The 144179-nt window shown below is 38.4% G+C and overlaps 3 protein-coding genes across 7 annotated transcripts; 2 read left to right on the top strand and 1 right to left on the bottom strand.

Annotated features, from left to right (window-relative positions):
* The first annotated feature begins 25158 nt into the window (after nucleotides 1-25158).
* plin1 (perilipin 1) lies at nucleotides 25159-45466 on the top strand. 3 transcript variants are annotated; one of them, XM_072695155.1, is made up of 7 exons: nucleotides 25159-25246; nucleotides 25383-25466; nucleotides 26202-26397; nucleotides 29115-29197; nucleotides 29738-29906; nucleotides 33600-33787; nucleotides 41815-45466. In XM_072695155.1, exons 2-7 carry the CDS (start codon nucleotides 25422-25424, stop codon nucleotides 42064-42066), a joined length of 933 nt encoding a protein of 310 aa, XP_072551256.1. In that variant the 5' UTR covers nucleotides 25159-25246; nucleotides 25383-25421; the 3' UTR covers nucleotides 42067-45466. The 3 variants fall into 3 exon arrangements, with proteins under 3 accessions (XP_072551256.1, XP_072551257.1, XP_072551258.1); XM_072695156.1 differs by lacking the exon at nucleotides 25159-25246 and having other exon boundaries at nucleotides 25274-25466; XM_072695157.1 differs by lacking the exon at nucleotides 25159-25246 and having other exon boundaries at nucleotides 25277-25466; nucleotides 26234-26397.
* On the bottom strand, nucleotides 45288-87042 carry LOC140575032 (ras-related and estrogen-regulated growth inhibitor-like protein). Of its 3 annotated transcripts, XM_072695160.1 has the most exons (5): nucleotides 86993-87042; nucleotides 47175-47374; nucleotides 46989-47042; nucleotides 46784-46863; nucleotides 45288-46613 (listed from the first exon to the last, which is right to left on the bottom strand). In XM_072695160.1, exons 1-5 carry the CDS (start codon nucleotides 87001-87003, stop codon nucleotides 46185-46187), a joined length of 774 nt encoding a protein of 257 aa, XP_072551261.1. In that variant the 5' UTR covers nucleotides 87004-87042; the 3' UTR covers nucleotides 45288-46184. The 3 variants fall into 3 exon arrangements, with proteins under 3 accessions (XP_072551261.1, XP_072551259.1, XP_072551260.1); XM_072695158.1 differs by lacking the exon at nucleotides 86993-87042 and having other exon boundaries at nucleotides 47175-47440; XM_072695159.1 differs by lacking the exon at nucleotides 86993-87042 and having other exon boundaries at nucleotides 45288-46610; nucleotides 47175-47440.
* slco3a1a (solute carrier organic anion transporter family member 3A1a) lies at nucleotides 84698-141099 on the top strand. The gene is made up of 10 exons (XM_072695154.1): nucleotides 84698-85433; nucleotides 96919-97372; nucleotides 128589-128687; nucleotides 129796-130071; nucleotides 132117-132281; nucleotides 133666-133864; nucleotides 134022-134190; nucleotides 137494-137666; nucleotides 138247-138311; nucleotides 138544-141099. The coding sequence occupies exons 1-10, from the start codon at nucleotides 85296-85298 to the stop codon at nucleotides 138918-138920; spliced, it is 2115 nt and encodes a 704-aa protein (XP_072551255.1). The 5' UTR covers nucleotides 84698-85295; the 3' UTR covers nucleotides 138921-141099.
* The last annotated feature ends 3080 nt before the right edge of the window (nucleotides 141100-144179 follow it).

Genomic DNA, 144179 nt, shown 5'->3' with positions numbered 1-144179 from the left:
GCCAGGGAACTACTATATGTGGGAGACTGGAGACTTTGATTCCTGGTCACTATGACATGCTTTCCTTTAAAAGGACGCAACAGCATTTTAGGTTCACAATATTTCATGTACTGAACTCTCACTATTCAAGAGTTTCTTTAATTTTGGTAAACACCAAGCTCATTGTTTGTTTTGCAGGGTTAAGTTGATGACAACCTATACGCTTAGCCATTCAACTTGACTGGTCTGTCTCCATGCGTACAGAGCTGCTGAACTGTGTGAGGTAGGAGTCTGCGTGTTTACATCAACACTGAATGGTTTACAGTCGCTGTTTACTGCTGCTGGAGTTTGCAATTGTCTTAGCCAGACCCTTCAATTAATTAAGGGAGATGACTACAGTGTATATAGCTCCTAGTGCTAATGCTAATGATGTACTGAACAAACTTCATGAGGCTATTAGTGAGCTGCAAAACTAACTTTCCAACTGTTATGTCACTAGTGATTTCAGTGATGCAAATCTCAAGTCAGTGCATTCCAAATTCCTCAAAGATGTGTTTTCTTTTCAAGCAGGGGAGCTAACATGCTGGATGGTTTACAGAAACATTCTCAGCACATACAGGGCTGAGCCCGGCCCCCACTGCAGCTACTCAGACCACATATCTGAGAAGCTCATTCCAGCATACAGGCTGCTCATCGGGTGTGCCAAATTAGACCAGATAGAAGTGAAAACCTGACCTCCAGGGGCTAACTAGCACACTGATAAGAACATGTTTAGGGAAGCGGTGACTTCTGGTGACTCCATCAACCTGGAGGATTACACAGAACCAGTGACTGGCTACATCATCAAGTGCATTGATGATGAGAAGCCATGGATGACTGCAGAGGTGCACATGCTGCTGAGGATCCTTGATGGAGATTTCAAATCAGGGGAGAAGGCAGGCAAAGAAGCCTCCAGTGTCCTGCCCCTACATTGTACTTTCATCATTATGACCTGCTACGGTTTGGACAAAAAAAGACATCTAAGTCTGTACATTGACTTCAGCATTCAATACCATTATCTTTTGGCATCTGGTTGAAAAATGGATCCTGCTGGTCCTGCAACTGGGTCTTTGTAGCAGCATCTCCAGCACTATCAAGCTGAGCACGGGTTACCCCCCTGGGCTGTGTGCTTAGTTCACTGCTGTTCTCTCCACTGACTCATGACTGTACTGCAAAGTACAGCTCAAACCACATCATCAAGTTTGCTGAATATGATGTCCACCCCCTGCTGGACATCAATGAGTCTGTTGGGAAAATTGTCAGGAGCACAAAGTTCCTCTGAGTTCTCATTGCAGAGAACTCACCTGGTCCCTCAACACCAGCTCCATAGCGAAGAGAGCCCAGCAGCGCCTCTACTTTCTGAGGACACTGAGGAAAGCTCATCTTCCCACTCCCATCCTTACTATTTTCTGTAGAGGGACTGTGGAGGGCAAACTGAGCAGCTGCATCACTGTCTGGTTTAGGAATTGCAATGTCTCTGATCGCAAAACCCTGTAAAGAATAGTGAAGACAGCTAAGATCATCATCAGGGTCTCTCTCCCATCCATCACAGACATTTAGACCACACATTTCAGCCACAAAGCCACCAGCATTGTCGACGACCTCACCCACCCCTCACACACTCTTCTCACTGCTCTCATGAGCATTCGAGTCATCACTGCCAGACTAAACAGCTACTACCCCCAAGCTGTCAGACGTCTCAACACACAAGGACTGAGCTGAAAGCTCCGTTCACATCATACACACTCATACCCACATACTTCATACGCACTCTCATGCATTTATTGTATTATTCTGTTCCATGTTGCACCTTTGTCCTGGAGGAACTTGTACTCAGATGGAATGACAATAAAAGCCTCCTGTCTTGACATGACTTGACTTGTTAGAATGATTATTATGAAAAGCTGTCATTAGGTCCATTATCTTATTTTTGAGGGACAGTATGCCATTGTTTACATCTCAAACAAAAACATGCTAAAATGGAATATAGATCAAATATTAATGTAATATTTTAATGTAATAATTACAAAACCAGCAAATTAATGATTTATCCAAATAAGTAGTTAACAATGCAACTACAAATAATACAATAATACAAACAAATGTATAGTGAAACAACAGTCATAACTCAACATATCTAATGGGTAATATGCTCATTAGAGTCTTCAAAGCATGTTCCATGTTTGAAGGTAGAAATAAAAAAAAATGATGGTTGAGATTAACTCTCAATAGAGAGTTCAATAGAGATTGATTTTGGGCAGTGGTAATTGTTGAGACAACCTCTTCAAGTGTAGGGATGAGAAGAGCTTTGCTTCCAGCTGCTGTGGATTTGTCCTTTACTCCTTTGATGAGTACTGTTTCGCTCGCACTAATCCCTTAAGAAGGATTTGATGTTGACACCTGCTATCAAAATAAATAAATACATACTTTGTGTGGTAAAATGTAATTAAATTAGATATATTCAACTCAACTACATATGTTGAATGAAACAATGGGAAAAATATTAATTCAGTTTAATAAAAACCTAGTTCAAATGTTTTTTTTAGGTTGAACCAGTGACTGTTTAAAACACAGACATCGTTGTTCTATTGCCTTCTGTTCTATAGAAATTGTTGAAAGACTGAAATTGTCCCACAATATTTGCTATCAGAGTCTGTGCAGTAGAGAGGTGGAGAGAAACCTGCCCCCTTATCCAGATCGGCATCAGGGAGCTTACAGTCCAGCCTAAACGTATGGGGCAGTTTTCTTAGAACAGTAACATACTGTACAACACACCCAGTTCTGTCACTTGCAAAACAAACTATTATTTTTTAAAATAGTGATCATTAGGATATACACCTTTATAAATATTGGTTCATTCACTGAGTAGAACAGATTAACTATTTTATTTTTTTAAGTGTGTGGATGGAGAAGAAACATGGACTCATTTCACCATGTCCCTCTTTCACATGGTGAAATGAGTCCATGTTTCTTCTCCTTCCACACACTTAAAAAAATAAAATGGTTAATCTGTTCTACTCAGTGAATATAGAAAAACAGACTTTTTTTATGAACCAATATTTATAAAGGTGTATATCCTAATGATCACTATTTTAAAAAATAATAGTTTGTTTTGCAAGTGACAGAGCTGGGTGTGTTGTACAGTATGTTACTGTTCTAAGAAAACTGCCCCATACGTTTAGGCTGGACTGTAAGCTCCCTGATGCCGATCTGGCTAGTCTATATTCCTGAAAAGTACGACAAAGTGTGTTACCACCAGTCCATTAAATCTCTCAAAGTGCTTTTTTATTGTTGATGATTCATATGTAGGAATGTCGCTTATAGTTCTGTGAACACTTTGGCTGTCTTTTCTTTTTTCTATTATTAAGTAACATGCTGGAATTGACAAGACAGTCTCAATTCAATGTCCTGTGAGATGGAAAACTACAGCTTTATCGGATGAGTGGACTTGATGTGGGTTTGAACCTGAAGCCATTCAGACTTCAGGGTATCTGTGACATTCTAATCAGCACTGAGACTTTCAGTGAAGCAGATGGCTTCAAATGTATCCCAGCCATGCAAACAAACTACAAAAATACTGACAGACATCTAGAAAAGTAATTAGGAATGCAATGTATTTTGCAACAATGGTCCTTAGGTGAGGTTTCAAACTGACACTTTTGAACTGAAAGTTCATGAAAGCATGTTAACAAAATAAAGTCACTGTCTTGAGATGGCAGGAGCTACTACTCCTTGGGATTCATTATAAGGTTCACATGAAGAGCACAAGCATGTTTTTCATTTTGAGAGTGTTGGGAATGTAAAAGAATGCTGCTAGGTCTGCTGTAACAAACCTGAAGGATTGTGGGCAAGATAATCTGCACAACAGGCAGAGAACATAATGGCAAATACATCCCACCTCCAGATGTAGCCCATTACAAAGTGTCCAAAAATAATGTGGAGGGAAAATAAGGATGGAAAAATGTGGTTATTTTTATTGAAAGGCACACTGCTATCCAGTTACAAGCAATAATAAAAGCAAACAAACAAACTATTGTAGATTAAAGGGTTCACACAGATTATGAAAATGGTTTTCTAGATGCACCAAACTATTGTTTGGCATCTGACACAAAGACATTAGTTTTAGATCATTTGGCTCATCCTTGAATATACTTTGAGTAAAACAAAAATGTATTTTAGCTTGGATGTCCAATTGATTTTCCCAGTGCAATGCTTTGCAAAATACATTTTACATATTACAATACAATCATGCAACACTTTAGATTACAGCTGTTCAGATACATACATAGTAAAACTGATTATCAGTTATGTTAATTAGGATCATTTGGAGTAAACAAGGTGTCATGCTGGGTCAGTGAAACACAGGCAAACACTTTGAGGGTAAGACAATGCAAGACTTTGCAAGAACAACGGAACACGGGGTAACAAAAACCAAGAACCACCAAATCAGAGGTACAGCAATCTAGTGGGCATAACTGGAAAGTAACAAACAGAACTTGACAACATAACCTGGGTAAAATAATACACCTGGGACTGGGAGATAGTCGAGTGCTATAAAAAGGACAGGGAACACATACAACAAAACTAACGCACTCTAAGAAGTTGGGACTAGGATACAAAAGGAACAAAACAACCAAAAAAATAAATAAATAAAACACTTATGTATTAAACTACGAAGCAGGGCTTACAGGGAAGGGAACACCAGATTAAAACAAAATACCAGGGACTACAAAGCAAGGCTTTGGATAAAACTACAAAGCCAAGTAGTAAGAACTACGAAGCAGGGCTTCGGGCTAAACTAGAGAGATAGAAACGGTGACAAACCAACAGGACTTACTAACAGGGCAAACGGGGAAACAAGGCCGACAGAAGTCAGACCAAATATGCAGTGACAAAATCAATGTACTTCCCTTTTGCGCAGACCGTAAGCCGCTGTGGTAAAGCGGTTGCAACAGAGCTAATTCACGGCAACGGGACAATAAAAAGCTACTTAGGAAGCCCTAGTCCCAGTTGTTCGTCGTTTCGCTTAACAAGGGAAGCCGGTCGCAGAGCCCATGCATGGCCAATTTCCGGAATCCCCGGTTCCTTATTTGGGCTTGGGGGCGGAGTCCGGGGATCGACCCGGGGAGAGCCAGCTAACGCAGGTGGTGAGTACACTTTACAATAAATTGTACAGTTTTAAAAAAAAAAATAGAATAAAAATTCTTCACTTTTTTTTTGAAGTCTTGTGCAAAAAAAAAAGTTTACTGCATCAACCCCATAATGAGGAAATCAAACCATGATTTGAAAAATATATTATAAAGGAGAATAAATTGCATGGACATAAGGATTCAGACCCTTTGCTATGACAGTTGAAATTTAGCTCTGTGGACATTTCTCTTGATCATTTTTGAGATATTTCTACAGCTTGATTGGAGTCCACCTATGGGAAATTCAGTTGATTAAACAGGATTTGAAAGACATATGTCTACATACGGCTTACGGCTGACAATGCATATCAGAGCAAGAACCAGGCCATGAGAAAGAAAGAACTGCCTATAGAGCTCAGGCGTGTTGCGGAAGCATAGATTTGGAGAAGGGTACAAAAAAAAAAGAAACCTGCTAGTGCAAGGACAATAGACATAACACAAGGCAGGGTGCATAAGCAATAAGTACAAAGAATCACTTATAATCTCACAGGTCAATTTTTTTTTTAGGTCAGACTGATCTCAACTCGATCTTACCCAAAGAATTATTCTTGCTTAAATGCTGATCTTTGGTGTCTTAGGAGACTTACTTGTGATTCTCACTTTCGTTTGAGTTAAATATCAACTATGTCTCAGAGGTTTCTTCCAAAATTGCTTAGGATAAATAGAATTAGACAAAATGAGACATACAAGATACAAGACACATCTGAAGTGTAATTTCAGACCATTCAAAATCGAGTGAAATTTTTTTTGTCTCGATTTAATCTCTGTCCAGACTCCATTTTTTTTTTATGAACAGGAACTACTGTTGTGTAATGTAAGGCATGCAAATAAAATGAAAAGGCTGCAAGAAGTTAATTCTGTCTCTCCAGAATATCCTGTCCTCAATTTGTATTTTTAGCTTCAAATCAGAGTATACTTGAGTCTTTGGCCACATTCTTATAGTTGGTCATCACTTCAGTGGCCAACATCAGTGGGACCTTCCTTGCCAGCTGAGTCTATATTGTAATCTTCACGACATGCTGAACATAGCGGTCATTCTTACTGACATCCTGTAAACACATCCATACAAACAATACAGCTTTAAGCATTTTGGACAGCATGACAAATGTGCACTATGCAACCATGTTTTCTAATGATAAGTAAAGAGAAACACAGAATCTTGCTAGATTCTAAATTCAGATTTTGGATTATGTCAGCAGTGGAATTGCTATACACCCCCACCCACACATTTAAATAATTATTTAACTTATTGAAAATAATTGCTCCCTTACTTATTGAATGTGTTTTCTTTCAATTGTGGTGGTTTCTAGTATTCTACCATTAAAACGTAAAATGTTTTAAAAACCTTCAAGCATTACTGTCTTGAAGTGCACCATATGATATGCACAATATGTATTTTATTAGGTGTATATAATATGTTCATAATCAAAATATGTGTCTTACTGATTTAAGTTCCTACAAGTTGGAATTAAATGATTCTATTACAACATAATTAATGATTTATCAGGATCTCCATTTTCCCTGAGGTATGGTAGATGCTGATATCTTGTCTGTGCTCATTATTTCACAAAACCAATTCTGCAATTGTGGCAAAAGATTCAACACTAAGGCAGCTAGGTCAAACTACAGTCAAGCCTGTCACATCCTTACATCTATAATTCCTCAGTTCATCACTCTTCACAGTGCATCACCCTTCCTTGGCATCAATTTCAGATGACAAGACATTCAATTTGTACTAATAGAAAAACATGCTCCTTATCAATGGGTACCTGTGTCAGGGGTTGATTTTTCCTCCCTGCACTGAATACTCTCATTTATTTCCAGAAGCTTTGAAGTATGAATAGGGTTGCAAAATTGAATGTCTTGGGGCAGTGGTGGCTCAGCGGTTAGAGCGCCGGGATATCGATAACAGGGTTGTGGGTTCGATTCCCGGGCTCGGCAAGCTGCCACTGTTGGGCCCTTGAGCAAGGCCCTTTACCCTCTCTGCTCCCCGGGCGCTGGAGTTGGCTGCCCACCGCTCTGGGTGTGTGTGTGTACTCACTGCCCCTAACACATGTGTGTGTGTGTGTGTGTGTGTGTGTGTGTGAGTGTGAGTGTGAGTGTGTGTTCACTACCAGATGGGTTAAATGCGGAGGACACATTTCGCTGTACAGTGCACAGTGACAAATACGTGCACCTTTACCTTTAAAATTCCGGGGAAATTTCTAGGATTCTAGAAATCTATATGAGGAATAAACAGTGAATGCATTGGGTGCAGTCTCAAAAGCCCTGCAGTGTGTACTGTGTCATATGCCTGAAATTAAGGAGCAGCTTCACTATTCAACTGTTTTGGTATCATATCTAATTATTTTAGCCAAGATTATGCTTCAGTATAATTTTTACCAACTATATGTACGTTTTTCACCTTTATCTTAGAACATTCCCATTTTCCATTTTATTTTTTTTTGTACCTGTTTATTCCCATGGTAACATTATGATATATCCAATAGTTCCTACTAATTACAATAAATTCCCATAAATTCACATTTAGGAATACATTTAGGAAAAATCATGGTTTTGGTTATTAACATTTAATTTACATACCATATCGATCACATACACAAACACTGCTTCTGGTATTCAGCAGAGTTTATACATCATACTGTATATGTAGTTTAAAGCGCCATAATATCTAGCTGATAAACAACACAGCCGATAGTTACAAAATCACAGCACTACATTACATAAATAACACAGCTGTAACAAATCAGAAGGTGAACCTGATGGTGAGAATTGTTCTCATTGGTTGAGATAGAACACATGGGAAGTGCATTAAAGTCCAGATGCTCCTGAGAGTTCCCAGAGATTACATTATTCATTAGGGAGCAGATTAGCCTGACATTCTTATGATTCCTTTGTTTATACAACAGAAAACATGGCGTGATACATGAGATGGCTGTCAACATAAAAGTCCGTGGACCAGGAAATCAACTAAATATCAACTTAAAAGTCCTAAGGAGCCTGTGGACCGGGGCGGGCGCGGCGACGCGGACCTGACACATAAATTAATATATTATGTTATTTTGATGTTCAGCTTTAAAGGTAAACCTCAAACGTTTACCTCAATAATAAAACAATATCTCAGAACATTAAATCTGAAAAGGCATTTAGTCCTAAATGTGTGAGTTCTGAGCACAATGTAAGACCTTATTTAGATCTGTACTAAAACAATAATAGTTATAGGCATAACTGAGCTCTCTTCTACACCTCAGAAATATTTCAACAGTCTATCAGAGCGCGAGAAAATCTTATGCTTTTCTTATTTGTGTCCAAAACCCCTCACAAATAAGTGCTGATGTTGATCTTCTCTTTTCTCCTAATGAAGGTTTAGGAGAAAGATCTAGAAACCAATATTAAGATCTGCTTTATTTCTCCTTAGAAAAAGATAAGAAAATATTTTTTCCTTTGGGCCAAAATTTGTCTGATAATTAGACAACACTTCACTTGGAAGAAGCACCCGGAACTAGTTTTCTTTAGGTTTTTTTTTATTTAATTTAAATCATGTTTATTTAATTTAAATGTATTTCTATAGCACTTTTTACAGCTGGTGTTGTCACTAAGCAGCTTTACAGAATCAGTAAAAAAAAAAAAAACAACAAAAAAAAAAAAACAAGAAAATCAACAACATAAAAAGACATGAAACCTAAGTTTAGTTACTACAACAGCTTAATTAGGGAGAGAGCCAGAGGGTAGCAGAGCCACAGGAGCACCCTGAAACACTGGCGTCCATCTGCTCCACCGTCTACAAACCTGAGTGATCACGTGCAAGCAGCAGGACGGCAGCTCCAGCATCTCAGTATACTACAATTCCTTGTGTCCATAAACCCCTGAATCTGCAACCGTTATCTGAGGTAACATTAATTACCAAAAGCTAAACTAAACAAATGAGTTTTTAGCCTAGACTTGAGTCCCAAACATCATCTGGAAGGTTATTCCAGAGTTGGGGGGCATTATATGAAAAGACTCTTCCCCCTGCTGAGATTTTCTGAATTTTGGGAAAAACTAAGAAACCAGCACCCTGTGATATTTGTGATGGTTAATATTATGTAAAAAGATCTCACAGGTATGTAGGACTCTGTATGGTAATAGAAGAATTTTATAGTAAATACGAGATTTAACTGTTAGGGCTGCAGCATAACCACTAAATTCTTTTAAAAATAGGTATGTAAATATGTAAATATTAATTAGTCTGAATGCATTCCTTTTTGTGACTGAATTGTATATATTAATGGAGAGAATCTCTAAAAAAGTGAAGGTGTCACAGTGTTTCTGAATAATATCTAGTGAATTCTGGTAAATTATGCATACTCCACCTCCTCTGCCTGATAATCTAGGGCTATGTTTATAATTATAACCTGCTGGGGTTGCTTCATTTAGTGCTAAATATTCATTGTGTCTCATCCAAGTTTCAGTGAGATAAAAACATGTCATTTCTGATAACTGATAACAATTACTGCTTTCAAGTTTAGTGGTCTGATTTTAAGTAGACCAAGCTTGAGTCTGAGGTGGTGCTGTTACCATTTGAGTGTGACAATTTAACACTAATTAAATTATTAAAGCAAGCTGTTTTAGTTGTTCAGATTTGGCTTTAATTTGGGGCACAAACACAGTCTCAATGCGGTTAAACCAGGGTGACGCCTCAAAGCAGCTCACAGGCGGTCAGTTAAGCTTGTCTGTCTGGGGCCTGGTCTCTGCTCTTGATTGTCAGCAGCGTTTTACACTACTTTGCAGACTAACTAATAGACTATGAGCTATGCTGCAGGAAAGGGACACCATGGGACACCATCCCTACCTAAAAAAACAGGCTTGGCCTCAAACTTTAACCAATTGTCTTTAAAGCCTATATGATTTTCTGAACACCATTTTGACATCCAACGGTGCTGTGAGTCTGCTGTGGACCAGTTTAATCACCTCTTTGATGTTATCTTTAGTTTACTTCCGACTGCTGCAGACAAATACTGTTGTACATAAATAACTATCCTTGAATATCCCCTATTTGCTAGCCGCTCAAGGTTGCCACTAATGTCTGGTGCTCTGGCTCCCGGTATACAGCTAACTGTTAACCCTAAAGGACTAGCTATTTTCACATGCTACTTTCACAACAATAGAGTCTCCTATGACCAGAGTACTTTGAACAATAATTTATTTTTTCTATACATTCTTACGTATTATGTATATGCTACAGTAAGAATCAAGATGGTTAGCAAGTGGTAAAATGAAAATGATAGAGAAAGTTAAATAGGAAAAAAATTGTCAGCATATCTGACTGTCATCCAGTTATATATGTCAGATATTTAGGAACATTAAGAGTCATGCTCTTATCTTTTGCACTTTTTGTCACTGCTGTCCAACCTTGCATTTATTTATTAAAACAATGAAAGTTCACACAGCTGAATTGAGTTGAAATGAATTGAGGCTATAATGAGACCATACAAAAGCACATAGGGAAGGCATCCGTAATGTTTTGCATTCAATTTTGCATGCATTGTGTGCATGCACTGCTTTTGGCATATATGGAAGTCTTTTCCATCAAGCACCTGGAACCTGCAACCTTTCATTCATGGCTGTCGGGTACTTTTATTGTTTAATTGTTTATTGGTAGTAGCATAAATGCCATGTCCTTGAAAAAAGGGGCATTTGCTCCTGGCTCATACATTCTGCTGCTGTGCAGTAGCATAATGTGACCATGTTAATCAGTCAAATATTTTGTATTACTATACACAGAGGTATGCTCCCGCAAATAAACATAGAGTAAAAAGTAACAAAAATGTGCAGTGTACGGGTATTGGGATGTGGGTTAGAAAAAATGCAGTTAGAAGAACACAATACTAGTTGCCGATTTCTCTGTGAACTTCAGACATGGTTTACTTTAATGTAGTGTTGTTTACATAAACTAGGAATTGAGCAGTAACTATATATGGTGTACATCCTTGGGGATCAAAATGACTATGTTAGAGATTTTAATCACACTAGTTTTACAGGGTCTGAAAAGACTTTAAGCTAGACTCAATATTCTTCTCTCTCATTCTCTCAGTTTTATTGTTTTTTTTAAAATATATTTTCTGTTGGTTAACCAATAGTTGAAGTGTTGATAATCCCACCCCAAGCCCCAACTGAGTAATGGGTAACAAACTGTGCCCACATGCCAGCTGCACCAGTTTAAATCCCACATTCTGTGGAAACAATTTTCTATTAAATTATTATCTGTTGTTCTTTAAACTGCATCCTGTCTTTCCTTAAACTGTTTTGTGCGATCGCGACGAAAAGCAGCCCCAATTCTAAATTCTAAAAGGAAGACGAGTGGTTGTAAAATGTAATGTGAATGAAGCATGTCTGTTTTTGATTCATAAATACACACAAATATTAGAACTGGAACTCAGGAGGGACAAGTAACATACAAGAACATTATGGGATGTGGGCCTTTTAAAGGTGTACACTGCACACACAGTTCCTGCATTGAACATTAAAGAATCAGTACAGATGTGAGTGAAATTACCTTTACTAAAACACACTGCCTTAACCAACATTATCCTACAATATGAATAAAGTGGAGGCAAGGTGAAATAGTATTTGTAAAAGTAAGGGGAATGGTACTTAATCTGGAAAAACATAACTAAGGCTGCTAATCTCTAAGGTGATGATTCTCTAATTATAAAAAACATGAAATGTCCTTTCACCCTTTTATCTCACTGTCAAGGAGAGCAGGCTTTCATCGGGCACTCTCCTATATATGTCTTGTCTCTAGGAAACTGATGTTCACTCTCATCTGAACTCTTCCTACTGTGGAAATGTCATGGTTGTCATGGCAAAACCATAAAAATAAAATGAAATAAGAATGTTGCAGCTGCTTATACATGATACAGTACCAAGGAAAATTGTTGACCCCCTGTCTAAGTTCCTGAATTTGTGCACAATTGAATATTGTGAAACACGTTTACCTTGCAAGGGTAAATTTTTAAAATGGCCAAAGTCAAGGAACTGACCTAAAACCTTTGTAAATGTTGTGTCAGGATCTGAAACATTAAGTTCATGCCTACAAATGTCAGTAGGTTCTGCATGGAGTGCCTGAAACTTGAATTTAATAATTGGTTACAATCCCTCTATTTCACATAAGGGAATTTGGTGCTTAATATATGTGCTGTTTTTTTTAAGCATTGACCTATCTTATTTTCTGTAGCAATGCAATGAACACTGGAATATGTTGTTCTCTTCCTCATGAGTTGTAATAACCCTGGGTAAACACACACCTGTTCAGGCTCATTTTTCTCTTTCTGATGTAAGTGTAAAATACGACTGCACATGCAGTTCCTGCATCAGAGAATCAGTGCAGATGAAAATGAAATTACCTTTACTAAAACACACTGCCTGGGCCAACTTTGTCCTTCTATTTTTTTCCCCTTCTTCCATTCACAAAGCAAAACAGTCCGTGAGCATGATACTGAAGCAGAACTGAAACTAAAATTAAAAGAAAAAAAAAAAAACTTTAAGAAAAAACTACGGTTAACTTACCTCTTTTCATTACTATATGAAATGACAGGAAGGGTAAAAATCTTTAATTCAGCACCAAACTCAATGATTCATCTAACCTTTTAAAGGTCAAAGCGAAGACTTCAATATAAAATTGTTCTCATTCATTCTGAGAATTAAGCGGGTCCAAAAATTCAGAGAGCTAGATATGGGTCTGCCTTTCACCCCTTCATTTCAGTGACTCTCAGTATCTTTGAATGTCAGCTGTTTGATGTTATTCAAGGAAATAGAGAAGGTCCAAGGATAGGTGCAGATATAGGGTTGTTTACTTAATGTAAGCTTCAAAAATAGTGATGTTGCTGTCTCCAGAATAAAACATAATCTGTTGTCCATTGTTAAGCCCAGTGTTTTACTCATTAAGAAAATAAATAAAATAAAAATAAAATAAATAAAGCTATCATCAGCTACAATAAAGCACCACAAGTTGTAATCAGCCTTTTTATGGGCTGTATATGTTTATACTGTTCATCAAACCACAGAAATAATGCTAAAAATAAAAAATCATGTTTTCCTCCATCAATCTGCACTCAATACCCATAATGAGAAAGAGAAAAAATAATTAAATTATTTTTTGCTAATTAAATTAAAAGGAAAAGGTACACGTTCACATGAACATAAGTAATCAGACAAGACATATATAGTCTATATAAAGTCTTACAGTTGTCATCCAACCTGGCAGAGCTTCAGAGGATCTGCATAAAAGAATGGCACAAAATCCCCAAATCCAGAAGTTCAAATCTTGTGGATTTTTAAAATACATTATTTTTTAAGTTTTATGTGTTTAGTTATTGTCATGCCTGGTCAGGCGTGGCAGTAAAACCAGAAACACTCAGGGATGAACGATGCAAGATTTTAATAAACAGGGGAAACCAAATCAGGGATACAAAACTATACAGAAAAACATAGGAGAGCAGCAAACTAAGGGACAGAACTGTGAACCACAACAAAAGTAAAGCTGGGCATGACAAATAACAAGCGCATAGAGCTGGGAGGTAACAGAGCTTAAACACTGAAAACAAAAAAGGACGTAGATACCGGGCAGGACAAACTATGCTGCTGAGCAGAGCTCAGGAGAAATGGGGAGAGGAGAAAATACAACACAAAACTGCAAGCAGAGCTTGGGCAAATAACAAGAGAGAGAAAATCCAAAACAAAACGTGAGCTTGGGTGAATAACGAGAGTGGAAGAACAAAACACGAAGCCGAGCTTCGGACAGAATAGAGAAAACTAGGGCAAGGTTAGGCTTAACTAGGAGCAGGAAAAGGATAACAAACAGGGGCTACAGGGAAGTACAGAAAACGAGAACAAGCAAAGGGCATAACCATGGGAATAGGGCAAACAACGAGGAAACACAAGGTTACAAATAATGCAGTTTAAAATACTGGTGTGGTTTACAATTTTACTACTTTACATATAAAAGCACACTCAAAATGTTAAAAAAGTAAAAGTATTTAAATTTAAAAAGTTTCATCTATTCCATTTTAATTTTTAAAAATTTTCCATTTTAAAACCAGTGAGTGTAAATAATGTTTTATGCTAGAACTGCAGTACCATCTGTATCATACAAATTATATTTTAATCTTCTACATCTCAGTCTCTAACAAACTAACAAACTTCCTTAGGACTTAATTTGGACAATTTCATTTTATGTTATTTTTTCTATTTGAATATTTCTTTGTCATTAAACTATCTAAATTCTACAAGCCCTTCCTGCCTGTAAAAAAAGTTAAGCTCAGAGAAGTTGTTTTCAGTTATTTACTGGTTTTAAAAGGAGGGTTAAAAAAACTGTTTATACCAGAAATTGGCGAAATGTCTACTTCTGTGAATGCCGTCCAATCAGATAATCAAATAAGAGGAAAAAAGATGGGATCATTAAAAACAGGTCCAAAATGGAAAAAAGGGGGAAAAAAGACTTCTTATTCACTTTCTTAAAACCTGTATATTTTAAACGATGCAATAATGCATGTATATTGTAAGTTAAATCTTAATATTATGTATCTCTTATTTTGTTTATATTTGTGTTTTTACTACAGTGATTTACACTCACCTCTACACTTTAGAAGTGGGCTGTGACAACAAATGTGATTAGGTTTTAAAATATATACAGCAGGTGAATTAAATATTTAATACCTCACCAATTTTCTAAGTAAATATATTTCTAAAGATGCTATTGGCATGAAATTCTGACCAGATGTTGGCAACAACCCATCTAATCCACACATGCAGAAGAAATCAATCCATAGATATCTATAAATTAAATTATGTGTAATAATGAGATATGACAGAGGGAAAAGTATTAAACATGCTTACTGAAATGTATTTAACAACAAAAGCATTTGTTGAAGATAACAGCTTCAAGAGGCCTCCTGTATTGAGAAACTGGTTGCATAATTTGCTCAGGTGTGATTTTGGCCCCTTCTTCCACAAAAATCCTGAAGAACCTTCAATAGAGACAATAAATGAGACATGGAGTAACTACAGGCTCCTTGATTCTGAGAATCAAAACTCCAACAACTTCTGACTCACAGTTACCAGTTATAATATACCCTTGATTACTGGTGTCTGTCTGACTAGAAAACGAGGCAAGCCAAACCTAAGTAAGCAGCGACTGCCAAGAACAGGGGTCGCCTAGGAGCATGAGCAGGAAGCGAACGCAACCTGCTTGCCTCTCGAATCAGACTGAGATATCTCTTGAATAAGAACGAAACGCTTGCCAACCTGAACACACCACCAATGTGTGGGGAATCACGGAGATTCAGTTCACGGCAAGGAGTGGCCGTAATGGAACTCCTTAAATGCTCCCAGTCCCAGGTGCAACTCATGAACAACGAGTGAACAGGGCACAAATGAACCGAAATCAACACAAAACCAGGAAGTGAGGCAAGTCCTTATTTGGGCCTGTGGGCAGCGGATCGGGATTGCCCTGGGGGGAGGGCGCGATAACAAGGGCCTGACACTAGGTAACAGTTAGTCCATTTAAATGAAAACATACACTATGGTTAGGAGCTAAACTGGATTAACCAGGGAGAAGAGGACGCTTAACATGCCAGCAATTTACCCCATGAATATTTATATATTTAATATTTATAGCAATAATTATTTATATTATTTTTCTGAAGGGATGCAGAAATGTACTGCACATGGAAATTATTGTAAACCTTAAAATCTATGTGTGATAATTGCAGCTATGTGTGTGTTGGTAAGGGGGGTGTAAAGTGTCAAGTCAAATTTATTTGTTGTTGTCACAAAGCAGCTTTACACAATCAGTAATTAGCAAAAAAGACAGAAAAAAAGGAAAACAAATAACATAAAAAGACATGAAAAATCTAAGACCCCCAGTGAGCAAGCCAACAGCGACAGTGGCAAGGAAAAACTCCTGGTTGGACTGGTAGGTGGCAGCTGGTCTGACGCAGGGGACCCCAGCGGGCAGTCTTCCAGCAGGTCCATTTACTCGGGACAGAGTTATTTCTGAAATGATTTATAAAGAGCAGAGAATGTTGAGCATTATCAGAGTGTGTCTGGTGACTCTGGCAGATCTGACTAGAGCAACCTAATTAAAAGAAGAGAACCAGAAGGTAACAGACACGGGAGCACACTGAAATGCTAGCGCCCATCTGCTCCACCAAACCTGGGTGATTGCTTGCAAGCAGCAAGACAACAGCTCCAGCATCTCAGTATACAACAATTCCCTGTGTCCGTGAACCCCTGGACCTACAACCTTTATCTAAGGGGAAGCAAACCATTACAATTAAAAAAAAATTACCAAAAGCTAGACTAAACAGATGAGTTTTCAGCCTAGATTTAAAGATTGAGTCCTGAACATTATCTGCAAGGTTATTCCAGAGTTTGGTGGCTTTATAAGAAAAGGCTCTTCCCCCTGCTGAAGTTTTTAAAATTTACTACTAAGAAGCCAGCACCCTGAGATCTAAGTATTCTTGATGGTTCATAATATGTAATAAGATCTTGCAGGTACTCAGGAGCGAGGCCATGTAAGGCTTTGTATGTTAATAGAAGAATTTTGTAGTCAATACGGAATTTATCTGGGAGCCAATGCAGTGCTGATAGAACTGGACTGATATGATGAAACTTTCTAGATTTAGTAAGGACCCTGGCTGCAGCATTTTGAACTAGTTGAAGTTTATTGAGGTTCCTGCTGGAACAACCTGACAAAAGTGCATTACAGTAATCTAGTCTTGAGGTAATAAAAGCGTGTACTAGCTTTTCTGCATCCTGTAGAGATAAGGAATTTCTTAGTTTGGCAATGTTCCTAAGATGTAGAAAGGCTGTCCTCTTAATATTGGCTATATGTTGCTTAAATGATAGATCCGAATATGACGCCAAGATTTTTAGCTGCTGGACCAGAAACAATAGAAGAATCAGCCAAGTCTAACATTAAGTCTGAACCTTGGTTTTGTTACTGTTAAGAAGAGAGTTATGTGATATCCAGAGTTTTATATCATTTACATAAAATAAATTTTCTTTAATCTAAATTTATCATCAGGTTTGGCTGATATATAGAGCTGTGTGTAATCTGCATAACAATGGAAATTAACATCATGCTACATCATTAACATCTGCTTATAACTGAGCCCAGTGGTAACATGTATAATGTACATAATAGCAATCCTAAAATAGAGCCTTGTGGTATTTTACTAATTTGAAGATCTTTTACCTTTACAAACTGATAGCGTAACTGATACCATGTTTGATTTAATACAGAGGGTTTAATTTGTTGTCTAATGTTTTCTATTTTATTATTAAAATGGTCCATAAAAACATTACTGGGGTTGAGTATCTGCCTGACTAAGTTTAGAGATCTCACTAAAAAGTACTCTGGGACTGTTTTTGTTATTCTCGATCAGCGAGGCCAAATATGCTGAGCAAGCTTTAATGAGTGCCTTTCTATATTGACTAAGGCTGTCCTTCCAGGCAGAGTGGAACACCTTGTTTGGCTGCCATTTACGCTCTAGTTTCCGCACTGTTTGTTTTAAGGTACGAGTTTAATCACTGTACCACAGAGAGATCCTTTTGGCCTTGTCATCTTACATTTAAGCGGTGCCACTTTGTCGAAAGTTAATCGAAGGGTATTTTTTTAGATCTATCTAGCTCTGTTTGGTCTGACAGAGTGTAAGCTAAGGTCGGTAGATCTGGGAGGTTTTCAGTAAACTGTACAGAGGTAATTGGGGTTATTTCACATCTTAGATAGGCAGGGGAACAAATGAACATTTTACTTAAGATGTAGCTCATAAGACATTAGATAATGGTCTCATTTCACTGAGCTTTGAGGTTTAATATTTAGATTATCAATGCTAACATCCAGGGTTAAGACTAAATCTAGGGTATGATTGCAGTAATGTGTGGGTCCAGTTATGTTCTGTATGATGCTAACAGAATCTAAGATCGATGCAAATGCCTTTGTTAATGATCGTCTGCTTTTTCAAAATGAATATTAAAGTCTCCTACTATTATGACTTTGTCGCTGCACACTGCCAAGTCTGCAGCAAAAATCACTAAATTCTTTTAGAAATTCAGAGTAGAGCCCTGGAGGCCTATAAATTTTGATTAGTGTTAATGCATTCTTATTTGTGGCTGGATTTGATATATCAATGTAGAGAATCTCAAAAGAAGTGATGGTGATAGTGTTTTTGAATAAAATGTAGTGTATTCTGGTAAATTATGCATTCTCCACCTCCTCTGCCTGATAATCTAGGGCTAGGTACATATTTATAACCTGAGGGGTGGCTTTATTTAGTGCTAAATATTGATCAGGTCTAATCCAGGTTTCAGTGAGGCAGAAAACATCTAATGTCTGATCACTTATAATTTCATTTACGACTACTTTTAAGGTTAATGATCTAATATTAAGTAGGCAGAGATTAAGGTCTGAGGTGGTGTTGTTATCGTTTGAATGCGAGAATTTAACACTAATTGATTTATTAAAATGAGCTGATTTAGATGTTCTATGTTGGAGTTTAATTCGGGGCACAGGCAGACTCAATACGGTAAAACCTGGGTGACGCCTCAAAGCAGCTCGCAGACGGTTGGTTTAGCCTGTCTGCAGCCTGGTCCTGTCTCTGGATTTGTCAGTAGCCTTTAACACTACTCTGCCGACTAATTAGCAGACTATGTGCTATGATCCGTGAAAGTAGGGCAGCACCCTCCCGCGTGGGGTGGACGCTATCCCTCCCTAAAAAACATCTTCAAACTTGTCTTCAAACTTTAACCAATTATCTATGAAGCCTACACGATTTTCCAAAAACCACTTGGAGATCCAGCGATTGTGAAACTGCTGTGAAACTGCTGTAAGACTCATTGGGATGGGGCCAGAGGAAACTAGGGGGGTGCTAACTCTCCCTAAGCCACCGGGGGCTGCTATTAGTAACTTTGGCTCTCTATCTTTTAGTAAAACCATGATGTACACCTCTAACTGGTCCACTCTGACCACCAAAGAGCTAACTAGCTCTAACTACATTAAGTACAAACACTTTCATTATCACTAGTGGTGGAAAAAGGGTCTAATCATGCCACACTTTGTACACTCAAAAAGCCCAGCAACAGCCATAATAAAGCAGTAAACACTGCTTTAATAAAAGACTGTAAACACAATCTAAAAGCAGCTAGTAAGCATACAACGCAGTAAATAACTAAACACATATAAAAAATAAGTGTGGAAAAACAAGCTAAACACGGAAACAGTGATGCATCGAAGGCCAGCTTCTCAGTACTGAGCAGGAGCACACAGAGAGAGCAGCACCAAGTCTAGGACAGGAGGATCCCCTAGAATCCTGTTTTGTGCGAGTTTGTATGGACTGTTAGGTAAGCTGCTCATGTATTAATATACTGACTGCTAAATAAAGACCAAAGTTGGTCATTTTTATTAAGAGATTTTAAAATTGTGAGAAACCAATAACAGTGAGTTTGATTAGGGGATATTTTTTGATCAGCTGTATCTTGCCTTCACCCCCACCCACACTACCTCAAATACCCCCAGCATTTGCAATCAGCAATGTGTGCCACTGGAAGGTTTGACAGGGCCATCACAGACAGACCCTCTGTTCACTTCATATGTCCCTTCATAGTTGGAATAAACTGTTGCCAATAATAGCCACCTACCTGCGTTGACCACCAACGTTTCCCACTGTGGTTGCTTTAGTTGCTCCTGGTTGAAGGTACATTTACTTCTGTTATTAGACATATTACCCAAAATTAGGCTGACAGAAAAATTAGATAATGCCTTTTAAAAAGTACTCCCATTGTCTATTACTCAATAACATCAAAATAAATTCTTTGTAGGCAACAACCAAACTCAAATTTATTTCAGTATTTCAGTAGCTGTGTATTTTCTGTTGGCCAAAACCAGTATTGTACTGTTAGTCAGTTAGGGTAATTTATCTACTAATAGCTCCCCACATTGTCTAAGGTTAAATATAGCATAATTAAACTGACTTATTGTTATATATAACTTAATGATATTTAAGTTTATTTTGTGGGATTCACAGATGCAGCAAATCACTAATTTGAAGATCCACTGTCATTTATAACATAAATAATAATGATGTCTCTTTTTAACTTTACACAAAGTTAAACCAACCTAGATTTAGCTAATTGGCATATATCTATAACTGAAATACAGCATCAGACAAATAATTTTCCATGCTCATGGATCTGTCTAAACACATTTTTAATTCAAACAAAACAATTAAAATAAAACATAAATGTACATAAATATTGCTATTAAACTTAAATACAATCTTTTTCCAATTACCTGTTTTTTGGAATTGTGAAAACAAAACTAAGAATTAGACACTACATGTACAAAAGTATTAGGACACCTGCTCATTAATTAATTATTCTGAAATCAAGGGTACAAAAAGGGTTTTATCCTGCTTTTGTTGGTGTAACTGTCTCCACTGTCCAGGGAATGTTTTATTCTAGATTTTGGAGCATTGCTGTTAGGATTTGACTGCATATAGTGACAAGAATGTTAGTGAGGACGGGATGTTGGATGATCACCACCCCACCAACATCCCCCAAGATAATTTCCCCTTGATGCATTGCTGTGATTGTTTTGGTTGTTAAATGCCAAAAATATATATTAAAATTACTAAAATTTACACACACAAACAGGCCAAGCTACATACTGCAAAATGCCGTGACCACATAAACACATGAACATGCACAAGACCAGACAAAGGAAGGCTGAAACAAAGGGGTACTTATACACAGAGACAAACGAGGAACACCTGCCCCTACAAGGGGCGTGGCTACAGAGGAGGCACAAGTAGGAACACTAATGAAAAGGAGGGGCTAGAGCAGACAGAAAACAGCCATGTGCTTAAGAGTTGGAACTGAAGAGGCGGTGGGCACCGCTAATACTGGAGCAGAGGCGGTAGGCACCACCAAAACTGGAGCAGCTAGCCCTGCTGACCTTGGGGCAGGTGCAGATGCCACTGCCGAGACAGGAGCTGGTGGCCTGGGCGCAGACACTGGAGCCTGGACCTTGGGCACGGACGCTGGAGCCCGGTCAGTTTTTCAGCATCATGTAAGAAAAGTATTTTTCTTAGTTTAACAAAATTTAAAAGATAAAGTATATAAAACGTTTTGTGCCTTTGATTTTGTCTAATATGTAGTGCATAACCTCACCAAACATATTTTTAGAGTTCACTAGCCTGTGGGTCCAGGACATTAAATGTTTAATTTGATTTTTTAACAGCATGGAGTTAAGAATACAGCACGTTAGACCTCAGCAGTATTCTACAACTCTGATGATGAAAGGTGATTTGTCTATATTCTATACAAGTCTTTTTCTTTCAAATTTCTCCTGAAAGTCTTCTTCAATTCAAAATCCGGTGATGGGCATGTGTAAGTGAGATTTACCTTTTTGTATTTTACTGCCTGAGACTATCACCACTTTTACTACTGCTGCTACTATTAAAACTATTACTACTAATGCTAACTAATGCTATTGTTATTACTAATACTACTGCTACTATTGCTACAATAAACCTAAAATGTTCATATTCTGAGGTAAAACCTTGGTTTAGTCATATTCTGTTACATTGTAAGTTTAATAAACACTGTCTCTAAAAAGACTCAAGCCCAATTATATCCCATGAGCATGACTGCATGTGGCATTACATGAAGTAGTGGATGAACAGGTTGCCTACACTGCACCTCATAACACATTTATTCTCGCTTTGATTCCCTTTCATTTCCTTTACCCTTAGGGAAAGGAAATATTCGTTAGTGGATTCCTTCTGTGCTGCTTTTTATGCTATAATATATAATCTGTGTAAAATGAGAATGGTGTGCCCTTGTAGCTTCAAAAACACTTTACTGTTTCACTTGATCTATTTAATAGATATCATTCAATTAATTTCACTTGGATTCGACTCTACATTGAGAACTCAAGATCAACTTTCCCACTTAAAAAGAAGTGAACCATCTTTTCCCTCATCCAAGTGTGGTTTTGCATATAGATAGACAGTTTTCTCCTGAGTAAGACTGAAGGGGGCAATAGAGGCAAGGGGGGGGGGGGGTAGCTAAAGGGCTTAATACTGATTAATTGCTTTCAGAAAAAGTTTGTGACAAATAAAGGTCGTCATTAAGGTTTTTAAAACCAGTTTCTTTGCTCCCTTAAAACAATGTGTGGTCAAGGTGGCAGTGATATGATTTGTATAGTAATCTATAGCAGTGATAAGAGAGTGAAGTCCAGTAAGGACTTATCTTAATTTTCTGTTACAACTATTTGTTTTTATTTTTCTAATGTGTACATACACATACTTTGTAGATACTGACATCTAATGGTGAAGTGAACTTGTAGCATGCATAAAAGGTGCAGCATTATTAGAGCTCGGTATTGAAATGAATTATTTCTGGTACTGACTCATAAGATACAAACTAATTCCTGTAACATTTTACTGTATTTATGGTAATCAAACAAAGCATTAAATGAGTTTAAATGCTGTGCTTAGAGGCCTAAAACCTTTGCTCAGTAGTGTGTCTGTGTGTGTGAATGTGTGTGTGCGTGCTTCATCATAGCCATGCTGTTATTTCATGATAAGACACTGCTGTCTCGTATTATATTGTTTTAGTATATGAATTTAATATATGGATATGGAGTATTTTTTTATCCACCTTATTCCTACATTTTATTCTACTGTGATGCTTTGTACAACTTATGAACAGACCTTCCGTTTAACACAGACAGGCAAAACGTTACATGTTAAACACACACTAAAATGCTGGAAATGTATATGTATAAACAATTGTATTTACTCAAAATGTAAATTGAACTCTTTTCTTCATTTTGTTTACATTGAGAGCTGGGTACAATTACAAAGTCATAAAGTGGAAGTGTGTCATTAAATAGCAAAGTTAACTGAAAACCTGCACTAATTTCTGCTCGTGTAATAGCGTTGCCTTTTAACTTTTTCAAAGCTTTTTGGATAATCCTTTTAATACAATAATTACCTTTTTGCCTTGAATGTGCTATAGGTATGCACCAGACCAGATTCTGGTATGGAACAGGTCACAAGACAAGTGCTGCACAAGTGCTGCACCTACTGATTTAAAACATGAACTGACAGCATGGACATTAAAATAGGGGGAAAGCGAGAACCTCATGTAGGGTAAAATATTACATGGATGTTTTATGTAGCATGTTATTGCAATGTTAATTATGTTACATGGGTAGGTTTAAAAGTTTGAATTTTGCATAAAAGTAGCTATTAGTAAGTAGTACAAAAAGTAGCGACAGAAGTTCAGAACCTCCCAGTTAAGATCATAATAGTTTTTGAGTTTTAAGTGCAAAAATATACATTAATGCATGTTTTTAAGCAAATGCATTTATATTTTACTGGTTTTACTGGTGTTTACTGTTTTTTTTTTTTTCATTATTCTTTTCCATGTTCTGCTTTTCACAAAATGTCATTGTTGTACATTTAGGCAGGATTGCTTTAACATTTTACTGCAGTAATAGGAGTTTTAAATGCTTAAAGATGTTTGAAGTAGTGCTGGTTTTGTTTGTGTTAATTATTCAATGTTGTTTCAATATTAATTCAGGGTGCAAAAGTGATGATGAATCAACATCAGATGTTTTTGTTTTGTTCTTCCATTTTTTCTTTCTTTTTAAGCATTATAAATTACATTATTAAATATTTTTGTTCAATCTTTTATTAATACTTTAAATATGTATTAAAGATATACAACCTTTTAGCTATTGTAGATTAACCACAGACATTTGAAGCTTGAAAATGAGTGTTAAACGCCTTCCAGTCGTGGTGTATTCAATGGCCGAGGCTACTGCTCGTACTGCTCCATATTTGTGGTAATAAATGGTCAACTTGTGTTCAGCATGTTGCTTGTTGCTAAATGGACATAGTGGAAGAATTAAACTTACTGTTTTTTTATCTTGACGCTGACAAACAGCACTCGGGAAACAACATCAGCTGCAGCAGATGTGCAAGGTCACACAAATGTGTTACATTTTTTGACGCGCTTTGGCCAAGACAACCTAACCTTACATTTATGTTGGAGGCACTTCCAAACATGTTAACTGCCCAACTGATGCCTGTGATGCCCAAAGATTTTTTAAAGAATGCTGAAGACCTTAACCTCAAGACCTCAAGAACTCAATGACTGTTTTGTGCTGCTGACACCCTCGCATGGTGCAGTGTAAATGTGACCTGCATAGAATTAGTTGTATGAGACTGATCCCGGTTACCGGCCATTGTGCATCTCTAATTAATAGTCATTACTTGTGATAAACAGCATAAAACACTATAACGTACCCTGGATGAATAAAATGTCTTGCCTCCTTCTGACTGTTATTTCTACCTTTCATCTATTTCTACTTTTCTGTGTCTCCAACAGGAGAACAAGAGTTCTAATTGTGGACCTAATTGGTTTGTGGTTGTGGTTCTATACCCCATGACAGCATATAAAGAGGTGTTTTTTTACACGTCTTATTCACAACCATATATTTATTAAACAAACACATTGTTTTAAAAATACTCTATCGTGTAGGAAATGATACTCCAGGCCCACAACCAGAGATCACTAGAGTAGTCCATTACACTTTGTAAGTATGTATAGTAACACTACAACTAGCTGGCAGTTCATACAATTACTCTTGTGAAATTTATATATTGGCAAATTTAGTATACAGAGGCTGAATGGAATATGGGCATAGAAACAAAAATGCTGCCAGCTGGGTATTTGTACATGTGCAACAGTGCTGTTGTGCAGTGCTGTTGTTGTAAGCTAAAAAAAAAAAGAAAAAAAAAGTTTCTTAAATGACCTGTATACACAATGTGGGTAAAATGTGGCATTTTGAAATCATGTCTGTCTCAACAGTGATAATAAAACACAGATGCAAGTGGGAGTGGCAATAAAGGTTCAGTCAGTTTTTTTGGACATGCCTTTTTTACACACGACTGGCTCTAAAAATTGAAAATAGACTAACCCTTTTGGTAATTTTTTAAAAACACATTTCAACATTATTAAAATGTTGGCTTTCATTGTGTTTCAGTGTGAAGCATACACTATTTAAAGTGTGTTTGTCATTTGGACATGATGGCATGAAGCTAACTAAAGGTCTGTCTTTAGTTCTTCAGTTGCTGCATTACATTAAGAGGGTCTTTGGAAATGGCACCAGCTGAAAGAGAACAGGAAAAGTCCCAAACTAACCAGGTAACACATTTTACTATTATTTATTTTTTATGTTGGAAATGCCAAGTGATAACATAGTGGCATACATTGATACTTGTAGTCTGCTTCACTTTTTTCGCTAGACTGCTGAAGTAGCAGAGCCCTCAAGCATTGTTCCAGTGTTTGCATACAGATGTGAGACAGGAACATTGCTATGGGTTAACAGTGCTGATGGAGATTTCAGGAAATTATTACAATAGCATGAGCACACTATTAATTTCAATTGCATTATGCAGTATATCATGTACACCTTATAACCCATGCATTTGAATATGACAGAATGAACTAGTGAAACATAAAACTGATGAAAGAGACTATTTTTTTTTTATGTAAAAAAAGGTACAAAAATGCAAGAAATTCTGGGAAAACCACCCAGTCACTGTAATTCTTAGAGACTAGCTGAACCAAAAAGTCCCAGCATTTTTTCCAATCTGCATTGCATGAAACAGCTAATTGCCATAAAATCTAACCTGCTAACTTATTTGACAGAATACCTGACCTTTACATTTTACATGCTTCTATAAGCATAAAATTGTATAATTCTATAAAAGCACATAAGAAAATGTGTTGTGAATATTGCTATGTGGCTTTGGATGTACTAAAATTGTTTTGTATGTATTCTTGCTGTCTCTCTCTGTGTCTATCTTGATGTCTTACACTCCCTCTCAATCTCTGTCTCTCTCTCGCTGCCTGTCCTTTACTTCTTGCTCTGAACAGAATGTATTTGTAAGACTCCGCAATCTCCCCAGTGTCAGTCTCACATTCGAGGTCATCGAAGGATCATACACCAGTGCTAAGGCTGCTAACCCGCTCCTCTCCTCAGTGTGTCAAGTGTGTGAAGAAGGCGTGAGGAGTGCGGGGAGTCTGGCTGCCCGAAGCGTGCAGCCTGCTGTCCACATGCTGCAGCCTCAGCGTGAGTTTCCTACCATAGTGTCTGACATAGAAGAAACTCAGAGTGTTACACATAAAAAAATACAAATAATAATAAAATAAAAATAATAATAATAATATACAAGACACTACTATGGAACTATTCTGTAGATACATATTGAAATAATGTAAAGCCAGAGAGGTCAACTTACAAATTTTTACCATTATAAGGTGTGTTTGCTAAAACAAAAGTTTAGACTGTGGTGTGCATTCTGATCACTTTGAAACCTTGCTGATGCATTTTATTAGACTAAATTAAATAGTCACACCTTTCTGTGGCACTTGTGAAGGTATTTTGGACTAGTCTTGTAATGCTGGAGACAAGGAAGGTTGCACGTGTAGGAGCTTTTTTTCAGAGGATATATAACTTGAAAGTGAAAACTCATTCTAAACAAAACCAACATTACATAGCCAAAATAAAATGCAATATAAAGGCCGGCAGTAAAGGCACCACAAAGTACACACAAAAAAACAAGTGTCTTTATACTTGCAAAGAGCAGACAGCCCATGACTCTCTTCACTGACAGATGAAGGTGCTTTGCAGTGACATGGATTATCCAAACACAAAGAGCACAAGGCTAACTGAGGAATCAGGAGGGAAAGCCCTCATGCCAAGTCAACAGAACAAATACACAGACTCAGAGTTCTGTATAGTGGTGGTGATAGGAACTAAGGTTGCCAGGTACACAAATAGTTTTGAAACTATTTTGCCTTACAACATGTACCTCTCCATTGTAAATGTATTTTACAAAATGTTTTGTAAGGCAACCTGGCTTGGGCATTGTGAACTATTCTGACTCAAAGTTTCTCTAAAACACCACATTTCACACTAAACTGAGCTGAATGACATTGTTTACATTATAACCAAGTAATTACGCAGAAAAAGGTCTTCACTTCACGGATTCCTCAATTCATATTTTCAGTACCACACATTTTTCATGAGATATTTTTGCAGTGTTAGAGCTAAAGTGCTAGGACTCCGGCAAAGGACAGAATGTCTACAGCCTTTTGAGCCATCCCATCTGACCGGATCATAAGTTTAATATTTCACATTTTAGCACTGACGTTCCATTGGGAAGAGGAGGGACAGCAGCACTGTCTAGACACAATATGAGTCATGGCTTCAGCCTGACCTCTGTACTAGAAGAGAGTTGCACTTTGAAGTCTTGGTAGCCAACTGCACTGTTCTAGTAGTGTGCCTTCTTTTTTCATTGTGCAGATTTATCCTAATAATGGTTTTCTTAACAGTATGATTTCAAATGTACACTATATTGCCAAAAGTATTCACTCACCTGCCTTTCACACACTTGAGTGACATCCCATTCTTAATGCAAAGGGTTTAATTTGATGTCTGGCCACCTATTGCAGCTATAACAGCTTTACCTCTTCTGGGAAGGTTTTCAATAAGGTTTAGGAGTGTGTTTATGGGAATTTTTGACCATTCTTCTAGAAGCGCATTTATGACATCAGACACTGACATTGGACAAGAAGGCCTGGCTTGCAGCCTTTCTCTAATTTATCCCAAAGGGGTGAGGTCAGGACTCTGTGCAGGCCAGTCAAGTTCTTCTACACCAAACTCACTTATCCATGTCTTAATGTACCTTGCTTTATATAATAATACCACAACAGTTGACTGTGGAATATTTAGTATTGAGGAAGTGAGTCTATACATGAGGTAGCAAGGAATATAGTTCAACTGTTCTACTTTACAGGAGTGCTAGTGGGTTATGGTTAACTTTTTAAAGTAAATACAATTTTGCCAGTAATGAGTTTTTACTAGAGTTGATGTGCTCTGGAACAGGGAGGGAGTGGAAACTTGTTGGACGAGACATCTGATGTTGAAATTTGGAGAACTCTTGAACATTGAGCAACAATAAATGGGTGTGTGTGTGTTTTACCCTGCAATAAACTGCCGCTCTGTCCACAGTGTATTCCTGTCTTGCGTCCAGTATTTCTGGGGAGACTCTGAGCACACTGCAAATGAAAAAATGAAAACAATAACAGTAGTTTTGGTATCCGCAGCTGTAATAGTAGTTATATTAGTAATAAAATAATGCTAATAGTAATCATTAAAAAATGCTTTAAAAGTTTGGTTTTTTTAATCTGGTATTGCCATAGAATTATCTTGCTCATACCATACTAACATATGTCTGACTAAGGTCTGACATTCCCTTTAGGTGCCTTTATTTAATATTGATTCAATGTGCATGAGAGAATTAGCTTCCCAGTCAATCTAATGGGTTCTAACATTGCCTCAGTCTCCTGCTTTGTGAATCAAGACACTGATTCACATGATACTGCTCCCAAGACACTGCAACACTGACCTCTTGTAGACTTAGATGATAGATTGAGAAATAAAGTTAAATCTTTGAATAGATTGCTGTCCCACTCAAAAATTACATAAAATATCTGCAGTATTGCCTCCACTCTTGCTAGTGAACATTTTATACTCAGTGATGTAACTCCAATGAAGGGTATCTGGTGTAAACTGGACCGACACTATGATTAACAGTTAAATTAGCTTGAGTTAACTTTAAACTAAGAATAAAGAAACTGAATCTGAATATTATAGAGAGTAAGAATATGGTTTTCATTGTAAATTACTTTAAAATGCCTCTCTGTTCTTATCTCCGATGTTTGTACCAATGTACCAAAGACCCCTTCATCTAATTCTACATTTGAACATTTATTTATGATTAGTTGTAGCTGCCAACTTACTGGCTTGCCAAGGACTGGACCGACTAGAAGAGAAAATGCCGGCTTTGGATTACCCCCCTGCAAAGGTAATGCATGCGTTTACAACAGCTAAATAATACTGAATTGATGTAGCTTAGTAGCTGTGACCTAAAGGTCAGCGGGCATGAGACCGGAAGGTCACTATTTTGGTCTTCAAGACCACCAACCGTGACTGAGGTGTCCTTTAGCAAAGCACTTGCTTCTTCTTGGGCGCTGAGATGGCTACCCACTGAATCGGGTGTTTGTTCTTACTTCCCTAAACACTAGCCTGTGAGTGCTAAGAGTGTATGTTCTTGAATGACCACTGCAGGATGTACAGGTTCAAAGCAATGCACATATATTATTTTTGATGGTTATGTTTAAGATTTTCACTGTCGTTAAGATAAATAAGAATGGCAATGAATTTGTATGAGTGCTTATGGAATATTGATTTAGGTTAATAGTATATTATGCAATTATAATTTCTAACCATGAGTTGCAATATTAGGGTTCTGATAAATAAATTACAGGGCCTGATATTATTGGACCCCAAAGCAGTTACCTTCATTTCACTGCCAATAATTACATGATTGCTTTCTCCTCATCAGTTGGCAGCAGGAATTGCAGGCCTGGCGTCTTCTGCAATGCGGAGTCCAGCTGTGCAGTATATACTGAGCAGTAAGATTTCACAACTGGCAGAGGAAGGAGCTGACACTGCACTGACTCTCAGCGAGCGTCTAGTCAACTACATACTCCCAAAATCATCTGAAGAGAAAGGTAATCAGCATGACGTCTTAACATTTCGAAGATATAAACCCTAGAATCATTGAAATAAAAAATGGAAACCGAACGCGTTTTGGCTCATTTACCTTGGCCACTAGGTGGAGCTATTGTATTCTCAGAGCTTGGAAAGGCCTTGGATGCAACGTAAATACTCTCAGAACGTATGACTATCAGATCTAAAAGCAGCTTTAAGTTGATATAATTTCCAGAAAGTTGTCTGCAGTTTGTATTGCTTGTTATTCCTTATCAGATTTGATTATATTATTTATTAGAATGTAAATGTGGGGCTTAGTTGGGACATTTCACTCGAGTTCTCGAGTCTCAGCCACGGACATCTTCATACTAGGCTACATACGTCTGCTATGTCCTTGCTGGAGTGTGACGTGAATTATCTGGATAGGGTTTTTTTTTGTTTTGTTTTGTTTTTTAAACGCTGACATGCCGGAATGAAAACAAACGGAAACGACATAGGAATAACAAGGCTATTTTAACTGCGTGAAAATGTAAGGAGCAGTAGTAAAAAGTTTGCTGAAAAATAATTACTCCAGTATAGATAACCAAAATAAAGTATTTGCACTTCATTATTTGATACCTCTGTTTAATAGTTAGCCGTTTTATTCAAGTAATTCTTTTTGTTAATAAGTTACATAAAATGATCTCATCCAAAATTCTCAACTGTTTTTCTCTTTGGCAGTTCTGTTTCCACAATCCTTTGAGCAGGAATGCCAACTGTCTTATGACAAACAATTTACCATATCCCAATATAAAATCTTGCTAATTTCACTATAAAGTGTGTAGCTATGTGATTTTTAAAATAATGGCATGTAGCAGCATGGCACCACTGTAAAAGTGATTAAGATATTACTTTAAAGTATCTCAGGAACACTGAGATAAATAACTCATCACACAGATTTATAAAGGAAAAGGATAAAGGAGACGGTCATTCGCATCATATGCGGTAGCTACATGTAGTGGAACGAAATTGTGATCTCAAGGTCCCAGTTACACCCAAAGAGCAAGTATTGAATAAATAAAATATAAATATAATTTTATAAATAAATATAAACAATATAACAAGGGTAGACATAAATAGCAAAAGTCTATTATCAGTCTATTTATGCTTTAGCAGGAACTTGTTTGTTGAGTTCCTCTCTAGAGTCCATATAACAAGTGAGTTTAAAGAGTGCATGCTTGAAGTGTAAAAAATAACTATTCGGAATCTTGCTTTAAAAAAAAAATTTAATATGGACTGATTGCAGATACTCCATTATGTCCTTAGCCGGTCTGTAAAGTATTTGACATTCATTACTGGTCAGTTATGCCAGATTGTAATAGTATTAAATTAATCCAGTTTGGCCTCACCACTAGAGAAACCTTTTTTAGTGAATCTTTTTACTTCAGCAACTTTAGGGACAGAAATATTAGGAAATATGTGCATACAGGCCTTACTTGATATTGATAAAATGTGCAGTTCAAATCCATTTCCACATCACGTGAATCACCTCGTCTTACCTTAGCTCGAGTTTGTGGGCATCATTGGGATTTAACAATTCCATCAGCAAAGCGAATCTGTTCAGCCAGTGTTTTTTCTCTAGCCATCTAAATGAATCTAGAGGCTTTTATTGCTGCTTGGCCAGTTCAAGAGGCACTGAATATAGTCTGGTTAGCACAGGGCAAGCCCCCCCCCCCTCCACCCTCAAAGCCCTTGAGCCTCATGATCATTAAGTGTTATTACACTGGGGCACATGTGCTTGCTACTTACACAGTGTGGCAGTGAGATGGTGCCATCATCTTTAGAAACGTTTGCTGGTGTCCACATTATACAAGCTACAAGAATGATCTTATGAGATCATTTTAGCTTACTTTTCAATCTTGCCATTTGCGTAGTTCTCATCTTAGATTGTTATTCTACCAGTGTCCTTTCCTGTACTGCCCTGTAGTTTTAGTGCAGTTTACAGTGTATAGATGTACATATGGCATAATGTCTTGCACATGACACCTGACCAATTTAGGCCAGTTCACTTGTACATAGCTTAGCAATATTAAATAGAAATGGGACAGGCGTCCAGACCGGTCTCTTATTGAATTATATGTGGTGTTATTTACGATGGAACATTTTAAAATATTGCCCAAAATATACTGCACATCTGGCAGCAGCAAGTGTATATGTACGTATTTTTATTTATTTTTTATCAACACCCATAAATATACCAAATTAAAGGTAAAAAAGGAAACATTTCATGATAACCATATGATGCCTATGTGACTACATTTCAGTGGAGAACTATTGTTATCATACCATATTATCTCATTATTCGTATGTCCATATGGGATGGATATCCATGACTCCATGACGCTTGCTGACCCACCACAGTTATCCATCGTCAAACAGATGAGTGGCTTTTAGAATATTGATGTATAAAACAAAGGACTCCCTTTCTCTTGTCTGTCTTCCCAGGTTTTAGAGGAGCATTCCACTCAAAACCATTTAATTTGTGATTCCTAACCATGGAGACAGTTCAAAATGAATTGCTGAAATTTATGTATCCAAAAGAGAAAGGGTGAAAGCATCAATCGCAAAAAAGGATCTAGATATTCATTGTAGTTTGAGACAGAACAAATAAATTAGCTTCCAGTTCAATTCATACACACTTACCTATTCATTTTCTCAGCTAATGCTAATTTCCCCCAATAAGCCTGGATCATAGATCACATTTAACAGTTTAGATTTATTAGTTTACATTTTTAAAGTAGCAGCAGTCAACCTAGGATTACACTTACATACTCTCATTTACTCCATTTTGTTTTCCTTTCTTGTCCAGCAAAGGGCTGAAACTCACTTTTGGCTGCCCTTAAATAGTGCCTGAGCAGATCGAGGCATGCTCAGTAGGCCCATTTCAGATACCATGTAAGGGGGGTGGTGAAGTTTCTAATGTTTTAATTATTACTTTCTTTTCTTTTGACTATGTTTGTTTTATTGGGTTATTACCTATTTTCTGGCCAATAATTAGTTTGTATTTTTTTTGTTTTAGCATTCTGTGTTTATTTAATGTATTGTGATTTAAGTCATTAATGTATTACCCTGCAGAGGAAAATACTTGGTTTTGGCTGTGTTGAGTAGACCAGTGTTAGCTTATTTAAGGGCTCATTTTAAGGTTTGTAAGGGGATGGTTGGCTATAGGTTAAGACAATGGTTTGTGCTGAAGACAAATGTTGCTCTTTCATTCTTCTGCAGTAAATGTAATGTAATGTTGTTTGTTTGTTTTTTGCCACCTATCACTTAATAAAAACACTTGCACTGAAAGTGCTACTGCAGTTTGCCATCACTCATTTAGTACAACCTACTACTACTACTTTTGGGGCACAACTACCCTCACCTGTAAGCAAGGTGTGACATAGTTTTAAAAAGTCCCCATTAGTCCCCATTACGTTTTCTTAAGTGTATGTTTTTCGTCAGTTCTCTGTTCAAAAAAAGAAATGAGCCTGCAGCACACATCAGCTCACAATTACATCCATAACATTTATCATTAGCCTGTTTTCCAGTCCATGTCCAGTATGTTAAAGTATATTACAGTGAATGCTCACAAGCCTAGCTACTGGGAGAACTTTGGGCTTGATTCTTATAAACTAAGTTTAATTTAATATTATCTTATGGAATGCTTGTTAAAGAGCACATTTGTCTTTCAGAGGAGGAGGTGTCGGAGACTCCGATATCTAGTGTGGGTGCAGCTGGCCCAAAGCCTGGTTTTGCAAGACTTGGAGTGCTGGCCGGCACCGCCTGGAGACGTGCTTATGTGCATACAGCCGCACTGCTCCAGCAAACCAAGAGGCAAGGTCAGCAGCTGGCCACACACATCCCCAGTGTGACTCCTCTGGTAAGCTTCAGTTAGAACTTGTTCACAGTTTAGCTTTGTAAACTCAACATTAAGCTTTAGTGTTTTGGTTTATAGCATCTCAAAAATAAATAGTAAAACATTATAAAAGTTCATTTTTGTTCATTATTCTTTCAGACTCGCAATGTTAAGTTGTTTAATAAAGTGGACAGAAAGACCTGTAAAGCAAAAGTGGAAAATTCTTATAAAGCAAGTGATGTTTATCTGATGGGGACAGTGCTGGTGGTCTACTTGGTTGTGCAAAATTGTTAGGAGTCCCTTTCTTTGTTGCTATTGACACTTGTTTTGAGCTTCTGATTTGGCACCTGATTGGCAGTACCTATGAACATGGGCCCTGCTACAGTGGTCAGAAGGTGTCTGTTCCAAGAATCGGCATGCCATGTTTGACTCATCCCAAAATGCATGTTCCTTACAAATGTGCCTCCATTTAAAAGGAAAATTAACAGGCTTTCCAACGATATAAGATCTATTGCCAAGAAGCATTGTTACAACAAAGAAATAATCTTTCAAACACAAATGTCCCTACTTACTTACTGACTTACTTGTGCTAAGTTTATTTCTGCATCATTTGTTGGTATGTAGCCAGCTTGTCAGAGGAAAGGAAAGAACATTTAAAAATGTTGCGTAAGACAATTTAAATGAGAATGGGCACAGTAGCTGCCTAATGGTAGTGATGCATTCTGGTACAGAGCCTGCGTGCCCAGCAGTTTGATGTCAAATGTCTTAATGGAAATGATTCATATCTTAGCTCTTGAAAGACTTCACAACAGGTACCACATTTATAATCAGACTGAATGATGGGTCTGTCAGAGACACTGACCATGACACTGCTCATTGCAAGTGTAGCGAATATGTGCATTTGTGCCAGCTGTGTATCTATCCAGGTCACAGGGTTTAATAAAACATTTATCATTATCTGTGGAAATTATTTGTGGAAATAAATTGTTAAAATTGTTTTTGAATATGTCAATGGGTCAGCAGGGAAGTTTGAATGACTGAAAACGAGGAAGGTAAGGACATGCTTTCATAATACAATAGAATACATAGAGCACAATTGTACAGTTAATATTTTCTACACAAGCACAATGAATACACCAAAAAATGTTGAAACACACCAAAAAAAAATGTTGAAAGAAAATATTTGATTAAACATAATTCCAAATCTAATTGAAGTGGCAAATGGTGAAATCTAGCAAAGTGCTTTATTAATAGTCAAGTAACCAATTATTTTATAATATATTTAAGTTAACTTTTGTTTTGTTTTGTTTTACTCCAACGTGTAAAAATAGACTTTACTGAACATGCTAAACAGAGCCTTGCTAAACAGAAAATGTAAAAGAAAATGCAGGTTGAATTGAAAAAAAAGATATTAATACTATGTAACAGATATGTGATGTACACATGTTATTTTTGTATATTGCAGTTTTACACAGAACGCTTCAGTAAGGCCCAACTGAAAATTATAAAGAACCTGTTAGCCTGTTACTTTTACTTTATATAAACATTTAATTTAGAAACATATAAGCATTGAGATTGAGATCCTGCTGGTATGGATTTCTTATTTCCATGGGGTTCCTATTGGGTGCTAAATGTGGAGATTGATGCATGTTGGTTTATGATAACCTGCCAATACCCTGTGGAAAAGTGCACTGCCTGAATACCTATTTCTTCATTAATCATTACCAATCATTACTAATAATTTTTCATCTTATTTAGATCTAAGCAAACATTTGGTCAGGCAGCAGAGACAAACATTTTTTTCCAGTTTGTGTTCCCCTGCTACTGTAAGATGCATTTGAAAATTCCTCAGCTCAACCCAGGAGTTCAATTTAGAGATTTTATTAAAGACATTCTTAGCATTCATCACACGTCCCCTCTGACTACACCTTCAGAATGATAATGTGGAAAGAAATGGTTTAGACTAGGACATTTTAAATGTTGCTATACAACATATTCGTCTGACAGTTCTGGCCAGATTTCAGATTTTTAAGGATGTGGACTAATATGGAGCCTGCTATACAGGATATAGTGTGCCATTCTTGACCCCCAAATTAGCTTACTACCTGGAGTGGAGGAGGGACAGGGAAGTTTTTTTTACATACTGTACTGTAACCAGAAAATAGTTTTAAAAAATAATTATTATGGATAATTGTTCAGAGCACGTAGTCTAAAAAAGGGAAAATTTAATCTGTTCCAATTTCAAAACCTCATCATAAATAAAAGTCACTTCTGGTATTCTATTCAGATCCTTCAATATCCTTAAAAACTTTATTACAAGGACTTAACAGTATATCATTCATACCTATTACAATCATACTAATATTTAATATTATTATTTAATATTATATACTAAAAAAAGAAAAGGGCCCAAAGCAACTGTTTGGTGTGTGGCCAATGGCTGCATGGTTAGTAATTAGCAAGTAACACTGTTAAGAGTTTCAGTTCTTGTTTAGGGGATTTTTGCCCTTGGTTGCTTGCAAAAGAATTGAAGTTCTGTATAATGCTTGAACCATCTAACATTCAGTTCTCTCTGAGGCCTGAATGCTCCCTATGAGGAACATGGCAAAATTGCACAAACCATGAATAGTACACAAATCTTGCTTAAAATGTTGACCCAGGAATTTTTATATATAACAGTATGAATTTGCAGCCACTTTTGCTCTCGCTGGCAGTTGCAAATCTGAAGACTTCTCCATGGAATTTGCATCATTGTTGAATTGTTGATAGTAATTCTTTCTGTTCTGCCCATTCATATAGCTATTAACAGAATTAATCCATTTTTAAAACAATCCTTAGAAGCAAATAAGACAATTGTGATTAATCTGCAATTAAAATGTGATGTATTATTCATTATTCAAGGTATATGCAATTAATCATGGTTAGTTATAAGGGTAGTTATTGAAATCATTTTTAACTAAATCTTTCTGGCTCACCAATAGGCTGCCAAAATGTGCTTGGTTGCTTTTAGAATTTAACTACTGTAAATTCTTATATTGTATGCAATGAAACTCTACTGTTTCACAGAGATGGAGATCCAGTCATGCTCTCAGACTTAGGAGAGCAACTCAAAAAAGCCTGTTTGTTAGTGATGGCTAGAGCGGAAAGTGCTTGGCACCATTGTGCTCCAGGACACTCTGGCCACAGCTAGGCAGAAAGTGCTGAACAGAATTTCTAATTGTGGTGGGCTGGTGAGTCAGGCATCCCTCAGCCTAATTCAGTTTGCACGTGCATTGATGTCTGGAGGTTCAGATCATGTGGAGTCTTCACGTGTGGGAGCCCCACCCTTTACACACCCAACATAAACACTCACACACACACACACACACACACACACACACAAATGCTCACACTCACATGCTAACCTAATCACCCATTACCTTGGTAATTACATACCAGCTGTGCCCAGGATGTAGCAAGGTGGATATGGCTTTGTTTGTTTGTATTTTCTGTGCTTTGGGCTCCAGTGGTAATAAAGGAAGAACGGTCCCTAGCTAAAGAGAGAAGTATGGATCTAAAATAAGTCTGCTGAGTACAGGATGTTGTTTTAGACCTTGATAAAATAACCCAAAATAGAATGTAACATAAATGTACAAAAGCTCCCAGTTACTTATGTATTGCTTATAAGAACATAGCATGGTCTCTTTCTGATTGACTTTTGTATTAATACACTATAAATATTGCAATAAGTGTTTATACACCTTCAGGGAATATGTTTTCCCAGGGAACACCAAGCTTTATTTCAACACTTGAAACCTGTGTACTCAAAGAACGAGAGTTTTATGACTTGTTCCATGTCTCTGCCGTCCTGTGGACTTCCTGTGTTGTCTAAAAAGTGACAGACCTTTTACTATAACTCAGTAAGGATCTTTATTTAACTGCTGAATAGTCTTGTAGCTTTCTGCATGGAGGCTTCATATTTGTCTTCTTTGTATGCAAAGGAGAAATCCACAATTCAACATTTCTGCATAATTCATTAATGATTGAGTTGTTAACAACTTCATGACTGTTATAGCATGTATAGTTATGGCTTTTTTTCTTGCTTGGTGCTGGGGCATAGCTGGTAGCTGCCAGATTCCTTATGAGTTTAGGAAAAATCCCATTCAACTCGATGTACAGTCAGGCCGGTATGGGGTAAGTTATGATGTAGACACATCTCCAATCAGTAGAAAACATTCTAGAGTCACTTCCATAGTAGAATGTGGAAAAAAAAACATTTTAAAGTCAGTTGGGCGGAAGGTCCAGGAAGCCTTGTAGCTGCAATCACAATATTATTAGATGCAATTCAGTACATTATTTTTACATCAGTGCTGCAGAGTGGTTGGCCCATGGCTTGACCTTGCAGAGCTCAGAGCTACCGGCAGATTTCATACCAGTGTGCCAAAACCGGTAACACTGATGCTGAAAGTTGAATTTCCCCACCGATGTGAATGGATCTTAGCCAGTGCAAACAATTGACTCCATTACTATATTGGGGGTATGGTCTGGTTAGATTTCATGTCTAAAAAAACACCTTTACCCACCCAAAAAAATGTTGCTAACAAGGAATGAGTTTTTCCCACAATTGGTGTTATGAAAATACAGTCAGGCTCATAATACAGCCTCATTATCATGCTAAACCTAGACCTTTGGCATCAGATGGAAAGTAAATGCCTGAATATACACAGGGTCAAGCTACAAAATCTGGGTTAATAGATGCTGATGTTTTTTTTGTGTTACAAGCTGACAATGTGAATTTTAGTCCACTACTTAAAAAAAATGATAATGAATTTAACACTGCTCACATCCAGTGGCTCAGGGACAACAGTTTAAGAGTATGATAAAGATTTATACAAAAAAAGGCTGACCAATGCCAGGATGTAACACAGGGCAGTTGTTGTTTCATCAACTAAGTGGATAGAACAGGCGAAGCAAGGCCATATGCAGGGGAGTTCAAGGGTGGCATGGGGTAAAGTGGATGGTTGGGATTTTTGAGCTGTTTTTTTTTTTAGCAAAAAAGGTCCACTCAGGGCACAAATGTTTTACAGTTCACAAATTCCTGACCACCTGCAGAGCATGACAAAGCTTTTATAGCAGTGAAAGCCATTTTGACACTTACCCAGAGCGCCCTAATAGAGGCTCTAGTGAACAATTAATTATGCGCTTTCTTGGAAATCTTGGATGTCAGCTTTTGTTGTAAACTTGAATGAAGGACGCCGTGAACAGATTCACACCCACACAGCATATGTATGAGTAACTTGCTAGCTGTGTTAATAGTATATAACCCAGTATTTCCTTTTGGCACTTCAATCCTCAAGCAATGGCTGTTTTCAAGGGGACCAAACAAAAGCTCTGTCAGTTGGGTAGAGTAATTTGTCACCAGAAAAGGACATGTTTTTTGGACAAGCTGAGTGATTATCTCTAAAGTTTTTTTAAAGTTACATACTGCAGTTAGCAGCGTGTCAAGTGATGAAAGCAATGTTTTTTTCCCTATTGCTGGTCAGTGGAGTATCACAATTATTTTAAAATGGTTATTTTAAGGTAAAAATGTTACTTAGTGACAATCCATTGTGTTGTAAACAAAGTGGACACATTTATTTCATGATTTGGTTTGTTTTACTTTACCATTCAAAACAAGAGAAAGTGAGCTCTTGAGTTCACTAGACATACTGAGAATCAACCCTTCATTACTTATTAGCCTCTGTGTTTGAGACATTTGTAATGATTTGAAAAGCAATATCCATACCTATTCAAATCTTACTGCAGGTTTCATAACATGTTGAATTCATAGCCCAGGTGCAATGTCAAGTCCTTTGCTTTTTAAATATAATATAGAATGGCTATGTATATTATCTGATGAATTGCATTCAGTTGTGGATACAAGAGATGTCAGAGATCATTCATGGTGAACCTATCAATGAATGTGGCTTACTACTTGCCATATTTGTCTTAAATTCCCTGAAGAAACAGCGGGTGAGGCTCACTGGAAGAGGCCCATCCTCAGGACAAGCCCTGCTGCTTTCTTCTTGGAAAACATTGCCTGATATTGTGATTAATCTTACACCCTACTGCCATATACATAATGCACAGCAGCAGGTCATATCAAGCTCCGCAAAGGACAGCAGTTACATCATAGAATAATTATTAGTTGGGAGTTGCATATATATTTTATGGTTAATTGAATTTCTGCCACATAATTGAGATATACATATCCATTCTTAAAATCCTTAAAAGGAAAGGTTCAGTAGTCCATTGAAAAAATACAAGGCACACTTTGCATTATGTTTACTGTTTTTGATCTCAGCCTTGGACATACACAGTGCGATTAGTAAGGCTGGGTATCACCATTATCTATCTACAGTTCTTGGAATTTAAATAAAAACAAACAATAATGGACATGGATCAATTGGTAGAATTGGTAGACTTCAATTGAATTTGTTGGTTTAGCCAACACTGACTTAACCTTTAAGCACTGTCCACAAATCCACAAAAAGTCCACAAAAGGGCGGGCCATTCCAAAAGCTTAATGTTAACCTGCTTTATACATTCCACAAACAATTTGAATGTGTGTTTGGATACATGCATTTGTTTTTGGAAATCTGTAGAAGCGAGTTGAAATCATTGCCAATGTTCAAGAGATTATATGACCCGGCACTTAGTACTGAATTTAGATTTCATCATTTATACACACAAATATTCATATTTACAAACAAATAAGATGTTATGCTTCCTGGACTAGATCACCTTGACCATCGTTCAGCAGTGGTTTTTTAAAACAGACACGTTTTCTTTTGCCCACTTTGAAGCTTTGCAGAATTCTGACTTGTCACTTTCATACTGGCGTTTTATTGAGATAAAAGTCTTTTGACAAGACTCCGGACAGTGCATTGATCTTTAAGGGGTCAGGGATTGTGACAAAGAGTGGTCACATGCTGTAGACAGAGCCCTTCTTTGCTCATTAACCCCTGGCATGGGCCTGTTTGAAATCCCTTTAAATCACTAGACAAATCAGAAGACTCAGATAGGTCTGGCACAAGTATTACCCTTGCCTAGCTATGTACAACACTGAGAGCACCTAAAGTGTGAGGAGAGACAACGGTCTTTCAAATTCTGGCCCATGGAAGGTCAACCCAAGTTCATCACTACTTCAATAGACGGGTTGATTGTTAGCCACACATGCTGTATTGCTAAATGGGGTCTGGTCTCCAGTCTCCACTGTGGAATTTGTAGGGAGAAAGATTTCATATAACCAAACCACCCCCTTCATCTTAAAAGAGAGCTTCCAAATCACCATTCCGGAAATAATAGGTTTGCAGTGTTCTGGATAGCTGCTGGAACAGATCTGTCACTGAAAGGCCAGGAACATCTGGTGGGAATATTAATGGCCAGATCCATCAAATAAAACAGACAAAAACAGAGAGAATGTTCCACAGTAAAGTGTTTGTATCTAGTTGCCCTAGGCTTTTTTCATAAGATAAAATAGATAAGTAAATAGGTAATTAAAAAAGTACAAATTAAATTTGACTTTTATAAACTGTTAAAACATCAAAAAGTTAAAATACCTAGATAACATTGTTACTAATATTAGCTTAGTCCATTAGCCTTTTCTAATAAATGCCAGTATAACTTAAATATTTGATCCTGAATTTTTTACTTTTTGTACTACTAGGTAAGAATTAATCCAACGAAATATCCAAGTGAAAATCTTAAGAAACTAAACTTACTTCAAATCAATTTTAAATGTACTAGGCAACCAGTTCTCCATTGTTTTTAAAGTTAAAATTTACGGTGTAGTAGATTATTTACAGCAGGCAACAGTGCTGCTGAAGTTAACATTTTTCTTTGTTTAACACTCTGAATTGAGTTCATAGAGGACCTGCTAATTATGAATAATGAAATGGTTGTTTGTCTGTGGCTGGTGAGAATAAGAGTCTGCAGTTTATAACAGGAATGTATAAAATTATATCATTATTTGCTCCTATTTAAGGTCATGTAAATGTATTATTATGTGGATTTATTGTCTTTTAATACAGATTTCCAGCCAGTCTTCCAAGCCAAGGGAAGAGATAATTTACGATAAAGGAGAAGAGAAAGCAGAAGAGACAAAAAGACGATCAAATGGCTCTCCAGCAGTGGAGTCTAATGGAGCAGACCAGAGGAACAACCCTTCTCACAATTCCCAGAAGGGGTTGGTGAAGGATGGAGAACCCATGGAATCTGAGGAGCTTCAGCTTATCCATACAAAACAGGTCTTAGAAAAAAAGGTGTCTCCTTTGGAATGTTGAGAGGGAATCAGGGTTACAGTTCACCTCCTATGCTCATAATCTGTATAGGGGTTTCTGTCATACTATTGCTATAGGAATATTATAGGTATCCTATAAGTTATAGGTATTACAGAAAAAGACAAAGTTACCCTTTGAAATAAAAAAAATAATAAAATACCACCTGCATAAAAAACAATATATATATATATATATATATATATATATATATATAGTTTTGTTGCAATATTCAAGATTTGAGTCTGCACCTATGACTATTTTTTTTTCCATTTAATGTCAAGCAATGACAAAACATGACAAAAACTAAAAGCTTTTTTTTATATGCACCGCAATAACTTTTTTAGAAATAAGAAGAGATATTTTTTAAGTCATGATAAAATATCTCTTTTTCTACTAACAAACACAAAACCTATGCCAAAGTAACACATATGCTTGTTTTACTGAGCTGTGAAAAATACCATGCATCATCATGCAGTCATGAATATGATTTCTATTGATTTAAGATCTTCACTGCATACGCTAGCTTTGTAAGCCTGCTACGACAGCATTTGCTGAGCTTAATGTTTTATTTACATATTTACCTTTTTTAAGATTTTTAGAGTTTGTGCAGTCAAGTAATATGTTTTTGAACATGGTATACCTTGCTACACACATGGACAAAATTGTTCGTACCCCCTGGTTAATGAAAGAAAAACCCACAATGGTCACAGAAATAACTTAAATTTGACAAAAGTAATAATACATAAAAATTCTATGAAAATGAACAAATGAAAATCCGACATTGATTTTGAACCATGCTTAAACATAATTATTTTAAAAAGTAAACTCATTAAACAGGCCTGGACAAAAATGCACCCCTGAAAATAATGTGACCACAGGGACATGTTAAATCAACATTTTAGTCCACTAATTAGCATCATAGGTGTCTACAATCTTGTAATCAGTCAGTGGGCCTATATCTAGGGCTACAGGTAGTCACTGTGCTGTTTGGTGACGTAGTGTGTACCACACTCAACATGGACCAGAGGAAGCGAAGGAAAGAGTTGTCTCAGGAGATTAGAAAGATAATTATAGACAAGCATGTTCCTGTGACTACAGTTGCATATATTATTCAGAAATTTAAGATCCATGGGACTGTAGCCAACCTCCCTGGATGTGGCCGCAGGAGGAAAATTGATGACAATCACGGATAATACTAACCGTAAATAATGGTAACAAAAGAGCCCAGAAAAACTTCTAAAGAGATTAAAGGTGAACTTCAAGCTCAAGAAACATCAGTGTCAGATCGCACCATTCATCGTTGTTTGAGCCAAAGTTGACTTCATGGGGGACGACAAAGGAGGACACCATTGTTGAAAACAAATCATAAAAAGGACAGACTGGAATTTGCCAAACTACATGTTGATAAGACCCAAAGCTTCTGGGGGAATGCCCTATGGACAGATAAGACAAAAATGGAACTTTTTGGTACATCAGCTCTATCTTAACAGACAGCATATCAAGAATGAAGCATATCAAGAAAAGAACACTGTCCCTACTGTGAAACATGGAGGAGGCTCTGTTATGTTCTGGGTCTGCTTTGCTGCATCTGGCACAGGGTGTCTTGAATCTGTGCAGGGCACAATGAAATCTCAAGACTCAAGGGATTCTAGAGAGAAATGTGCTGCTCAGTGTCAGAAAGCTTGGTCTCAGTCTCAGGTCATGGGTCTTGCAACAGGATGATGACCCACAGCTAAAAACACCCAAGAATGGCTAAGAGGAAAACATTAGACTATTCTGAAGTGGCCTTCTATGAGCCCTGACCTAAATCCAATTGAGCATCTTTGGAAGGAGCTGAAACATGCCGTCTGGAAAAGGCACCCTTCAAACTCGAGACAACTGGAGCAGATTGCTCATGAGGAGTGGGCCAAAGTACCTGCTGAGAAGTGCAGAAGTCTCATTGACAGTTACAGGAATTATTTGATTTTAGTGATTGCCTCAAAAGGTTGTGCAACAAAAGTTAAGGTTACCATCATTTCTGTCCAGGCCTGTTTCATGGGTTTATTTTTTAAAAATAATTCTGTTGAAGCATGGTTGAAAAGCAATGTCTGACTTGCATATTGGACAGTATTGGAAATTGTCATTTTTATTTATTATTACTTTTGTCAGATTCAAGTTATTTCTGTGACCATTATGGGTTTTTCTTCCATTAACCAAGGGGACCAACAATTTTGTCCACATGTGTATATAAACACAAGAATCATCTCTGCTTAACTTAATGGTGGGGCAGTATTTGTGAGCAACTGAATTTTAGCTGAATGTTTTGATAATTAACTTAAATTTACATTACATTTGAGTTGAGGCGAACGGCAGATCCTGAGCTGGTCAGATCATATGATTCATATTTTGCAAGAAACCTATTAAAACCAGTGTTGAAATCCAGTACAAGTGCTGAGGATGTTGCCAGTCGGATTTTTGAAATTATTATTATTTTTTTTTTATTAATATGTCACTTAAACAGCATCTTCATTAACTGGATACCCCTCTCGAGAGTACATCACTCAGCCACGTACAGCAAATATCAGCACACAGCAGAGCTAGCAAAGACAGCCAATGACACGTTGAGCATTAAATGTGAATGGTTACAAAATGTAAAGTACATTTCATCTTGAGAAACAATGCACAGAAAAAAATTATGCATTACTTTGTTTGCCTGGAAAAGTAAACGTGGCATCCAGCCCCACCCTCAATTGGTGTCAGCAGTCGCCTGATTACCTGATCATACTGAAAGATGATGTTATTGGTCTCAAAATACTGATCCATCTGTGCATTAGATTTAATAATTCTGTAATAATTATATACATTGCTTTTTGGCCCATTTTGTTAGCCTTGCTTCTGCCATCCTAAATTAAAGAAGCACAGTTCAAAGATATCAAAGGTGGCTTGGCTGCATCTTGGGTAAGTGATAAATCATGTTATGATTATGCTTATCATAAAACAACAAAAGCATTCTTCATCAGCAGTGGAATTTGGCATTCTTCATAACAGTGGAATTTGGTAGAAACAAACTTTTTTTCTTACTAAAACATAATTTCCATCTATATTTTCAGTATCAACAATCAGAATGCACTAATAAAGATGGGTCTCACTAGTGGTCCATTTATCTTAGTACCTTTAAAGTGATGATTGCTTTCTGCTTTTTAAGGACAATACTTTTTGCTTTTATTATAACAATATTAGTTGAAAACAATACTTCAGTGTGTGTGTGTGTGTGTGTGTGTGTGTGTGTACATACATTAAATATGCTCAGACATCTTATGCTGTAGGATGAAACTCTTCACATTGCTTTTGTCACATTACTGCACTTATTATATTATATATTGTAGTGTGTTTAAACAACAGAAATAAACCCCTTGTATGTTTATACTTTGCAATATGTGGTCTGTACTCATATGACTCTGCTAATGTGCAGATTACCAAAGCACAGTTTTCCTCTTTTTCATTTAATACCTTCCTTTAAACACATCCATAGAATCACAAGAGTGTTGCTGAATGTAAACGCTGATGACTTGTGTTGCGGACAGAAAACAAAACCAGCAACAACAGCTCTGCCAAAGCACTATTATCCACATATATAAAACTAAACAGTTTTCTGTAAGGTGATCTAACTATGTGATCCTAAAATGAAAATGACTCCACTGTGACAGCTTTATATATGTCTTTATTTATGTGTTGGATGCAGTCTACTTGTGTTGTTAATAATCTAAATAACTTTGAATGTCAAAGTATTGTTACCTCTTTGTGGCATATCAGATATTTGCATCTATTTTCACTGGAATAACATGATGGTCAGTTATAAAACACTTCACCCTATAGGAACTTGTGAACTGGCTAGTTCTCTCAAACTTTCACATTGTCACCTATGTACCACATTGGATCCCTCAAAAGGATGCTGTCTTGGATTTCTGCAGCAGCTACCAACAACACCATGGCACGCACCTCTGCCCCTTCCTCATATCGTGGTTGCACAATTCTGAGCGAAGGTCCACAGGGCATCCCTTCCAGAGCCCTAACACTGGGGCCTGCCCTCATTTCTGGCGTCTAAAGGTCACCTCAGACCAAATTCAGGAGTGACTTCTGACTCACAACGAGTCGGTCCGCCTCCGGGCGAACACAGCAGACATGCTCTTGACAATGCCTTTGATGCCTGCTGGCTTTTTGATTGCCGTCCTGGACTCCCTGATGCGGTTAACCAAGCCATGGAACACCATGAGTACACTGTGATAGTTCTCTGCTGCCGAGACTTCATAGAACTGACAGTCTGCAGACAAAGCCAGTAGCCTGCCCTCCTCGCTGAGGACTGTGCGCCGGTGGTGCAGGTCCCTCTTGTTACCTACTATAACTATAGGCATCTTCTCTAAGACAGCATAGTCCTTAATCGCCTTTATGTTTTGGATTAGTTTGCTGATGGTGTTGAAACTAGATCGGTCACAGATGCTGTAGACCAGGATGAAACCATCAGCCCAGTGAAGTCTTTTTTCATACATGGTGGACTCAGGAGACAAATCCTGCTGAGAGACATGCAAGACACCTGTTTCATAAGTGATGCTCTTATTCATAAAATAGGGCTAGGGACTGATTCACACACTAACACAGCGTTTCAGAACACAATATTAGCCATTTCGTATTTAGTATCAGACGTTAAAGTGACACAGATAAAGCAAAATCTAAAGGAGATTACCTGTGATGTGGAGGGGGAGTCCCATATATTGAGAGTTTGCTCTCTTCTGTCCAGAATAATATTGTGACTGTAGATGGACTCTGTGGAGAAACAGAGAAAGTTGTAAGTTTATCTCAAGGCTCAGCGCTCAAAGTAAAGGCAATTTCTCAATTAGTTTAAATATGGCTAAACTAAGAGTAGTAAGAATTGTAGAAAAATAACCTACCAATGTCCCCATATTCCCCGATGAATCTTCGGGTAAGAAAACGGACCGTAAGTGCTTTAGTATGAAGAAAGAAATGAAGTAAGCTGGGTCAATATTGTCGGTCAATAGACTATGTAAAGCAGTATATGTCGTTTAAAATAGTTCGTAATAATCATTTAATTTCTACAGCTTTTATCATAAACCCACCTGATTTGCCGACATTGTCTGTTCCCAGCACTACGACATTCGCATCCATTCTCGGCGTGTTCAGTCCAGTCATGTCTTTCTGAATGACGCCAAAGTAACAAGATAACAGAGTCTTAGAGGAGGGAGCGCGCCCGCTTTCCCATTCGCCGTAACCCAGCAACGCGCCATGGAAGGTTTCATTTGAGTTCAAAGGGGTCTGTCTAGATAGAGGGAAAATCATAAACACAAGCTTAGATGTACATTCATACTTTTTATTTAACACTCTAGAAATATGGCGTGAAATTCGAATTTACTTGTGCACTTATGCAACTTGTGCAAGTCAAATCGAGTTCAGCATGTGATTGGCACTCATATTAGTAATAGCTAATAAAGTTTTCTCCCCATTTATTCTAGTTTCAGTGTTAAAAAATACAATTTTAAACAGTCACACGGTGGTGCTGTTTGCTCATAAATTGATGAATGTTTTTTCTTAGAGCTGTGTCCGAAACTATGCCATATTCACTATTCCCTATTTGCGAAAATTCAGGTCGTTATATAGAGCGCTATTATAGGGAATATAATTCGACAAGGTGGTGAACGATTTCGCACAGGTAATGCGAGTGAGCTCATTTTGCGCGTTAGCAGAGTGCGTCGCATAAACATATAACGTAGTAAAGTAGTGCACCTATATAGTGAATTGGGCACAGTTGGGACAAGCCCTAAGACTGCAGACTAGAACTGCACAGGGATTTAATTCTGTCCCAACCCCAACCGTCCTGACACTGTATTTCTACAACTGTCCCCACTCCATGCCTATATCTGGAGATTTACATTTTTTTAAGCGCACAGGAAATGCTGAAATAAAACATGCGAAAACTGTGATTGTCTTTTTGTTTACATTTTATGTTCAGACTTGAAGCATTATCACGTAGCACTTTTAACTTAAACAGCTTATAGTACTTTAACTTGCATTGCGTCTCTTTCATTGCCACGTTGGTATCGAAGCTTCTCGCCTGGCTACATGAATTATTAGACTTTAAGTTCATTCATATTTGTTTGCAATAACTACCTAAAGTTTACTTCAGTTATTACTTTTTATCATTTACTTAAATAGAACGTTTACTTAATATCTCTCTCTTTACATCTTTCTTTTTACCCACCTTCACATTTAAAATCATTAGGAAAACAAGATCTGATTTCTTGTCCTTTTCACAACAGTTTGAACACATATCATATCCGACCTGCTGGAAGACTGACCGCTGGGGTCCCCTCTACCTGCGTTAGACCAGCTGCCAACCACCAGTCCAACCACCAGGCTCCCCCACCACCCATGCCAGACCAGCTGCACACTCTCCTACCACTGCTCCCTGCCTAATGACCATATTAAAACCTAAATGGACTCTTAACTATCTGACATTATTAATATTACCACTATTAACTATAATTACTCTCATTACTCTCAATACTATGCCATGATCATTATATTATGATTAAGAATATGTTGCACACCTGAGCAGTACAACAGTCTTGATGGTTTGGTGACTTTTATCAATAATTTATAAAAAGTTCTGATCAGAAGAGAATGGGTCCCCCTTGTGAGTCTTGATTCCTCCCAAGGCTTTTCCTCCAGCTCTAAGGGAGTTTTACCTTGCCACTGTCGCCGTTGGCTTGCTCACTTGGGGTCCTAGGTTTTCATGTCTTCTTATGTTGTTGATTTCTTGTCTTTTTTACTAATTACTGATTGTGTAAAGCTGCTTTGTGACAACACTTATAACACATCCTTTTCTTCTGATTCTTCTATTTTGTCAACAATTTCACAGACTGTTATGTTGAAACTTAAATCCTGGTTATAAGGTAAACATCAGCAATGCTTTTACTGGCTGTACCCTCAATAGGCAAATGCTAAGAATTGTTTCATTAACATCATTGTTTTCTTGTTGTTTTACCCTTTCATCTCACACACCAGATAATACATTCATAGAGAAATGTGAACTATGAATAATGTATGGTAATTAAAATATTAAATACAGAAAAAATATGAAAACCACTCAAACTGTTCAGGTAATTGCATAGTATCAAGTGGGTAAATACTCTCTTCTAGCTATTGCAGATAGATATGTCACCAGCTGCTGTAAGCTCAAACTTTGGTCACAGCTTTGGTCACAGAGTTGTCTGCATGTACAATGCACTGTTTGGCATTGAAACCCCTACTTTGAATTTCTAAAGTTTCAATAACAGGATACTAGGGATACTAGAGACAAAAATGAACAATGAAACCAATGCAAACTCCTTCTAACTATATTGATCATACAAATGGACCCAGGCTGTGTTTTGACATTAAGGAAAAGGTCTTGTCTCTGGCAATTGCAGAGCAAAACTCCCAGAGGAATCTTTTATTGGATGTATTTTATTGAAGGCATTGATTGGAGAAGGACTTGGCTTTTGCCTCAAGAATTAGATCTATTCAAATCTGAGAAATATATTTTAAAATATTACATAAGATATACCCTGTGGATTCTGTCATATCTAAGTTTATGGACATTGATAGCTTATGCTCTTTTTGTGCATTTATCCCACATTTTCATCTTGTATGGCTTGACAGCATATTCGCCATTTCTTTTCCTTGCCACTGTTGCCACTGTTGTCACTAGCTTGATCAAAAGAGGCTTGGACCCGGATCTCTTTTAAGCTGGTCTGGAACATTTTGGCTTCACCACTGTTATCCATATACAGTCTATTCGTACAACAATGGTTATACGCCCACATTTTTGTGGGCTGTTTGAGAGAATAAAGGGTGTAAAACATTTATTTAGTATCTCTTTTTTTTCTATTATTATTCTTCTTATTATTATTATTTATGAATCATATTTTTACACATATTTTTACTTTAATAAAATAACAAAGTGCAATTACAAAGTAATTCTGTATCTGAGGAATTTTCCATCATGCTTCCAATGCTCTGTTTCACCATAAGAGGTCAGTGCTGTTTAATACATAGCCAGACATTCATTTAACAGTCCAATCAGCAAAAGCCTTGATCGAAAATCACAGCATGAATGTAATATTTACTCACTTGTTTCAGCTTACACATGATATTTAAAGTTAATTCAAGTGTTTAATTTTGTCTTGAAAATTAGTAATTGACATGCGTATGAGTATTTTAGTCAAGTATTTATCTTGTCATTAAAGAGCAAAGCACTTTTATAGCAAGTGTTTTAGCAAGTGCTGTAAGGAGAGCAGGCCGTTTCTGTGTGATATGGTCTGTCTTACGTTATAACAGCTGCAAAATATTATAGGCTGTGATATGTCTGTTTTTAACCTTCTAAAAGTCAACATAACCTACATGCCAAAGTCACTGCAATGACATAATATGAGCCATGTGAATTTACATGCGTACAATTACATACGCTACATGCTTGACACATCATAAAATGTAGTGCTTTGTTGCAGGTTTGGCAATGCGTAGCATGTGTAAGGTCTTTATGACTTCATCAGAAGAACATTTAAAAAAACCCTCCTGAAATGATTTATCAGTCCTGTATATGAAGGAAGTGACTACAGGGAGTTTTGATATTAACCTGCCAGTTCCATCAATGATAGGCTGGTAGCTAGTATAGTCATTTGTACTGCTGTAAGCACTTGTGAAATGCAACACTGGTGTCTCAAGTATGTACATCCTGTATGTCTAAGAGTGGCACATTCAGCCTGCTGGCTTTCAAGATTAATTTTTCCATCTAACATGTACTTATTGCACAAGTGGAGAGTAATACAACTTAGAATAAATTTATGTTTTTTTTTGTCAGCTTATTGATGAAATGGAAATGCTTTAACCTTTTTTATGACAAGGATTTTATATAGCACTTCAAAGGCTTCCACTATTGTTATGGGCAAAATAATGTAATTTTTTAAAAGTCACACATTAAAGAAAGGTTCTTTACTACATTGTAATACACTGACTTGATTATCCAGATTTGATAGAGGTATTTGGGAGCTATGCTATCTTACATTATTTTTCATGTGCACTAAAGTTTGTGTTTTGTCCGTTTTCAGCCACTCCTGATTAATTACCCAGAATATACTTTACCAATTACAATGAACAGATAAAAGTGCAAGAAGAATGTGCTGACACAATGGTTGTGGTGTGTAAGTATGTTTATGTTGTTCCAAGCTACTGTCATGCCCGCGCCGCCGCGCCCGCCCTAAAGGCGGTCCCGGGCCGCGGCTCACAGGAAGAGATGAACTATTTGTTACTGAACCATGTCGGGTTTATTCGAAGGAAGGACTTTTATGTTGAAATGGACTTTTGGGTTGACACCCCTCGTCGCCATTTTGGTTTCTGGTTTTGTTTGTCAGGTGACTATTCTTTGTTTGGTTAATGTGTTACACCTGTGGGCTGGTGTATTTAAGTAGGGCTAGGGCCAGCTGCTGGTGGCCGAGGATTACCCTTAGTGCACCACATGCACCCAGGTTATTCAGTTAACGATGTAGACTCAGTATTCACCGGTCTGGTCTGTAGAGTGCATCCTTGTACAGAGGACTCTCTCTCTACCTAGCTAGCTTAGCAGGGGAAGCTAACTAGCTAGGCATCTCTCATCTCAGGGTCCATTAGGGAGCTACTGCAGGTCTGCGGCGATCTCTCGCCAGGCTTCTTTGGTTCAGCAAGCTGGGGTCCTGGAGCTCCTGGAGTGAGCGACTCTCCAGCTTGCTTCAGCAGTTAGCTCTCCTCACCGTCGGACTGGAACAGTCGTCTAGGTTTGGTGGCTGACTCCTCACGCTCTCAAGTCTAGTAAGTTCAATGCGCCTGACTAGCGCTACTCTATATGTCCTAGTTCATAGCTTTCCCAGGCTCGGCTTGGAGGTTTATGTTTCTGAGTAATGGTGTTGGCTCAGCCCCGGCAGCTAGCACTGCCCTAGTGCCTCACCAGCCCCAGGTGTGTTCTTTTTGTTTGCCCAGTATGGTTTGTCACAGTTTTGTTTAGTTCTTCCTTATCCCTTGTAATTGGTGCTGCATTTCTGTTTTGTTTATGGTTTATTGTTATCAATAAACTCCTCGCTTCGGTCCATCCCCTGCGAGTGTTCTCCTGTCATTGTCAGACCGAGTGGATCATGACAGAATCCTCGGCCGACCGCCTCCGAACAGCGGGGATGGAGGCCTTGGGTCAGACTGTTTGCGCCCAGGGTCAATTCCTGGGGCAGCAGCAACACACGTTAGAGTGTGTCAGAGACGGTTGGTCGCCTGGTACAGCAACAGGCTGATCAGCAGCAACAAGTCGCCCAACTAGTGGGTGGCATCCAGGGGCTCACGAATCTGGTTCAGACTTCGTTGGAGCCCCCTAGTCCTCCCAGCCCTGTCACGACTTCCCCTAGCCCGTATCCGGTTGGAAGACCGGATACGTACCAAGGCGATCCGGAGCTTTGCGAGGGGTTCTTGCTACAGTGTGCGGTTTTCTTTAATAATCACCCAACCGGCACTGACCAGGTGAAGATCGCCTTTCTTGTATCCCGACTTGCTGGAAAAGCTCTGGACTAGGCCACAGCCACCTGGGAGGACCTCAGTGAGAAGCCCTTCTCAGACTACTTGAAGCAGTTCAAGGCGGTGTTCCAACACCCCCGAGAGGGGCTCACTAAGGGCGATCTTCTGCTGCGGATGGAGCAGGGCTCCAAGCCTGCAGCTCAGTATGCGCTGGCGTTTCGAACGCTAGCCGCTGGTAGCGGGTGGATCCAGCCGGCCCTGGTGGCGCTGTTCCGCAACGGACTTAATCCGCGTCTGCAGCGGGAGATGGCATGCCGGGGTGAGTCGCTTGAGCTTGATGAGCTTATCGCGCTCGCTATTAGGTTGGACCAGCTTCTGGGTCGTCCTACTAATCCCAGGTTCCCGAAAGCTGGGGGTTCAGCGGCCAGGCTGGGAAGGCAGACCGGTCCGGCTGTCCAGAGTAGAGAGCTACTCGCTGGTTCAGAGGGGCGAACCGCCCCGACGTCGTCGGCAGGAACGACCTTCGAGCCCATGGAAGTGGGCGCCCGGGGCCTCACACAGGAAGAACGCAGTAGACGGTGTTGAGAGGGACTCTGCTACTACTGCGGGGCTGTGGGGCACGGAAGGAAGGCCTGTCCTCGACGACTCCCATTGAAATCCTGCCTATTCACCGAGGAGAGCGGTGAGTCTGCCTGTCCAGGGACTCGTTTCCCAGTCGATCATGTTGCCAGTCAGGGTTTCCTACCAGAGCCAGTCTCTTGTCGTTTCAGCACTGATCGACTGTGGAGCGGAGGGCAGCTTCCTGCGAGCTGACATCGCGCAGCGTCTGTGGATCCCGACCGTGCCGCTCCCGAAGCCCCTCCGCGTCACCACCCTAGTCGGACAGCCCATGGGTCTTCGGCCCATCACTCACCGTACTGAGGGATTTCGTATCGCTGTGAGCTTCCTCCACCAGGAAGTGGCGTCCCTGCTGGTTCTACCTGTCTCCGAGCATGAGATGATACTAGCTCTGCCCTGGTTGAGCCAGCATAACCCTCATATCTCCTGGCCTGAACGGGAGATTTTATCCTGGTCCCCTTATTGCCGTGACAAGTGCCTTACCATAGCCCCCCTTAGGGTCATGTCTACCTCCATAGAGAGCCCCGAGCCCGAAAACACGGTAGTCCTGCCACCGGAGTATAACGATATGCGAGATGTGTTCAGTAAGTCCAGTGCCGCTAAACTTCCCCCCCATCGCCCTTACGATTGCGCCATAGATCTGGTTGAAGGGGCCACTTTAAAAGCCAGGATCTACCCCCTTACGGGGGAGGAAGAGAGGGCAATGGAGGACTACATTTCAGAGGCTTTAGCCCAGGGATACATCACTCCGTCCAAGTCTCCGGTGGCTTCGGGGTTTTTTTCATCAGGAAGAAGGGGGGAGGGTTAAGGCCATGTATAGATTATCGGGCACTCAACGCAATCACCAATAGGTACCCGTTTCCTATGCCGTTGGTGCCTTCCGCTCTTGAGCAGCTGCGGGGAGCTCGGATATTCACGAAATTGGATCTCCGCAGTGCATACAACCTGGTGCGTATCAGGGAGGGGGACGAATGGAAGGCGGCATTCATGACCACCAGGGGGCATTTCCAGTACCGGGTTATGCCATATGGGTTAGCCAACGCCCCCTCTGTCTTCCAGGCTTTCATAAATGAAGTCCTGAATGACTACCTCGGACGCTTTGTGGTGGTCTTTCTGGATGTCATTCTAGTGTACTCCCCCGACCTGTATACGCACATCCGTCAAGTTTGTCTGGTCCTGGCGAGGCTTAGGGCCCACCTGCTATTCGCTAAATTAGAGAAGTGCGTGTTCCATGTCCATGAGATCCCTTTTCTGGGGTACATTATCAGCGAGCGGGGGGTTCAGATGGATCAGACCAAAGTCCAGGCAGTCTTGGACTGGCCGTCACCTGGCTCCGTGAAGGAGGTCCAGCGGTTCCTAGGTTTCGCTAATTTTTATCGGCGGTTTATCCGGGATTTTAGCAGGTTGGCAGCCCCGATAACGTCGTTACTCAAAGGAGCTCCCCGGCGCATCACGTGGACGTCGGCCGCGGAGGACTCCTTCCAGGCGCTCAAACGCGCATTCACGTCGGCCCCGCTGTTGCGCCACCCCGATCCCTGTAAGCCGTTCGTGGTCGAGGTGGATGCCTCCAACACCGGGGTAGGAGCGGTTCTCTCCCAACGTCACGGGGAGAACGATAGACTCCATCCGGTGGCGTTCTACTCAAAGAAGCTCACTGGGGCCGAATGGAATTACGGGGTAGGGGATAGGGAGCTCCTGGCAGTTAAAATGGCGCTAGGAGAGTGGCGTCATTGGTTAGAGGGTGCTGCCTACCCCTTCCTGGTATTAACAGATCACAAGAATCTAGAGTTTTTGAGAAATGCCAAGTGTCTGAACCCCCGGCAAGCCAGGTGGTCCCTGTTATTTACAATCTCGTATCGTCCGGGCTCCCGCAACACCAAAGCGGACGCTCTTTCTCGTATTCACCAGTCTGTGGATGAGGGAGAGACCGCTCCAGCACCCATCCTGCCATCGGGTGTCACCGTCGCGGCAATTCAGTGGGACCTTGATACAGAGATAGACGAGGCCCTCAAACGCACCACCGTGCCCCCATCATGCCCTGTGGACAAGGTCTACATCCCAGGGGCTTTCCGGGAGAAGCTCATCAGTTGGGCTCACGCTTCTCCGGCATCGGGTCATCCAGGTGAGGCCCGCACGTACTATCTGCTCTCTCCCAAATATTGGTGGGAGGGGATGAGGGCAGATATACATCGGGTAGTGGCATCATGCAGTGAGTGTGCTCAATGTAAGACCCCGAAGACGCTCCCGTCGGGGAAGCTCATGCCGCTACCCGTTCCTGAACGTCCGTGGTCTCACCTGGCTGTTGACTTCATTACTGACCTGCCTAAGTCTGAGGGGCACACGGTGGTGATGACGGTAGTGGACCGTTTCTCACGAGGGGTTAGGTTCATACCATTCTCTGCATTGCCCTCAGCAATGCAGACCGCTCAAGCCTTGTGCCTCACCAGCCCCAGGTGTGTTCTTTTTGTTTGCCCAGTATGGTTTGTCACAGATTTGTTTAGTTCTTCCTTATCCCTTGTAATTGGTGCTGCATTTCTGTTTTGTTTATTATCAATAAACTCCTCGCTTCGGTCCATCCCCTGCGAGTGTTCTCCCGTCATTGTCAGACCGAGTGGATCATGACAGCTACAACTCCCAGTAATCAGAATGATTAACCATAAAGACAAGAGCACACATACAATTCTTGATTTCTTATAATCATGAATTTATTTGTATAAAGCCTTTTATCATCAATAACAGTTCAAAGTGATTAACAAGATGTCCACTGATATAAATGATAAAATAAAGCTACTTAAGAAAATTTATAACGATTAAAATGAACACTATAGTGATTTAAAATATCAAATACACTAATATAAACAAAAATAAATCATAAATATATGATAATTCATAAAACAATTAAACAGTGAATAGATATTTAATTGTTGTAAACAGATATGTCATCAGCTTTATTTTGTGGAGCAAGGGCATTGAAGATGAAACATGGCTGGGTCTTTCAGCATGACAATGATCCCAAGCACACTGCCAGGGCAACAAAAGAGTGGCTTCGTAAGAAGCATTTCAAGGTTCTGGAGTGGCCTAGCCAGTCTCCAGATCTCAACCCCAAAGAAAACCTTTGGAGGGAGTTGAAAGTCCGTGTTGCCCACCGACAGCCCCAAAACATCACTGCTCTAGAGGAGATCTGCATGGAGGAATAGGCCAACATACCAGCAACGGTGTGTGCTAACCTTGTGAAGACTTACAGAAAACGACCTCTGTCATTGCCAACAAAGGATATATAACATATATAAAGGATTTTTTATAGGATATATAAAAGTATTGAGATGAACTTTTGTTATTGACCAAATACTTATTTACCACCATTATTTGCAAATAAATTCTTTAAAAATCAGACAATGTAATTTTCTGATTTTTTTTTTCTTTTTCTCATTTTGTCTCTCATAGTTGAGGTCTACCTATGATGTCAATTACAGGGCTCTCTCATCTTTTTAAGAACTTGCACAATTGGTGACTGACTAAATACTTTTTCCCCCACTGTATTTAAGAAAAAGAGGATGAGTAACTAAGATGAAAGTCAACTAGTAACTGGGTGGCAAGGATTTTGCACAAATCCTTGATATCACATTGCACGCCCAGTTTTCAACATTTCATTGCATCTTTCTTCTTTCAGAGTCAATTCACAGGAAGGTAGCCTGGCCCAGTATGTGCTTATGTTAATGAATCTTCTAATTGATTAAACTTATTCGATAATTCCACCCTCCAGATTCAAGCATGCATTTAAGACCATGCTGGGGGAGTAAAGTCTCAGGATTAGATAGTTCCGGTGGCGAGCATTTCTTAAATGTGTATTGGATTTGAAATCCCTCAGCTGGAGTAAAAGTGGCTGAGTGTGTTTGGCTTTGCCCTCTTTGAAGTGTAGTGTTTTAAGTTTACATTGTGTGTTGAACTGAACATTCATGCTTTGAATTGGTCATGGTGTCTAAGAATGAGAATTCAGTTTACCAAACAAAAATCTAAAATTTCAACTATACAGTATATAGAGCTGTATGTCAATTACATGTTAAGATAGTGTAAATGTTGCCTATTGCATATCTGCAAACATGTAAATGAATGAATGCATATCAGCTCTAACCGCTGAGCCACCACTGCCCCCCCAAGGGCTGGAGTACACCACAGTTTGTTGATTTCTCTGCCCATTGATACCTTCTACATCAAACAATTAACTCATGAGTTTTATGTGCTAAAGCAGGAAAATCACCAAACTGTGCATTAAGAACTGGAGTTTGTATTTGAGTTTACAGTAGTCCTGAAGATTATTTTAAAAAGTAGTGCCACAAATAAAGAATCTTATTAGCTCACACATTTATTCATAATAGATACAATATAAAAAAAGGATTGGCAGAAGAGTTATGAGGCAAAACACAAATAAAATTATGTTAATTATGTATACAATATTTCAGTATTAATATTTCATAGAGAAATATAAGCTTGCAGTGACCCACGGCACTTAAACCCTGAAAGATTAAAGCCATTCTTTACAGACATTGCGCAGCACTACAACAGAATGTAGCTTCCACATTGAACCCTTCTTAAGTATTATGAACAGGCTTGTATGTATTATATAGTGGACTGTGAAATATGGCTTCTACATCCAATATTTCAGTGGTGACCCAGCTAAAATGTGGGTATATATAAGGTTTTGTGGTCAGATGACAAAAAATGAGCTTTTTAGTCAAAATGCTAGGCCCAGCCACTGGTAGAGCTGTCAACAGGTGGCATAATTTTACTATCAGACGGATTGAACAAAATACAGAATAAGCAAAAGAATATTATAACAAAAAAAAATCCATCTTTGGTAGTGGTGTTAAAAGTTTCCTCCTTGCACACCTCCCAGGGAAATCAGACTTGTGCAGTCTCTTTCTGATGGTAGATGCTGTATTTTGGCATCAACTATGGCAAGAATACCTGTAGGTCCTGTGATGACATTTTAGGAATGTTGAAAACATCTTTATGTCTCTTGTGGTCTGATCTTGGGCTGAACTTTTTAGGATGGCCTGACCTTGCTATGTTGGCAGTTGTTTCACTTGTAAATTATTTACTGGACGATGGAACGGCTGATTTGTAATTGTTCCGAGATCTAAATCCCTTTCACAAGGTATAAATAAGACAGGCCCTTCTTAATTCCTCTGTAATGACATTCCAATCATCTAGAGCTGATGCGCTGCACCTGATTCTACTTTTAGACATTGTAAGTAGTATGTGTGGTGTTCTATTTGTTCTTTATAAAAATTTTGCAATTCATTATTTTTTACAAATAATTTTGAATGATATGAGTTGAATTTCTCATTCTCGATCTCTCAATATTGTTAAAATGAAGATGAATGTCCAAATGTGTCATATTATTTCCCCACAACTTGTATTGCAGATATACTAGTGCATCTAAAACAAGAAATAACATACAAATGTTGTTGTTCATAATTCAATTTACAATGAGAAATTGTCATGTATTTTATATACATTGATTTTATATATTTTATATACATCGTGACCATACCTCACAGGAACTTTACAGGGTTAGAGCTGGAGAGTTGGCTGGCCAATCAAGCACAGTAATGTCATGTTCAGCAAACCATTTGGTAGAAAGTTTTGGCTGTGAAACAGTGCTAAGTCTATTTAGTCATTTTTATTATATTAGCACTCCTTCTCTATGGGAATTATACACACAATTGATACCTAAATCAGCAATGAGTGCTTAAAGTAGGTAAATTCACTAAGGTGTCTGGATACTTCTGGATGTGTGGTATTTGCTCTAGTGTAAAAAAAGTATACAGTAAAAAAAAGAAGTATACAGTTGAAAACAGCACATACCGATCACTTCAAACAAGCTTAAGGGAAACGGTTTGTGCAGACGTCCCAACAAATGACAAATGTACAAATGAAATCAGTCTATTAGGAATGATGACATCATTGGCACATATACACCACAATCATGCAATTATCACATTTGATTACATTCCAGCACAGTAATTGCTCCCATGCTGAGACTGTAGCCTTCACTGCAGAGGCACCAACTGAGGATGCCTTTGTCCGGCAGCTCCCTCTTGTAAACTCCCTGTGGAGATAGCCGGAAGGAGCTTTGATTCCAAGGCTGGTTTTTCTTTAAAATGAATAATTAAGATGGAATTACTGTTCCTGGGAATGATTTCTTTCCATTACAGTCATTTTCATCAACAGTTGTCGGTTTTGTGCCCAGCGGTACAAAAATTCATGTTTTGTTTCTAATTAGGTTAATTTTGATTTACCTGGGGTCTTGTGATGACATCTGTCACAGATTAAAGCAGATGTGTGGGGGTTATGGGGATTTCCACAAGCCTAAATGTTTATTGGGATTGAACACAACATTTGTAACGAAAGTCAAACTTCTGTCTAAATATTGTGATTAAATCCTTTTGGTGACAGAAAAGAACTGCAAATACACTGAGGCCTACTAAGGCCTGATCAGACATATGCAGATATTTAAAGATTTTTAAAAGTAATATTTCTGTCCACACAGAGACAAAGAAGCTTGTATGAGCATGCTAGCCCTGTATAGAGCTGTGTACCTTATAAAGAGTGACATCAAAACATCACCACGAAGTAAGAATAAAACATAGAGGTTTAATCTCAATTTACACACTACATATTGTGCTATGCAAGTCTCAACATTACAGATTGTCAATCTAAATAGAGCATTATATATTTGTAATAGAACAGTATTTGCATTTATTCATATGTCAAAATCTGAAATATAGTGCTATCTGCGTGTAGACGTTCTATGGCTTATGTATTCCACTATATAGGGAGTAAGGAGGTATTTGAGATGCAGCCAGAAACTTTGCTTTGTGACATTCCTTATCAACACAAAAGTGGACCCTGAAAATATCTTTACCTTGAAAAGCTCAGTTTTTAGTGACCATTCTGTGTGTTTCCATATAATCATTCAGTGTGTTTCCATATAATTATTCAGTGTGTTTCCATATAATCAATCAGTGTGTTTCCATATGATCAATCAGTGTGTTTCCATATAATCATTCAGTGTGTTTCCAAATAATCATTTAGTCTGTTTTCATTTAATCATTCAGTCTGTTTAAAGTGTCATTTAGGACAATCAGACAGAGATAAGGAGGGTTGCAGATTTATGGTTGAACAGAAACCAAATAAATATATTGCTTTATATTTTTTTGTAAAAGAAAGAGAGCAGGTTTGCAGCAGGGTGGGGTTAGTTGTAGGAGTAACATCAAGTTTGCTCTCCAACTTAGCTATCTCCAACTGTACTATAGCCCTTTATAAAACTTCTTCTTTTATTGCTGTTATATTTTCCCCCATGGTTAAATGAACATCTATTTATTAATTCTTACAGATACCATTGTCTTTTGCCAGCAGTAGTCCTGGATACTGTGTCAGATACATTACCTTATCTCTAACCCAGGATAATAATTTGACATTGATATCTAAACATAAAGGAAAGAGTCATCATAAATAAAAAATTAATCACCAGTCTTTACATGCCACTGGTGTATGTGCCTTTATAAACACAAATCTGTCTTATCTCTGGCCTGGAGATATTTGCAGCCGACATCCTTTATCTGGAGCAGCTGATACATTCATTTGCTCATTAGGCAGCTGCAGCAGAACCATAAAGGAGGCAAGAGGAGGCCATTACTGTGCCCTAACCATCTCAGGAAGGAAGCGCTTGAGCTCACAGGCTTTAGGATTACAGGCTGCACAGCAGGGAGGGAAGGCTTGTGCCAGCCAAGCTTTTCATATGCAGCTGCTTGTGGTACTTATGGATGTTATCACAATGTGGGGAAGGGAGCAGAGTGTCTTTGCAAATGTGACATTTTCAATATCTGTTCCTGCCTAGAACCTATATGTGCCAAACCAGCTCTCTGAGAATGGCATGCCATTTCACACCACCCTTATTCTTATGATCTTCCCACTTTCCATCAAACATTAGTCTCCACAAGGGGGGTTCTCTGAACATTTTTACATGAACGGCTGAAGACCTCATATGATGAGACCGTTTGTATCTGGCATCCACCTATCAGAGAACACAAACCTCCTCTGCAAGGGACACTTCCCCAGCTGTAGTATTATATTGGGATCTACTAGAGAGCAGCCATTTGAAGTGGCCTAGGGATGTTCTACCTTGCTCTACATTAGGCCCTTCCTCATTATAAGACACAAAGTCATTGGCTTTACTAGGACACAGATAGACAGCAGGAAATCTAGGCTACTGTTATTCTAGGAACTCTGACAGGATGACAGAAGTCATTCTGAAACCTTAAAAACAGTTTATGTGGAAAGAACTGGTTTACTTTGCATTAATCATTGCTCTGTTCAAAGAATTTATTTGAGTGGAATAAACTTTAATTAGTAAATTAGTCCTCATGTTGATTCTACTTTGCTTTATTCAAGGTATCTATAGAATTTAAATAAAACCAGTTTGCTTGTAAGAAGTACAATTAAAATGTAAACGCATATTAATTGGCCAAGTCATCTACAAATTTTCATTACAGCACAATAGACCAGCATGCAAACTTCATCAGAACTTATACTGTGCATGCGTTGACTCCTGATGTGACTCAGAAAAAAAAGTTCCCCACATCGGAAATCCCCTTGACATTTGGTCGCTCATGCTGAATGAGATTAACTCATTCGGTTGAACTTGAGTAGTTTGGTTACACTTGACTTGCACACATTTTTTTACACTAAGCTACATATGAATAATTCATGTCATAAATATGGGGCTTTTTAATGGTCCTTAAGCACCCACTGAATCTGGCATAATACTCCACTCCCTTCTCCCCAGTCACTCTTTGTGTTCACTCGGGGATGTGTGATTGATTTACTTCAGTGTAGACACTTGATTCATTATTAAACACTGTAAACTGGATTATTGCAGCTTATGCCAGATTCCACTATTTGAGTGAAGAGTGTGCAATGTGACACTGGTGGGATGTGTACCTGGAGTTCTAAAGCTTATGTTCATGAGGATCCAACAAATAATTTATAATTTATTTTTAATAATTTATAATAATTTATAAGGGTTGCAAAGTAGGACTGCTCCTAATCCAGGCACATGGTCATGAAGAGTTTATTTCCAACCACAGATGTTCTGGAAGACCTCATGCTGTTGAATGAGGTGTGTCGCATTTGTACTGGAGCTGAACTCTGGGGAACGGTATGATGGGTTGGGTTGCTCTAGTATGAGGTAATCATTGGCAGTCTTTGTGCCAGTCTTTGTTAGGTATTGAATTCTAAATTCACCTGCTTCTTTTCTGGAGCTGTCAGAAAACCAAGGTTATCATAAATATTTGGTTTTCATAAATATGGCATGACACAGACAGAATGTCCCATTGTGGGTCATCTTGTTTGTCTTGTATCCACATTAGTCTGTACCTGTGGTTTGGTTGTAGACATATGTTTGGCTGTTAACACTTATTCAAATGTGAGTCAATTCCTAGTATTTTCACTTTTTTCCAAATCTTCCCTGGGGTCATATGGGTGTCCGTCAGGGTTATGTTGTGGTAGGAGGCTTCAAATAGGCCTAAGTTGTAGACATTTTTCTTAATGCCAATATAACAAATACACAAATAAATTTAAATAAATTTAGCTGCATGTACATGAAGACCAATAGTGGTGCCAAGACGACATGACTTCCATAGACTGTATATAAGACTGTATATAAGAGTTATATATTACATACAGTATATGGTCACTTAGAGCATAATCGGTACATATTTGGTTACTTTTTTTTTTTACAGACTCCTCAGTTTTTTTCATTTTTCATTTCAGGTGAAATAAACAGATTATGAAGTTTCAAGTTCAAGCCAATCACAACTGATATATCAGTTTTACTACTTTTGCAGTGGAACCTGAGTTTTTTCACTGCACCTTATCCCCACCACACACATTCAGTACTGTGTCTGTGCTGCTCTGTCCTGTCTATTTACTGTGTATTTATGGTATTCATTGTATTTTTCTGATTCCATGTTTGCACATTTATCTTTGCACTTCATGTATCTGTACTGTATTGTTTCTGTTCCTTTTGTACTATAGTCCTGGAGGAATGTAATTTCGCTCTACTGCGTACTTGAACTGTAGGTGGAATGACAATAAAAGCCTCTTGACCTGACTACAGCTCACACACACACACACACAGGCACGCGATTCAGTATTCAGAAGGGACTTTTCACCGTTTGTAAATATTTCTCAAATGTCACACTTAAGAGATGAGGCCTGGGCTGTTTCGGCAGCCTAAGGGCAAGTACATGTCAGGCTCGCATTGTTTCTGAAGAGGAATAAAATCAATAAGTTCTTTCCTTCTTTAGAAATGTACAGGATGTGAGTACTTGGGTGTGTGCTGTGTCTCAGCCTGTGGATTAAAACAATAACAGTGAAATGTTGGGCTTTGTTTTGTCAAGTGTGTTTTGGAATTCAATGTTAATCACACAAAAGCACCGTATTACAGAGAGAAATATTTGTAACATGTCCAAAAAAAGGATCACAAAAGCCTATAGTCCTTTGCCAGTTCAGTGATTCAATCTGATGACAGATGAAAGGGCCTATCAGAGCCTTCTGTAAGTGCATGCACATCTGTATGTGTTTCGTTTTCTACTGCCAGTGGGGCCTTAGTGTCTACGTTGAATGTTTTGAGGCCCACATTAATGCTTATTTTTAGTTATGCTAATAGCTAAACAAAATGGCCATGTGTGTTTTTGTGTAATATTTTATTATACTAATATATTAATCACAATAACTAATGAATATAATAAATATGTTAATATGTATATAAATCTATATATCATTCTATGTCCAAATATTTTTGGAGACTGTGTTCTCTAGATTGATGGTACTTTTCGGAGGAGTTGGGGAATTAGGGATGAGGTCGGGTGGTGAACATCCAGCATCCTAACCTCACGCTCTTGTCACTAAATTCAATCAAATCCTCAGTGCTCCAAAATCTAATAGAAAGCCTTCCCTGGACAGTAGAGACAGGTACTCCAACAAAAGCAGGATAAACTCTTTAATACCCTTGTTTTATGAAGAAACAATGAATGAGCAGGTGTCCCAATACTTTTGCTCATATAGTGTATCCTCACGGACGAGACAAAACATTTTAAAATACTGCGAACCAGGGCAGCACCAATTAAGGCTAAGCTGTGTTTGGACATTTCATAATATACAGAACATGTTTTATAATCTTAATACATTCATTATGACCACTATATTTTTCACTTGTTTTCACTATATGGCTTTAAAAAGACAATTAATCTAAAAGTAATGTACTACATTATCAGAATCCTTTGAATTACGTTCAATGTTCAAATATTATATTATATTAAATGGATAGGTAATCTGTAATGAAATACATTTTAAGTAGCCCTCCCAACCCAGATAATATATCTAAATGTATTCATGCTTGAAAAAGACCTCCTTATTAATGAAATGAGATGATGTGGAGGTGCTTGCATGGCTGCAGTAAATACAGACAGAAGCTGCCCTGTAATACGCTGAGATGAAAACACTTGGTTTCCTGTGTAAAGCAGTGGAATGCAGGCACATCTCTGTCAGAGAGCCACAAAGCACAGGCAAGAGGAATAATGCAATCTTTATGAATACGTCTTTAGCTGTGCTGTGCAATGTGTTCCCATTTATTTTTTACAATTTAATTGAAATGACTTTGGGACGGATGCAGCCCATCTCCTCACTGCAGAGTCGTCACGGAGAGTGGGTGTGTGAGCACGGTCAGCGGCTTTTAACGCTGCTGCTGAATTTATGGCTGATACTGCGGAGCGAAAGCCTTTCAGTCACTAAGCATTTTTTCCCTTCTTTGTTGATTTTCTTATGGTAGACAGGCTGCAGCATGTCAGTCGAGAAAACAGCTCTCTAAAGCATTTCTTTCCTGCCCTGTGATGTAGGAAAAAGTGGGACTTAATGTCACACGGATGTTTTATGTTTTATTAACCCAAAATGTTTCTTACATTATATAGACAAAAGTATTTGGATACCTTCTTATTAATTGTTTCATCTGGAATCAAGTATGTTAGAACAGAGTTAATCCTGCTTATTTTGGAGTAACTATCTCTACTCTCCAGGTCAGGCTTTCTACTTGATTTTCGAGCACTGCTTTCAAGCATTAGTGAGGTCATGAGGCATTATGCCCAGTTCCACAATACATCCCAAGGGTATTAGATGGAGCACCATCAGAACACAGTTACACAGCTCCATAGCTCAATGCCCCTATAGTCCACGCCTGGCCTTAGGCATGGTGCCCATATGTTCATGTTTATCTGCTCCAGATAGGTATATTTATTGGCATTCTATTAAACATTTTCATCAAAAGCTTTTTTCAATTATTAAGTAATATGTACAAAGCAGCATTCGCACCATCACGGCAAACGCATGTGTACACCTTGTATAAAGGCAAGATTTCTACTGCGTGAGCTCTCAAAACCACCTATTAGAGGAATTTTCATGGAAATTTATTGAAAATTGGGAAAGGAGAGAATTTATGTTTTTTTATGATTCAAGAAAACCTGAAATACAGACGAAAGATATTCTAATATTCACATCAATACAGCGCCTATTTTTACTGGATTCCACTTTAAAGTTGAATACACTTTATTTTTTGCAAAACCATGTACAGCAGCAACCAACAGTTTAATTAAAAGTTTTGCATTGTGCAAAAACATTTTGCTGCAATAGTGTGCAATCTACTGTAGTCACAAAATTCATAACTAGCATGTAACAAGCTTTAAACTTAGACAGAGCAAGCCAGGCTACTTGCTTTGTCTAAGTTTAAAGCTTATTACATGCTAGTTATGAATTTTGTAGTTACATCCTTCACATGGTAGGAGTAGTGTTAACACAAATTATTGCAACTAAATATAAAATATAATGATGAATAGACCAGTAGAAATGCTCCAAAATTACTCTGAGTAAAAAAATATTTATACACTGATTACCATTGAAAGTTAAGAAGGTATGTTTTCCTTCTCCAGTAACGTCACCATTTTGGATTAAAAGGTTTGTAGCAATGTAGAAATGTGTTTGTTGTGCATGCATGTAAAGTATCTGCATACTTCATTAGTTGTAAAAATAGCTGTGAGGGAGTTCTGCTAACACTCCCCCTGGCTAAACTATTTCTGGAGTACAGAAGTTCTGCATAGTGTTTGCTGGAAGTTTCTCTGATTTAGATCTGTATTCCTTCATACCATGGATGATTTAATTGACAAGATTATTAGGGGAAAAAATGGTTAGAAGCTGCCATAGGTCCTTATAAAAGTCTTAAAATACATTTAAAAATGTTTGTTACTGTCAGGGATAATAGATAAATGACATAATACATGTGTACATTAAAGAAATTCAGAAGTGCATAATACACTAAGAGGAGGGTGAACCTTTTTTGCAACATTTTGCAATATGTACTGTGAGCCAAGTTCAAAATTACACAAGTTAAGTAATCGTATTTATATCACTGAAATGTACAAACTGTCACAAAGTGAGAAAGGGCTCACACTTTTGTGGAGAGGAAAAGATATCCATCATGTTAAACATTTAATCAGAAATAGGAAACATTAGATGTTTAAATAAAAGGAAAAAAAATCAATGCAGAACAAAATGCAAAAAAGTCAAATGTGGATAAATGTACAATGTTAAGGGAATGTTTATCAGTGAAATTTTTTTAACTGCACTGCTAGTAACAAGTAACAAGTTTATCAAACTTGACGCTGGGAGTGCTTTTAAAGCTATGTTGTTTTGTTCTCTTATACTCACCAGCTCTCTTTGAGTGTAGCTTAATGAACTTGAATGGGTTCATTTTATCCAGGGAGCATAAGGCATCTGGAGTCATAACCCATGACATTATTTATCCTGGGGAGGTGTCAGGCCTCATTGCTCTATATGTGCAGGGTTCTATATTTGACCTTGCTCCGCCTCTTCCTGTTTAAAAGTAAATGCCCAGTCTCTCTATTGATATGAGGTGGGTGGGGATTAAAAATAGTCGAGCTAGGGTCTCAGCAAGAGAGAACAGACACTGAGGCACTATTTATAGATGAGGCCACACATTCTGAAAAAAGAAAGCTCCTGACATTTTTTTTCGACCCCCAACTGAGACTTCAAATGCCAGTGTGCTTTCCTGATTAGTAACTCACAGAACTCACATTACCCACAGATGCTGTTTCTTTAGAAGTGTCAGCATGTTTACATAGTGTATCATAGGACTAGGCAATATGCCTAAATCTAATATTTCAATATGATTAAGAGAAATAATATATATGACAATATGACATAATGAAAACCTTAGCTATGTACCATATGAAAGTATCAGTAGTTATTCTTTATAACCTTCAATTGCAATGTTTCTACAATATAATTTCCACAAGACTGTGCTCTGTTGAGTGTCATCACACCAGAAACCAAATCACTTCCACACAAATAACCCATGCATGTTCTTTTCTTGAGTTAAATTGCACACAGATGGTAAACTGTGCAGCAGCTGCAAGTATATGACTATGGTCATTTTATATATCTTGTATAAAATAGCATTGAATATATTGACATTTATGATATACAGTGCCTACAAAAATATTTGCCCCCTTGGATAGTTTTCACCTTTTATTGCTTTTCTAAATAGAATTATGGTCAATATAATATGTTGGGGTTTTTTTTTCGCAAGTAATTGTAATATAAAGACACCTGTCTGAAATGTCCATTCAGGGATGCTGCCAGGAATTTGGGCCCAATAAAATATATTACATTGTGCTCCACAGCTATACAAATTCTGCCAAAATACTCAATTAATAAATATTTTAGGGCCATCCAGCTCCATACAGTGCCCCTGGGTCCAGTCACCGATTAATCAGTATTCCTGGCTACAAATACACCATGAAGACAAAAGAACATACAACTCCAAAAAAAGGTTATTGAAGAGTATAAGATGGATTTAAAAATGAAGAAAAAAATCACTGAGCAGTCACTGGACATTCAGATAAACTGATGCTGTCATCACCATGCTTCATGGTGGAGATGGTGTTTGTGGTGCAGTGTTTGGTGTCTGCCAAACATAAAATCATACTGGTCAATTTTGACTGGCAATTCAAAATCTGTTATTTTGTGCCACTACTAAAACAAATATCTTTATTAAACGTTGACCATGTAGCATGTGATAAATTGTTTCTGTGAAGACATACACCATATTTTGTGTAAAATGAGAATATCTGAATACCCATGAGCAACACAGGCCCACAGGCAATATGACTACTCTAGCAATGGGAAGTGTTCAGTTGAAGTTGTTGCTGCTAAGCGTGGCACAACCAGTTATTACATTTAGTTTTCATTTAGTAGTTGGAGATTAATACAGTTAGTTAGTACCATTGCTGGCCAATCTTCTAAAAACAAAGCTATTTAACAAAGGCTAAGTGTGTTCTATGTTTCTTCCAAGAACCACTTAGGACTTAGTACAAATTAAAGTATTGATAACAAACTTTTTCTCTCAAAAGCCTTGGGTAACCTAAGGTTACAAAAAATAATAAATCATTTAAAAAACCAAATGAACATTTGTAAACCCATAATATTAAGTCTGTCTGTGTACTGTACTGATGTGTCTCTCTTTCAGGAAACTGAAGCTGTTTCCTTTATAATTCACATTTAATTAGATGTTCATGAATGGTTGTGTAAATGCTGTAGTGCAGATGATTAAAAACCTCAAATACATTCGGTAAGTGTACGTGGGTGTGTGAGCGAGTATGTGCCATGTACTTTAGCTTTCATGTGGGAAAGGAGTTGTTAAATGTACATTAATGTTAGGACCTTTGCTGAATACAGGGCACTTAATATCCATAAAAGAGAGCAGTTCTTTGTTACTGGTTATATTGAGACATCCCATCTACATCTAGCCAAAACACACACACACACACCCCAGGTGAAATAATTTCAGACTGGTGTGCAGTAGCAGATGATTATGTAGTGCCTGAGGCCACATTCACGCTGTACCCGTCTGATGGAGACAGCTATTATAAGGCTTCATATACACAGAAAGAGAGAGAGAGAGAGAGAGAGAGAGAGAGAGAGACCACATTGAATTTCACTCCCTTTCTCTTTCCTGCACCTATGTTCTCTATCTCTGTTTTTTCTCTTGAACTATGCCCTCTGCTTCTCTCACCTTCCCTTTCCCGTTTTTCTTACTACCTGTATTTATTTCTGCCTCTTTTTCACTCAGTGTCTACTCTCTTTAAAATAAATAAATAACACTGGAAAATCTGTGATTGTTTGTTTCATTAATTATTGTTATTAATGAGACAATTTTATCTCATTAATTATATGTATTAATAATAAATGTTATCTTGCTAGTTTACAGGCTTTACTGCCAGAAACAGTAAAATATTTTCACCTTTTACATACCTTTCTATATGCAAAAATTTGCATTTGAGAAATACATTACACTAGTGCTATGTGGGTCTTTTTCTTGAGACTGCCCTAAAACTGAACAACTGTACATTCTCCCTTGTCTAAAATCCTTAAATCTTTAATACAAAACAGCAACTGATGGGGATCCACCAAGAACTACAGCTGGGGAACGCTGCATTATCCACATCACATAATACACAGTCTGCACTGCAAGAGCTAATTTTTTCCCAAGCATCTTAAACTGTGTTTATTACACTGTTTGCTCTGATTGACGGTTTAATTAATTGGCATTGATTCTGGCTATGGCATCCTGATTGCTCCATTATATTTACCAGCTTTATCCATATGGCCAATATAAGGTTTTCATAATGCACCATGAAGCACATTAGTGCATTGTGAAAGGCTGCACTGTGCTTGGAGGAATCATTAGAGCAGATAGCTCCTGCTGGATCCTCGTGCTTCCTCTAATGCACGTTGTTGGCTGTCACTGGAGCTGATGACTCGGGATTTACGCTAATGCATCTTGGAATGCAGAGGAGGAAATCTTGGGCCTGCAGTTTTAAAAACAGTGGGCAATTTTCATCCCCATTTTCCCCAGTTGCAGAAATATGTGGCAGCAAAAGACAACCATGTATGAAACATATACACTTAATTAATCTACACTGAAGACCTCACAGTAGGTACACTAAATGCTTGTGGACAACCCTTCTAATGAATGCATTCAGCTACTTTAAGTTGCATCTATTGCTGAAACAAATGTGCAAAGGCACACATACAGCTTACCCTGTAGATCATTGCTCGCTACAGCAGATAAACATGAACATATTGGCATCATGTCTAATGTCAGGCATGGACTAGAGGGGTATTAAGACCCCCAGGAACTGTGGAGCAGAGGAACAGTGCTCTCTGGAATGATTGTGCTCAATACTTTTGGGGTGAGTTGGGGAGTTGGGCATCAGGTAGGGTGAGCTCATAAAATGTCCTGACCTCAGTAATGTTCCTGTTGCTGAATGCAATCACATTCTTACAAAAGCTTATAGAAAGTAAAAACAGTTCCTGTAGAAAAAAACTTTTTTTCAATACACTGAATTTTGGCAAAAGCAATAAGCAGGTGCCTCAATACCTCTGTCTATATAGTGTATGTATTTGACTAATGATGTACTTAAGTTAATCATTCAATGGGTTAAGAATACTAAAATCACTATTTGGGTATTTATTACATTTCATCACAGAAAACAGAAAAATACTTGTTAAACAGATTGCTAAACAGAGCAGTTAGCAATTTTGACCTGGTTAAATTAAACAAAAATCGGGAAAGAATATGTATAAGGCGGGTATATACTGTGTGTGTGTGTGTGTGTGTGTGTGTGTGTGTGTGTTCTTCTTATAACACACTTTCACAAAGATTCTGACATTTACTAATATTTTCTTATTTGGGATTTGTTGAATTTACAATAGGATCTACCGTTATGAGAACCATTTTGCAGTTAAAAAACACATCATGAAACATTTCCCCTCATTCAGTGGGGAAGCCTCAGAGCCTTCTAGAATTTGCTTACATTACTACTCAAACTCCAGTTCAGTCATGTCCTAAGCAAAGTTGTAAGTACAATCCGGTTGTATTTACAGGAGTTTTATATATACATATGCTTCCTGTGCCTTTTTTTTCTTTTTCTGTTCTTTTTACATCTAAACAAATCAAAGTACATATGCAGATTTAACCCTATAGATACAGAATGTGCATGCCATTTATTATGTAATTAATTATGACAGTAATACTTGCATATGTTTTATTAAATTAAATGGAAAGTTAATGAAAAGTGGATTACAAAAATATACTACAGTATGTTGTTTCTTAACCAATGGATTAGTCCTCGTGCCCTCAGTGTGGCCTTTTTACCAAGGGATCATTAGTGTACTTCTCCTTTCTAAACATACTTTGGGAATAATAAATCTACGACAACACAACATGTCTCTATCCTACACACTGCCAAGTCTCTGTCTCCCTCTCCTGCTACCATGGCAGCTAAAAAGTGCATACAAAAACAAAGTAGAGGCAAATTTTTCTAAAGCTATGTGTTGAGATCTGGACATCTAGACTGGACTGGAAATTCTAAAATGCTATTACTTTGTTCACCGCTGCAATTCCAGTGCAGATGTTTTGCAATCCCAAGGTTCACTGGTTCTCAGCTTAATCTGTTTTCTCTTTGGCAGAAGAGGGTCTATTAAATCTCTCAGATGGAAGATTCAGAAGTCTCTTTCCACCTGTACAAACACAAGATTACACAGGTGAATGGAGGCAAATTTCTGTTAAAATGAAACCCACCCACTGCCCTCTGTACATAAAAGTACAAAAAGAAACACATAGACACCAGCAGTCAGAAAGATGTGCTTAAATGTTGTCTTTTGTAATTATCACACTACGTGTACTCTTCACTGCTGTCTATAGTCCTCCAGTAGTAGTTTGGATTGTTATCTTGGCACTTCCCAAGAGTCCCACAGTCCTACAAACTCAATGTTGTTTAAATCTGCTGATTGTGTTATTTATGATTTCACCTGGTCTTACTCCCTCCTCCACCCCACATGAGAGACACGTTGTCTTGTTGCTGTATCACGGCATTGTTTGTGGTTCTCAACACAAAACAAGGAATAATATAATACATTTAATAATATTAGGATAATAATACATTTAAACAAATCCAAAATAACTGCTAAATCAATTGTGGATGGCATACAGTATGTGCATCATGCAACTTTTTAAAGAAGACTTTCTATTAGATAAATTGTTATTAGAATCAGTTTCAGGAAGGGATTCAGGGGTCAATTTGTAGAAAGGGTGTGCAGTGGATTAAGGTGGGGAGATACAATAAGCAATTAAATATAACATAACCTGTTTCAGTTATTTGTCAAATCTGTGTGCAGGTTGCGTAGCACTGTCCATTGTTTGGAAGACTATCTCACATTAGGCCATGGCTGCCTGATTTTGACTGGAAGGGAGAGCAAAGCTTGGAATGTTACTTTGAGCTCTCAGGAAACCTTTGGCAATTGCTTGCTTTGCGATGTTAAGTCCTATAAATAATCCAAAAAAACTGTTTATCATTAGCAAGACGATAGCAAGATTTCTTCTCTTTGTAAAATACTGCTATTATTTATTATTTATGGAAAACCAATCACTGCTGATTTTTCTATATATTTTTCCAACATAAGGGACAAAATTAAACGTTCTTTTTGTACTTCAATTCTACTACACACTGTCTGTACATTTTTGCAGCATGACTTTATAAATAATCAGCAACTTTCAAAAGGGTGAGGTATTTTTAAGCAGTGTTGGGTCAGGGGCGGCTCGTAAAAATGGGCCTAACTAAGGCTAAACCCTCCCTCTTTCAAAAATAAAAGGCACTGAAATAAGGTTTGATTTTGAGTTGATTTTGAATTCACTTCTTTTCGAATAGGGACTGTGGCACATTTCAATAACAGACCACTTCTGTTGTAGTTGTTGTATTTTACAGAATAAATATTCCAGTGTTAAAGAGGAAGGATCTTCAACCTTACCTACACAGACTAGACTCAATATCTAGTCCAGATCATCTTTAAAAATACTTGATTTCTAATGTGTTAAAATGATTCATGCCTGTGCTTTCAGCAAGACTATAACTCCCGAGTATTAAGATAATGATTTTCAACATAAGTGAATAGAGCATAGCATTTGTCCTGTTATTCTACAGTCCTGCCAAAAAAATCTTACAATGGCAGTTGCTATGGAAACTATGACTACTTGGGAGAAGAGCAATGTCCTAGTATGGACTTCTCTATTTCTCTGGTGTACTTATAAAGGATTAAACATTAAAGTTAGTATACACTTTTTTCACTCTATTAGAAACATCTTGTACTTATACTTTCCTTGTAAATCAACATAGGTGTGCAATAACAGACTGTAGCCCATCTGTGCATATGCACAATCTGGCAGCAACCCTCCACCCCATTCATTGGTCAGTTTCTAACTGCAGGACCACTGCATATTAAATGGATGGCAGACCAGTCTTTAAACTGAAGCAAGACTGGCATGGTAGCAGCATGGCGGCATGTGTGTTGCACTGGTACAAGTTTTCACCCATTTTTACAGCATCACTGTACGCAGCGAAGAGAGGCTCTGGAGTCAGAAACTGACCACTGAGAATAGACGATCACAAACAAAAATGACGCATAATGACAGATGGGCTACTGTCTCTAACTGTACACCAGCAGGTGTTTCTAATAAAGTGGCCAAGGGGAGTGAATGTCCATTCTATTTGTGTCTGTCCATATTTATGATGGACTGCAGGATGCTGTCAGTGATAAGCCAACAAGAGGGATGAAAGAGAGGTGGGGGTGGGAGAGCATCATGAGTGGATTATTGAAGCCCCAGAGAATTAAAGCAATTTGTCATCCCTTTGACAACTGTTTGTCACATCCTCTCTGAACTCACATTAAAAATGCATGGGCCATATGGTGCACCATCAACACACTTGCTGCTGTTATTGTGCAACCCCCCCCCCCCCATTTTAACACTTGTTTTGCATAATGCTGTGTTGGTTGAGTTTTCGTTCTGAAGACACCAGCTTATTTGACATGTGTTGGTTGTCTTTACTTGGATGAGGTTTACCACATTTCATTAAATCACTTGTCTAAGGTATAGCGAGCAACAACCTTAATGTCACCTGGATTTTTAAACAGGTTTAAGCATAATGTGCTTTCAGTGATCTTTTCCCATAACAAATCTTCTGTTGTTATAATAATAACATAATAATCTTTTTTTATATTTTCTAAATCACTGAGTCACAGAATTTACACATGTGGTTTTTATTTACCCCCTAGGTGGCAAACCCTCCACACAGCAGGGGGGCGTGGTATGGTAAGAAAAAAGAGTGCAGAATATCATGAAAAGAACACCTCTCCAATCAATCCTGCCTTGGGCTTGTGTTAAAGCCAATGACGTAGGAAACATTTTACTGGTAAAGGGAAGAAATGGTTTAGTTAAATACCTGCAAATTCTAAAAGCAAACCTTACACCGTCTGTAAAACAAAACCGTATATAGAATGACGTTTACAGAAGGATTATGATCCTAAACAAACCTCAAAATCCACAATAGACAACATCACAAAGCCACAAACTAAAGGTTTGGCCAAGGCCCTCACAGTCAATTTTGACCTAAACATTACTAAAGATTTGGGGCAAGAGATCAAAAGAGCAGTAAAGCGAGATCAAGAATCACAGAGAACTAGAAGTCTTATGCAAGTAATAATTGTCTTTTAGAACGTCTATGAAAAGCCTTTATGAGCTATTTTGAAACTGTAAAAGATGTCAATGAAAGAGTAATTTTCCTCACAATTAAAGAGAAGGGATCAGAATAGAGTTGATCCCTACTTCTAGTCTGGCTTCTGCAAGAAAAAGCCATTTTTTTACCTGCTCCTTCATAACAACCCTGCAGGGGCTAACTAACATCCAATATCTTACACAGTTTATTCACAAATAAAAAATATTCTGATAAAAGCATATGAAAATCAGGATCATTTGTTAAGTTGTTTTTACTATATGTTATGTATTCTCAAAAAAATGAAAGAAAAATCTAAACCACGACCACTTATTTTGCTGTGTCCATCTCATTTTCACTCTGTCATCTTTATAGCCAGTGTCTGCATCCCAAACTACAAACAACTGACTGCAAGATGCATTACTGTTGGCACTGTAGCATTTTAAGCGTTTCAATAATGAATATTTCTGTTCGCCTAAAAATCACACATAACAAAAATCATTGCATGTCTCTTCTTATTTGGGGACCTTGACGTTCTTCCAATCACCCCTTCTGTCATATGATGCCCCTATTTCAGCATTTTATCATGGAAAGAAGTCTGTGTCGGTTCTCTGCAGTGAGAGTCTGACAGGTAACAGAAGTGCTCTGCTTAAGCTTGAGTATAAAAGGAACATCTTTTATAGTCTGAGCTGTACGAGACCTTTCAACAGGATGAAATGTTCCAGCCTAGCATTTTTTCATGACATTTCTTCCTAAATAAAACATTTAAAGATGATTCTGTGAAATTAAATTTTCTCATGGCCCCAGATGCCATTAAGGGATACAGTGGAGCCTGGTTTAGCGAGTGCTACATAGGCACAGATTGTTCAAGTATGATTAAGTTTCACCTTGTTCTCCCTGTTCAGTTTTGTGCTGATGTATAGTGCCCAGGAGAAATGTTCTCTTCCACCCATAGCACATAAGAGCAGTCAATTGCAGTTCCATTCTCAGCTTCTCGTTTAATGGAGTTTGCCCACCATGACATTCAATATACTGTATGCATTACTGCACAACATTGTGTTAATTTATGACAGTATTTACAGGCTTTGAATCAATGACTGTAAAAAGAATGGACAATGTTGTTTCATTCTCTCCTGTTCTACAGAAATTAAGCCAAAATTGTATAGTAAGAGATTATTAGAGATATTTGAGAGATGTTGCACTGGTCATGCTTTTCTACAGTCTACAATGCTTTGAATAATGACTTCTCCTTCCTTCTTTAAGACGGGTTTGAATCTCAAGCATAAAACAATACAAATCAACAATTATAAAAATTAAGGTGCCAATACAATCAACAGTGGAACCTCTTGCATTTTGTTTAAATTAGCATTTTTAAATAAATCAGTTTTGGCCACTCTCCCAAACCATGGGAACACTGATGAACGGTCTGTATACTGGAGTGAGCATCACAGAAATGTGGAGTAACTACTACGCTCAGGTCTCTGGGTTTTTGTCTGGATGTGTGGTTTGCAGCTTACTGATGTTCATGGAGTACCAAATTGGAAGAAGAACTTGGTTTCTTTAAAATCTAGACATGTAAGTATGAAGAACCCTTTAGAGGTCTAAATAACCTTTAAATAGCACATCTCTTTTACAAAAATGGTTCTTTATTCTATGGTATTGCTCAAAGAACCGTTAAAAGCACCTTTATGTTTTTTTTGTTTTTTTGTACGTAACAGATACTAGACATTGCTAGAAGGTCGCTAGATTTTTTTTTCTAAAGACACACATTCCAGTCAAGAACCATTCAGGAACCTTAATTTTTTTGATTATATTTTTTGTTCCTTTTGGTTCCACCCATTTCATAATGCTACCTTCTTTTCCAGTAACATGGTTTGGGAGCTCCTCAGCAATGGGCACTTTTCCAAATCCTATTAATAAAAGCCCATTCCTGAGAGCTCCAATACTGACATGCATTTTCCATTCATACGGATATGGCACCATACTGGCTGGGCCGCCCACACAATGCTAAAGCTCTGGTCCTGACTCATGCAAACTAAGGAAGCAAGTGTGACAGAATGCAGTAACAAAATATGCACATACACATTCACACACACACACACACACACACACACACACACACACACACACACGCACAGAGATACTCTAAAACAAATATCAGACTGTGAGTCACCTCTAAAGCATTACAAGCTGTTGCACTGTACCATAATCCATGTAGCAAAAAATCGCATGTGATAAATCTGTCCAGGAATTAATTATCGAAATTCATACTTTAACATTGTTGGGATTAGGGAAAGAATGTGGAAATAGTAGAATTTATGATTTAATGGCTTAAGTTCATTCAATATTTGCCATGGTAACTGAATGTAGCAGAGAGTCATCAGCTATGTGCACAGCACTTCTCAGTAGGAGTGAAGCTAACATCAGGCAACAACAGTCTGGCAAGAAGAAGCCCTATTACTTCACCCAGCATGAGTCGGCCCAGTATTTCACATTTCCCCTCCATCTCCGCCACCAAACTGTGAGCAGACTGGTGCATGTGAAAAGGAACTGTGCCCTTTGCACATCATTCTGCTTTAAAAAAAGTAGATTACAACTCAACCTATATGGACAAAAATATTGGGACACACCTTTTAATCATTGAATTCAGGTGTTTCATTCAGTCCCACTGTCACAAGTCAACACCTAACCATTTAGTCTGCCTTTACCAATATTTGTGAATGAATGGTTCGCTCTAAAGAGCTCTCTGAATATGAGCATGGTACTGTAAAAGGATTTCAGTCCCTCCTAGATATTCTATGATCAACTGTGAGTGGTATTTTTGAACAGTGGTTCAAGTGTTTAGGAACCATGGCAACTTAGCCACAAAGTGGCAGACCTGGTAAAGTTAAAGAGTGGGGTCCCCGAGTACTGAGGTGCATAGCGCCAATGCCCTGTTTTTTCCAAATTGCTGTTATTGCTGCAAAGGGGGGACCAACTGAAAAGTAATGCCTGAATGGGATGTCATAAAACCCACAATAATTTCCAATAATTTTGTCCTACATAAGAATATCTATCACCTAGAATGTTTGTTGAACCTGAAGGAACCCGACTGTATATGGTTTAATTGGGTTCCAACATGATTTCTTAAATATTTCTTAGATCTCAGAAGTCTGTCTTCCACCTTACAAGTGAGTGGTATAAAATATAATATAATATTATTAGAATATTATATTATATTTGTACTGCTGAAAATGTACATTTTTGTTTATTGATGGTGATGGCTGTTACTGTTGCTACACTACAAGCTAAAAAAAATTAAAAAGAAAATTAAAAAAACGAAAACCTAGGCTTAATGGGTTCTCCTGTTTGATAGCAGCACAATACACTAAGGATTGAAGTCTTTGACATTACACAGCTAACTTCTGGCCTCAGGTGGGGCCTGCTGCCAGGAGCTCAAGCCATCATCTGCACTATTAATACTCTCTTTAAATGCTATTGTTGGTGTGGCTCAACCTTTCTCTACACTCTCTCACTCTGAAAAGTGTCAGGCTGCAATGTGTCAGCATGAGTACCATGGGCTACAATATGTTGTCTCTGAGTAGAATTTGTGATTAAATTAGATACATATACACATACAGTGCTTACGGCGGTCCAAAATTTATCTGTAAATTCAGGTTTTCACATTTTTTGATTAAGTATCTGAACTGCAGGTTGTGTTATCAGGTTTTGTTCAACAACATTTGTCAGATTTTATTTTTGATGGAGAGCTTTTTGAAGGACAAAGTGTAGCAACTAACAACATAATAAAAGAGAAGCAACTAGTGTTGCTAGATACGAGCAAAACGTATATTTTTCACCTTGTGATGTACCAAATTTAGAGCATTACAATCAGTTATTAATATGTAATAGCAGGTGTGAAATGTAATTTATGTCAGTCAGCATTAAATACATAAATACTCCTTTAACACAGTGGTTCTCAAACTGTGGTACCTGTACCACTGGTGGAATGTGAGGCACTCCTAGGTGGTATGCCAGATAACTGTCAGAAAAATGTGCTGTCTGCACTAACAAATGCATGATTGATATCTACAATATTTACAATCTGTAGTTTACAAAACACAACATTGTTTGTGCTAGGCTATATAGAGACACTACACAATGTTGCTGCAAACTGTTTCTCTTTCTGAGACATCTTAGGCATACTACATTTGCCAGAAACAGTGAAAGAACATCCTACCATGGTAGCTTGCATAATTTAAAAGAAACATTGGCGAAAGAGATGACATATGTGTCAAGGCTACATCTGGCATACTGTGTATAAGTGTGTTTGTGGTGTGTGTGTTTCTGTGAGGTACTTGCAAGCTTTGGTTTGATTGCGGGTGGTACGAAGTCAAAATAGGTGAAAGTTGTATGTTGAATGAGTTGTAGGAGTTGAGTATGTATGTTTATGAGCTTGTGCAAAAATATGCCTACAAGAAAATGTTAGATAGACCACAAGAGCCATCCCTTTCCCGTTTTTCAGACAGGGCACAACTTTAGCTGCCCTTTTGACTGACCACTGTGAGGTCAGCCAGTACTGCTGTCTGGCGTCCACATTTGTGCTGTCGCCAGTCATGGGAAGCACCCACCCAGATAGCAAGAGAATAGCAGGCCATTGTTGGACCACTGGTGGCAAAGATGGCCACACCCTGTAACACTCCCTGTAATCTTTTAAAGTGTGCTGAGAGAGCTCTTCAAAACAACGCAACACACATAGAAATGACTTTTTTTTCTCAGTGTTTTAAGTTTGTATTCTTTTTGAACATTCTATTCAGTCCCAGCTTGGAGAATACTTTCTTTAATATAAATGATTGTGCTACTTTAGTAGGAAAGAGAGAAATCCATGGGTCATATGATCTGATATTTCAATCTTTACTATTAATACTAATACTAACCAAAGTACTCTCAGGAGTTTATATTTTGCTGCCCCAGCATCAGATTACGAGGATTATGAGGAACACTGCATTCACTGCATTTAAGTTGTGTATTTTGTCAAAATTACAAGCATGGGGTTGAATCAGAAAATTATTTTAAGAGGAAATAAACACTCTGAGCATGTAATTACACCATAGTAAGTTGAAAAAACGGAACAGATATGTAGATATGTAATAATTTAATTTGTAGCGTAGGCATTAAAATAACTTTCTTTAGATCAAGAAAGATGAATTGGCTTGTTTGGTTTTTAGTGGCTCATCTGTCATTTTGGCAGAGGGTTTAAAAAATAATTCCTCAAAGGATAAATATTTGTTGCTGACTGATGGAAAAAATAGGAACCAAGCTCAGGAGCTAAGAATTAGCCTTACACAAATATTTGGTATCGTGATTGCATGGCTTTTATGCTTTGTTTGGGTAAAATACTGTATTTCTGAAAGTTACACTTTTAAAAACAGGTTTTGCAAGGGTTTTACTTTACTTAAGGCAGGAGTCCTTTATTGAATCTTGATAATTCAAAGAACACTTTGAATGCATAAATGGTTCTGTGCATGGCTAAAGAGTTCTTTCGCTATGGCTGAAAATGTTTTTAAAAATCATTATACTACAACTATAACTACAACTGTAATGCACTTAAAACAAACACAACCCCCAAATAAACCCCTTCAGGAGGTGATCTGAGGTGCTTTTAAGCCACATTATAGCAGTGTAAATGTACTTAGCACATAAAATAAGAAAAAATGTTTGTTTGGAAGATTATTTCTTTGTTGTAACGATACGTCTTGGCAATAAATCCGTTGGCTAGCCACTTAATTTCCCTTTCAAATGGTGCCACATTTGTAAGGAACATGCATTTGTAGGATGAGCAGCAGAGCTGGGTATGTGCGCCCCATGAAAAACTTCTCTGCCATTGCCAAACGAATCGGCATACCACGTTTGACTGATTTGGATAGGGCCTGTGCGGTAGGGCAATTTCAAGCTGGTGTTTTGCAAAACCAAGTTGCTGCATTATTTAGAATGAGCCCTAGTACCATCTCCAAACTGACGGAAATTGAAGTTAATATATGAATTGAAGTTCCATATAACAAGGGGTGTCAGAGACAGGCCGTGAAGTGGAAGTCCCAAGAAGACGACAGCCCAATAAGACTGTTTCCTCACCCTGTCAGCACTTAGGTCTTCTACAGATTTGCAGTCAAGGTTTGCAGGACGATATGGCCGACGGTTCTCTGTCCAAACAATCCGGAACAGACTGCAGAGAGGCATTGAGATGAAATTCTGCAACCACTGGCAATCCCATATCTCCACAGTCTGGGACCGAACGTCTCCAAGATGACAATGCTAGCCCCAGAGCGGGGTTTATCAGAGACTACCTCCAGGATTTGGGAGTGAAGAGGATGGAATGGTCTGCCAGAAGTCCTGATCTCAACTCCATTGAACACTTGTTGGACCAGCTTGGGCGTGCTGTTCGTGCCAGAGTGAACAAATGGTGGTTGAAGAATGGGATGCAGTGTGTGACTAGGCAGATGACCAGCATGAGGAGAAGGTGCATGGCTGTTGTGGCTGTGTATGGTTTTTCCACATGCTACTGAGGCTCCTGTTTGTTAAAAAATAAATTACTAAATTGTCAATATGTCTTGTTTCTTTAAACTTCAATAATCCAGTTCAGAGAAGCAAAGAGGATTTGGAACATTTTTCATAGGCACAATCCACATACTCAGCTCTGTTGCTCATCCCACAAATGCATGATCTTTGCAAATGTGCCACCATTTAAAAGTGAAATTAACAGACTTTCCAATGGTATAAGATGTATTGCCTAAAAGCATTGTTCCAACAAAAACACCAGTAATAAATGCTGTGCAACAAGCAAATTTGCAAATTCCATGCCACATCACAATCGGATTTCAGTCTAATTTGACTAGAGAGTGTAAATGCATGTGACTAAAATTTTGTCAAGATAAACTCCAGATACTAGTCACATGAAGTGACCAGGTGTTAACAGACTCTTTGAGTCAATAACTCAATTAAGAATTAGATTTAGAGACATCTCAGTGCATCTGTGATAATAAAAGAATGTGAAATAGTTTGTAACATCAAAGTTCTATTTACAAATCTCACACAAGATTGTTCTGTTATCATTATCATGAGTTTGATGTATATATTTCTGCTCTATTGTTTTATAGGCCTGCAATGTACTATTACCAGCAGAGTGTTTAAGAACAGGGAAAATACAATGAAATATCTGCAAAATACCACCTCCCAACGTTTTGTTATTTTGCCATTAAGAGTGATGTAGTACTTGTAGTACCCCTGTCCACCATTAGAAACACCTACAATAGACAGGGAGTGTCAAAACTGGACCTTGGAGCAACAGAAGACGGTGGCCTGGTCTGATAGATTCTGTTTTCTGTTTTACAAGGATACCCAGGTAGATATACAGTGGGGAAAAAGGTATTTAGTCAGTCACCAATTGTGCAAGTTCTCCCACTTAAAAAGATGAGAGAGGCCTGTAATTGACATCATAGGTAGACCTCAACTATGAGAGACAAAATGAGAAAAAAAAAATCAGAAAATCACATTGTCTGATTTTTAAAGAATTTATTTGCAAATAATGGTAGAAAATAAGTATTTGGTCAATAACAAAAGTTCAATATTTTGTTATATATCCTTTGTTGGCAATGACAGAGGTCAAGCATTTTCTGTAAGTCTTTACAAGGTTGCTGGTATGTTGGCCCATTCCTCCATGCAGATCTCCTCTAGAGCAGTGATGGTTTGGGGCTGTCGGCAGGCAACACAGACTTTCAACTCCCTCCAAAGGTTTTCTATGGGGTTGAGATCTGGAGACTGGCTAGGCCACTCCAGAACCTTGAAATGCTTCTTACGAAGCCACTTCTTTGTTGCCCTGGCAGTGTGCTTGGGATCATTGTCATGCTGAAAGAGCCAGCCACGTTTCATTTTCAATGCCCTTGCTCATCAGCTCATCATGCCCAGCTCACCATCCATCGAAGGAGGTTTGTACTCAAAATCTCACAATACATGACCCCATTCATTCTTTCATGTACACGGATCAGTCGTCCTAGTCCCTTTGCAGAGAAACAACCCCAAAGCATGATGTTGCCACCCCCATGCTTCACAGTTGGTATGGTGTTCTTTGGATGCAACTCAGCATTCACTCTCCTCCAAACACAACGAGTTTGTACCAAACAGTTCTACTTTGGTTTTATCTGACCATAAGACATTCTCCCAATACTCTTCCGGAACATCCAAATGCTCTCTAGCAAACTTCAGACGCACCCGGATATGCACTGGCTTAAGCAGGGGAACACGTCTGGCACTGCAAGATCTGAGTCCCTGGCTGCGTAGTGTGTTACTGACGGTAGTCTTTGTAGCGTTGGTTCCAGCTTTCTGCAGGACATTCACTAGGTCCTACCGTGTGGTTCTGGGATTTTTGCTCACCGTTCTTGTGATCATTTTGACCCCACTGGCTGAGATCTTGCGTGGAGCCCCTGATCGAGGGAGATTAGCAGTGGTCTTGTAGGTCTTCCATTTTCTGATTATTGCTCCCACAGTAGATTTCTTCACACCACACTGCTTGCCTATTGCAGATTCAGTCTTCCCAGCCTGGTGCAGGTCTACAATTTTGTTTCTGGTGTCCTTCGACCTCTTCGAGCTCTTTGGTCTTCACCATAGTGGAGTTTGGAGTGTGACTGTTTGAGGTTGTGGGCAGGTGTCTTTTATACTGTTAACAGTTCAAACAGGTGCCATTAATACAGGTAATGAGTGGATGACAGAGAAGTTACAGGTCTGTGACAGCCAGAAATCTTGCTTGTTTGTAGGTGACCAAATACTTATTTTCCACCATTATTTGCAAATAAATTCTTTAAAAATCAGACAATGTGATTTTCAGAATTATTTTTCTCATTTTGTCTCTCATAGTTGAGGTCTACCTATGATGTCAATTACAGGCCTCTCTCATTTTTTTAAGTGGGAGAACTTGCACAATTAGTGACTGACTACTTTTTTCCCCACTGTACATTGTTCACCTGTGGGGTGTGATGGAATAACAAGGCTGATCGGCAGCAGCTCCACCACACAAAAAAGACAAAATACAGGACTGTAATGTCTTGGTGCAAGATACCACAAGGCACCTTTAAAGGTTCTGCAGGGTGAGTTGTTTTGATGGTATGCAGAGAACAGCTTATTATGGAGATGGTCATAACGTTTTGTAAATGTATTGATTTTGTGACATCAAAAAGCAATGATTAAAAAAAATGGTTGTTTTTGCTGCTTGATTTCCATATACAACATGGAGATTCTATCTATTTTGAAAAATTGAAGACCCCTATCCCTCCGTGCCCCTGATAAGGTTTCTCTAAGGTACTCTAAAATGTTTACAGTAGGTTTAACCGACAACTTTTAATCCACCCTAGTGTCACACTCATATGAGCTGTACATTTTTGATTCATTTCAGTTTCATTGTCAGCGTCTATTCCAAGTCCAACTGCGTAGGCTGAAATTGAATCAGCTTGCGTGTGTATGTCTCGCATGTATTTACTGCTATGTGGGGACTACTTGGCGGGCCCCAACGGATTTAACTAAAGTAAACAAACACACTGGGCGTATGCGCAAAGTTAGGACTTTGTCTGGGCGTAGCGTTACAGTATCATAAAGGAAGGCCCTGTAATGTCAGCGAAACAAAACTGTGAGTGAGTGGAGTGTGAGGGGAAAACAGAGAGAGAGAGAGAGAGAGAGAGAGAGAGAGAGAGGGAGAGAGAGACTGCCGCGTGCTACATAGCGCCCCTACAGTACAGAAGGATGTAAGTATGTTTAGCTGCATGTGTGCGAGTGTGAGTGTGTGAAGGGAACACGGCGAGCAGCAGACGGCAGTGAAGCGCGCGGTGCCCGTTTCCCCCTAGGCTGCCCGGCCGCGCGCGGGGAGCTTCGCACACCGCGAGAATCACCGCGAGAATCTCCGCAGCTTCGAGCCTTCGGAGAAAACCATCTCGAGAGAGGGGGATCAGGACAGAACGAGAAAGGGGAAAATGCCGCATGGAAACAAAACAGATTCGTCTTCAGTTCCCTCCGTCATTTCCCCGTCTCTCTCTCGCACCTCCGTTCAACGCCGGAGTTGTAATGAACGCCACGCCGCGTCGAGCTGAACAGCAGCTCCGCACTCTGACCGGACGCGACACGGCCGCTCACTGACGGAGGACGGGCTGCGGCGAACGAGCAGCAGGTTTCCTCCGCGTGCGTGCGTGTGCGTGCGTCTGTGTGGGGAGGGAACGCGGCCGTGGCGTTGCTTATGCTCAGCCCCGGGCAGCTTTTCTCTCTCCTTTCCGTTCCTAAACCGCCGCTGGGATGCAGGTGAAAAAGCAGAGGGGCTCTGAGGACACGTCGCGAGACGGCAAGAAGACCTCGTGCTTCTCCAATATCAAAATATTCCTGGTGGCCGAGTGCGCCCTGATGCTGGCGCAGGGCACTGTCGGAGCGTACCTGGTGAGTGATGGATGCGTTTTCCTCTTTACTTTTGATTTCTCCCAGCAGGAGCCTGACGCAGTTCCACTTGCGAGTGTGTTTCTGGTGGAACATGGTTGGGATTAGGCTGGAAGGTTCTTCGCTAAAGGTTGTGCTACCTGCTAAGGATGGACGATGTATCGTCGTCACGCCAGCCCAATGCAGACACAGAGAAGCATCTGCATCGGACTGATGATCCCATTTTGATCGATATTTCAAAACGATATTTAATGACTCATTTATCGTTTGCCAAAAGCATTTTAGCATAAGGATAATTCTTGAGGGGTAAAGTGACATTCTTTTTAGAAGTTAAACTGATCCTAAAGCTAAAGTGCTTTTGAGAAAGTGGGCCCAGAATGTTTAGGTAATACCAGGATGCTGTGCTAGAATCTCAGTATTTATCTGATTTTACTGCATTGCAACAAATAATAATTGTTACTCGTAATAGTTCTTCGGGGGTTCCTGAGTAAAGGCGGTCTTCTCATATAAAATCGTGAACACTCAAAGAACCATTTCACCATTTTCTACACATTAAATGTCCAATGGTTCTTATATATGATGGGAAAACTTGTATGTGATTCTTTAAATAACTTTTTCAAAGTCAAAGAACCCATTTCCAACACAGCATTAAACATAAAAAGCTTCTGTATAGCACCAAAAAGGTTCCACTGTTGTTACCAGTCAGATAACCCTTTTTCAGTAGTACATAGAACCCTTATGTTAAGAATGCCCCATTAAAGGCAGTATTTCCTTACAGAACTATACAACTACTTAAATTGTTCTTTGCCTGTTTAAATGTGTTCTTTCAAAGTTCAAATGTCTTCTTTAACTTTTAGCGTGACTATATTTGGTGCTGTGTAGGACCATTAAAAAAAAAATCAGGAAAACAACTTTTTATGCCTTTAAAATTATGGTCCTTGTCACAGTTCTAATTTGAAGGACCGCTGGCTTCATAAAAAAAAACTTAAAGAACCCCATTTAAGACTGTACTATTAGCCATGTTGGTGAACCTCTTTTACCTTCTTACAGCTGGTGTATTTGCAATAGTTTGCCTGTAATCTCACCTGCCATAAACATGCAGTCACATCATAAGACAGATGGTTTTCGGTTTGCATTGCAAAGTCATCTCATGAAAATAGGACACAAAAAGCAAAGCAGGCTAAAGGAAAGGGCTAATCACCAGGGAACGCACTGTGCTTTCAAATTAACCATGTCCTTGGTTGACTTTTGTCCAGTGACAGCTTATATACTTGGTTCTAAAAGCATAGGGCCTACCTACGTCCCATACCAGCAGTAATATGTGTGTGACAATGGCAAAGTGACTGATGACAGAGCTGCTAACCTGAGTGCAGGCAGGCATCTTATCAAAACTGATTACAATGGACTTCAGAGAGAGACATAGTAAAAAAGCTTATCTGGTCAGTTTTCTATTACAGCAATTTAACAGTTTCAGGCATTATTTACAGTGTTACCTATCTAAATAAGTCAAACAATTAGCATCATAAGGCTTTGCCTTTAGTGACACAGTAGCATTTACTTACACAGAAAGCATTTGTCTTCCTCAAATGAGCCAGAGATGCAGTTCTGTGGGTAAACCCACTGTTGGTAAAACTACAGTATGAATAGTTCTCTGGTGCACCATCAGAAATAAACTCAAGGGCTCAGGCCTTATTTGGAGAAGACATCTACTTTGTGCCTCAACCACGAGATATAAGGAGAAATGTCTCGAAGGGGCACATTTGTTTCAGATTGGACTTGTTCCCAGTGGATGGAAAGCCTGAGACTTGGGAACCACAGCAGCACAGCCTTGTTTGTAGCCTTTTTCTATAATTCCATGTCTTAAGGTTATGGATACTGTCCAATGACTCTACCACTGACAGAAATGGCAATTAGTTTAGATAAGTTTTACTTATCAGGAATTCAATACAATTTTTGGATCATTCAGTGATGGTTAGGGTTGGGCAATATCCTTTAAAAAAATGTTTTAAATTTCGCTATACCATGCGTTATACGGTATTACCAGGGAAAGGGGGTTTGGGGGCTGAATTAAATTGCACATAGTGCAAATGGTCCTTCTGTAGCACCTTGTTAAACTGCTCTGAATCAGAAAAGAGAGGGTGGTCAGCATTAGTTTTATTAGCAGGATAGTAGACTTTAGATTAGCATGTTTAGATGAGAATGACTCTGCTGTCATTGTCTGCTGCTGAAAGGACAGAAAGCTTGAAATTAAAGTTTTATTTTCCACGGTTTTGGATCTGTAGCCCACTCGCTAAGCTAGCCTTTGCTCAGCTACAGCTCCACTGAGTATCACACAGCTCAGTTTAGCTGCTGAGCTACAGTCTAGATAATAAAAAGTTGTGTCTGAGAGCAAAGTTGAATGAAAGGCAAACCGACACAGGTTTCTTCTGCGTTTGCCAACATGCTACTAAAAACCACAGCACAGTCTGTGTTAACTGAGACTCAAATTCACACACGTTTAGAGGATAAAGCAGCATACCTGAAAGCACAGAGTTGAGGAAATGGTCTTATTAATGTTTTCAACTGTTTTCAGGCACATTTGATATCCTGGTTTGCCTGATTCTCTCCTTTTCAAGTGAATTCAGCGCGTCATTTACACACAACTCCGCACCTGTTTTCAGAGCGTGACATCACCAATTAGTGACTTCCCACAGCGCCCCCACCCTGTGGCACTTTTAAATTGTTGTGAACTAGATAGAGACAGAGAGGAAATCGGACACATCATTATAGTTTTGAAACATCGTCCTTAACTTGCGATACCCTCAACCTTTTTAAATACTGCTGTATACGTTATACTACCCAAGCCTAGTAATCTTCATTTATTTTCCCTGGGGGGACAGAATCTTGCTTACTCACTTGATTATATGTTCACTGATGGAAAGTATCCAAAGTAGGCCTGGTAGAACTAATAATAAGAAGGTTATTCAACCTGCTTGTTGTCATTCTATTTCTAAGAAAACTCTTGGACATATGCACTACTGTTCATTTGTTGAGCATATCATAATCTCTGTCAAAGGCTTCTCTGATCTGCTCTGGCTGTAGGTCCTGGCCACCTCCCTTCAAACTACTACCCTGTGTCTCTTAGCCTGACTCATAGACTTTTTGAGGCATTACAGTCATTCCTCGTATTGTGTCAGTTTTCTATATATAGATGGAGCTAACCGGCTAGCTATGTACTAGTGGTAAATTAATGTGTATACTGTTGACAAAATTTTAGCATATTTTATGAAACTTCTTCATTACCTTGTAGTTAATTAGTCAAATTGAATCACAGAGCATATGCACTATATGTCAAATGTTTGAAGACACCTGCTCTTTCAACATGCCTTCTGAAATTGAGGTTATTAAGAGTGAGTATGCACTGTTTTGCTGCAGTAATGGCCTCTACTTTTTCAAGAAGGCTACTTAGGTTTTGAAACATTTCTCTAAGGATTTGATTGCATTCAGCCACAGGAGAATTTATTAGAATAGGGTACTGAAGTATTTAGTGGTGCTCCCTCTGGGCTATATATTCCTCTAGCTGATGCTTGACATTGGGCATGGTGACCTTATGCTGGTGGATGCATATAACTAGGATCAGCCATGAGTGCACTTTAGCTTAGCTGAATTTAGTAATTAGAAGGGGTATCTGGTTAACTTCAGACATCTGGTTAACATTGTAGCTTAATTTGAAATGATTGTTGTTGATGCTATTTGGTGTGGTTTTGTCATTGTGAAAGCACTTTACAACATATTCTTTATGAACAATGTTTAATGCCACAGACTGCATGAATTACTATCATTTTTTAGGTTGGAGTGCTCGCAGAATGCTCAGATGGTGTGATTAATTGACAGCTCTTACCTACAGTGGGGAAAAAAAGTATTTAGTCAGTCACCAATTGTGACAGAAGTTCTCCCACTTAAAAAACGAGAGAGGCCTGTAATTGACGTCATAGGTAAACCTTAACTATGAGAGACAAAATGAAAAACAAAATCAGAAAATCACATTGTCTGATTTTTAAAGAATTTATTTGCAAATAATGGTGGAAAATAAGTATTGTTCACCTACAAACAAGCAGGATTTCTGGCTGTCACAGACCTGTAACTTCTTCTTTAAGAGGCTTCTCTGTCCTCCACTCATTACCTGACCTCTGTCATTGCCAACAAAGGATATATAACAAAGTATTGAGATGAACTTTTGTTATTGACCGAATACTTATTTTCCACCATTATTTGCAAATAAATTCTTTAAAAATCAGACAATGTGATTTTCTGTTTTTTTTTTTTTTTTCTCATTTTGTCTCTCATAGTTGAGGTCTACCTATGATGTCAATTACAGGGCTCTCTCATCTTTTTAAGTGGGAGAACTTGCACAATTGGTGACTGACTAAATACTTTTTTCCCCACTGTAGTTAGTAATGGTGTTTATAATTATGAGCAATTGAGTTTGATAGTGAGCATACTAATTATCGGGACTACAGCCCTGATATAGAATAGTATGCATTGTTTTTATTTAAAAACAGAGCTCTCTGTTTTTGTCTTGCCAAGTTTGAGTGTGTAACCATGGCTCTTAACAGCAGTTAGGGAAGATGAGTAATGACTAAAGCAGATCCAGCGCAAAAGAGAAAAAGAGGAGTGGCACAGAAGTTTGCACATATCCCCTTTCAGAGGAACCACATGATGTACAAACAAATTCAAACGACTCAGTGGACCATTACTTTTTATGGAGCTCCATCACTTCCCATTCACTTTGCACCTGCTCATTTTGCATGTGCCTGAAAATAGGCACCAAAGGCAGGAGTGACTAATACAATACTAATACTAATACTATCTAATACAGCCACAGTGCTCAGTTCTGTGGAAGTGACTAAGTTTCAGGGAACAAATGAAACAAACTGGAGTTTAAAATGCACAAGTTGTCTTGTGTCAAGCATTTCAGTCCTAAATTAAATGGCTGAAGTAAAAGAAATTAGAAATAACTTAGGAAAGCCTCAGTCAGAGAGATTAGAGCATTACATTTTGTAACAAGTGCTGTTGCAAAATAGATACTATTTTTTAACCAACTTTTGCCCTCATTTAAAGATTCTTACTCCTAAAACTCTTATTATTATTATTATTATTATTAATAGTAGTAGTAGTAGTAGTAGTAGTGGTAATAATAAGACAAGAACATACGATAACAAAAAACAAACAGACAAGAATAAAAGTGAATTGGGCAGACTGTGCAGTGAGTAGTGTAGCTTGTTACTGTGACGTAGCTGCAAGCTGCTTGTTAAGTAAATATAATTTGGCAGAAGGAAATACTACATTAAATTCATGGTATGTTCATGGCTCAATTCATGTATTGCTTACATTATTTATTTTCTGAACTGTTGTAAAAAAGCAATGGAACACTCAAGGTTGTGTGATATCATGAAATAACACATATATAGGGTTCACGCTAAGCACTCGGAAGCACTTGTTTAAAAAAAAAAAAATCCTATATCCATAGTTACTCGAAGCACTATTTTGCTTCATTTATTTTCATTTATTTTTCATTAATTTTTATTACAGTAAGCATTTTGTACTGGTCTGGAAAGGATCTGTATTTTTATTGGAAGCACTGTGAAATGTTAGCCACCAGCAATTTATATTTTAGCTCCAAAAAGATTGTCAGAAAAAATGTCCAGAGACAGACACTTTGACTGACAGCTCTCATATTCCCTGTCATTTGCTTTCTGTGAAAAGGATGTGATGAGTGTTGACAGTTATTTGACCATATAAGTTTCATTATAAGTCTCTTAGCCCAATCTAGAGTTTTCTAAATATGGCCCTTAATCTCTCAGAAAATGTGCTGAATCACTTTACTTTTCATATATTGTTTGCTTTAAAAATTAAGTGCTGCAACATTGGACAGTGTGTGTGTTGTAGTTCTGAGACCACCCAAAGACAGTCAGTACGTAAATTAGGGAAGAAAGGTAATACGGAAATGTCTAGTCAGTGTTGAGCTCAGTGTGACCTGTCATTGTTCTTCTTGCTAAGCTTGTAGCACAACTTTAATGTATTTGAATTGGCCTTAGGAACATGCATCACAACAGTGTTTGCTTGCTAAATATTACATTATACCTAATCAACTTCAGGAACCACGGGAACCTATTCATTGTAGTTGAAAGTTGTGGACTGTTAAATCAGCGAGTTTGTATCTAGGCTACATGCTGTTATGCTAATCATTTCCAGACAGAAATGATTCAGCTGCTCTAGGGCTAAATTAAACAAACCATTCTAAAAAAATCCCCAAGGAGCCCGCAATCATAGAAGTTATCCTAAGACAAACCAAACTGGTTTTGTTTTTGCACTCTGGAATGTTAACTTTCCATTGTGCATGTTAGCTGGCTAGTTAGTATATCTACAGTATGACTGTTCTTTGTTCAGCAATCAAAGAGGTCTGGTCTGTTGTGTGTGGCTAACTGGTTGGACAAGAGGGTTAATAAAGATTGACTGTTGGTGGATCTGCTTGCACAGTGGGGAATGGAGCTTCAGTTGGACTCAACTGAAGATAGCTTGGCAAAGCAGATGGCAGGGTTCCAGCTATGGTACTGCACTGTGTTTGGTGAGGTGGTAGGCCTTGAGCTTGCACTGATCTATTCGAAGAATCCCATCAACAGGTTTCATTGACTTGGCATAGTCAAAGAGAGAGAAGCAGATGGGGCTGTGGACAGCTTTGTGATGTCCTCACCTTTCGTCACACTTCCAGAACTGGTGAACTGCCATGTCTCTGGCCTTGGCAACTGTGATAAGGCATACACAGACATGTGCAGACACACCCACACACACACAAGTCACACGGCTAGATTTTTCTACAGACATGCATTGTGCATTTTCTTTTGTTTACAGTTCTGAAAGCAACCCATGTATAATGCATTTTTTTTATCATTTATTGGGTATCATTGATATTATTGAACATTATTTGTGCTGATATTTTGCTTATTATCCCTTGTATGTTCTTATAGTCGAGTGAATAGTTATTTATTTTTTAATTGCTTTAATTTAACTTATTTATGGGCTATACACATTCATACTACAACAATTGGAAAGATTATAACGAATTTTCACTTTCATCTGATGGCCTCAAGGTGCCAATAACATAATTATCCAGCCTGCAGCACTGGGGAATGTTTTTAGAAGGTAAATAAAAAATAATTGGAGTCTGCAGTATGAAACTGTTTTACCAGTCAGCGAACCATTCTCCATCCAAAACTCTTCTTGTGAGCATCACCTTTCTGATCAAATGAAAATGAAGAATCACTGGATGTTACAAGTGTTACATGCCATCTGTGCATAATATAGTTATCATATAATTCTTAACTTTTCTGTTGCCCATGTTTCTTTGAAACAGTGCAGATTTATGTTTATGTTTCTGCATTCTCACAAACAGCTCTTTCTCAGTGCTTGTAGATCCTTACTGGAAAGACTGAGAAGTTAAGCTAATGTTGGAGCTTAGGGATTGGAATGTGCAAATGCCCTTTCTAGGACACTTTCCTGAAGCTGTGTAAATCTGCTGCTAACAGCTTGCAGTGAAAATGTAGCAGGTGGACCAGGCCACCGGCACATTTTTAGTCTTACTGCAGATCCTTTTGGTCACTAAGTTTTATAAAAGCTCTAAGGCAGGGGTAGTATGTTATTCACCCAGAAGTTCACTCCAGCTAATACCAGTTAAATCTTCTGAGCCCTTCTTGACAGACAATCGTATATCTTAAACCAGCCACTGAAGGGCTAAAATAGTGGACTAGTAGTATAAATAGTATTTTTTTAATAATGCACATGTGCAGACTTCCTTGTAGATTTTAAGAACCACATATTATCTCTGTCAATCATGAGCAGGGAAGAATGTGTGTGTGTGTCAACTATTGTAAAAAACAAGGCTTTTAAATGAATTTCACCTAAAAACAAATGAGCAAACCTTATTAGCAACATGAGCAATTCTTGGTCTGGATCTGCTAAATATTTAGAGAATGTAGCTAGCTATTGTTTTTTTTTTTATAATTGCTAATATAGTTGTCTTAGCAAGCTGGTTAGCATGGCAGTCTCAGTAGAAAGGGTTTTCTATAGTATATATAGTATTGTTACACTTGTAACAATAATTAATAACGCTTTTTAGTTACTGTTTAGGTTAGTGGCTCTATTTCAGTCCACTGTCTGTTGCTTAGTAACAAGACTCACAATGCATTTTGGTACACGTTCTGCTAATGTAATGAGCTACGATGTTTACTATAAATTACGAGTGCATTGTGTGAGATTGTAATGCCTTCAATTTCAATCTTCGATCTGGTTTGTTTTGTGTGGTCACAAAGTCATTGGGTCAGGGTTGATCAAGGATGGCTATACTTAAAGATAGTAAATATGTCAAAAGCATTTTATGAATTGAGATGATTTGATACAGGATAACAGACAGAAAGTCCCAGGTGTGCCTCATTCAGTTATACAGGTACTGACTACAACCACAGTGTGCTCAGAAAAGCAGCACAATAATGATAAAATATTATATTTATTGCCTAGATGTGCCATCTGGAGTGGAGCCTCAGTTGGACTCAGCTGAAGCACAAAAAGCAAATATAGCACAAATATCGGAGCAGCAGAACTGATTCTCCAGCCTCTCCAGATTCATCTTTTAATTTAATTGTCCCAGGCAAAGCATTGGAAAATGAATCAGGGTTAGTTCAATTATGTGACTGTAGTCACAATGCCATTTACTATAGCTGTACTTGATCGTAGCGCTTTATTATTCATGCTTATTCTGTGATGAGAAAATTCTTACTGTGCAGAGCAATGAAAATGTTTTAGTTGCAGCTGATCGTCTTCCAAAGTTGGAATGGATGCTGTTTTCTGTGGCTCACTGTGGCGCACTAAATCGAAAAAGGCTCATTCAGATTGTCAGAATGATAATACTGAGCATTATGAGTCAATGTCAGACTGCTCTGCATGTTTTTGTTTGAGTATGTAAGTTTGCTTGAATTAAATTTAGCATCTGTTCATTAGCAGAGGCTGAGAGAGACATTATGAGACTGGAAAATGGACATGCTTTAAAACGCAGAGATACAGAGAGAGAGGGAGGGAGGGAGACTTGAAGGGAGTCAGAGATAGAGGAAAAACAAGCAGTGTTGGGACAGTCACTTAGAAAATAATCCATTACAAATTGCTAATTAGTTGTCCCAAACTGTAATGGGATTACGTTACTCATTACTTTGTGGGAAAAGTAATCACAATTCATTAGTTTAATTTCAAGCTATTTTCTAAAACCCATACAAGTCTGCATCAACTGGAAAGTACAAGAGAGATGATCAGGGATATCAGGGAGGACCAGATCAGCAGGAGAGACCACCAGAGTCACCACATTCAGTTTTTGGTACTGAATAATTAATTGTAAATACAATGCCTGTACAGTGATCAGCCATAACATTAAAACCAGGTGACAGGTGAGGTGAATAACATTGATTATCTGGTTTCAATGGAACAAAGGGTGGAATATAAATATCAGGCAGCAAGTGAAAAGTCAGTTTTTTAAGTTGATGTGTCTGGAAGGAGGAAAAATGGGCAAGCATAAGGATCAAAGTGACTTTCACAAGGGCGCAATTATGATGGCTAGAAGACTAGGTAAATGCAAAATGGCAGGTTGTTTGGAGTGTTCCCAGTGTACAATGGTAAGTACCTACCAAAAGTGCTTCAAGGAAGGACAACTGGTGAACTGACAACAAGGTTTTGGGCATTCAAGCCTCAGTGATGTGCGTGGGGAGCCAAGGCTGTAGCACAGATTGAAAAATGGAATGCTGGCAATGTGTTGTGGAATCCGTGCCTGAATTTTGACAGCACAAGAGGGGTTACACAGTATTAGGCAAGTGGTTTTAATGTTATTATTGATGGTTGTATACAGTGAGCTTGTTTCTATTGTTGTAGACACAAATTGTTAATTATGCCATTTTAAATTCATTGTCAAGTGTCTGCCCCTTGATTTCAAAAATTATATGTTTGATTTTCATATAGACCTAAACACGAAAGGAGATACATTGATGTAATGAGATCAGCCATTACTATTTTCCACACATCTCTGATGATTGTCACATTTAAAGCATTTTCACAGGCTAGTAGTGAAGTTGTGCATATATGAGTGGCTCTGTGGCACAATAATAGCTCACTCACCGTACACAAGGGAAAGCACTGCTGCTGTAGTGTTAGGCCTTGCCTCTTGTTGTACTTTCCAGCCAGTCTAATTGGGGTTCTTACTGCACACGTGTAGTGCAATTTGACCCATTTTGTCATCAGAGTCCTTAATAATGTGTACATTTCAGAAAACTCAAATTGAGTAGCGTTGAAAATATGATCAAACCTGCAGACGTAATAAACATATTAGGCTTTTTGCTATCTGTGATGTTTCTCTGGACAAAACTGGATAAAATTAGGAATGTATGATTTAAATTTAAGAAGTAGCCTAAACAACACTAGTAGACATGTGGATGCATGCAAATTATGTGAAAATGTGTTTGTTTGACCAGATTTAAGGTGCATTTGTAAGGATGTATGATCAGAGCATCAGGAGAAAAAAATGTAATATAAAGGTTTTAGCAGCTGGTATTTGATTGACGTATTTATTATACTCTGGAAGAGCAGAACGTTTAGATGATTAAGGCCTGCTACCCTAAAATATAATACTAAAATATATGATACTAATATATCTGCATTGTATTAATTTTACTGCATTTGCAACTCTATACAAATGTGTGTTGTAATGAATTGTTTTTGTACAATTTTGCAGGGGAAAGTAGTTAGATTAGGGCAAGTGAAACAAGACCTTTTTGACATGCAACAATGACAAGCAATCTGAGAAGCTTATTTATGTTATGTAAGTTATGTAAATGTAAAAATGTAACAGTTAAATATGAAATTACTTCACTCTTCTCTATTTATTTTAATGTTCATTTAATGATTTTTAATAGAAAATTCAAGCATAATGCACTAATCAAGATTTTCTGCACTTTTACTGTATGTGATCTCATTCTGACTCTCCTAAATTTACTGTTTGCTTTCTTTTTTTGGATCCTTTTTGATACCACAGTTTTGTTGAGGTGGCCTTTGATGTTTATTTCCTGATTGTGAATAATATTAAGCATGCCATTCTTCCAATATGTCTGCTTGAATCCAGTGTTCTGCAGAATTTTTTGGTTTCATCACACAGACTTTAACATTTAGTTCAGTTCAGGGAAATCCTTTTCAGATCATTTCAGCTTTATTCGTATTTTGCTTTTTGCAGAAGATATGGTGATGCTTTAACAAAGTGGGATCTGCAGACTTTTTTCAATAGCTCTTATCATAAACATTCAGCATTCACCCTGGCACCTAATAATAATAAGGTTTGACCATGGCAAAAAAACAGATGCTTTTTTAAAGGGTTATTTGCATCCTAGCCAATTGTTTTATTTTTTTTTTGTGCATTTTGCAGGTGAGTGTCCTGACCACACTGGAACGGCGCTTCAACCTGCAGAGTGCTGACGTGGGTGTGATCGCCAGCAGCTTCGAGATTGGTAACCTGGCCCTCATTCTCTTCGTCAGCTACTTTGGTGCCCGAGCACACCGGCCGCGGCTGATTGGCTGTGGGGGCATTGTTATGGCGTTGGGGGCCCTGCTGTCAGCGCTGCCCGAGTTCCTTACCAACCAGTATGAGTACAAGACCATAGACGCATGGCGCAGGGATCCGGGACGGGACGTGTGCTCCAACGCCTCTCGCAGGGAACTGGACGACGAGCTTTGCGGGAACAGGACAAACACCAACATGATGTACCTGCTGCTGATCGGCGCTCAGGTCCTGCTGGGGATCGGAGCCACTCCTGTGCAGCCTCTGGGCGTGTCCTACATAGATGATCATGTGAGGCGGAAAGACTCCTCGCTCTATATCGGTGAGTGAATTTTAGTTGTAATGTGGCTGGACTGGTGACTAAATCATTGAGTAAATCATTGGATCTTTCCAGTAGTCTGGAACCACAAATTATTAGCACCAGGTTGGATATACGTGTCATGTGCATTAGCATTAACCTAGGATAGAGCGGGGGGACATCTATGCTGGTTACTTAACAATGTTTAGAAAATATAGTTTAGCATCAAAAAAATATAACCAATCGAGTTCTTAACTAGCCCTTAAAAAACTATTATTTAACCAATGGGGATTGTCATTGACCAATATTTATTAAATATCATGTGATTTCTATGATGCATAGAAATATTTGTTAGTAGAGTTAGGCATACAATGTATGCATTTAACAAAATTTGTGAATCCCATGATGTGAGATCATGTGGCTGTGGACTGTGTGTTTAATAAATAGCCTTGTGTTGCATGAGTGGTATGTTGGTGGCATGGGTTATCCTAAATGTATATTTAGATTGATCATTCCAAAACTGTACACCAGTCTCTATATTTAAGTTGCTAAAACTTTAAGTTGGACAAAAACTCCAAACACAGTTCTTCAAACCATTTCATCAGTTACCTAAATGGTACTCCTTATTACAAGTCAGAGTACCATCAGAATGACTTTGAAGATGTTAGTTTAAAGTAAAATTGCTATTCTTGTTTATGAAGATGGTTAAAAGACTGGTATGTGTATTGTATCCTTTATTGAATATTTTATCTGAATGTATGGCAGGTATTTTGCCATTATTTTCAGTCATTTAAGTTTTTGTAGACGGATTCATTTATGAAATGTTCATTTTATCTGTAATGTTTTGGTTGGTTTGGTTGGTATGCGTGTGTGCATGATATCAGGGTATAATGCTTCATATCAGTTTTGTCCAATGGAAATGTTTTAATCTGTTAATGTATTTATTCAGAATTTAAAGGCAATCTATAGGATAAATATCAGCTTATGGCATAATGTATTATCAAAGTGTGGTTTTATCTTGGTGATGTGTTCTGGTTTCAGGTATCAATAGAAAGTCCCATTAAATTGAAAAGAGTGATCTTATAAAAGGGAAAGGCAATAATAGGCATGTTGTATGCTGCTCGGAAGCAGTGTGTGTACATAACCACTGGTGCACAAGTGTACTGGAAATTATAAATGGGCTAAGAACAGCACCCGTCCAAAACGACCAACAGATGGAGGGGTTGTGGATGTAAAGCAAGCACATCCTTTGCTTTTATTTGCTTCTACAAGGCCTTTTGACCACTACTGTCTGCTGGCAGCTGTAGGTGTAGCACCACATTTCTCACAGCAGACCTCAGACAACTGTTTGTGAAGGTAACTAGAGGCGATTTTGCATTTTAAGTTTAGGGTGTCATTTTCGTGTGCAAGCCTGTTTCTTTGACTCCCAACTGTTGTCACCAGAATCTGTTCTGAGTGCATTGACAAGATGCTTTTCTCGTTTACAGTGTCAGCATATTAAGCTGGATCATACACAAAATACCTAGAGAGTACCGCTTTTCTAACAGCGTGCCAATAGTGATTTTGATGTTTTTGTATGTTAACACAAAGCTATCAGGCTATTCTGGAGAGACATTTATGCAACCACTAATGCAGAAACTGCCGTTTTGTCCGTTTTCATCTTACTACCGACACATAATTTTTAACACTAAACCCATCCCCTGTGTTTATTTCCCCAGAGATATTTTATGGCTTTAGACTCGGATCTGCATCTCGTGCATCAAGAAGACACTCAGAAAGAGCGTAGCCTGCCTTCAGCTCGCTCGCGGCAGCTGCCCACTTTGTAGATTTTAACAGTCGTCAAGGTGACAAGTGCAAGACTTTGAGGGGTAATTGGACAGTTCTGGCTGATGTGCTGGCTTTTCTTCACAGATAATAAGATCCACTCTTATCTCAGTTTTTAAAGGCAGCAATCCTTATCAAAGCACACAGGTTTACATAGAAGCCATGGGGCTGTGGCCAGTTTCATTCTGTGCATATCTGTCTTTTGATGAGAAAGAGGAGATGTGTGTTTAAAGAGATAACACTTTAAGTGCTTAGTCCCCATTTGATGCGTTGTAGAGTCCCCAATGAGGGCCCAAGAGAAATGGGCCATGAGATCAGGCTTTAAATCATTCCAGGAACGTCAGTGTTTTTCGGGGTTTATTGGTTTGTTTAAAGTTGCACTCACTGAATATAAACAGTTGGAATAGCAGAAGTTGCTAAATTGCAGAAAAATGTGCAGCTTACAGTAGGCAGAATGTAGTGAAAAAGATCTCTTCAGTGCATGTTTTTGAAGTCCCGCACCTCTCTTATTGTGAGATTGCATTTCTTCCCTTACTAGGTGTTTTTCTCCCTCTGTTTCCAAAACCTCGGCTGCTTTCCAGGGTGTGCTAAGGTAACAAACCGTGTCTCTGAGGCCTTATGGGGCAAGGGAGTTGAAGCTTTGTCAACTGTGTACAAAAGGAAACATACATGCGTCAATTAGAATTTTGGCAGGGTCCAACAGAGATTCGGAGCTGCCCTCTCCTGATAAGCAGCATGACAGAGCTGGGCAGGCAAAACAAGCAACATTGCGTTGGAGAACAATGTCGTACTGAGCAGTAGTACACACCCAGCTGATCGTCCTAATCCCCGTGCTGCAGGCAAGTCATGCGCTTTCAGCTGTGTGAATGGGCCAGATTGTTCAGGCATCACCAGCTTTTTTCACACAGATGAAGTGTGTTCAGTTGGAGAGGGTGCACAATTGCTCCTTCTCTAAATTGGAAAGTGTAATTATTTTAATATAAGACTCTGCAAGCCTGAGAATTGCTTGAAGGGGGAACAAAACTGATTCGGTTTAAACAACGGCATGACTGTTCTTTTAGGCCAATTTGGTTAACTGTTAAGAATTGACTTCACTCCATCCAAAATGCTTTATGTTGTGAAGCAGTTAACATTGCTCATATAACATTATCTCTATAATTAAATTGACAGCTTTATGAAGCTCATTTGTTTCTTGGTGTGCCTGATTGTGGGATATACCATAAGCTACTTTTGTTGTTCCCAACTGGAGAAAGACTGCTTCAAAATGACACTTATGGTCCAAGACTTCTCAGAAAACAGTTTGACAACAATGTAATATAATGGTTTGTAATGTTTAATTTCCAGGTACAGACCTCTAGTGAGCAAAGCGATGTCACCTCAACCCTTTTTGATGCTAATTTTCAGTAGCTTTTGGATGGCACTTCATCTATCTGAATAGCAGCAAAGTCAGCCATTGTAATTGGATTTAATGTCCCAAGGCCTCCAGTTATCAGCTATAATGGATGGACTCCTGCTAGCCTCAGTGGCTCTTGATGTTTAATGGCTGTAATGGGCCTAGTCTCCATGTCTGTGATTGCTTCTCTGCCTCTTCGAGCATGGCTTTTGTGTCAAGCTATCCTCACCCCACGCCATGCCCTTATTGGTAGCCTCAGAGCCTCACAAAAGATGGAAACTAAACAAGCTGTGTTCCTGGAGCAGAGTCTCAGGGATGCATTGGTGAACTATATATTGACATATGGCAAAAAAGTTTCAGTGCTATGATTCATACTCGTTCAGACTGTGGTAAAAGATGGGTTGTGAAGTATGTTTTGTCTTAATTTGAAGAGGGGTTCTGTAAAGCTGTAGGGCTTTTAGGGAATTAAGCTAATGCTGAATAAAAATTTAAATTTGTGGGCCACAGATGAGACCACTCATTAAGAGAAGGTGTGGAAAACGATGAGGGAAAACTTAAAGAGCCCTGAGTTTCATTTTTCCACTGAGGTCCATTTAGTTTGTCTTTTGAGTTGAGGTTACACCAGCCATTAGCAGCAAAATGTGATGCAGTGAGGTGTGAGATGAGTAAGATGTATCACCTCAGCCACAGTCTTCAGCCATCTTTGATCAGACCACAGTTAAAGAGATTTTACTGGAAAGTGGGGCTGACTAAAATCAGATATTTAACAACTAGGTTATTCTGTTAAGCCCCTGGACACCTTGAAGGAAACGTTTCATGTTTAATTTCTAATATAGTTATAGGAGAAACATTATCTCTATTTGGTTGCATTTTTTTAAGTAGATTTATAATAGTGATGTTAACAGAAACTGCTTGAACTCCAACTCCAAGTGTTGGAAAGTTTTAGGTAGTAATAACATTTTTAATAACATTTTGCCTGTTCTCTACTAGCAATACATATGTATATACGAGTATAGGTGTAAATGTATAGCTAAACCAAATCATAAAAAATATTGAAAATGGGATACTCCCAATTTTTAGAGGTTTCAAGGAATAAGCTGAGGTGCATTGGTGAACAGTATAGCCAACCTTGTTGTACAAAACAAGACAGGTTGTAATTGTTGCTGTACCTTTAACGCAGGTATGCTGATGCATTTTTTTCTTGTACAAAGTTCAGATTAAAAAGTAGTATTTATTCTCATTGAGATATAGAGTGTGTTTATAAAAGCAGTGTTCCTGGGAGATGGTGAGAGAGATGACTTTTGTGTGATTAATTTTAAGTGCTAAAACAGTCATACTTAATTTTCACATGACAATTTCCCACCTTTGATCATGCTTTAGAACTGAAGAGGTTGTTACTGGACCTTTACGGCTATATCTAATATCTAAAAATAAAAAAGGCATATAAACGCATATCTAAATTACTGATTGGCTGCCCTGTGCCTTTTTCAGTTGTAAAAGAGAATGAGCAAGGCTAAACTGCAGTCGACTGAATAGGTGGATGTAAATGTGGTGGCTTTTTTGACATCACAAAAACATTTGGCAATATACTGTATTTGGCCCATAAGGACTGGGAATGAATGGTATATTTTAACCATAATATTTACATCCTGATGGATCTTTTGGTAAAGGGTTAAGTGCTTTCTGATCATCTTATGTTTGCTAGTTATTTTTTCTGACCCTGTGTGAGTAAACGGTATGTTTGTTTTACTGCATGCGTGAAGGTTTTTTATAGCAGCAGTTTATAAACCTGTATATGTGCAGTCCACATTTGACTGTGTATGTGACTGGTTCATATGGAAGCATCACATCACGGAAAGGTCAACTTCTTATTAGCTGCCTTGGGGAAGAGTTCTGTAGGTGTGGAGGCGTAATTATGTGGAGTGGTTGGAATGCTAACCAGCCTGCCGTGAGGTGGGTCTGAGCAGCACATGCATACCACACAGCCTTATAGCTTTTTTGCAAAAACAACTCCCACAGGGCAAGCCTGGCCTTTTTTTGTTTCCTTACTGTAAACCTCTCAGGAGTTGCTGCACTTTGCCAAAGGCCTCTCAGAAGCCAGCACGCACAGCTCCGGTATTAGTCTACCATATTAGTCTATTAGTCTTTAGCTTGTGTTCTCTGATTTTTGTATCAAGCAGTGGTGTGTGTGTGTAATGCAACGTTAGTAACTGTTCCCGGCAGACTCATTTTGATGTAGTAGCTGTGAATTCTAGGCAGCGTGATGAATGTGCACATGTGTTTTATTTAAAATCTCTAATTATGAGGGGAGGGCAATTGGTTTTTGGTGGGGCTACATGATGCTCAAACTGTAGATGTACAAAACTTTCAAGAGTTTTTTTTTTTCTGTGTCTAGACGTTTCGGCATGCTTTTTGAGCCAAAGAAAATAGACGCAATCAGAGGGCGAGCGTCAACAAGGAATTGGTTCCCAGCACTTTTGCTGGCCGTTTACAGTCTATTTCTATTTCTGCCATTTCCCAGGAGGCATCGGGTGACAAAAATATGCAGCAGAGACATGAAAGGAGCACAGACTTGCCACAATACTCAGCAGTGCACCAACACTACTCTAGCTGATTAGCAGTATTCAACAAGAGTGTCTAGTACTACGATGCCAAAAAGTGCACTTGAAATATTGGCTCAGCTTACCTTCAGCAGCTGCCTGGAGGTGACTATTAAAATATAATTTTCCTTGATTACGGACAATTGCAGTACATTGAGAGTTAGAGTCAACATGGGGGACAGATGGTTTTAACACAAGCTGTTTATGTAGCTTTATATCACAATAGAAGTTTTCACCAACCCCAGTTTTTACATTTGCCCGACAAACCAACACCCTCTCCCTGAACTCAGAAGTTTGTGTACAAGCTGGAGCTGTAGCCGCGACAGCAGGAGCAGACGAGGGGAAGAATGCCCTGTCTGTTCTAGTCTCTGGTTGGTTTGCTCTGGGCAGACTTGGGCCGGGCTCCCACGCAGCCTGCTCTGGGCCCCGTCAGCCAGCCAAGGCAAAGCAGAAATGACAGATCAGCAACTGATGGAGGCAGCCGAGACAAAGGTCCCTCTTTCTTCTGCGCAGCACTGGAGGCAGTGTGCCTGTGTTCTGGTAAACACAGACCAAAATCACGTTACTTAGTCCTAAGTATGTCCTTTGACCCAAAATAAAAATACTCAAGTAATTCTTAGTAAATAAAAGTTTTGCTTTGTTTTTGACCCAGATTTGTTGCACACTGTCTTTCCTGTACATTGATGTTGCAATGTCCTCATTAACTATGCAGAAGTGTTAAATGTAATGAAGTAAATATTGTGTATAACAATGCAGTGGTAGGTGGTAAATGTAAAGTATTATATATTCATAATGCTGTATACAGTTTAATATCAAAGTATACAACTACAGTCAGTTTATTTTTTTCATACCTCAAACATACAGCAGAGCAGCCTTAAATCTCACTCCAAAGGAAGTGCAGGAACGTGCTCTGGTTCTGAAGTGAATCAAGACCCCTTTTAGTTCCTAATTTAGAATCCACACCACTGATCTACATCTCATTACATTTCAAAACCTGCAAGGAGTGTCACTGTTTACCAAAACAGAGCATTGCTGCGATCTGACACAAATAATTAAAAAAGTGTAGCGCTTTGTCTTGTCCCTAGCACTGTACACTGCGAACCATGATGAAGAGAATTTATAGAATGGGAACTTAGTAGGGCTTATTTTATGTTTTGAAAAATTATTTTGGGGTTGATTGCGGACCAAACAACAATTAGTGTATATACATGGCTAAATACATGTAAATATAAAATATACAAAATATAATTTTTATTTTGCAAAACAAAAAATGTTTTGTTGCGACACAACGAGAACATCTAAGATCAGATTTTGGGTGAACTCACTCAACAAAAACAACTCAAGAAAACTAATTTATAAAATTTAGATTTTTTAGTTACCAATATAATTGTCAAGGACAGCTTTAGTTTACAGTGTATATTTAAAATTTAAGAATACTAAACTAAACTGCTATAGCTACATTTTTATACAATTATTTAAGCAATATTCTCATTTGTTATAGTATTTATGGATTTCTTTTTACAGTGTTTACAGTTTTAGTGTGTCTATAAATCCAAACCATTGCCTTAAAGTTATGTTTGCACATTCCAATACTACTTACTTGTAGCCCCTTGTAATTATTGATATTCATTTATTCTTTTAAACTTTAGAAACATTTGTTTCTATTCAGGCCTCATCGCCACTGCCTGTTAAGATTTCATGGTGATTGATGTGGTTTTGCAGCAGTAGCTTAGTGACCTCAAACAGATCCTCGAGAGACACGTCAACTCAACCTCAGCGCTAAAACGTTCTGACTCCCCCATTCTGCCTTCAGCCAGGCGTACTCATATAATCTACTTAAACTCTGCACATGTAATGTCGTCTTGAAGGATTAGATTCTAAATGGGTTCTTCCATCGGCCCGATAAGCTGCGAGTCCGAAATGCGCCTGTTTGTTGCCTCCATGAATGGCCTGAGCCATCATCTCACACTGCAGAGACTGCAGCCATCCTCTCTCTGGCAAACCAGTTTCCCAGGATCACCCTGACAGCCTCTTGTCAGCACCTGAATCATTGCTCCAGATAGATGTAGCCCACCTTCTCCACAAATCTGCCTCAAGTGCACTGACAATGTCTATTTTTATAATGAGTGGCAGGCAGAATACAGACAGACACTGGCTGGCAAGTTCAGTAGAGGAAACTCTTGTCATGTGTCTAAAGAAAGCAGTATTAAGATGATTACGTGGAATGTCCAAAGCCTGAGAAAAGGCAAGACAAAACCCAGGCCTAGACTTGTGTTTATAGAAGCAACACAGAAATGCAACAGGCCCTATTAACATTTGTTAGGTCCACAACTGGCGTCACTCTTACTTAATCCCACCACTAGCTAATCATTCCACCAAAATCCCTTTTAATTGATAGACTTTTCTTTTCCCAAAATACCTTCTACGTTTCAAGACCTTGAAGTTCCTTAGAACATTGACAGTTTCAGATGTGCTATACCTGTGCTTCTTCTATGATGTCATACCAATATCATCATGACATCTGTGTCCACTCACTGTCCACTCTTTTAGACACCCCTACCTAGTTGGTTCACCTTGTAGATGTAGTGTGGCTTGTACACGATAGATTTAGTTTCTACTTTTCACAATAGAAAAAATTGGAATATATTTTGTACATAGACACAGACATTAGATTGCTGGATTTACTGCATTTGTGACTGATGTAAGTAATTATTACAAATGGTAAAAGTATCCTGTGCGTATCTCACATACCTGTCCTGATGTCACTTTGCAAGGACTCTCTGGCAATTACTACATACTTTTCTAAACTGTAGGACCATTTTTAATTGTTTTTTACCAACCTGTTCAAGTATTTCCCATACTGATTTACCATAATGGATCTATTAGCAAGTGCAGTCCCACTGATGGGTCTGTGGCTGGTTCCTGGTTAGTGTGGTCCGACCCATGGGATTTGAACATTCAGCGTAAAACAATGAAACAACAAACAGCTTTAGTTCTGTTTGTTCTGTTGGCTGATTAGTCTTCCTGCAACATATAGTGTGTCTCTAAAATGCTGCCAAAACACATCAGCAGCTTTAATCTGTGTTAATCAAAGTAAATTTTCCTGTCATACCAGCAGCATCCAGCTGCCCTGCTCATTTATTTATTTTAAAGAAAACATGCTCAAAATACACTCCTATAATATCTTTCTCTCATTACTACCGCATCGTAAAAATGTTCTGTTTTGCTGGTTTTGCTTCCACTAATTATCTCGTCACATAATGTCAGAAAAACAGTTATTTATTACAAAGAAAACAAACACAGCTGTGCACATGATGTTACAGTTTGCTTCAACTATGTTGTAAGTTACAGGTGCCATTTTAAGGTAGAACTTCAGCTATATGCTTTGCAGTTAGTGCACAGTTGACTTTTTAAAATGCTTTGTTTTTAAATTGTTACTAAACACTTTACAGTAGTCAGTTTCAGTGATTATAAGAATCATAAGTCATGAAATGTCACAAAAGTAACAAAAATGTTTAACAAACGATTTATAGAACTACAGCCACTCAAAGACAGAATTTGCTTGCAAAAGGTTCTGTTACAGACTTTTTTGAGACTGTAAAGACTGGTTCTGAATTAACAAGATAGCCAGTTGTAGCCATTGCCATGCTAGACATTCCAGTTAACTATACAAGTTGTTACAGATTTTTAATTCAGTTGTATTTTACATGTTTTTTGGGTTTCTTTTTTACAAATGTACAAAAAAGGCACATTCATATCTACCTATACCTGCTAGTGTTCCACCCAGAGTCATTCATTGACAAGTTTTAACATGTATGATTCATCCAATAACATTGTGAGAAACACACCTGAAACCCAAAGGAGATAAGATCATGATTGGGATGTATAATTAGACTCCACACTTGTGATAACGTGGGTTCTGTGTGTGAAAGAGGCTATACCATACCAAGTGCTAATGTGATAATTTAGTTCAGGTTTCATTTTATTCAATTTCATTAGAATTATTTAAAGTGACAGTCAGTACTTTACAGATTGTCATTTTATTCATTATCCTGTTTTTGGTTTGGCTTTGCTCTTTGTTTTCTTTACTGATTGACTCATTCTTATCAAATGTAAAATTAATAGGTTAACTCTGATTGATTTACATTTTATGTACTTACACTTGTAGTACTCAGACTGCTATCTGTCAAATCTCTCTCACCTCATCACCATGCCACCATGTGTTTTTGATTGCCTGGGGCCTCTGTTTAAGGTTGTTCATTTTGGATTTATGATGTGTGTGATTTACTTTTGTTCACTGCATTCAGTAAAACACTGAGCTCCAGTATATAAACAGAAGACACTATAAAAATGAAGTTATTATATGTTGTGTGATAAAACACCATGCTGCTCGCCAGCCTGCTTGGAACATTGTCGTCTGAGGGCCATGTTTGACCAACCGTGAATAAGTGACAAATGGGGCAATGAATCTGTCTCCCCAGCCTGAGACCAGTACATGCACTGTGAAAACTTTGACTGTAGATAAGAGAGACAACCGCAGGCAGAGCATTTTTCTTTGCCTCAACAAGACCAGTATAGAAAACACAATTTGGTCTTCTCCTGTTGTGTCAAAACAAAGGCATCACATTTTGCTCTTTGACCTCAAGCCAAGTTTGGCATGACAGTCAGTGCAGAGCAGTTTTGTTCCAGTGTCCAGAGAGCTGTACCAGTCATGGCTTGAGCCCACGTGCCAGTGTGGTCTCCCCCTGGAGGGTGATCCATACAGGCCTGGCACACTTGCTTTGAATTCAGCCACACACCTCTGCCAGCTGAGCTCCGTTCATCCAGCTGGGTTCACCACAGAGGGCGTGAGAAGTTGGTATTTTGGGAGTCTTTGAAAATGGGTCACACCTCCGGCAGAAATAGGTTAGCATTGGCCAAAAACCCCCTGTTACAGCACGTTTTACCTATTGACTATCACTCAAGCCTTCCAAAGTTTGCTAGGTGATGTTTATCTGAGAAACGGTGAGAGCGAGAGCTACATGGGCAGAGATGTCAGCTACTCCTCATGGGTCCATAAGCTGCAGCTTAAGTTTGAAAGGTGGTATGGGATCATTCGAGGGTGGTCATCACAACCTCATCATCTCCCTCTGAATCGCCAATCCCCATGGCCTTGGTAACCCACCACTGCATGGCCTTACTGCAAAAATCTGGGTCACAAGTCCTGTCGCTGCTGATTAAAAAGCGGATTTTTCCCCCTCTTTTTTAGACTCCTAGTGATAAGTGCTGGGGGGAAGGGTGGCAGAAACACAACACTACACAAGCAGAACGTTTGCCTGCTTGTCTTTTGTCTTTCGGCTTGTTTTTTTTTTTTTTTTTCATGACTATTGGATTGAGATGCTCAGTCCCTCCCATGGCACTAGCGTGCAGCCCTGTCTATGCTTCCTTTTGGGAGGATACAGCTGTCGCAGAGCTTTGAGCAGTCTGCGCTGTGATTCACCACATGGCCTCCACCTCCTGCTGCAGACTAGCTCTACACCATCTCTTACTGCCAGTGCCAAAACCTTGCCACTCTTGCCCGCTTGACCAGGTTAGCCTGTCCTTGTGGCCGCTGCTTAAAACCTGCAGATTCACGCCAGCCTCCTGGCATTAGCGTAAATCCCTGGCCTCATTGATTGAGTGGTCTGTAAGCAGTGGCTCTGCAGGCTCCCTGGATTACCCGCTCGCATGTTCAGCACTTTATCCCTGCTTCGATGCTGACGTGGGCCTTAGGGGGAGATTGCTTAATTAAATGGACGAGGATCAATAAGGCTAGGCTGTAATTATTACAAACGATCAGGCGTATAGTCGTATTCTTTGGCAGTCAGGTGTTTGTACTTGGCACAGCCTCCTTGCAAGTCAGGGTAAAAATGGGCTGCAGTGTAACTGTAACCTCATCATTACCAATGCTGTTCAAAAGGCATTTGAGAAAGCATGAGTGGTATCATCTATCAATATAGGTACGCAGATAATAATAGAGTGCTTAGGTTTCAAGCCACAATCCACTGTTTATCCACAACGTGAATGAAAGTCGATGGTGCTCATCTGCAGTTGGTACAGACAATCAATACGAGTGTGGGATAAATTACTCCCTGTGTCAAGACGTGACACAGTATAGTACATTTGCAATTCATGATTAGCCCATCTGTAAGGTCTGTGTAAGTGCACTGCCGATTACACATATGGACTGGCTGCTTGCATGTGAAGCAGGACTAACATATTCTAGATTCCTTGCCTGTTCAGACTTATGCAGCACTAGACACAGACACTAGATGTGCTTCACTCCAAATGGCTGCATGGTCTAATTCCTCTCTGGGTGAAGGCCCAATCAAGCACCTTGCTGTTACCACCTATATTAGGCCAGGCCACCTGCGGAAAAAGCCACCACCAGCTGTCATCCTTCAGCCCCCCCTCTCATTTCCAGTTCCTTTTAGCTGCAGCTGAGTGCTCTCTACACCAGAAACATGGAGGGCCCTTGGCCTCTTCCTCCTGCACCAGGGCCAGTGCTGATTAACATTGTTCAGAGACCTGCTGTCCTGCCATGCCGTTGCTCTGAGGGCTCTTTGTACTCTGCAGTCCTGAGCTAGAAAGGTTAACATTTGATGAAACAGCACAAGAACATAATTCAGTTCTTGTAGATTTTGTACTAATGCTCTCTGGACATTTTTTACTTAAGAAACACCTACTTTCACAAGTACTTTGTGATAGATATAAGCTGTGTCCCAAAGCCTTGGTTACAGCTGAAGAAGGCTGCCTCTCTGACATTCTCTGACATTATGTTACTCGAGGCTGTTTTCTTACATGGGTTTTTGGGATGCACCAGTTGCCTACTGTGAGTAATTTAGTTAGGCATCACACAGTTAACATATCCCTACAAAATGTACCAATATGGTAGCAGTACCTGATAAATCGCCAACAAATGTACAGATAATTCTGTGTTGCCGACAGTACTCACTCTCTCCCCTCTACCTCCCTGCAACGTGTTCCTCCCTGTGCTTTAGTAGGAGCCCCACATTAATGGCTGATCTATTTGCAAACATGCCTGTTCTGTTTTTTCAGTGTGACTGTATAGAAAGGCTATCATTAGCATTTTGAGACTACCATGACCTAGTATTATTGAAATAATTGCTATGATCTCTGCAGAGGAAAATAACCTAGGCCTCTATTTACCAACAGGGCCTTGCCCCTTTTTGTGCTGAATCTCTAAAACAATGAGCACAAGCAAAGGCAGTAATTAATGAGTTTCCTCCCTCCGCTCCTGATGTTGTGAATGTATTTTGGTAAAAGATTCTCCACATTTAAGTGGTGTAATGTGCCCAGCCCAGAACATTAGTCCCTGTCTAATCATTGACTTATTATTAAGATGTTATGATTAAGATGTTGATTGAAAAAATGTATGTGTGATTAATATGATTCCTGTTAAAACGATGTTACAGCATTTTCTCATGCAGTAATGATAAGGCACAGTACATGTGATTTGCGTTATTTAGTGTGTGCTGCAGTGACTGGATGAGACAACGTGTTCCTACATTGTTCAATATGGTGTGGCTGTATAAGGTGCTACACAGGGTGTGTGTGTGTGTGGCTCCACTGCAGTGGTCTGTGCAACCTCAGCTTTTTTTTTCTAGCTCCAGTGTTTTCTGCAGGCACAGATTCGAGAAAGAGAGAGAGAGAGAGAGAGAGGCTGGGAATGTATACGCAAACACAGATCGCTGTCTGGCCTTTAATGGAGGAGGGGAAGTTTACCCCTGCCAGCCATTTTCCTTAAATGGCTTAAATGGTCCCACTTTATGGTTCACTCCAGGCCATGTAGCACCATCATTGCCTGGAATGCTCATATAAACACTGCAATAGGAAATGCTGTATAACTAAGACCTGCATGTTTGTCTTCCCCGTAGGATGACTGTTGTACCATTTAGAGATACTTTTAAAGCTCATCGAAGTCCCTTTCATATTTCTGTCTTTCATACTGTTTTAGGTCATCCATCTTCAGGCCTTACATTGGCCTACATACTTATGTGTGCTTATCTCTGCATACAGTGATAATGATGTCTAAAGCATTGCTGCAGAAATGTGATGTGCTGTTTGCACAAGCTTTTCACCCCCCCATAACCCCCCCGTTTTGAGAATGTTCCCAGTTTTTTCATTATATTTTGTGATTTAGTGTACATTTTTAGACTGCCATTAATGGACATAGAGGCAGTGTTTATCACAATGTCCTGTGCTACACCATGTGTCAACACAATCCACATACAGCTGTAAGGGGGTTGCCATAGCACCTCATAATTGCAGTAATAACTGTGATGCTATGTCCTGGGCCATGACCCTGCAGCAGCTTGGGTACATCATTGGTGTCTTCAAGCATGGCACTGCCATTAACAGTAGCAGAGAAGGCTGTAATTTGGCTGAATCATTATCTTTTCTATTCCAAAAAATAGTGCCAAACCACCAATCATGTACTGACCCAAGAGATTTCAGCTCTCAGATAACTTTTACAAAGATCTATTACGAATAGTGTTAATTAGCTCATTAAGGCTATGGCCTGTACTTAATCAATGTGGCCAAATGATACTGATTTCAAAACTTTTCAAAAACTCCTCAAACATTTTCCCAACAATCAGCAGCCATGGACTCATCTAAGCAGCTGCCTAGCAGTCTGATTTTTTTTTCAGTTCATAATGTAATTAATCAATGATGGGTAACAGGAATACTAGGGGCCATGATGAAATTTGGGGGACCAAAAAAACTTTCAGAGAGAACTGCTTGTAGGATTCCTAGAAAGTAGTGTGTTTAAGGTCATTGTTTTGCATGAAGAAGTTCCCCTTGGTTAGATTGGATGTTTTGAGTGTTCCTGTGGACTTTTGAATTTATTTTGCTGCTACCATCATGAGTTACATTATAAATAAAGATTAGTGAGCCCTTTGTGGAAGCAGTCATGCAAGGCAAAGCCATGATCTCCACCAAGCCATGATCACCAATGAGCTTGTAGGCTTTAGATCCTTTCTTTCACCACACTGTGGCCTTTCAAGCACTTAGATAGAAGTTAATCTTCTAATTAAAAGTTTATGTCTCGGTTTCATCCATCCTAACAAAACTAGCCTTTTCATGTTACATTTTATAAACACAGATTTTCAGTGTGGCCTTTAACAAATATGCAGAATATGTCAGAATTTGACTATTCATTCTCTTTGTATTGTTGTGGAGTATGCATATATTTAGAGCTGCAATGGTCAACAAACTTTTTACTGTGCTGTGAAGTAGAAGTTGGGTGCTACAGTAGATGCCGGATGATGGTCACACTGTAATAGCAGTTGGCAGTAAGAATTGAGTGGCCACTTTAACTTTGTGAGCTTTGGTGCATTTATTTAGGTCAGTACGGTGGAGAGCAGCAGCAGTGTCAGTCTTATGAAAGGCAGTTAATTAACTGGTGATCCCCGATAACCCAAGCGCTCTAAAAAGACACTCGCTCTAAGCGCCTTATGCCCGACTTGGGTTCAGTTTGAAGCCAGAGAACAATTTATCTTCTACGGCTTGGTTTTATTACCCTGTTGAAGGCCTGTTTGTGGCTCACGTACAGTTATGTTACTGAATTAAAATTTGGATGTAGGGCTGAACGATTAATCGTTTTAGAATCAAACCTTCAGTGTAAAAAAACTATGATGATAATGATGCTTTTTTAACAAGGTTGCTTCGAGTCTGCAAAAATTGGTTATTCCAGTTGGAAAGATGCCCCATAAAAAGACCCACTACTGGATATTGTTATGCTGAACACTAAGAAAGAACTAATTTAAGTTTGATGGGTGGCTTAAAATGGAGGATGCTAACATACATCTTAACAATGTATGTGTTAGCTGCTGCTTCAACACCTTGTACTGGAGCAAATAAAGTTCTCTTTTAATACTAATTATATTGCATAAAGTATAATAAAAAAATATTGAAGTAGCAAGCCTACAGTGAGATTATAGCTTGCTCGTTCCTCTTTAAAAATATTGCTAGCGCACAAGCCCTGTAAGTGTATGTTAAATTGGGACTAGCATATTAGCTCCACTAACACATTATTATAACATAATTTAAAATGATATATTATTCATACATTTTAAACAGTCCAAGAATGTTGGTGAAATAATAGCCATTATTTGACCATATTGTAAACTTCTATTGTTTAGAATTTGTGAAACTGTATTGTTTGCATGCATTATTGTGCTGCTTTTCAGGGCTTTATTGGTTGTTTTGCTTTGTATTTCACAGGCTGGTTTGTGGTTTAAAAATGATGCTATACTCTTAAATACACCTCTCTAAGGCTTTGTCAAATGAGATGCTGTGGTTTGGAACTCATTCACAAATCTCAGACAGTCGTGCAGACAGGTGTGTCATCTATCACTAGTGTCACCTATTTATGTTTTTTTTAAGCCTGGCAATTCACTTTTGTAAGCGTGTGCTGGTTTGTTAGTTTGCATTTAGGTTGCTTATTTTTTAATCCCGGAAAAACCTTTCAAGACGTGCTGCTGGTTTAGTATTTCAAAGGTTTGTGAAATTTCAATCAGTGAAATTTCTGTTGTTTATTTGTGAAATTGCTCATACTGTATCTGGCCAGTCATGAGGTCACATAAACCCATTCACATTTTTATTAGTACATGCCTATCTCACAAATTATTGAGCATCAAACAGTTTTTGCCTCCTATTAATAGTCAGGTCTTTTTTCCTGTAAAACAAGAATGTGTTTTAATCTTGCAGATTTTGTATTATTAAACAAAAAATAATCAGCAAAAATTGTACTCGCCTTTATACCTTTTTTGCCACGTTACAGATGTCAGACTGGGAGAAGCTCAGAGAGGGATTTTGAGGAAAAGCAAATCCTTCCTACTCTCCAAAAAGCCAGACAGAAATTACGGCTCAGACTGAAAAGTGTGAATGCATATGTGTGCCTCTGTGCTTAAGGGAAATCCTTATTTACACTGTCCCTTGATTGTTCAGCTGAGTAGCTTATTATAGAGCAATAGTAGCAATATTTAATAGCAGGGATATCTTTTATTACTATCATTTCAGACTGTTCTTGGCAGCATATACAAGTAGTAACTACAATTAGTCCCTTGTATGTGTGCATGTGTAGGTATTTTAATTAAAATTAAAAAACAATTGTTTCCAGGATGCCTTGAAGTTTTGAGTTACTCGAACTACTAATAGTTAGTTAATAAAGTAAGGTGCACATATTTCACCTTCACCTTACATTTCACTGTACAGTGAAATGTGTCCTCTGCATTGAGTGGTAGTGAACACACACACACTAGTGAACTAGGGCCAGTGAGTACACACACACCCCCAGAGCGGTGGGCAGCCAACTCCAGCGCCCAGGGAGCTTAAAGGGCCTTGCTCAAGGGCCCAACAGTGGCAGCTTGCCGAGCCCGGGAATTGAACCAACAACCTTGTTATCAATAGCCCGGCGCTCTAACCGCTGAGCCACCACTGCCCCTAATAGGACAGTAATCCTAAGTTCACTGAACAACTTTTGTTTTTAAAACAAAATTTCTTTGCCAATTTCGGGAGCGCTTGGGATTCAGTTCTCAGCTGTCAAACTTAAATTAAGATAGTGGGCTTATATTGGTCCACTGGCTTGATAAGATCGGCACCCCACTGACTGGTTGCCACTGCTGGTCCAACTTTTAATGTAGCATAATTGGCCATAATTAATTGTATTTTCTATTTACTTTTATTTTTCATTAGTTCTATAAAATGTGTTCTGTGTGACATGGCATGTAATTGTAATGTAATGTAATTTTCATGTTAAACGTTTGGGTATATTTTTCATATTTTGGTATACTCACCATGATGGTGTTTAGACTGTATTGCTATCATTTGTTGGTTGCAAGTTAAATAGCACTACACCACGAGCAGCAGCCTTGTTTTATAGCCTAAGTACTAATCCACAATAAATCATGAAGACCAATGTTTCTTTTGACCCTAGGTACACCTAATGAACTCTGGATTAATTTTTTTATGGGTGCGTTCAGGGATATCAGAAGCTAGAAAATCATTGAACTCGGCTGCAGCCTCTGTCCCACCTTTTACACAGAGTGAGGCATTGGCAGACATATGTTTTGGTACATGTATTAGCAGTAACCAACAATGCTGGCTGAGTTTTGTTTGAAACATACATACAGTCGTATCCTTTTGCTTCATTCGGTAACGAGTCTCTCACCCATCCTTCCATCTGCACCATTCCCATTTCCCTCTGTCTCCCTGCCGCCAAAATGTCCCATCATGTTGCCTCAGTGTCATTTTGAATGTAATTCTCTGTCAATTAGCTCTGCTGTGTATTTGTGGAACAGGCTGTTCAGAGACTCTGCTTCATTTCTCTCTCACCGTATCTCTCCATTTTAGGGGCTTTCTTTTGGTTTGTGCTTTGTCCTTAGACAGTACAAGGACAAACTAGATCTAGATCATCCAGATGTTTATCTGAGGACAACGTTTTAACTTGTTTTGGTGTGTGGTAGGAGACTACTGTTTAAATACTAAATGGATTGATGCCCTGGAGTTTCTGCTCTGTTCAGTGTTGGTCAAGCAGCCAGTTAGCCAGCAGTCGACACTGAAACTCTTTAAGGATAGCTCTTACAAAAGTCATGCAAAAACAATGCAAGTCATTGCTATGCTAGATAATTCTATTCAGTTGTCTCGCATCAGTAGAATTGGAAGTTATTGGAACACGGGCACCGATAGAGTATACTTGCCCCTCATCACAAATTGGCATTCCGTAAGAATATTGTAAAGAGCTGTGTGTTCAAAGCTACTTTTGTAATTGTGTGTGTGTGTGTCTGTGTGTGTCTGTGTGCGTTTGCGCATGCCCAGGTAGGATTAGTCATATTGAAGTGCTTAGCAAGCTTGTTGAGGATTACCTGGAACAGGGAATCCCCTCAGTAGTGACAGGTGATTCTGAACGTGACTGATAACTAGTGCTGGTTTTTGACAATAGCTGTGCAGTACAGGATTTATAACAATGAAAGCATCACGATTCAATGTGATGTGTTCATTTAACACACCAAATGTATGACAGATTTGTTTCTACAAACTAGAAAAATTAGAAATAAATCAAAATAATGTGGTAATATATATTAGAAGGTTATATTTATTTTAATTTGTGTCTTTAATTTTTTTAATGTTTCTACCCCAATGGTGAATTTTGATGAATCACATCATACAGGAGACAAACTGGAATATTAACAACAAAAACAACAACAATAATAATAATAACATATATTAGGGGATACAGATTAACAGCCATTGTATTAATATACAATGCCAACCATTGTATATACAAACCGGATTCCAAAAAAGTTGGGACACTAAACAAATTGTGAATAAAAACTGAATGCAATGATGTGGAGATGGCAAATGTCAATATTTTATTCGTATTAGAACATAGATGACAGATCAAAAGTTTAATCTGAGTAAATGTAACATTTTAAAGGAGAAATATGTAATAAGAGCTTCTCAGAGTGTCAGTGTCTCTCTGAAGCCAAGATGGTAAGAGGATCACCAATTCCACCATTGTTGCGCAGAAAGATAGTGCAGCAATACCAGAATGGTGTTACCCAGCGTAAAATAGCAAAGACTTTTAAGTTATCATCATCAACATGGCTTAACATCATCAAAAGATTCAGAGAATCTGCAACAATCGCTGTGCGTAAGGGTCAAGGCCATAAAACTCTACTGGATGCTCATGATCTCCGGGCCCTTAAACGTCACTGCACCTCAAACAGGAATGCCACTGTCAAGGAAATAACAGAATGGGCTCAGGAATACTTCCAGAAATCATTGTCAGTGAACACAATCCACCGTGCCATCTGCTGTTGCCAGCTGAAACTCTACAGTGCAAAGAGGAAGCCATTTCTAAGCAAGCTCCACAAGCTCAGACGTTTGCACTGGGGCAGGGGTCTTTTAAAATGGAGTGTGGCAAAATGGAAGACTGTTCTGTGGTCAGATGAGTCACGATTTGAAGTTCTTTATGGAACACTGGGACGCCATGTCATCTGGACCAGAGAGGACAAGGATAACCCAAGTTGTTATCAACGATCCGTTCAGAAGCCTGCATCACTGATGGTATGGGGTTGCATGAGTGCTTGTGGCATGGGCAGCTTGCATGTCTGGAAAGGCACCATTAATGCAGAGAACTATGTTCAGGTTCTAGAACAACATATGCTCCCATCTAGACGTCATTTCTTTCAGGGAAGACCCTGCATTTTTCAACAAGATAATGCCAGACCCCATTCTGCAGCAATCACAACATCATGGCTACGTAGGAGAAGGATCCGGGTACTGAAATGGCCAGCCTGCAGTCCAGATCTTTCACCTATAGAGAACATTTGGCGCATCATAAAGAGGAAGGTGCGACAAAGAAGGCCCAAGACGATTGAACAGTTAGAGGCCTGTATTAGACATGAATGGGAGAGCATTCCTATTTCTAAACTTGAGAAACTGGTCTCCTCTGTACCCAGACGTCTGTTGAGTGTTGTAAGAAGAAGGGGGGATGCCACACAGTGGTAAAAATGGCCTTGTCCCAACTTTTTTGGGATTTGTTGACGCCATGAAATTTTGAATCAACATATTTCTCCTTTAAAATGTTACATTTACTCAGATTAAACTTTTGATCTGTCATCTATGTTCTATTACGAATAAAATATTGACATTTGCCATCTCCACATCATTGCATTCAGTTTTTATTCACAATTTGTTTAGTGTCCCAACTTTTTTGGAATCCAGTTTGTATATTTAGATATAAAACAAAGTAAGCCAGCGCTACATAGAATGCGTTGCAATGACAGTGCTGGGTAGTCCAGTCCTTTTAGCTACAAATCATCTACTATGGTATTGTTTATTCTCAGTATGACTTGAAATGAATTGAGGCAATTGCAGTAGTAATTGCAGAATGTTGACTGGAGCAGTGTGATGTGCTGAGAAACTAAGTAGTGAGTTGTTGAGTACTGGCACACGTCTAGGATCTGATTGTTCCTTTTCATGATGTGTCAACTGGATAAGTTTTGTTTGAGGGCATATTGAAACGTTTTGTTTTCACATTTAACAGTGTCACAGACCGGACCCATGTAAATAGATGGGTTGGGCAAGAGTCAAGAACGGAACAAGCTAACACAACCAGGCCAACAAAAGGGAGATACAAAAGAGTAATCCAAAAGAGGAAAGCAAGAGTCAACAATAACGTATGCAAACACAGAGAATCACTCGGTGTACGGACAGAGTCTGCAGTACTTTGCAACAAGTTTATATAGTACAGATTAGGTATGTGGAGTTAGTAGTCTGTTGACGAAGACTGGGGAAGCCGTCTCTGATTGGTGGACTGGTGACCTTTGATCATGGAGCCAGAGAGCACTATGAGATTTGCCAGAGGATTATGAGAGTTGTAGTGAGTGGACTTGACGGAGTCAAAGGGAGGATATGTAAGAATGAACATAATAAAAATAGATGAAAATGGATGCCCTTGCTTAATATTCAGTTGACTTTTGATTAAGTATTAAGAAGGGACACAAAATCATATCAGTTAATAATAATTTTAAGCTATTTATTATTTAATGTTATTTTACAAAACATATAATGAAATATAATTCAGTATTAATCAGTAAAGACTACTAAAAGTCTTGGTCTTGACTACAACACTACACTACAGCACAAAGCAGCTCTTCCTACACATAATCAAAATGTGAACTGCTAAACTCTTCTGACACCTAAACTCCATCTGTGGGAGATGCACAACCAAGTGTGCTTTAATAATAGTTAGTAAAGGCAAATTACTTAATTCACAAACACAACTGCAGAATGAATATTACTCAGGGGAGTTTTATAAAAATAAAAATAAATTGGGTTATTGGGTAGTTTGTTTTGGTCATAATGAACAATTATTGATTTCTTAGATGTGGTGTCTTCTTTACATACAATACTCTAATGTACAGTCTTAGGCACCTGAGAAAATAACACCTAAAAAGTGACAGATGGACAGAGGGATAGATTAATAGATTGACAGATTAGGTAACCAAGTATTGTTGTTATCATCATCATTGTTGTTGTTATAGTTGTTATCTCCCATTACATAATTTGGTTAATTAGTGTTTCATGATGTAAAAAAAAAGTAAGCTGCTGCTGGTGGTGGAATTGTTCAAATCAGGGCATCAGGCAGAAATTCCTGTTATTGTTTACTGCATTAAAGTTTGGTTGTATTTATTCAAACATCATATAGTGTTTTGCAAGCGAAAACATATATATTACTGATATCAATAACTTTAACAATTTGCTTAGGTTCCTTTTGCATTGGGATGTATGTGGAAAACCTCAGCCATGCTGTATGTACTGATTGGTCTGTTCAAATCATATTTGTAACTTTATATTACAGGTACTTATACATATGGCAAATTGTTTGTGTACTAGAAAACATACAGTATGAGAAGACCCTTTGCCAGTTCGGTAAAGGGAGATGTCACAGACCTCATTACATCAACTATGTTCTTTTACAACGGTATAAAACAGGTGTAGTCTGATATACTCTCTCATTTCTGCAACTTTCTTGGGGCACTTTAGTGGATTGACTTGTTCAAATGAAAATCCCTCACAATTATAATATACTCACTTATATATACTCACAATATATTCATAATTACTCACTTTAGAGGAGTAAAACCCCCACATTTAAGGAATTTACGTACAACTATGGCTTAAGTAGAACAGTTTGCGCTGTTCTATGCTAGATTAGGTTATGCCTATTGAAATGCTCCACTGAAGGAAGCCAGAAAGAAATGAGTTTGTCTTGCGCCAGTACAACAGTGAGGGTGCTATAAAAAGAAGCAATCTTTGAGGCAATTAAGTAAAACACCATGAACCATCAATTAAGTAAAACATCATGAACCTTAAGTAGTACTCCTGATTTAATGCCTGTTCTTTGTTTTATTGGAGACCTTGAGGTCATAAAAAGAAAAATGCTAACTGTAGCTGCATGATGATCAAATGGAAAAGTCTAATCATGAGGATCACTACTGCAGTGTTTTATGGTTTTCAGCCTTAATGTAAAAAAAGAAGGATTTTTCTCCCTTAGTAACAGTTAAAAGCCACAGCCCTTTCCTTTACACTTGTTCTGTAGGCCTTTTAGATGGTTTTAGGATTATCTAGTTAAATTATGTGGATGGCAATTATTATACAATTTCTTATAAGGGAATGAAACTGATACTGTACTTTAAACTTGCCCCTCCGAAATTTTGGGATGTCAGGATGATTTGGATGGAAAGGTTTACAGAACTGCAGTGGAATGACTATTAGCAAGCGTTTCCATCTGAAATGAGGTGCTCTGTTGTGTTTTTTTTTTATATTTTGAAAAACGTTACAAAATACCTGCTGCCTTCAGCACAGCAATATATAAATGTTTTATAGATGTTTAAATCTTTTTTTAACCTCCGATATCTGCTGATATTTATACTGATAGCTAGTATTGGTTCAGTGCCATATCTGTTTTGGAATAATAATAAAGACTTACAATATAGTAATATAAGGGTGTCTGATCCAGGCATTGATCGTGTATCAGCTATTTTAATCCAAGTTTAGTTCAGATTCTTTGTTTACCACTGCTCAGAGTGCCATCTGGTATCCTATTTTATAGTGGAACTTCATAACATAGCATAATATCTGAAACTATTTACTATATAACATACTTTTGCTTTATCAGGGGGAGAACCGCACACCTTACTTTGTTTTTAAACCAGCACTTAAGAGTGCATTCAGCACCAGTAGGAAGCTAATGCATACACGCTACAGAAAACCCAATCATAGCGCATTCACCTCACTATGAAACAGTTATTTCACATTAGTAGTTGTCCAGAGTGTGTACCACTACACAAACCCACTTAAAGTTATTTGACTGACTTATTTAATCATATTGTGACACTATAAGACATTTCTATAATACACAATATGATCAGTTTGTGATCTTTCCCAGCTCTAGTGAGAGAGAGAGAGAGAGAGAGAGAGAGAGAGAGAGAGAGAGAGGAGGATATTATCATGTTTATATCTGCCTCCTTTAACAGCTCTAAAAAGTACCCTCCTATGACTTTAGTCATATAGCATCATTTATGAAAACCATGTATTCAGAAGAATTATCCAGGTCAGTAAATGTGAGTTTCCCCAACACTCCCCCATTTATCGAAAGTGATGATAAGAACATATGTTTCGTCTGTTGCCACAAACCTCACACAGTGCCTACACACATTTCCTTGTGGTTGAAACTGAGAGATGCACAAAACTCTGCAGATTTGGAAAAAGGCTAGGTGTGGCAGAGTGCGCATGGGCATTAACTACAGTTTAATCTATGAAACAAACATTTCAGAACTTTCAATCCAATTAGGTAAAAACTGCCATGCTGTAAACATATATACATATATATATTTGGAACATGCAGAGTAATACAACACAGCATTTTTGCAGCCGTGTGCGAGGTCAGACACAGCATGCATGACAAAGAATCTTTCCGCTGTGCTTGTTTTTTTTAAACGGATGCAATACACACCCGTCAAAAGGCGGTTGTCTTGCATTGAAGAACAAGCTACAAATGTTTGTGTATTGCTTACCCCCTTAACGCAACTGGTGGGGCAGTTCTTTTTGTTTTGAATAAGTTTTTAATAACACTTTCAGCCCACCAACGGACCATAGGCTGTTTAATGGGTTAAATAAACAGTGTGAAAGACTAAAGCATCAGTTAATCTGTATATTTCTCACTATTTTGGTTAAGCTTTGGCAGTTAATTAACAACATGCAATAAACAACATGCATTGGTCATTGCACACACTGCGCTCTTTTTCTACATGATAGATGTCTCTGTCTGTGCAAAGACTCACGCTCGCCTCCAAAACCGAGCAGACAAGAAAACAGAATAGCGTGACTAACCTAAAATACATGCAAGTAAACCCAGTGGGCAATATTGAGGTCAGCAAAAATGATTACAGTCATATACATAAATAATATCTGAAAACCCCTAAGAGTTTCTTTGACTTGTCATGGAAGTGAAAAACAAGCAGAGAGATGAGTAAAACAGGGTGTTTATACCAATACGAGGGGTGAATGTTGTGGGTGGGTTATTAGTACATAGTATCTGATCAAGTCCTTTATGCTTAAGGTTCGTCCTTAATAAAAAGATCGCTTTCTTAGTTTTCGACTGCAAACTCTTCTGCAAGTGCTTGCCTGTTATCTTCCACTCTTAAAAATAAAGCTGTTAATAAAGGGTTGTTTGGAGAGATTTGATAGAAGAAGAACCATTTATGGTTTCTTAAAGACCATTTCAGTGGATGAACTATGTCTATAAATAAGGTGTATGTAAAGAACCTTTTAAAAAGAGAGTTCTTTTTGTGTCTGTGGCCTAACCGTCACTGTTCCCTGTAAGGTAGATATGTGATCTTTTTGTTTCCTTTTTGAGGTTTCCTGTGAGGACAGCAGTAGTGGCTGTGTTGCTATGAGCAATCAACACACACACGGTCTCTGAGGAAACACTCAAAAACACACCACCCGTCTGTCTTTCACTGCCTAGCACTAGCACGTGTACACACACACTCTTTCAGGATGGAAATTCTGCAGCTGTTTCTCATGAAAGCTCTGAGTGGTTTATGGGTGGGGGTTATTTTGTTAGTGCCTGGTGCTGACCCATACTCTAAACATCATGTCTTGATGCAGTCTCACCTGTACGTTTGGAGCTTCTTTGCCTAAAAGCTGTGAGTGGTCGGGCTGTTTATGAACAGTGTTGATATTGCAGTGATAGAGTGTCATATATGAGTGTACTTCTTACACTTTTATTCACATCTCTGAGTCCTCTGAGCCCAAAACAACACCACCCACCACTGAATGAAGTTTTGGATATTTTTACTACTGGACTTTTAAAAGGAAAATAAATATTGTGATGCAGTTGTATTTCTTGAAATATAATGGGATTATATTTGTCAGATTGCCCATCATTCTCTCAATCTCTTTCTGTCCCTGTCATCATTCAGTCCTTATACTCTCTAATTCTCTCTCTCTTTTTCTCTCTGTCTCTAACATGGCTCTTTCTTGCTCTCTCTCTCTTTCTCTTTCTGTGATGCCATTTTCTTGAGAGGAAATGTAAAGGGGCTGTGCAAAACAAGACCACATATGTGGTTGTGGCTAGGAGTGTTTTAGCGTGTGGACGCACACACTTAACCCACCCTGTTAGTGGGCTTTAAGGTCAGGAAGCAGATCTCCGTTGTCAACACAAAGGCTCACACACTGAGTTTATATGCCCCTCTTTGATCTTAGGCTTTGTAATTTAGCAAGTGGTGAGAATGACTCACTTTTTCCAGGAGTTAACTGGCTTCCGGGGGGTGACTGAGCTGCATACACCAAACCTACTGCCCTTCATAGCAGAGCTGTAACAAGCTCAGGCTCTCAGAGGGCCAACAAGGAGAGGTACAGAGGGTGACCCCTGGTCTGCACAAGGTTAAAAAGGGGGGTTACATGCTTTGGTGAGATGCAGGCTTCCATTCCTCCACCCTGCTTCAGTTAGAGCTAACATCTATGGTCCATCTTGTATATTCCTTATTCCATAGATGTAATGTATTTGTTGCTATCAGCCAAATTTCTACCACTGAAGTACTGCTGATGGTTTAAAAATGTATAATATAATAACGTGTAATGTGGGAAAATTTACCCACCTCAGAGGATTTGGAAAAAGCGTGATGTGAAGCACTACATTTACATCTCCTCTTATACTTACAAACACATTTGAGATAATTTACTAAGATTTAATACAAAGTTATTGTGTGTTGCATATCTATGTTAGGAATGATACATTTACATGTGATAACTAGAAAACACAGAATGGTTGAGCAGATTTAATGGTTCCAGACAGTTGTTAAGCTGTTCCTACATGGCCAGTAGTGTGAAACAGATTTTGCTAGGTGATTTCTAGGATTTTAATGTATGGTTGCTATAGTCTTTCAAGTGGATGCTATTGAGTTTTTAGATGGTTACTATTGTGCTACTTGGCTGCTTGGTTTACCAAGTGGTTGCTGTACGGTTGCTATGTAGTTGCTAGGCAGTTGCTGTGGTATCACTAGAAGTTGCTTTGATACCCTCAAGTGCTTGGTTGGGTGTTACTAGTGTATTTGTATCATATGTTGTGCATAAGACTGGCACACAAACATCTTTCTCTTCATTTATATAGGGAAAAGCCAAAAAAGAGAAAGAAGAAGAAAAAATGGATAACAATGTAGTTATAATTATAATGTAACACAGTCCTAACGTAATTATATAATGTATATTTAATGTATTGCAAAACAATTGTAATTGCTCTGGACATCTAACAATAAATACTGAGACCTTACTCTCCAAGTGTGACCCACTGTCACTGTAAGTCTCAGTATTGCGCAGAAGTGTGTGTCAATTCATTATGAAGAAATGAGTGAATGTTGACAGAGATAGCAAAAGAGAATAGTTACTGGTAGTGTTTGTGTATGGAATTAGAGCTGGGCAATATGAATATGTTATTGTATCATGATAAATGTTGTTATTGTGATATCTAGGATACTGTTAGTGCTTAATAGACACTGATCAGCTGTAGGTTTCATTACTAACAGTGTAATTAGACTGGTTTAATTAGATGAAAAGCAGCAAATGCTGAAAAATATCACTCTATTTAGTAGGGGAGAGAATCTGAATAGTACTTTTTAAAAATCTGTCGATGTATTTAGTCTGTGTTGTATGTATGTATTGTTATAAATATTGTGTATCGCAAAAAAAGTCTTTCAGTATCATGATATAGTATTTTTACCATGTCCCCAGCCCTATATGGAATGCATTCTTATGTGGCCGCTTCATTGAATGTGTTTTATCAGCTCTTGTGTAAAATGCCCCCTGCGCTGGCTTGTCTGAATTAATTCACTGCATTTAGCCAGCTGCTGCCACGGATCGCAGCCAACTGTCACAGCATCTCAGGTTCATCCTGGTAGCTCCGCTTGTGGTCTTCATTTCCAGTTCTGGAAAGTAACAAAACTGGTACAGTGGGTCTCAACAATAGGGTCGCAAGCTCATTTTGAGTGGTCACAATATAGCAGTTAAAGAAAAGACACAAGCCTATATAGCATGCACGAGCTTATACGTTCCCCATTTCAAGTTGTCAGTGTAAACAGAGTGGTCCTGTGTGATCCTGTGCTGAGCCACATGGCTAGCCTAGCAGCTGTGGGGTAGGAGAGAGAGTTGGTAAAGTATAATAAAAATTGTATTAATATTCAGAAGACCAAGTGTCAGTAACTTTTTTTCATTTAATTATAAGCATTTATATAAAGCCCATTCACAGACTATATTGCTTCTCAGATGAAAAAAACCCAGGGCATTAACCTTTACTGGTAATGGCTTTGCCTTTGCATACACCACACCAAACGCCTTTAAAAATACTTTCTTTGTCCTAGTAAACAGAATGTGACATCCTTAGAATTAACGGCCAGTAGCTCCTTTATTTCCATCATGTACAAATGACATACAACCCTACATATCTGAGGGGAATTGCATGTGTGAAGACTTAAGGCTGTTCTACAGATGTAGATAATACATCACAGATAGTGTGATGTATTACCCACTCGCCCTTTACACAGGACAATGGGGTGCAACAGTTTAGACAGTGCTATGCTATAGCAATAAGAGTGATCGCTAACATTAAATTTACTAGCCTGTTAAATATGTAAGGATAAGGCCTTCAAAGGTAAAGAGAGTGGCTCTGTATAGAACAATGACATCCATTTAAAAATAACTTGTTCTTTGCCAGGTTAAAGGGTTCTTCAGATTGGTGGAAAACATTTTGTACATAGGTGTAAATAGAACCTTTTAAAAATGCCCTTGAATAGCTGGAACCTTGTTTCAGTACTGTATAGAACTCGATTTACTTATTGTTTAGCAGACATTATAACCTCAGATGTTCAAAACTGTTTGGTACTCAAATGTCCATTCTTCATAGAATGACCTTCAATATATTTCCATTAGTCTGGCTGATAAACAGCATTGTATGTCATTTTTAAAATGTCGGTGTACCTAAAGGCATCTGCTAAATATAAAAATTTAAGAATACTTTTTTGTAACCTTACTAGAGCACATATTCTGCCTATTGTCAGTATTCAGTTAATAAAGTAGGAATATCACTTTCTTTTAGAATTTCACAGCTGTGATGTTGCAAATGTGTCTGGTACATACTAGTCTGTCTGACTTTTTTGTATGCTTTTAATCCTCCTCTTAAAATTGGGTGCACTTACAGGCCTATTCTATACGAAATCATGAGCTTCAAAACAATGCTGGGGCCTGATGAATCGCTAAATGAGTGAATGGAAAATTTGGGGGAGGATAACGAGCACCAAGATAGGGACACTGCCCACTGGGACTGGATTAATCTCCCAGGCAGCTTCCAGCACTGACCCACTGTCTTCATTTTTGCATATTAGCAGGGATTTATGCCCTAGATGTCTGTCGCTTCTGATGTGATGGCTGCCAGTGCAGGGACAGCTGGTTTTAGTTGCGCTGCTTGTTTCCTATATTTAGTAAATCCACCATGGTTTTTTCTATTCTTTTTTTCTGAGTATAGTATAGAAGTGGATTCTCGGTTTCCAAGTAAGCACTTTTCAAAATCATGATTAAACTACACTGTTTTTCCTGATTGTTTTATGGATTCATTTATTTTTTATTGACCGAGTCAGAGAACAGACTTGTCTCCTTTAAGTAGAGTGCCTGCTTTAAATGAAGTTTAAAAAGGACAGAAATGGAGCTTTGAAGCTATATTCAGTTTCTGTCTTCAACAGTAGAGACAACATAAAAAGGAGAAACTGTGGCTCTTGGGCGTGTTGCTGTTGCTTGATCTATTGCTTCAGTGTGTTTTCTCGAAAAGTGCAATCCACCCGCTCTTTCGCCCCAAAGCTGAGTGAGAAAACGCTTACAAAATGCTCAGGGTTTGTTTTTACAGTAATGAACTCTCCCTCCAACAGTACCAAGTGTCTGCACCTGTTAAAGCTTTTTGTTGGGTTGAGTGTGCCATCTGCTGGCTGGTATAAGAATCAAAAGTCATTTTTAGGGGAGGGTTTCCATTTATAAAACCTTCAATCTAAAATAACATTTTAAATACTAAATATCCACTGCATATCAGTTACAATGGTGTGTCATGTGCATGTTTGTGTTTTATCTCTAATTTAAGAGTTAGTTCATTTGCAGAAACATGTATGGATGAATGCAATGAGAGCTGTTTGTACTGAGGCTGCATTTGCAGTGCAGTGGACCTGAAAACAACAGATGGCAGCAGAGGTTTAATGATAGCATGATGCTTAGTCTGTTGCATGGAAAAGAGGTAGTGTATGAGTCAGCTATACATTGCTCTGCACTGCATTATAATTAAAAAATGATATATAACACTTATGTTTTATTAGCTATTAAAATGTGTGAATGAATTATTTTATTGTGTACTTACTATATATATTAATATTATTATTATTTATTCATGTGTATTATCCGAAATGGCAAAAATAATTATATATATATATTATGATTTAATATATCCTTTAAATGATAATTATACAAAAAAAACATTTTGCAAATTTACTTATCTAGTTTCTATAAACTTGGTGCTACAAAAAATATTTATACAAATATAATTTTCTGTAGTAGGGTAACTTCATCAAAGCATTGTGATATCACACTGTAAGAAAGAGAGTATGTGTAATGTCAAGAACAAGCATTTTGTTTTGCAATAATGTATCGATTCTCAAAAACAGTATCAGTTATTTATAGTTTACGATTGCCACGATTGGTGGCAGACAGTGGTTCATTTTGTGGTGTGTTTAAACAATTCCAATTTTTTTCGATTTAGATTTGTAGATATGCAGTATATCACCTTGTTGACAGTATTGCAATATATTACAATACATTGAATCGTAACTCCTGGATCATGATATCGACATATCAGTTCTTGCCAATATGTAGCCCTGTTGTTTGGACACAAGCCTTGAAACACATAGCACCCATTAGCAGCCCACTTCAGCCCATTCATGTCCTTCCACATCCCAGCTATAGTCTCATTAGTAAATTTTGCAGCAGCATGGATACAGTTATCATTCTTCTTCTGCTTTGTGCAAGAATATAAAATTATGAATGCAGTATTTTAAATCGAATTGTGTGCAGAGTATTGTTACACACTTTAGGGACCCTTTTTAAATAGTTCTTGTTTGACAGTATTTCTCAACCCAGTTCAACTCCTGATGGTTCCTCGTTTTGGGAATTACTTTTCAATGGCATTGCTCAAAAAAAAATCTCCCTCTCTTTAAGAGTGTACACCATTCACTATAGACTGCTGTTCTAATCAGTGTAATTTCTTTTTGTCCTGTGGCAGGTATACTGTTCTCCACCCTGGTGTTTGGACCTGCCTGTGGCTTCATTCTCGGTTCCGTCTGCACCAAATTTTATGTGGATGCAGTCTTCATTGATACGAGTGAGTTGCAGTTTCATTCGTTGGGGATATTCTTTGCCTGTAAATGTAAGACCACTTAGCTGTTGTACATGATAAAACCTCTCCAAGACTCTTCTACTTGCTTTACCCTAATTAGACTGAACAGCTTGTTAGGCTGCCACTTTGATGAAAAGATGAATATTTTGCAGCCCAAAGTAATTCTTTGATAATGAGGGTTAGTTAAAATTGAATTCAAGTTCATGTCCCCTTTCAGAGCTCCTTTTAAAGAAACACTTCACCCCAAAATGCTAATACTTTTGATAATGAGCAAATGCTGGTGTCATTATGCAAATAGGACAGTAACTTTTCCCAGTAACTTTAATTTCTAGTTAGTCATACTAGAATTTTCACGTAAAATGTTGCTTGAAAATTTGAGTCTGGGCAAGCTGCTTCTAAACGTACCACAAAACCTGGCATATTTTAAATTCACTTCCTATTTTCCATCCTTGCCTCTACTGTATAAGCAGTGGTTATACAGCTGTACAATATATATACATATTACACAGGTTAGAGATTTCATAAATACTTCACATTAACTAAATTCATTTGTAGTCAACACAAGTTTGCCCATAATTTCCCATTGCTTTTCATGATAAGTCTTTGTTGATAACAGTAACTTACATTGACCAGTTTTTAATTACATACAAACCCTGAATTTAACACACTTGATTTATTTAATTAAGCCTTCAAGAGCATCTTAATGGGAGGATAGAAAGTATTAGGGCAATAAAAGAATGACTAGAAGCAAAGCTAATTAGAACTATAATTATACAATCAAACCAGTTCTGTGTTAATAAACATTTTACTGTTTATTTTGTCTATATTTAAAAATTCACATTTCTACAAATTTATAGTGCTTTCAGTCTTTTGTCTTGTAGTGCAGTGGTTCTGAAACCGACTCTCATTTTTGCTCTATCCCTGCATGTCTGGAGTGTGAGTTGAAGCAAAAATGTAGGCCATCTAGGGGGCACTGAAATCCAGTTTAAAAACCTGTAGTGAACTAGTTTAACTTACCTTTATACCTTTATGCCTTTATGCTTGCCTTTAGATACATACTCACAGTATGTGTAAATCTTCCCTCCCCCTTCAGCCAAGCTGGACATCACCCCAGATGACCCGCGTTGGATTGGAGCGTGGTGGGGCGGCTTCCTCCTCTGCGGTGCCTTACTCTTCTTCTCCTCACTTTTCATGTTCGGCTTTCCATCTTCGCTGTCGGAACAGCAGGAGGGCGGAACTGAGAGTGAGCAGGCCATGCTACCGCCAACCATGACACAAGGCTATGACCGCTCTAAGCCCAGTAACGGCACCATGCCCAACCACCAACCCATGGATGGCAACAGTGTGTCCTGCTGTGAGCAGCTCCGAGGTCAGCCCACCTTATACAGTGACTTTACACCAGCATCAAACATGAAAAAAATCATAAAAAGCAAACATCATGATAACAAATAAATAAATAAATAAACATTAACAATTAATATGTGTGTGCCATAACACCATGAGTAAATAAATATGAGGGGATTGACATGCATTAATGCTCAAACAACCAAACAATTTGTAAATAAATAGACCAGTAAACAAATCTATAAATAAATAAATCCTAAATGAATAAACTTAGTTAAAATGTATGTATGTATAACAAAATAATTAATTTGTTTAATTTCATCCTTCTTGGTAATTTAGTTGAGTTTAAGAAAACAACAAACAAAGTTCAGTATGAGAATTGTAGATGGGAATAGATGGTTCATTTGAATGAGTTTAATGGGTGCAATTAAACTTAATCATTGAAAGGTAAATGGTGAGGTAACTGCCAGTCATATACCAGACTAACTGAAAAACAGGAGTACTCATATCCTGCATGATTTAGTGTTTCTCTGCTTAAACACACCTTTAAGATTAGATTTTTCTAGGTTTTTCTTTTTCACAAAAGGAATATGTTCATTAAAAATATCTCACTTACAGTGTCACTATTGCATTGGACCAAATTGAGATGAATCTTGACTCCATACATCTTTTAAAAAGAACTATGATCAATCGTTTAAATGCACTACTTTCCTTCCAGTGATAAGACAAAAGATCAACAGCACATAAAACCCACCTTCCTCAAAGCTAGAGGAACCAAGACTTACAAGAGGTGACGCAACCTCCTCAAAAATCACTATCCAATCCGAACCATGAGTTTTGTGATCCGTTAAACTTCTGCTTAGTAACACCACTGTGTCTGATACACTTATACCAGCACCACACACAATTTCAGAGTCACTGTTGTGAGAATAATAATATACATTGTGAGTCCAAATAATATCTAACACTGGTGATCAGACAGGAGCTAATTGCTACTGGTTAGGCACTGTCATTAGGAACTGTCAGCTAATGACTATTCCAGAGCATAATATATTCTGACTTCTTAAACCTTGTGCTAACACTCAACATCCATGGGGGTCTCTAAGCAGTTGTTTAAGGATCTGAAAATAAAGCCAAGTTAATAAACCCAAAATAAAGTTTTATGACCAGAAATGTCATTAAACATTAAACAACCACATTGACCATTTGTGATGGACACAGATGGAATTTGGCTTCTGCATTTATCCCATCCAAGCAGTGAATACACACATACCAGTGAAACACACAGTGGACAGTGAGCACACATGCCCGGAGCGGTGGGCAGCCATTGCTGCCGCGCCCATGGAGCAGAGAGGAAGGGCCTTGCTCAAGGCCAACAGTTGCAGCTTGTCGAGCCTGGGTATCAAACCCACAACCCTGTCATCAATAGCCCGGAGCTCTAACCGCTGAGCCACCACTGCTCCTGTCATTTAGAAATGGCAGTTATGGGGCAATATCTAAAAGTGCAAGACACTTTCATATAGAACTGATTGTAAGCTTGCAAAGCAAAGGTCCCATATTAAAGCAAAGACTCCAAAAAAAATCTGTAAGAAAATGGAACACAGTCAGTGACGTTGAGATAAGGCTGGCTTCTACAACAGGACAATACAGACAATAAAAGAGTAGATCTTAAACATGCTGTGCATGCTTGGCACACCAACAATATTGCAGTAGTGTAAACAACAATAGAAAGACACCTAGTTGACTACAAAAAGTGTACAAGCTGCGATGCCAAACCTTTGTATACAGCTGAACAGGTGATTGATCAAGAGGTGAGCGCTCTGATTGTACAGAAGCAATATCTGACAATGCACCAATGATCATGTGAGGGTATGTTCCTTCTGTACTGAATTACCAAGTCATCGTTTCTTACTTTGATTGTTTGTGGTCTTTAAGTAATTTATTATATGTCATAGGCTTTTGGTAAAACAGGGTCCAGGGTCCGTTTGAGCACCTTTTAATGTAGTTGACCAAAATAGTGTCCGTTTGAAAAGGTTTTTGTAACCAGTTATTTTTCTCTTCTTCCCTCAGTAATTCCCAAGGTGACCAAACACCTGCTGTCCAACCCTGTGTTCACGTGTATAATTTTGGCAGCCTGTATGGAGATTGCTGTGGTGGCTGGCTTTGCTGCCTTTCTGGGAAAGTACTTGGAACAGCAATTTAACCTGACAACCACCTCTGCTAATCAGCTTCTGGGTATGATGGACGCTTACACACACACACACACACACACACACACACACACATACACACATTTCATCTCCATTAAACCAATTGTTTAACCAAAAGTACGTTTTCACAATGTTCTCCTTTTTTCCCTCTACCAAATTAGATCAGACATGTTTGTCTAAATCTGGTTTAGTTAAGAAGTAATATAAGCTTTTACTCCCAGTTACCATCATGCATCTCTATGTCACCACACACTTGGCTCATACCATGTAGAGAGATCACTGTATGACCAAGCCATGTGCATTCCGACTTATTTTGATATTTGAGTATCCATGTTAATGAAAGAGTAAGTAAACAGATATCTAGTTAAAAGCAACATCAAGAACGAAGGTGTTATAAGGCTAAATTAAATAAATGAATTAATTAAATAAAATTTTTATAGTGAATCAACATGTTAGTTAGTTTGTCAAAGCTAGCTACAGTAGTCAGCTGCACTTTGCCTTGGTAGTCACGTCCTTACCAACACGCTCATGTTAAGCCACTTGTTTCATACATTCTTAGGCCACATATTCACAAACCCTTTGAGATCTGTGAATAAAAAACACACTGATGTGCATTACTGGTTTGTTGTGGCTGTGTTTATGTATGAACAACATCATTCACACATGGAAGCAACATCTACTAGCGGCTGCTGATCATTTTCATCAAAGGAAGCAAAAAAAAAAAGTGTGATAAAATCACTCAGCCTTGCTTGCGCTGTCTGTAATCGGTGACTAGTGGGCGTTTAGAGAAAAACAAGTAGCGAATTTGCTTACATTACAGTCATACAGTGACATTTCTAATGCAGTGGGAATATAAAACAATGTTTAGCCAACGTGGCTATATTCATTCACTAGCATTACATCAAACAAAAATATTAGAAATAATGCTACATTTTTTATTATTTCTCAGCATTTTCCCCAATTTATTTTACAACTGACCAGAAAGATAGTGCTGCTAGAAAGATTGTGAAACCTTTACACTTTTCTAAATGACCTATAATGCAATCAGATCTTTATCTAAATAATAAAATCTTAATATTATTTCTAAAGGCATCTTTTGCACTGAACATTAGTCAAAGCTTTAGCAAGTATGGCTAATACTCTCCAAAAATAACCCATATATTTTCTCCATCTTCCCATGATCTTGGCACCATAAACAGTTAAGACTACTTGAGTACCCATTAACATCCCTAGCATGACATACTGTTATCTATAAAATATGCTTCCATTACTTGTAATCTATACTAGCATCATAGCTCCTGTGCAAAACAAACGAAAGCAAACTTCAATCATGAATCGCTGAACTGTTACTTTAAGGAAAGAAGAGTACGTGATTGTGGCAGGTTTTTGATTTCATTCTTGCTGTGCAGGTATGACAGCCATCCCGTGTGCATGTCTGGGCATCTTTATGGGTGGCTTGCTGGTAAAGAAGCTGAACCTCTCCGCTTTGGGAGCTATTCGAATGGCCATGCTGGTCAACCTGATCTCTACCGCCTGCTACGTTTCCTTCCTATTCCTGGGCTGTGACACAGGGCCTGTCGCCGGGGTGACTGTCGCCTATGGCAACGAGTAAGAAAAGCTAGGGCTAGGGTGTTGTTTAACATTAAACATTATTGCTTTGTTGACATTAATGCACTCACTGTAACTCCAGTGTTATATAAAAATGGATTGACAGGTGTAGGAGCTGTAAATACAAAGGCTAAAGTGTGTTTGTGTGTGTCTGTAGAACCCTGCGACCAGGTGAACGACCTGAAGCCGCATGCATCAGCAACTGTAACTGCTACACGTCATCCGTTAGCCCTGTATGCGGTTCCAACGGGGTTACCTACCTGTCGTCCTGTTTTGCTGGCTGTACCAGATCCTTCAACACTGGAGTGCCTCCTCCACTAGCTCAGGTTATTACTCCTTTTTTTCACACTCCACACATTTCTCTCTCCGGCTCTCTTTTTAACTCACTTTCTTCTTTCTACAGTTGTGGTTGGATGTTTACACACACTCATCATGAACATAAATTACATTACAGTGTCGTCTTTCAACTGTTCTTTTTCTGATGCAGTATTAATGTTAGTTTACAACTAATTAATAGATTAGGTTTTAATTTTTCACTTGGTCATGAGCGTTTGCAAAATTATAATATCCAATCACAAGTGGCTCTATTTCCATCTATTAAGGATGCACAATTTGGAAAAAAATGTGTACGTATTGTAATTATTGGCTCAAACCTTTTCCATATAAAAAGCAGTGCTTTTTGTTATAGCTATAATCTGATAACAAAATAAGCTTATTTAGAATGTTTTTGTAACATGAATCTGAATATGTAAATTAAATGATTTTCACAGGTAGAAGGCACATTTTGAACACAAGACTATTTTTTATCACCAGTCCAGTGAGAACAGCAGTGACTATATCATATACATATCATATATACATGTGCTATATCAATGTTGTTGTACAGTTGTTACAGTGAGGGGAACTGTAGGCCCACTTTGCTGTTGCATTGGATATTGTTGTTTTGCTCTATATGGGATAAAATCTACTTTTTATACCATCATACCATCCTAAATGTTACTGTGATAGTGCCAGTGGTCGTTCATTTACATGGCTTACATGCCAGTCATTTGAAACATCATAAATCATTTTGTATAATTTTGTCATAATTTAAAATTATCAAAATTGAATCATTAAATCATAACCATCTTTATTTGAAGATGCAGTAATAACTTTAAATACTGTGGTATCTGCCTGTTGTTACCATTATATCGCCCAAACCAAGCTCTATTGATCTCCAGTGAGCACTGTCCATCGTTCTGCCAAAGACTTTGTTTAAAAAGTTCTATAAAAGCTGCATTTGAACAACAGCTACAATTGCAGATTCTGTTTGTAAAAGTATATGTGATACACAGTATGTCTTTCTAAGCATATTAAGAATATCGTCAAGGCTTAAAGAACACAAATCAATGCCATGTTTCATTACATACTGTATAATTAGTCTGGTTTAATGAGTAAAGTGCGGCACATTTAAACAAAAAAAAGAAAAGGGATTGGACAGTATTTGAAAAGTACCTTTTAGAAATCTGCCGCTACTGATGCATTTTGTCTGTGATTATGTTTATTGTGATAAACATTGTATAGCGTGAAAAAATCTTTAAATGTTGTGATATATTATTCTTGCCATATCGCCAAGGTTTTCTGCCTTTACATCGGAAGTATTGGAATTCTCCATCATGCTCCCAGAGGCTCATTTACATATTGCTGCCTGTGATATCAGCTTTGGAATGCCAATGCCAATATTGTAATAATAATCAACAAACGATGTATTGTGCTGCCATGATATCTATGAAACTCTGAAAAGTCTTGTAATAGCCTGTCCATCTCTCTATCTCTTTCTCTCTCTTACTCGTTCTCTCTTTTTCTCCTTAGTCTTTCTGTGTATATCTGTATTCTGTATCTCTTTCTCTTCCCCAGCTCTGCTTGACATATGTTGTGAGCTTAGTCAGCCTCACACACTCACTGCAGCTGGCTGTCAGTAAAGGACACGCTGTCCTGTAGTGAGCATCTTAATGGGCTCCTGCAATATGGCATCCTGCATACATTAACATACAAAGTGCATGGCTGTCTGTGCCAATGAAGGACAAAAGCAACAATCTCCACACTATCCAATTAATGCTATTCATCACCAGCTTCCAACATACATGCACCAACTGCTGTGTTCGGTACAAAAACTGACCCTGTGTGTGTAATCTCCACTAAGCCCCATGCTAAGGTTTTCCCAAGATCACTTTCAGTCAAGTGGCCTTATGTTAATTTTAAGGCGATAAATATTCATGATGTAAAGGTGTTGTTAAAATGCTAATGATGCCCAAAAACAAACACTGACAATGTACCAATATAACATGCAGACATTATGTTGCCATACAGTAGGAGAACATCAGTTTTTAACATACCTATTATTTTGTGGCAAGACAAGAACATGTCTCAGGTTATGCAGCGTTCTAAGGTCCTGCCCGCTTTCCCAAAGTTACATAGTGCAGTAACAGCTGAACTGAGCCTGGAGTGGCAACAATACAGACGCTTTTCTCCTTATTACAATTAGTGGAGCATCAAAATAAGTTGGCATTTTAAGGTAAAAATGCTACATAATGTTGCTTTAAGATAAGTGTATTTATGCTGCTAAGACAACTAGTATCAATGGACCAGACTAAACACCACTGTGCCGTTCTAAAACAAAATAATGTACTTATAATAATAAACGCTATAATCCAGTGGTTCTTAAACTGGGACATGTGTATATTCATTTGTAGCCTGCTCTGCTGTGATTAGTGATAAGTCGTTTTGATGTTTATAGAGCTGCTTGGTGTTGTGGTGATGTTAAGTGCTGAGTGAATGATGCTATGCTGGATGTGGTTCTGGATTTGATTATTCACTGTTAATTTTTCCATAGACTCTCTTATATGCACATGTGCACATATGTGCTCTCATATTGATAACTGGCTGTGATTACAAATGAAGAAAGTTACAGCCTCACAAACATGAATTGCTAATGGCTACAAAAATAATCTTACTCCTACTTTGCTTATAACCACACCGACCACTGTGTGGAGTGCTTTTTTCTTAAGATCTAAACATAACACTGCTCTAAACTTTCAGTTCCAAGTTTCCACAGCTCTAGTTCAGTGTGATCTATCAGAAACATAAACTTCTAGACTGATGTAAATTTTAAAACCAGTAAATATTAAAAAACAAACGAACAGTGTCTTAGGTATGTAATCGTATAAAATCGCAATGTTTATATAAAAATATAAACATTGTTCTCTTCCTTAGTGGATTGTAGTGAATGAGAAAAGTGCAGAGAGTGTGTTACCATGGCAGCATGTATTTATTAAGAAGGATTGAATTTACAAGGCCAAAAGTCTTACATATACATCACAACAGTATGTGTATATGTGTAAGGAGCAAGAGGGGGTGTGCAGCAGGGTCAGGTGGCTGTAAAGAGTTTAGGAACCCACTGTTCTAATAACATGTGAACATTTTAACAACAGTGACATTCCCAGGCACTCCTTATTTTTGCTTTATTGAGTGAAATGTAATAAATTGAGATGTCACTATTGTATCGATCTGACTGATGTATGTTGTATGTGAATCATTACATGCTTCAGTGCTTATATTTCACAAAGTAATTGTCTTTTTATTTCTTATAGAACTTGACAGGATGTGCATGCATTTCTGGTGATGGTGATTCCTCCACAGCCGTACCAGGCAAATGCCCAAGTCCTGGCTGCCAGGAGGCCTTTCTCACCTTCCTGTGTGTGATCTGTGCCTGCAGCATGATTGGAGCCATGGCGCAAACACCCTCTGTTATCATCCTTATCAGGTAACTCAGATTCTGCAAGGTGCTCAAACTCAAGGGATGGGAGTCTATTTTGGCTTTTATACAAGTGGAATGCAGTTTACCCAATCCTTTTCCTACCCTCTGTGTAGACATTTTTCATATCACATTTTAGTTCACAAGGTTATTACCATTAGAGGAGAAGTTAAATCAACCTTATTTGTCACTTATTCCAGATGCAGTGCATCAGCCAATATTTTTTTTATATCTGACATTTGCTAACTGGCTAACTGTAATAAACGCTGGTCTTTATTTATGGACGCCAGACTGTCAAGTTGGTAGACATATGCCAAAATGTACATTTAATTGCATAATTTAAGCTAAAATTGCTTCACCATTCAAGGAATGCAGAAGGGTTTTATTTGTGTTTTAAAAGATTAAGTCATACAGTGTTTTAAACCATGTTGATTTTTCTGCACAAAACAAATGGAGATCTAGATACATTTTGAGTAGCTGAGGAAACCTTACTGGGTGTGTGACTACATTGGTCTTCTACCCAGAGTTTAGCCTAGCGTTTTGCCCTGCCTCACACTCTATTTCTCTCTTTGCCTTCTCCTTTTTTTAGGACTGTCAGTCCAGAGTTGAAATCGTATGCCCTTGGTGTTTTGTTTCTCTTACTCCGGCTGCTGGGTAAGCCACATCAAACTCAGCAGCTTTCATACACTGAAATCTTAAGAGCAACTGATGTTTTTAATCTGTTATATTAATGCTAAGGAGGTTCTTGTCATATTTTGCGATTTTTGTAATAGTTCGTTAGGTTTAACAATATCTCCCCCTGCTAGTTACACCCATGTAATCTCCTTAGTGTTTATTAAACTTGTCACATGATCCGTGATTGCTTAACGCTTTTAATATTTCGCAGGATTCATCCCTCCGCCTTTGATCTTCGGTGCAGGGATTGACTCCACATGCTTGTTCTGGAGCTCAGAGTGCGGGGCTAAAGGCGCCTGCGTGCTGTATGACAACGTGAAATACAGACACCTGTATGTGAGCCTGGCCATTGTGTTGAAGGTCATCGCCTTCCTGCTCTACACCACCACCTGGCAATGCTTGCGCATAAACTACAAGAAGTATATTAAAAATAGCGAGGCCTATGTGACATCCACTGAAATCTTCTCCTCTGACATGAACCTGGACAGTCTGGGCAAGGACGTGGGCCTGAATCCAGTCAACAGGACAAAATTTATATACAACCTGGAGGACCATGAGTGGTGCGAGAACATGGAATCAGTTTTATAGTGGCCAGAATGAAGCCCCTGCTTGACACATAAACATAGTTCTTTTAAAGGCTCATATTTTGGTCTGTTTATTCTTTTTTGTGAAGGATAGAGTTTTTTTTCTCTTTAAAGGGTGACATGTTAAAGGTCCCTATGGCCACTGTAGAGGACAGTTGTTGGGGTTTTTTTTGCCCTAAGATAATTGATTTGTTGGGTCCATGTTGTTCTTAGAAGTCATATCAAAGAGGCTTTTTGTCCAGTGCCAGTAAACTATGTTGTGCTTGTTAGTTGAAGACATCTACTGTACTCTCCGGCTGCATCTTCGGCTGCTAACGAGCTGGACCCAAGCTAATGATCCATTAGCATACGGACGCCTTGCATAAACACAACCGCATACCGACCAGTTCGACATTTTCCGTTACTTGAAAGTCTGGTTAAATCCGTCTTCAGTTGTCCAGTTCTCAGTTTCTTCTTGATGCCAAGAAGACGAAGAAAAAAAAAACAACAAAGCCGCTATATTAGGTGCATTTTCTGTATTTAAAAGATGAGATGAGAACTGTCTTTCACTCCTTCTGTGTCTCAATGTCTGTTTCGTCTAAGTAGCGGAGAAACATTCAGTGACTTCAGTATCAGCACATATCGTGTTAACATTGTGGCCAAGAGACTTCTTTTGCAATAGAAACTTACTCTACTGCTTCATCACGAATTTCATATCACTTTTTTATAGCTGCATTGTACCAAGCCAATATCAAACTTTCAAATTTGTTCATGCTTCGTTCAGCTGTTCTTTTGGTGGATGTCCTTTTCCTAGTAGGCGCTGTTGCGCCAATTGCTTTATACTGTTACTATGTTATTCAGCATAGTTGATTAAGCCCAGAAATGTCTTAATTGTATGAGGTAACTGAAACAGATATGTTATATATCTGAACTGGTGCAATAGTTGGAACGTGTGTTTGAAAAAGCCAGACAATTTGAATTTCAGTAATAATTGTTCATAATTTCTATTTCTTGTTATTTTTTTATTAGAGCACATTATTTTGTTTGAGGGGAAAAGTTACAAATGTAGATCTTTAGTTTTGCGTATCAACATGATGATGTCGTGTTGCCCAGATTAATATATTGATGTGATTAATGAGTACAGGATTACTGTAGATTATATGAATATATACAACAGAAGAAAAGAGAAAAATGGATGAAACATAGATAATAGAGGGAAAAAAACAGAGGCAGGACTTTGTCTTAAAGTGGCAGTGATTCTGACTTAAACCTCGGTCCATCTGTGTAGTATCTTGCTCTTTTAAACCAAACCCATTTAATGACAGTTCTTCAGAGAATTCTGATGACTTTGTAGTCAGGCAAGCCAGTCTGGGGCTCATCCCTGGGGCCAAAAAAGTCAAGACCAAATTATATAAGAAACCATATAGGCAAAACTTAAAAGGACTAGATTGTATCTGATTGTTTTTTTTTCCATTCACCAAGAAAATAAATTCAACTTAATTCAAAGCCTAGCAAAAGCCATCATAAATCTTTTAAGCTTTCACATTTCTAAGGCTGGCATTACCCCATATGGGTGCCATTTCTTTAGCCATTTCTTAAGACCGGTCAGCCTGATCTGGCTGGCTATGAAGACTGAATGGATGGCTTCTACCAAATGAACAGATACTAATATCAGATATTTAGGAAGATAGCATAACTGAAAGTCTTGAATGTGATCCCAGTGTGTACAAATTGTTCACTACTGGGGCAGCAGCAGACTGTCTAAGTGAAACTTACCAGGACAGACCCAAGGCTTCAGGCTGAGCTCTACTGTTAGTGCATTTTATAGGCAAAAGGGCAGAAAAGCAATGTATTATTTAAGATATATAGGAACTGAAATCAGACTCACTGCTGCTTTTGAAGTCTTTTGCATCTGCATGTGGAAAAAAAGCCATGGTACGAAATCTTTCTTTGTTTTTGTTCTTTTTTTTTGCTTGAGAGATTTTAATGCCAGATACTGATGCATACAGGTTACCCTTTTTGGCTGAAAAAATGGTTGATATAATTATCATTTAAAACCTATTTAAGGCTTAATAGCACACCCATCTTGTTTTACTGATAAAATGTCTCTCTGCAGTATAAGGGTAAGTAGTATCCTTTTCATATACTTTTTGTATGGCAGAAAACTTTTATTTTATTCTGCAAATAAATAATTTTTTAGAAAATGCTTGAGTTTTAGAACTGTGGTCATTAAACGGTTCACCTACATTATTGCTGTTGGATTAACAAAAACAGCATTCACCAAATATACAGTAGTGAGTCAGAGACCACCCTTCTTTTCCTTCCAGTTAAGATGAACTGATGGAGCTTATCTAGAAGCTGTTACTAAGAAAAGGAAGCATTAAAGGACATATACAAATCAAAAGGCTTAAGCTGCTGAGGTTCAAAGCAATGGCCTGAACATCCCAGAGTGCAAACCTCTACATCATTAAATGTGTCTGGAATTACATAGAATGCAAGAATCAGAAATCTTCTGAGGCTGAACAATAGAGGTTCAGATTGTTTTAAATTGAAACCAAGTCCCCAGATATAAATAGAAGCTGTAATAAAGATAAGGGTAGACAAACAGAACACTAAATATTGAGATCATATTAAGTTGTTGAGGCCTTTGTGTAATTTCCTTTTAAACATGTTACATGCTTTTTCTCTGACACTAAAATTTGAATAACTTAAAAAGACTGTTTGGACTGGAAATTAAATAAATTATAGGAAAAGGTAGTCTCTGACATTTGCACAACACCTCAAAGATTAACGTCATGGTTAGCATCACAGGGATGACATTTTAGATTCTTTAAAATATAAGTGCAGTAGTCATCTCATGCTGTCAATTCATCCCAAACATTCATTTCAGTTTTAACGGATTCCCTTAGGTGAGCAAAACCTAAAATGTGTGGATGTGTACATCATTACAGTTTTCTTTCCATATTTTATCTGGTTATTACACTATTGCCTGTAATTTGCTGGGGCCGCTGTAAGCCATATGTCACAGATGACGCTAGAATTTCCAAAGCCCAAAATTCTTTCATTTCAGAACATTCAATCACCTCATCACACTAATCCTCAGCATATTCCCCCAAAACCTCTAAAAGCAACCTACTGTTACATATTATCATACATATTGGTTTACATTATTCAACTGTAGAGCGCTTAAGCTGATAAAACACAGCATGTCATTTATGCCATTTTCGTTTTAAATGGTTCTGGCTGTTAGGTCACCTCTAGCACTCACTTGGCTTAACTCCTACACTGCAGTCTTGTTTATTTAATTATTTTGTGCAGTTTCCTTGGATTCAGTGCATTTTTGGTTTCATATTTGGCATATTTCCTCTTCTTTTAAAAATTGTTTTCTTCTAGATGTCTCATCTCATACCATCTTCATCCGGGGTTATGTCTCACAGCTCAAAGTGCTGATCGAGAACGAAACACAAATGAAGGTTGTAGATAAAAACAGAGCATGTTGGAAATGCTCAAGCACATTCACCTTGTTGACTGCATGTGGGTGGATATCTATATGCTTGTATGCTTACCAGTCTTTTCGTTGCTCTACCAGACCCTTAGTTTATAATGTGCCTATGCTATGTGTGGCTCTCCAAGTTTTTGTATTGCTACCTTATGCTCCATCTTTTAAAACCACCACACACTGAACTCAGACACAACAGGCAGCATTGTAAGGATCATGTTCTTTGATTTCTCTAGTGTATTCCATACATCATACAGCCTACTTTGCTAGGTGAGAAGCTTTGACTGATGCAGGTGGAGGAATGCATCATCTCATGATGCAGGGCTGTCTCAGACATATGACAATATGGTTTCATCTACAACTTAATTTGAGAGTAGTAGCTCTATTTTAATTTAACCTGTGCACCTCTGACAACCTCTTCACATACATTATGGCATCTGCAGAAATCCTTTGATGACACAGTCACTGTGCACCTTCGGTACACAAAACTCTTTATCTATGTATCTTTTCTACATAGGACTTAACAGTGGAAAAACTAAGAGGCACATTTAATGGCAGCCTCATACAGCTTTGCTGTGTTAAAGGGCGCCATGTAAATTCATTCCTACCCAAATGGAATAAGACTTTACATTAAATCTTCCTACAGGAGGGAATGTACTGATCTGCTGTTAGTATCTTGACATGCACTGTGGTGTATTCTACACTTTCACTGTTATGACTCACTTTCTTTATATACTGTAGGCTTATAATATTCTTGCTACTCTACTAAGAAGTAAATATCTACACTCATCGAATGCTTTATTAGAAGCACCTGTACACCTACGCATTCATGCACGCTTCTAATCAGACAAATATGTGGAAGCAATGCAGTGCATAATATCTTGCAGATACAGGCCAACAGCTTCCAGTAATGTTCACATCAACCATCAGAAGCGGGGGGCACAGTTTTTGGTGTCAGACTAGTTGTTTTGAGTATTTCTGCAACTGCTGATTTCCTGGGATTTCCAGTATAACTGTCGCTTCTGTTTACTGTAGAATGTTGGAAAAAAAAACATTCAGTGAGGGTCAATTCTGCAGATTGAAAAGCCTTGTGGGTGAGAAAGGTCAACAGAGAATAGACTGGTTTGAGCTGGCAGAAAGGCTATAGCAACACAGATAACCACTCTAAAAAGCATTTCAGAATGCACATTTAAACTTTGAAACAGATGGGCTTACAATGTATAAGATGTTTCCATTGTTGGCACACTGCAAGAACAGTGTATCCCCATGAGCAGAGAGCTGAAACTTATTATTTTCTGAGACAGCACCGAAGCCTGCCAAATGTGATTGCAAGCATGACATGCCCAGCTTGCCCAGTCAGAGAAGGAGTTTTCATGAATAAGCATGAAATGCAGATAACTTGTGGTGGCACAAGAGCTGTGCTCTCACCTCTCTCCCACAGAGAATGTTTCCTATGAAGCTCTTTTTCATAAGCTAAATCTTCCACAATAGGCCAATATGCCCCACCACATGTTCAAAACTCTCAGCCTTGCTCAAAGCGAAGTACTTGACAAAGATAATTTTGTTTCAAGAGCTCTGGCTTACACAGGTAAGAGCTTAAAAACATCAGTCTCATCAATCTATTTTCTATTTGTTTATTCATCCATTAACCACTGCTAGAACATTCCAAACAATGTGTGGAGTTTTGCTCACATACACTGCAACGACAGCTGATTATAGCTTATATCGTTTTACACATTAGATGCATGTGTGCACCAGCATGAAACATCATTTTCTGTATTTATT

The sequence above is a fragment of the Salminus brasiliensis genome, chromosome 13 (assembly GCF_030463535.1).
Source record: "Salminus brasiliensis chromosome 13, fSalBra1.hap2, whole genome shotgun sequence".
Classification (NCBI taxonomy): Eukaryota; Metazoa; Chordata; class Actinopteri; order Characiformes; family Bryconidae; genus Salminus; species Salminus brasiliensis.
Note: the sequence above shows the minus strand (reverse complement) of the source record. Positions and strands in the feature narration are given on the sequence as shown.

Excerpts from the sequence above, each read along its gene's own strand:
- plin1 (XM_072695155.1), top strand. The coding sequence starts at position 25,422 with ATGGCACCAGCTGAAAGAGAACAGGAAAAGTCCCAAACTAACCAG. Across the intron at positions 25,467-26,201 it reads AAAAGTCCCAAACTAACCAG|AATGTATTTGTAAGACTCCG; the intron begins GTAACACATTTT and ends TGCTCTGAACAG. Across the intron at positions 29,907-33,599 it reads AAAATCATCTGAAGAGAAAG|AGGAGGAGGTGTCGGAGACT; the intron begins GTAATCAGCATG and ends TTTGTCTTTCAG.
- LOC140575032 (XM_072695158.1), bottom strand. The coding sequence starts at position 47,394 with ATGATTTTCCCTCTATCTAGACAGACCCCTTTGAACTCAAATGAAACC. Across the intron at positions 47,043-47,174 it reads AGACAATGTCGGCAAATCAG|CACTTACGGTCCGTTTTCTT; the intron begins GTGGGTTTATGA and ends TTCATACTAAAG. Across the intron at positions 46,614-46,783 it reads ACTCCCCCTCCACATCACAG|CAGGATTTGTCTCCTGAGTC; the intron begins GTAATCTCCTTT and ends CATGTCTCTCAG.
- slco3a1a (XM_072695154.1), top strand. The coding sequence starts at position 85,296 with ATGCAGGTGAAAAAGCAGAGGGGCTCTGAGGACACGTCGCGAGACGGC. Across the intron at positions 130,072-132,116 it reads CTGCTGTGAGCAGCTCCGAG|TAATTCCCAAGGTGACCAAA; the intron begins GTCAGCCCACCT and ends TTCTTCCCTCAG. Across the intron at positions 138,312-138,543 it reads TCTCTTACTCCGGCTGCTGG|GATTCATCCCTCCGCCTTTG; the intron begins GTAAGCCACATC and ends AATATTTCGCAG.